Below are 144,179 nucleotides of genomic sequence, written 5' to 3'. Positions count from 1 at the left end.
AACCACAGCCTAACTATTTATTCTTACCTGGTACTTAGGCCTCTTTATTGTTTTCTGAAGCTAAGGTAGAGTCTTTTTGCTCTGTGGCTCTGGGCCAAGCTTCCGTGCCTAACTCTAAGGGACATGGCTTTTTCCTTCCTCTCCATCTTTCCTGCTCTGACCAGTTGCTAAGATTCAGAGCTTGCCTGCCCTGTGATTTTCCTTTAAACTCTAATAAAAATCATCTTCAAGTATCTTTTTAAACTGTTCCTAAATTCTTTTATTAATGAGACTAAGAATGCTAAGTGGTAGGGACAGGGGGTTTCCAGTTTTGCTGGTGACCTGTGGCACTCCTGACGGAACTCCTCAAAAATTTGATAACAACTGTAGTATTAAATATGGGCACATAAATGCATTTAATAGTGATGGCCCTAATGAATGACCATGGAGGATGATGTTGGGGACTTGAAAGACTAGAGAGGCAGCCTATAAGATTGGAAGCACAGGATTCTGTCATTAGAATTTGCCTGCTGGGCGTCCCAGCTCACTAACACTGAAAAGCATGGCCAGGGAACATTGCTAACCTATAGAGTGACAGCCATCATCTCACCCGAGGAAGAACAGAACGATCCTGGAGTTTCCTTTTTTCCATGTCATTTGCTTCAGTGTCTACTGAGAGCTAGTTTATTCTTTCTTCTGAGGTCAAAGTGACAAGGGTCAGTGTTTAGTCAAGGTTTCATCTCTTCTGTGTCCTTCTTAAACTTTTGACATTTTCAGCAAAGCTGACCCTGGACTGATAACTTTTTCCAGCACATTCCCATTCTTGAACTTGTACCAATTTTGCTTTATTCAAAATATTATAATTAAAAATTTATTTTTGTTTTACGTGCATTGGTGTTTTGCCTGCATGTATGTCTGTGTGAGGGTGTCAGGTCTTGGAGTTACAGTGAGCTGCCATGTGGGTGCTGGGAATTGAACCTGGGTCCTCTGGAAGAGCAGTCAGTGCTCATGATCACTGAGCCATCTCTTCAGCCCCCAAATTATAATTGTTTAGTGTAATAGCTAATATGTCAGTTCCATTTCTCCTCTTCTCCCAAGAATGTAAATGTCTTAAGTATATCTACCAATATTTCCCCTTTCTATGATAGAATACTCTGACAAAGGACTTGAGGGTGAAATGGTTGGTTCTAGTTCATAGTTCAAAAGTTAGAAGGAGGGGAAGTTAAGATGGCAGGAGATTCAAACACTGGTCACATCCCAGCCAGAGTCAGAATGCAGAGAGGGGTGGATGCATGCTGCTTCCCTCCTCTCTGTCTCTCTCTCATCCAGGGTACCAGTCAGGTAATAGGGCCACCAACATCAGGTCTTTCTACTTCAACTAACAAAATCAAGATAACCTCCAGAGGTGTGCCTAGAGGCCTATCTCTTGGGTGGTTCTAGACTCTGTCAAGTTGGCAGTTAATACCAGCAGGGTGATCCACTTGCCTTCCATTAGCATATTTTCTAAGGTATTAGCCTCCTGACAAGCTGAATGGATTGCTTGTCTACATGGCGACAGTAGCTGTCAGGATAGTAAAGTTCTCATTGTTTACCTCACCAACCTCAGTCCTAATAGATCTCTAGTTGAAAGACATCTGACCTCTATGGAAATCTGATCCCTAAAAATTAGCTCTTATTATGCATGTTAGTGTTGACTTTGAACTTCAGTGAAATGGTTGAAAGTGCAATCTCCTGATTTTTAACCACATTGGAAACACTAGATAATGATGTGGCCAAGTCTGAAAATAGAACTTGTTTGGCTAGTGAAAACCATTTGGGAAAAAAGAAAACTTTTGGCTACATAAACTAACATTTAGATTTTGGCTTAAAAGTCATTCATGTCTCTGTTGTAGAATGCCTCTCAGCAGAAGGATGTGAGGAGACAGCCACTGAGACCACCCAGCTCAGTGAAATCTCCAAACATACCCTGAAAAACATGAAGAGAATAGCTCCACTATCATGGACAAACACAGGTCAGCATTATTCATGCCTTGTTGCTGGTGACTTCAATGCTTTATAGTTCTTTACAGCGTCATAGAATCTGTGTCTCCAATGGATAATTTGATCAGGAAGAGCCAGAAACAAGACAGGAAGGTAGTGGTGATCAGTGGTGGATGCGTTTTGGAGATGTTTTCTGAAATTTATGGTTTTAGAGTCTGGTCCTCTCTGCTCTTTTTCTCTCTGTCATTTCATCATTTTAAGGTTTTTTTTTTTTTTTTTTTTTTTTCATATTGCATCAAGGCATCATGCCTAAGACGAAAGTTTGCTTACTGTTCTGGGAGAGCTTGTCATTTAATCTACACCATATGGCTTGTTGAGTAGGAAAGTTGTTATGTGTCCAGCTTTGTCATTTACATTCTGTGACACACTGTTGAGACTTGATGTGATGGAGACTTCGAGATAAAACATGCACATGGTCTCTTACCCAAAGAAACATTTATTCTAAATGATGTTTTAAATACTTTCGGGCCTTCCTAATGCTGTAGCGAGTCAGAGTTGAAGGCCACTGAGATTTTCCTAGCCTCCCAGTTTTCTGGATTCCCAGGCATGGCTAGGGATGTGGCTCTGTGGTAGAAGACTTGCCTAGAATATACAACACCTTGGATTCCGTTCCCTCCCCCTTCCAAAATGGGGGGGGGGAGTCCCAGACATGAAAAAAAAATTACAAGTGTAAGGGTCAAAACCAGCAGCTGTAACTTGGATGTTAGACATCCCTGATGGCAAAGCTTGAATAGCCTGGTGTATGCTGCAATGCCAGAAGTGGCCAGGTCACTGTTGACTTTCAACATAGATTGGTCCAGAGATGCAGTCTAAAGCCAACAATGACATTATAATAATCTCAAGAGAGAGATGGTGGGAATGTTCTTAGTTTGTATAACTTTCTGTAGTTTCTGATACTGTTAGTACCCAGTTTTATTCCACGAATGTCAAATATAATGCAAGACATGATTTCAAATTGTTTGTTGAGACTTTCTTTGTGTACTAATATGAGGTCAGTTTTAGAGAAGCCACACCGATGGGGCTCACCACAAGCCGTGCTGCCCACAGCTCTCATCTGTTTTTCACTTTGGCGTTGCTTTGTCTCAAGATAGCACTGAAAGAAGTGACCATCCCCGAAGTATTTCATATCAACAGATTCCGGCTTGACTTGATTGTTGCTTTCTATATAATCTCCTTGTTTCATGGTTGCTAGGGTGAACCGTGCCCCGTCCAGACAAATGAAAGAAACCAGGTGCTTCACTGTGAGGCTTCACAGAGGCCCAGGCTGCAGGCCTCGTGAAACCCAGGGACAGTTTTGTGACGGGGACTCATGAGTTTGGAAATAGCGTCATCCCAGGAGGTCAATGACAATGCTTGGGTTGAGCAGTATAAACTTTTTTTCTCTTGAGTTCGGGCCTTCCCTAAATCAAACTAATTCTCTTTCATCAGTGGACTCGGTCATGCTGGGCTTTTGTCCTGATTCCCTCTGCCTAGCACTCTGATTTTTCCAATATAAAGCACATTTTTTTCTTCCTGGGTGTCTTATTTGGCTCAGGCATGACCCATCCTGGGGTTCCCTCTTGAGGTCAGATTATCCTGTCTCAGTTTATACATGTCACTCTGGTCCAATCACCAATGGCTGAACTGGTAGGTCATGTCTTCCAGAACATTCTTAGGATAGTGGTGGTGTAACTAGGGTGTCTTCCTCAGAAAGGACCAGAGAAAGGGTAGTTATCAGGGTTCTCACTGGAACAGCTTTGCTGTAACCTGGGGCTGATTAGCTAACCTCTCCTGACTAGGGTGGGGTGAAATAGGCTCTGTACAAAGAAGCAAGGATTGCTATGATATCAGACTCCATCCCCTATTCATAAACAGTCACAGAGGTGACACTTACAGCCCATCTCCCACACATCCTTTGGCCACATAACCCAAATGCTGCTCCATGTACAGTAGCACATCAAAGGATGGGTTTTGGAATTATAGTCCTGCCTTCTAACCCCAGCTGTGCCTCGTTTCCATAATAGTCATTTTATTAAACACCTTCTTATGCCTCAACTCCCATCTGTAAAATGGGCATATGAGTAACTCTTTCGATGAGTTGGGATGAAGGCTGCATGAGGTAAAGTGTGTGATTTAATTGTTCAGGCTACTCAGGACTGTTCCTGTAGTCCCTGTGATGCTGCATTGTTCATTGTCAGGCCCTAGGTTGTGGGCTCCCTAGTCTAGTGTACTTACAGTGGCGCTGTGGTCTTTTGCATGACAATTACCTTAGTGTCATCATCCAGCTCCTTGGCCACTGTGCCAGTTAGCTTTGTTGTTGTTTGTTGTCAACATGACATAGGCTAAACTGATCTAGAAAAAGGAAATCTTGGTGAGGAACTGCCTTCATCAGACTGGCCTGTAGGCATTTCTGTGGGACATTTTCTTGATTAATGATTGATGTGGGAGGGCCCAGCCTGCTGTGGGTGGTACCACCCGTAAGTAGGTGAGTCTTAGATGTATAAGAGCAAACCATGAAGGGCAAGCCAGTAAACAACACTTCTCCATGGCTGTTGCTTCAGTCCTGGCTCCAGGTTCCTGCCTTGATTTCCTTCCATGTGTTTGCTTCATGGCGGACTACAAGCTGTAAGCTGAAACAAATAAGTTGTTTGACCATGGCCTGTATCACAGAAACAGAAAGCAAACTAGCCAGCCATCTTTTCACTGAACCATTTCTAGCCCAAAGGACCCCCTCTCCAGCTTGTTTCCAGTCTCATAGGGAAGTAAGCAGAAGCCACAGTGGTAACATCTGGTACAGTGGTCAGAATTCCTGGAACTTGTGCTATATAGCTTATTTTACCCACAGACTTGTGTTTCTAAGACCTCTGGATATTCCCCCGAGACCTGGTTTCCTCCTCATTGGGTGGTGATTTTCTAGACCCTTGTTTGTGACTCACTTCTGACACTTGTTATAGGTGGAGGTTCACTTACCACACATGCACAGAGAAACTTCTGACACTTGTTATTGGTGAATACCACATATACACAGAGAAACTAAGGGGGAGCTCAGTACAGCCTAGCAGTTCTCAGCTGTACTGTGCACTCAAGGGTAGCTTTTTCATTCCATACCTCTCAGATCATCTTTCTTTCCCAGCTGCTTCCCTGAGGGCACACATGCAACAAGCTTACCTGATTCTTGGCCCATGTTAGATGCTTGACAAGTATTGTTCAAACATTATTACTGCCTGGGTTGCTTCCAAATAACCATTGTCTGATTATACTGTGCTTGCTTACACTCATACTTTTATATAACCCCTTCCCATGTCTAGGGATGTTGAACACATTTTTTAAAATGTTATTTCCTATTTGTGTTTCTTCTTTTGAGGCCCATTTGTTCATTTAAGTAGCCCATTTATTGAATAGCAGGGTTTTTTTTTTCTTAATTTTTGCTCTTTGAAAATTATGGCTGTTAGCCACCTATCTGAAGAATGGATGGTAAATATTTCCTTCCATTTTGTGAGCTGTCTGTCTGGTTCACCGAGAGTTGACTATGCTAGGCATAAACTTTTTATCTTCTTGTCATTTCATCTTCTTATCCCTTAGGGCGAGTTTCTGTGCTATTGATGTTCTAGCAAAAGTTTCTTGCCTACCCCAATGTCTTAAAAAGTATCCACTGTCCTTCCCCCCAACAGTTTCAGAGTTTGGATGTTACGAGCAATTTCCTGCCAGCCTGGTCCCACAGCCAATGTCAATCCCAAATAACAGTATTAATTATAAAACTGTTGGTCTGTTACTACTGTTTCTTATTGGCTAACTCTGTCTTCAATATTAACCCATTTCTATCAATATAAGTATTTCCACGTGGTCTTATCTTACTAGAGAAAGAGCCGGGAACTCTTACTTCTCCCATGGCCTACATCTTGACCCCTCTCTACTACATCTCCCAGAATTCTCCTTGTCTCCTAGTCCCGCCTATCTTGCTTTCATATTGGCCAACAATGCTTTATTCATTAACCAATAAGAGAAACATATTTACAGAATGATATCTCTCATCATTTGGGGTTTTAAATTAAGGTCTTTTGAGTTATTTTTTGTATAGAGTTAAAGATATGGGTGTGATTCCATACCCTGGATGATAGTTTTTCTTGCCTTTGTTTATTTCTGGGTCTTCTATTCTATACTGATCATCTACCAGTCTGTTTTTATACCAGTACCAGCCTGTCTTTGTCACTGTGGCTCTGTATTATAATTTGAGGTCAGGTATTGTTATATTTCTAGTTGTGTTCTTTCTTCTTAGGATGCTTTGGCTATGTGTGGTCTTCTGTGGTTCCATTCTTGGATTATTTTTTTTCTAGAACTGTATGACATTAGAATTTTAATTGCTATTACATTGAATTTGTGCAAATCTTTTGGTAAGCCATTTTTGTGATATTAATTCTGCCAATCCAGAAGCATGGAAAGTCTTTCCATCATCCAGTGCCTTAGCACAGATACTTTCAAGTCAGTATTTGTTGCTGCTGTAATCACAATAGCCAGGAAAAGGAACCAGCTCAAATGTCCACCAGCTGATGAATGGATAATAAGATGTGGTAATATACAAAATGGAATATTATTCCTCTGCAAAGAAAAATGAAATCATGAAATTTAAAGGATGCTGGATGGGCCTAGAAAGCATAATTTTAACTAAGGTAATACAAAGTCAAAAAAAAAAAAAAAACAAAATAAAACAAAAACAAAAACAAACAAACAAACCACATATTCTCCCCATGTGTGGATCCTAGCTTATAATGTACATGTATATGCAAATAGGTAGAAGTGTGAATATAGCCTAAAATTTATAAAGAAAACTAAGAGAGTGTAGTATCTTGTGACAAATAGACTAAAGAACACAGGAGTCATGAGATAGAGGTTTTATTTTTTCTACTTCATCATCGTTTCCTACTTCCCCATACCTTTGACCTCACTCCACTCTTACTCATGCTGAATATATGCATTTAATTTTCTGTGTGTTGATGTATCAAGAACCATTTTTACATTCCAAAAGAATCTGTCATGCGCTCCTCCTCTGAGGCAGTGGCTGTGGAAGTCGGACTATCTTTCTAATTCCATCGACCATTAGTGCAATAGGAATTGGGCATGAATAGTTATGGAGTACAGTTTTCCACAGACTCACTTAGAAAAGAGTGATTACTTTTTGTTGTTGTTGTTGTTCTGGAGGGAGGGGATATATAACCCGAGAAGTTTTTCATAACACTTTCATTGATTATTTGGGAATTTCACATCATGAACCCAAAGCACAGTCACTTCCAAGTTCTCCCAGGTCCATAATCTCCAGGGTTATGGGAGGAAGGAGGAGAAGGAAGAAGAGGAAGGAGAAGGAGGAGGAGGAGAAGAAGCGGCAACTAAGTATAATGTGACCTGGACTTAGGACCAGTCCTATTTAGCAATGACCTGTTTCTGTAGGAGCCCCAAACTGCCACAAATCTCCCTGTCATTAGGGCCAGCAGCAACATGGCTCATAAGAAATAACTTTATTTATTTATTTGTTTGTTTTTTCGAGACAAGTTTTCTGTGCATTGCTTTGGAGCCTTTCTGGAACTTGCTCTGTAGACCAGGCTGGCTTTGCATGCCTCTGCCTCTAGAGTGCTGGGATTAAAGGTGTGCGCCACCAACTCCCGGCTTCAGAGATGACTTTTGGACTTGCAGCCTGCTAGCTGAGACTCGGCAGCACAGGGTATATAGATTTGTCATTCTCCTTGCACATGGCTGTTCTGCCATCTCTTCCAATTTGGTTAGTCCAAATTTTATTTTATTTTATTTTTATGGGGAGGTCTTGCAAGATAAGTGTCCCATGACAATTAAGCTTTTTAAAGAGAATAGCATCTTGCATACTACTTAAGTTTGTGGAGTTTGTAAAAGGCATCTCATGTGTTGGGTAGTGCTTCACTACTAAGCTGTGATGTAGTAGAGGAAAACTGGTGATACAATGGATATACAAATGCTTAGGCGATAGTAAGCCTCACAAAGTAGAATTTGACTGAGAAAAGTCTTCCTCTAAAACACCCAAATGTAAGTGTATGCTGACCAGGCCTGGTAGAAATTTGGATCCCAGATACAAATATGCTAGCTAAATTTTCTAGACATTTGACTCCAAACCATTACAAAGACGCCAGCCATTTGTTTACAGTCTCACCCCAATATCATATTAAGGTAGTTCATATTTTAAAGGCATAACATTTGGCTTTTTTCTTTTCTTTTCTTTTTGAGAAGGTTTTTCTATATAGCTCTGGCTGTCTTTGAACTCAGAGACTCACCTGCCTCTTAGTTGTTCTGGAGCTCTTATGGGCTCCACAGACTTTCCTGGCTGATGCAGACTCCTCAGAACTCCTTGGCCATAGTCAGGGGTGGGATGCCACCATCTTTTTTTTTTTTTTTTTCCTATAACCTGAAAATTTTGTCTCCCTTTTTTCCACTTAAAATGAAATTAGATCAATCTGTATAGAATTTAATATGTAAATTGTGTTGCTCAGTGTGCTTGCTAGTGTTCTGTCAACACAACACAGCTAGAGTCATTTGGGAAGAGGGGACCACAGTTGAGAAATGCCTCCTCCAGATATACCTGTGAGCGAGTCCGTGGGGCTCTTGGTTGATGATTGATGTGGGAGGTCCCGGCTTGCTGTGCGTGGTACCTGGGTGCTGTAAGAAAGTAGGGTGAATCCATGGAGAGAAATAAGCTGTGCTCCTACATGATGCCTGCATTAATTTCTTTCCTGACTCCCCTACATGATGGACTGTAAGCTGTAAACTGAAATGGACACTTTTTTTCCAAGTTGTTTTTAGTCAGTGTTTCATCACAGGAATAGAAACCTAATCTAAGATACTATGTATACAGTAAAGTATGGTTTAAATGGCTTTTAAAATACTTAAGCACAGGAACTGCTTCGCCCTCTTGTGGCCTATGGAAACATGTCCACTGTGAGTCACTTCAGTGATTATATGGGTCCCCAAAGAAAACACCGCCCAGGCAAAAGGAAGGTTGGGTTTGGGTTTCCCATGCTGACAGCCTCCTGGTAGGCTTTTGCTTTGAAGGATGCTGGAGGACCCAGTTATCATGTGCATCTGGGGAATGTGTCCTCTAACGTACCCTGGCCACACTACATGGGAGATGCTAACAGCTCTTCACAGCTGAGAAGACTCTTAGAGAGTGGGCAAGGAAGCTGCTGCCTTTGTGTGCTCAGCCACGGTTCTCAGATCTCTTGCTTTCTGGTGGCTGGTTGGAAGCATTTTCTTCAGACTTTCCTTGGCAGGATGGTGGAAGATGCCACATTGGAAGATTGATTGCTGGGCATCTAGGATGTGGATCTCCCATGCTTCCTGAGTCAGGTCCAGCTATCCAAGAATGACTCAGGTTCATAATTCAGACCCTGTGGGGGTACTGTTCTGGGAAGGGACCTTTGGTAGAGGTGTAGGAGGGGAGGTGTGTGTGGTTAGGCTGACCCAGTTGTAAAGAACCTGCATTCCTGAGGTTCTGTGATCCTGTTTTAGGAAGTTTCTAAGAGGACAGTGGCTCCCAAACCGCTTTAAAGGGGCACTTACTAACACTTTTACTTTTAAAATACAATAATTTCATCACAATTATTGAAGACAGACTATGGAATCTAAGCAAGGCATCCTGAGGCCTTTCTGAATTACACAGGAAGTCAGTGTCTGTCTGCCTTTCTAAAGTCTTTAAATGCAGCGATGGATCAAATGGTTCAATGCTGTAGGTCCCTGATGAGAACATACAGGGATATTTGGGCTAGAAGATAAATTAAACTGGAATATTTTAGAATTGGTTTGCATCTTCCTGAGCAGAATACAGGCAGTGAATCTATCAGCCAGTGGCCTCTAGTGTATTGTTGCAATAAAACACTATGACAAATAAATCACACACACACACACACACACACACACACACACACATATGAGAGAGAGAGAGAGAGAGAGAGAGAGAGAGAGAGAGAGAGAGAGAGAGAGAGAGAGAGAGATTCATCAGAAGATTTATAGTCTTCCATGGAGGAAAGTCAGGACAGGAGCTCAAGGAGGACCTTGAAGCAGAAACTGTGGAGGAGTGTTCCTTTTGCTTGTTCTCAGGTTGACACTTAGGTAGCTTTCTTATATAGCTCAGGGCCTGCCTAGGGAATGGAGCTGCCCACAGTATGCTGGGCCCTCCTACATCAGTTAACAGTCAGACACTCCCAAATGCCCATCTCATCTGGGTGATCCTTCATGCTGGGCCCTCCTACATCAGTTAACAGTCAGATACTCCCAAATGCCCATCTCATCTGGGTGATCCTTCAGTTATCACTACCTCTCAGATCTGATAAGTTGTGATAAGGCTGTGGCAAGTTGGCACTTTAACTAGGAACCCTGTAAACCTGAACGGTGGGAAGGGGAGCATTCTTGAAGAGGTGGGGGAGCAGAAAGTATTAGGCAAGAAGGGTGCTCGACTGAGAAACAAAGGACAAAGATCCCTTTGATGTAGAAGCTGATTCTTATTTTTGGGGGAAATTTTTGTTTTCAGCAGCTTCAGGTCCATGTTGTCTTTGAATTGCTTTCCCTCCTATCACAAGCATTTCATTAGAAACCCTTGCAAACAAGCTTCTGGAGCCAGAAGATTGTCTCCGGCTGGATCCCACTGAAGAAGCGGCAGGGTCACTGGTCACTGACCATTTCCCTGAACTAGGGATGTGGTGTGCCAGGGCTGGTGAGGCTGACTGCTGGCCTTGATGATCCTGGAGCAAGCTTTGATGCATCAGGATGCAGAGTGGGCCAAGGCAGATGTGAGGGGTGTGGACTTTGGCATATGTGGCCACAAGGGCAGCCAGAAGAAAGGTGACAGCTGGCACACATTCCCCAAGCAGACCACAGGAGAGTGGTCACATCATTTGCTGTGCCAGGAGGGAAGCAGAGCAAGTCACACTTGACAGCTGAGGAATGAGAAAACCGACCTGCTTATTTCCTCCCTTCCTGTTACTGCAGCTCATGGATGACTTGGATTGCCTCCTCTTACTCAGATGTCCGAACCACTACCTTCAGGAGGACTTGTGGAGGGGCTGTGTCTTTCCAGCTGGAGCAGCTGTGTGTGTAAACACAAAGGCTGCTCCATGGACCCCACTGGTGGCATCTCAAAAGAGGTGCTGAATAGGACACAGAATCTTGCCTGCCTAGTGGTCTGGACCATGTGTCACACCATCGTGGGCAACTTGAACAACAGGAATGATGGAGTCTTTGTGTTCTTATAAAAGTCTCAGTCAGGAGTCTGACCACAGAGGTCAAAGGTGACAGTGCCAAAGAAGCTGGCTTCTGATTCTTGGGAGGGGCCATTCCAAGGGAGCCACCTCATATCAGGTCTATAGACCCTTGCTGGGCACAGTTATCACATGCTCGTGTGGGTGGCAGTGTTTTCTCATGGTATGCGTGGCACAAGATGTAGGAACAGCAGTGAACAGATACTGAACTTCAGATATGCGCCCTAGCATATAGTCCACGGAAGAGTGCTCCAATCCACATACAGCTAGCAAGGTGGGTGGGCATCCCCTTCCCTATCAGGGAGAAGATTGAAGTTATTGATGATAGGTAGCCTCAAGGCAACACAGCTAATAGGGGATGACATGGGATTGAATTCAGGCAGCATACTTCCAGATGCTCAGCTGGTGATTAACTGGTGTGTGTCTGTGTGTGTGTGTGTGTGTGTGCGTGCGTGCTTGTGTGTGTGTGTGTGTATGTGTGTGTGATGCTGGGTCTTAATCTCAGGGCTTTATGAATGCTAGACAATCCCTTTTTATTTTTTCACTAATGGTAATATACAGTAAAATTATGTGTTTCTAAACTGTATTGTGGGGAAAAAAATCTAATTTTTTTAAGTTTAATTTTTGTATCGTTTGATGGGAGATGCTATTATGTATATATGTTTCTCATACTGGTTAATAATAAAGCACTGTTGGCCAATAGGAAAAGAAGATAGGAGGGACTAGGAGACAAGGAGGAAATAGGAAGTAGTAAGGAGGAGCCAAGATGGAGAGTCGGGAGAAAACAGTATGCCGGCCGGCTCCCTGGTAAGAGAAATACATAGATCAGCAGAAATGGGTTAATAATTAAGGCAGAGCTAGCCGATAAGAAACAAGTAACTGGGCCAACAGAATTATATCTAATACAGAGTCTCAGTGTGTTATTTGGGGCTGGCGCGGCGGCGGGACAAGACCAGGTGGCGGAAGGCAAAAAAAACCATACTGTTTACAATCGTTTTCTCACTTATACCTGCCATGGTGTTTTCTTATCGTGGTTCTTATCCACAATGTTGAAACCTTGGAAATTGGTGAGAATAAAGCATAGATCAAATGACTCTATTGGTACTTTGAAGTCAAGAAGGCCACAGAATGAGATCAAGAGCAGATGACAATGATAGGTGCTTCTGAGAGATAAGATATCAGTGATCTGTAAGCTTAACATTCAATTTAGTGTGGTAAGGTTGCTTTTCCTTATGTATCAAAGTGCTCCTAGCATCCTGTTTCCTTTCTAGGAAGTAAACAATATTACCAGCTTGTATGTACATACAAAAATACACCATATTTAGTGCTCTGCACCTCTCCTCTATGGTTAAAATTAGCCATGTGCTTAGTCATGTAGACCAGGATGGATGCTTTAAGGCTTCTCTACTGGTGAGTCCTTTCTACCTAAGAAACTTTCATGTGAACTTGAGTACATATCATAGTTATAGAAATCAACAATTTACTAATGATTAAACCATGAAGAAATTTATTTTAAACTAATTCTTTGTTATAGCTATAACTTTACCTTATTAAAGACAAAAGCAAACTTACATAAATATGTTTGTTTTTACACAGAGTCGAATTCTGGCAGAATGTTTCATGTTGTGGATCATGCAGCATCAATATTTTGATTTTAGAGTTGCTAGTGCTGAGAGTACCATTTTTCATAAATGTGAAGTATAAAGTGGAAGCAGAACATTTAGGGGTGTTTCATAAATTGTTGGGAATTCTATCTTAATTCCAAGCTCAAATTCATTTGGTGATTTTTTTCTTCTCTCATACAACACATCCCAACTGCTGTTTCCCCTCCTTCCACTTCTCCCTGTTCCCCTCTGATGACAATTGGACAAGACATCTATCTATGAGTATGATATAATATATCGTTGGAAATCATTTTATTGATTTTTTTCTACTCTAGGTCTCTGGGCTATTCAAGCCATTTTAGCATTATAACACACAGGTGATTTTAAAACACTAATTATTCTGAGAAAGGCTCACAAATAATTGATCAGATATAATTTAAGAAATCAATCATTCTAATGTTTAGCTTATGAACATGTTGATTGGTAACTTTTATTCTATGGTTGTATCTTATAAAAATACTTTGTATTCCTTGAAAATTTCATACACTTACATGGATACCTAAACAATGTACCACTTAGTAGTTTTATGAAGGAGAATGGTAATTAAAGACTTTTTTTATGGAAAATCTTTTTGTCATAAACAAAAGGGGTCTCTTTTGTGTTTGATGGGCTCAAAAGATATGAAGTACATCTGTGTGTCTGTGGGGACATTTTCAAAGGCTCTCTCTCTCTTCTGTCTTCTATTCTTACCTTGACTCAATCTTCCTAGTTGCACGTGCTTTCCTCTCCTCCCCTTCTCTTTCTCCTACTTCTCTCTCCATTCACTGACCCCTCTCCACTTCCCATGTTCTCTGGGAGACTTGTCCCTTCCCTCTTCTGTGAGGGACTTTTTATGAATCTCTTAGACTATACCTTGTATCCTAGTTCCTCTGGTGGTATGAATTATAGGCTGGTGATCCTTTACTCTATATCTAAAATCAATTTATGAACGAGTACATACCATGTTCCTCTTTTTGTGACTGGCCTACCTCATTCAGGATGGTTTCTTGAAGTGCCATCCACTTGCCTGCGAATTTCAAGATTCCATTATTTTTTTTCTGCAGAGTAGTATTCCATTGTGTAAATGTGCCACATCTTCTTTATCCATTCTTCAGTTGAGGGACATCTAGGTTGCTTCCAGGTTCTTGCTATTACAAATAATGCTGCTATGAACCTAGTTGAACACATGTCTTTGTTGCATGGATGTGGATCATTTGGGTATATGCCTAAGGGGGATTGCCGGGTCCTGTGGTAAACTGATTCCCATTTTCCTGAGGAACTGCCATACTGAGCTCCAAAATGGCTGTATGAGTTTGCACTCCCACCAGCAGTGGAGGAGTGTTCCCCTTTCTCTACATACTCTCCTGCATCCTTTCCAGTTGTCATTGGTGTTTCTAATTTTAGCAATTCTGGCAGGAATAAGATGGTATCTCAAAGTTGTTTTGATCTGCATTTCCCTGATAGCTAAGGATGTGGAGCACTTTCTTAAGTGTCTTTCAGCCTTTTTGATTTCCTCTATTGAAAATTCTTTCTTCAGTTCTATATCCCATTTTTTAAAATAGGGTTATTTGGTGTTTTGTTGACTAGTTTCTTGAGTTCTTTGTATATTTTGGAGATCAGCCCTTTGTCGGATATAGGATTGGTGAAAATCTTTTCCCAGTCTGTGGGCTGCCGTTTGGTCTTGTCCACTGTGTCCTTTGCCTTACAGAAGCTTCTAAGTTTGAAGAGGTCCCATTTATTAATTGTTTCTCTCAGTGTCTGTTCCCCCGGAGTTATGTTCAGGAAGCGGTCTCCTATACCAATTTGTTCAAGGATACCTCCTACTTTCCCTTCTAAGAGGTTCAGTGTAGCTGGATTGATGTTGAGGTCTTTGATCCATTTGGACTTGAGTTTTGTGCATGGCAACAGACGGGTCTATCTGCAGTCTTCTACACACCCTCATCCAATTGTGCCAGCACCATTTGTTGAAGATGCTGTCTTTGCCCCATTGCATTCTTTTAGCTGTTTTGTTGAAAATCAGGTGTTCATAGGTGTGTGGGTTAATATCAGGATTTTCAATTCGATTCCATTGGTCTACCTGTCTATTTTTGTGCCAATACCAGGCTGTTTTTAGAACTATAGCTCTGTAGTAGAGCTTAAAGTCAGGGATGGTGATGCCTCTTGAAGTTCTTTTATTGTACAAGGTTGTTTTGGCTATCCTGGGTCTCTCTTTTTTTCCCATATAAAGTTGATTATTATCCTTTCAAGGTCAGTGAAGAATTGTGGTGGGTTTTTAATGGGAATTGTATTGAATCTGTAGATTGCCATTTTTACTATATTCGTTCTACCTATCCAAGAGCATGGGAGATCTTTCCATTTTCTGGTATCTTCTTTAATTTCTTACTTTAGAGCCACAGAGTTCTTATTATATAGGTCTTTCATTTGTTTGGTAAGCATTACCCCAAGATATTTTATGTTGTTTGTGGCTATTTTAAAGGGTGATGTTTCTCTGATTTCTTTCTCAGCCTCTTTGTCGTCTGAATAAAGTAGGGCTACTGATTTTTTTTTTTTTTTTTTAGTTTATCTTGTATCCTGCTAGTTTGCTGAAGGTGTTTATCAGCTGTAGGAGTTCCCTGGTAGAGTTTATTGGGTCGCTTATGTAAACTATCATATCATCTGCAAATAGAGACAGTTTGACTTCTTCCTTTCCAATTTGGATCCCCTTGATCTCCTTTTGTTGTCTTACGAAAATCTATCAATGTGATCCACCATATAAACAAACTGAAAAAGAAAAAACATATGATCATCTCCCTAGATGCTGAAAAAGCCTTTGACAAAATTCAACACCCTTTCATGATAAAGGTCTTGGAGAGATCCGGGATAACAGGAACATACCTAAACATAATAAGAGCAATATACAGCAAACCAACAGCCAACATAAAATTGAATGGAGAGAAGGCTTCCTCTAAAATCAGGAACAAGACAAGACTGCCCTCTCTCTCCATATTTCTTCAATGTATCCAGTTACTTTCCTGAAAGTAATGATCAGTTGTAGGAGTTCCCCAGTGAATTTTTTCCATTCTTTTAATTTTTTGACTTCATAATCTAACCAGTTCTCTCTATCTAACCCCTCCTCTCCCTTGCTTCCTCCCTAGTCCACCTCCCTTCCCTCTCCCCAGCCTACTCTCAGTCCACTTCTCCCAGTGGGCAAGGGCTCCCCAAAAGAGTCAATATAGTCTGGCATAATAGGTTGGGGCAGGGCCAGGCCCCTCTCCCATGCATTAAGCCTGAACATGGCATACCACCATGGGGAGTAGGCTCCAACAAGCTAGTTCATGTACTGGTATAATATCATGGTTCTACAGTCACTGAGCATTACATCCCACCCTAAGGAATGGGCTCCAATAAGCTAGCTCATATACCAGGTTTGTATTATGGTCCTATTGTGAGGGGCCGCTCAGCTAGTCCAAGCTTCACAACTGTGTGTGTTAAGGCCTATTTTGTTCTCCTGGAGTCTCCACAGTTGTAGATCTAAAGTTCATTATTTTCTATGAGCTTGGTTCAGCTGTCTCTGTAGATTTCTCCATTATGATCTTGACCTCCTTTGCTCATATATTCCCTTGTCCCTCTCTTCGACTGGATTCCCAGAGCACAGCCTGGTTCTTGGTTGTGTATCTTTGTGTCTGATTCCATCAGTTACTGGATGAGGGCTGTATGACAATTGGGATATTCATCAATCTGATTACAGGGGTAGATCAGTTCAGGCGTCCTCTCTACTATTGTTAGGAATTTTAGCTGGGGTTCTCCTTGTGGATTCTTGGGAGTTACCCTAACACAGGTTTCTCCCTAACCCCATAGTGGCTCTCTTTATTAAGATATCCCTTCATTGCTTTCCATTGCATCCATCCCTGCCTAGGCCATCTTGTTCCCTCCTATTCTCATCCCTTCTACCTCTACCTTCCCCCAGTTTGCCCTGTAGATCTCATCTAATTTCCCTTCCCAGGGTGATCCATGTGTTCTTCTTTGGGTCCTCCTTGTTACCTAGCTTCTCTGGAGCCATGGATTGTGGTCTGGTTATCCTTTGCTTTACATCTAATATCCACTTATGAGTGAATACATACTGTGTTTGTCTTTCTGAGTCTGGGTTACCTCAGTTAGGATGTTCTTTCCTAGTTCCAATTATTTGCCTGAAAATTTCATGAGGTCATCATTTTTACCACTGAGCAATACTCTGTTGTGTTAATGTACCACATTTTACTTATCCATTCTTCAGTTGAGGGCTAGGTTGTTTCTATGTTCTGATTATTACAAATAATACTGCTATGAACATTGTTGAGCAAATGTCCTTGTGGTATGATCTAGTGTCCTTTGGGTAAATGCCCAAAAGTGGTGTCACTGGATCTTGAGGTAGATAGATTCTCCATTGTCTTAGAAACCACCATACTGATTTCCAAAATGACTGTACAAGTTTGCACTGCCATCAGCAGTGGAGGAGTGTTCCCTTGACTCCACATTCTCTCCAACATAAGCTGTCCTCAGTACTTTTGATCATAGCCATTCTGACAGGAATAAGAGAGTATCTCAGAATCATTTTGATTTGCATTTCCCTGATGACTAAGGAATGTTGAGTTCCTTAAGTGCCTTTTGGCCATTTGAGATTCTTATGGTTAGAATTCTCTGCTTAACTCTGCACTCCACTTTTCTTCTTCTTCTTCTTCTTCTTCTTCTTCTTCTTCTTCTTCTTCTTCTTCTTCTTCTTCTTTTCTTCTTCTTCTTTTTTTGTACTCCACTTTTCAATTGGGTTAGTTTGTATTTTGATGTCTAGTTTCATGAGATATTTATATATTTTGGAGATTAGTGCTCTGTGAGATGTGGGCTTGGAGAAGATCTTTTCCCATTCTGCTGGCTGTTGTTTTGTCTTTTTGCTGTGCCATTTGCCATACAGAAGCTTTTCAGTTTCAGGATGAGCCATTATTGATTGTTGCTTTCAGGGTCTGTGATACTGGTGTTTTATATTTGGGAAATGGTCTCCTATGTCAATGTGTTCCATGCTACTCCCCACTTTCTCTTCTATCAGGTTCAATGTAGCTGGATTGATGTTGAAGTCCTTGATCCACTTGGATTTGAGTTTTGTACAGGGTAGTAGATATGGATTTGTTTGCAGTCTTCTACATGAGGACATTCAGTTATGCCAGCACCATTTGTTAAAGAGGTTTTCCTTTTCCCAATTGTACCATTTTAGCTTCTTTGTCAAAAATCGGGTATTTGCAGGTGTGTGGACTGATATCAGGGTCTTTCATTCGATTCCATTGATTCACCTATCTGCTTTTATAACAATACCAAGTTGGGTTTTTTTTTTTTTTTTTTTTATTACTATAGCTATATAGGAGAGTTTGAAGTCAGGGATGGTGGTGCCTTCAGAAATTCCTTTTTTGTACAGGATTGTTTTAACTACTCTGGGTTTTTTATTTTTCCATAAGAATTGTGTTGGGATTTTGATGGGGGTTGCATTGAATCTGTAGATTGCTTTTTGGCAAGATTGCCATTTTTGTTATGTTGATCCTACCTATCCAAGGGCATGGGAGATCTTTCCATTTTCTGGTATCCTCTTCAATTTCTAGAGACTTAAAGTTCTTGTCATTCAGGTCTTTCACTTGTTTGGTTAGTGTTACCCCAAGACTTTTTTTTTCTTATTTTATATATAGATCCAGTTCCCCTTCCTTCCCTCCCTCCCTTTCTCCTCCTATGCCCTCTGACCACCCTTCCATCCCATCGCCCCCCCCCCCCGATTCCACATGTAGGATGATGCCTTCCAGGAGGGGTCAACAAAATCTGTCAAGTCATTTGGAGTAGGGACTAGGCCCTCCCTCCTGCCTCTAGGTTAAGGGAGTAACCCTCCATGGGGAATGTGCTCCCAAAGTCCTTTTGTGCACCAGGGATACATCCTGATTCCACTGTCTGAGGTCCCTTAGACAGTCCAGGCCTTCTAACTGAGACCCATGTTTAGGGGGTCTGAGTCGGTCCCATGCTGGATTCCCAGCTATCAATCTGGGGGCCCATTGGCTCCTCCTTGTTCAGGTCAGCTGTCTCTATGTGTTTCTGTAGCCTGGTCTTGTCCTCCTCTTTGCATCTGGATTCCAGTTCAGCTCAGTGTTTAGCTGTCGGTGTCTGCTTCTGTTTCCATCAGCTACTAGATGAGGGCTCTATGATGGTGGATAAGTTAGTCATTAATCTCGTTATCAGGGATGGGCATTTATGGTAGCCTTTCCACTGTTGCTCAATTTGTTAGTTGGGGTATTTGTGGCTAATGTAAAGGGTGATGTTATAGGTTTATTTAAATTGTTTATCTGATCCAGAAAACTGTCCATTTCTTTTAAACTTTCCAATTTTGTGGAACATAGGTTTTTGAAGTATGATCTGATGTTTCTCTGGATTTCCTCAGTATCTGTTGTTATATCCCCATTTTCCATTTCTGATTTTGTTAATTTACATATTCTCTCTGCCTTTTGGTTAGTTTGGATAAGGGTTCGTCTATCTTGTTGACTTTCTCAAAGAACCACCTCTTTGTTTTATTGATTCTATTATTCTCTTTGATTCTATTTTATTGATTTCAGCCCTCAATTTGACTATTTTGTGTCATATACTCGTCCTGGGTGCATTTGCTTCTTTTTGTTCTAAAGCTTTCAGGTGTTTTGTTAATTTGCTAGTGTGGGATTTCTCTAACTTCTTTATGTAGGTGTTTAGTGCTATGAACTTCCCTCTTAGCAATACTTTCATAGTGTCCCATAAGTTTGGGTATGAACATTCATTTTCATTGAATCCTAGGAAATCTTCAATTTCTTTATTTCTTCCTTGATTAAGTGGTGATTAAATTGGGCATTATTCAGTTTCCATAAGTTTGTAAGCTTTCTTTAATTTGTGTTGTTGTTGAGAGTGGGTATTAAAGTCTCTCACTTTTAGTGTGTGTGGTTTGATGTGTGATTTGAGATTTAGTAATGTTTCTTTTATGAATGTGGATGCCCTTGTATTTGGGGCATATATGTTCAGGATTGAGACTTCTTCTTGATGGATTTCCCCCCCATGATCAATATGAAATGTCCATCATCATCTTTTGATTATGATATTAGGATAGCTACACCAGCTTGCTTCTTAGGCCCATTTGATTGGAAAGTCTTTTCTCTTTACTCAGAGGAAATGTCTCTCTTTGAGTTGAGGTGTGTTTCTTGCATGCAGCAGAAGGATGGATCTTGTTTTCATATCCATTCTGTTAGCTTATATATTTATAGGCAAGTTGAGTCCATTGATATTAAGGAATATCATTGACCAGTGACTGTTGATTCCTGTTATTTTTTGGTGGTGGTATTTCCTTTCTTTATAATTTTCTGGTGTGGGATAATTTATTACTTGTGCTTTCCTGGGTACCTCTAACCTCTTTGGGTTGGAGTTTTCCTTCTAGTATGTTACAGGGTATGGTGGGAGGATGTTGGTGTAGCATGCCTGTAGGAGTCTTTCCTGCTGACCTGCTAGTGGAGCTGAGATGGGTGGGGGGAGGGCCCAGGGCCTAGGCAGGCTGTGTGGTCCAGATGGGAAGCTTGTCATTTGCCTCTCAGTTCTCTATGTGCAGCAGATGCCTGTATCCCAGGTAGCTGCTGAGGTTGCTGGGGATCTCCCAGTGGAATTTTTAGAGTCATTTTTATCTACTTCTGTCTTGTCTTCAATGGCTAAGAGTCTCCCTTCGATATCACTGTAGATGAGGCTTACCTGTAAAGTTTTTTTTTTTAATTCCTAAATTTTTCATTTCTAGTTTTACCTCACTTCGAGTTTTCTTTATTAATGCTATTTCTACTTTTAAACCTTGAACTTTGTTTTCTTCCACTGCTTTTTGTGTTTTCATAGGTTGCATTAACCGCTTTAAAGGTGATTTTTAAATATTTGTTATTAGGGGAGGGGTTTTGTAGCCTTGCTTTTTTGATTTTTAAAAATGTAGTTTTAACTTTATCTCTCTGTGTGCCTATGTGTAATGTATGTGCACAATGTGTGTGTAGGTGCCTATGGAGGCAAGATGTGGGTGTTGGAGCCTGTGAAACAGGTGGTTGAGTCACCAGTGCGGCTACTTGGAACCAAATCTGCGTTCTCACAAGAGCAGTGAGTGCTTTTCACTGCTGAACCATCTTTGCAGCCCCAACCGGTATTTCGTGACAGTCTCTCCCTGGGTTAGCTAGGTTTGCTTCAGACTCACTTTGTAGCCCAAGCTGGCCTCTAACCCATGATCCTTCTGCCTTCATCTCCAAGGTGCTATCATAACAGACATGTATCATGACATCAGATCTGCTCTTTTGGTCTCTATTTCAGGTAATTCACAGTTGGAATATACAATTGTGTGTGCACACACACACTAATACATATTAATATACATTACTTAGTATATTCTGTTTAGTATACACATATATGTAACGTATCCACACATACATATAACACACACACCACACACACACACACACACACACACACACACACACACACACACACACTTTAAATTTGTGTTCTATCCCCCAGGTGCTGCCTGATTATATATAAGATGGGTTCTGGGGTTATACACTCAGGTTCTCATGCTAGCAGGGAGCTCTGACTAAAGCCACCATCCAGGTCCCTATGTTGTTCTTTTTGCTCTTTATTTCATTACTTTCTGCCATGGTCTTTATTTCTGGGTGCCTTCTGCTTTGGGATTTGGCTTATTGCTTTTTTCTTTTTAAGGCCCTGTGGCACATTCTTAGGCTGAGACCCCTGAAATTTTAGTGTCAAGACCCATACCTATAAATGCACCTCTAATTTTCCAAGCTGTGTCCCAAAGGTCCTAGTAAGTTGTGCTTTCCTTTTCATTGCATTCTAGGAACTTAAAATTTCTAATTTTAGATGAATAGTATACTAATTGAAGAGTGGATTGCTTATTATTCATTAATTTGTATTTGCTATTGATTTCTAGTTTTGTTAATGATATTCTGATAAAGTTCCAGAAATAATTTTAATATTTTTATATGTTAGGATATGCTTCATGGTCTAAAATGTGATCTATTTAAGAAAATGTTCCATGGGTTGGTGAGAAAAATGTTTTCTGGATATGTTGAATTTAATATTCTGTGGATATGGTAATTTCATTTGGCCCAACCAAAGTTTGTTAATTTTGTTGTCTGGATGAGCTATCTGTTGACGAAAGTGGGTTGTTGAAGTTATCTACCATTATGCCTCTGGACCTCTCTGCCTTTTCTTATGAAATCAGGTTACTAGCATTCAGTAATACATATTTACAATTGTTGTATTTTCACTTCTAATTTTAATCATGTGTATATGCACATGTGTGCAGCTGTCTGAGGCTTCCAGAGCTATTGAGTCCACCAGAACTGCAGTTATAGGTGAGCAATGCTGAGAGTAATAATACTCTCTTAACTGTCCATCCCCTATAACTGTTAAATCATCATTTCTTCTCTCTCTCTCACTCTCCCCCTTCCCTCCCTCCCTCCCTCCCTCCCTCTCTCCTCTCTCTCTCTCTGGTCTTACTATGAAACTCTGACTGTCCTGAACTCATTATGTAGATCAAGGCTGAACTTGTACTCAAGAGATCTGCCTGTCTCTGCCTCCCAAGTGCTGGGATTAAAGGCACAAGCCACTATCCCAGTTTTTTTTTTTTAATACTAAATCTCTTTACGATTGCTTTTGACTATTATTTTTTATTTTATATAACCAAGTCCATTTAAATGAAAACAAACATTTATAGACAATATTTGGGAATTTGGGCATCGTTCTCTCCAAACTACTTCCTGCCGGTAAGGGGCGCTGTCATGGGGGATTCGAAGAAGATTCAGAAATCCTGGCTGTAGCCTGTAAGGCTGCTTTGTCCAGCTGTTTTGAATGTAGGATCACCTGGTACTCTGTTTCAGGCGGTCTGGCTTGATCAAACCACATTAGTCTGGAAGGAATCCACATCTTTTCATTTTCTGTGGAAACAAAAATAGAAATCCTTTCCCCCAGGAACTTGTCCTTGAACTTAAATTTTGGAGTCAAGGCTATGCCCAGTTTATTATATCTTCTTGATGGATTGTTCCTTTTATTAATATTTAATGTTTCTTTACTAATTTTTTTGGTATTTGTGTGTGTGTACAAGCTCACATGTGAGTGCCATGGTATGTGTGGTGATCAGAGGACAACTTGTAGGCACTGGTTTTCTCCTTCTGCCATGTCTGTTCTCGAGATTGAAATCAGGTCATCAGGCTTAGTGGCAAGTACTCTTACCCACGGAACTATCCTGGACTGTAATTTGTTTTGAAATTGACTTTATCAGAAATGAGTTGAGTTCGTCCTGCTAGTTTTATGGATCACACTTGGTATATATTGTTTTCCATCATGCCACTGCTAGTCTGTGTGTCTTTGTCAGTAAAGTCTTTGTTTCTTGTAGAAAACAATACTTGTATCTTGTTTTTAAATGCTTCAGCTATTCTACATTTTTTTATTGAAGAGTTAAGACCTTGTATATTTTTGAAGACAGGCTTCATAATTCCTGTTATTTGATTTTCTAAATGACTTGAACATTGATTTGCTATTTTCCTTGTCCCTTGTTCATACCAGGGACTTGCTGGTTTACTGAGCTGGATATAGATGACTATATTTTTTTTTTCTGAATTGGTATGTGTAGGTAGTATTTTGTTGACTTTATCATACATCCCTAATCATCTTTCTTCTGATTGATACAGCCTGTTGGTGATGCTTTCCACTGTTATTTGATTCAATGAAATCTTCATTCCAGTACAAGTCTGTTTCCTTACTGAATTTCTCATCTGTATTACTCACCTCATCTGCCCTAAAATTTTATACATTTTCCAAATTGATTCCTTACTTCATTCATTGCTTGCTTGTATCCTCTTTAAAGCTACTGATTGTTTTTCCAGGTGGTCTTCTGAACTCTTTGTCCAGCATTTCAACCATTTATGTCTTTTGATTTGTTAATTGAGGAGTTATGATCTCTTAGGAGCAACGCTTTGTTTATATATTTTTTGTGTCTCTGATCTACAATTTGCATATCTGTTGGCCTGCATCTCTCTTCTGGTTTTATCTGGAGGATCTTCTCAGTGAGGTGCCTTTTTCCTGAGGGCTCAATCCAAATAAAATATAGAAATGCATTTAAAATTAATGGAAGCTAACTGCTGTACCACTAATAACCAAGGAACAGAAAACATCTTACATAATTAGAATGTGCTATGAAGTTAAGAATAATCTCAAAATAATTCCTGAGTATGGGGGAAGGGAGGACTGGGGAGACAGCCCAGTGGATAGGGTGCTTGCTGATAATGCCCAAGGAGCTAAGTTTGATCCCCAGGATTCACTTTAAAAAGCCAAGCTGCACTAGGGAGATGGAGAAAGGAGTATTCTCCAGGCTTGCGGGCCAGCCAGTTTAGCTGAATCAATCAGTGAGAAATTCATTCTTAACAAATTATGCAATGAGTGATTGAAGACACCTGATTTTGACCTCTGGCCTCCAGATGCACACACATGAACGCACACAGACACACATTCACATATATACTATATATGATCTATACATATATCCACACATACAAGAAAGAAGAAAAAAATTAAAACCAAAATTGTAGAACAACCGCAAAGTTAAAAAAGACAGAGGCCTCTTTCTGTGGAGAATGCTAGGTGGAGGGGATGGATTCTACTTTTTCTTTTAAAGAATTTATTTATTATGTATATAGTGTTCTGTCTGCATGTATCCTTGCCCACCATAAGAGGGCACCAGATCTCATTACAGATGGTAGTGAGCCATCATGTGGTTGCTGGAAATTGAACTCAGAACCTCTGGAAGGGGTCACTGATCTTAACCTCTGAGCCATCTCTCTAGCCCCAGATTCTTTTGTCTTACCATTTAGATTAGTATGAAGCCTGGATTGATCAAATGTCAGATGTTTGACAGAGAACAACTTACTGCTGGTCATCGTTAGCATTGCAGCCTATGGGCTGGGCAGGTCTCCTATGATCTGGAGACTCCCTAGTTCATATAATCTGAGGTAGTTAATGTTCTGTCCAAAGGTTGTTTCCTGGGTATGATGGGAGAAGACTGAACACTAAGGTCAGTAGGAGGACAGGTCTCGGTGTTTCAGATTGTGTTCTGCATTAAATACCATGCTATGGCATGAGACTATGCAAGTCACTGACTCACCAGTTTTCTCATAACGGGCTGGAAGTTATGCCTTTAATTTCCATCACAATCTGTCAAACTATTAGTCAGTTACTGGTTCCTAATATATAAATGGTGCTGTGAAAGGCCACAAATGATTTCATTTATCCCAATGGCTTCATGACAAGATCAGCATTTTAAAATGTCCTGTGGGTGTATCGAAGGATTTTTTATTCAGTAACCGAGTGCAGAAAGTTTATTAATACATACTTTCAAAGTTTGTGCCTGGTCTGCAGACATTGCAGCTATGCCCCTAACTCCTGAGATGGACGTTTCATTACATCCGACATAGATCTTACTCCAGATTATAATAGTGAGTGAGTAACCATTGTTCTCTGCTGGTGTTGAAAACTTTTACTTGCTATTCGCAGTCTTGGGGATGGATGATTTGTTTGTCCATTGCAAATCACATGTTGCCCTATATAATCTATAAATAGCAGTCTTTATTTATAATGTAAATAGGTGTGCCAGAGGAAGAAGGCATATTAAGTGGTTAAAATCACCATCTAAAAATCCAGAAGCCCTGTGGGAAAACCACTGGAGATGACAATGTTATCATGAAACCATAAGTGGGGGATTCCTCAAGTAACACTGGTGTGACATTTACTTGCACTCAACTGATACCTATAGCCTATTTTTAGTATCTTTCCTTGTTTCCAATTGTCAAACAAGAATAAGCCAAGTTATTTCTGAAATGGTTTATTATGTTGATCAGTATACAGTATATAGGAAGTAGAGAATTTATTAAAAATGGATGATTCTGACAGGTGCACTGTTAGGGCACCACTATGGAGAAGGACACATCTGGCTCCTTTTATATCTATTCAAACTCATTACTCCATTACGGTTCTTCTGTGTTATTTTTGTCCAAGTTGTGATAGCTAAAATGAAAGAAAAATTTATGCATGTAATTTTCCATTTTTGAATCATAAAACCTTAGGTTTCCTACTTACTATATATTCCTAAAACAGTAAATTTCAACAACATAATTTGACACATGCTTTTCAAATGTAAGACTGTCATGGCACAGAAATGTAAACATTACAAGCAAACCCTGGGCATAAGTAATTATATTAAACTCAGTATGAACCTATAAAAAGAAATGTAAGTAACTTCTAACAGTGCACCATATTCCTAAAAGATCCCTATAGGCAGAAAACAAACCCACTTTCAGTTTGGGAAGGCCAAATAAACTCCTATTGGACCAGCTCTCCAGAGGCAACAGCATTAAGCCTTTAGTGAAACCACAGAAGTCAGCTCCCCAGAGGCTGTGGAAACAACTTAAGACAAAAAGTCCTATAGGTGATTTAAGCTGACGAGGAGAATAGTAGAGGTCACCCTGGTTTTGTGGCTCTTGGTCTGAAGTAGGCCACAGCTGGTGCTAAAAGGCAGGTGGACTTGTGACAGAAATCCTGCAATTGATTATCTTGCCTAAAGAAAAAGAGTGTTTAGGGCAAAAAGTGTGGGAGAAACCCAAGATTCTGTGTATACTTTTCCTGAATCTACCACCATGAAGCCATCAATTTCTGCTGCATGAGAGACTGAAATATGAAGAAACAGTTCATGGGGGAAACCTTATCAAGCCCTGAAATCATAAATATACAAGTAACATCATAGAGACTGAACCATTTGAATTTAGGAGAAAGAGGAGGAGAATGAATATGTATATATATATGTATATAGCAGCAATTAAAGAGGTCAGAGGCCATGAATCTGAGAAAGAGCAAAGGGGGTGGGGTTGGGATACATGGGAGGGATAAAGGGGAAAATGATGTAAAGTATGAATCCAACCAAACAACCGCTTAAGGAATCAATCCCTAACCTAAGTCAGTTCTCGTCAGAGAAAGGCATCCATTCATCAAAACACAAATCTTATGATGCTCAGGAAGCAAGGTAATTAAAAAAAAAAAAAAAAAAATCATGTTCTGTAGAGGAAAGAAATGTAAAAGGATAGAAACAACCCACAATTTCCAATTAACAAGGTTCTTAAAAGAAAATACGCTCACAAAGAATGAAAAATATTAGCAAAGAAAAAAAATCCAAATAAAAATTCTGGAATTGCTAACTACTTTATTTAAAGTGAGCAGAAATAGAAAAAAGAACCTTAGCAACTTACAGTTCAACATATAAAACATGTGCTCACTCAATGCTGAGACACATTATGAAAGGCAGCATTAGATGACTCATCATCACGAAAACCCCAAACCAGAGTGTATCAGAAAAACCTATGTAGTGTGAGCCTACCACACCTACCTTATGAATGACATCCTACTGCTACAAGGCTGTAAATCTAATTAATAAGTTGTTACATACTGTATGCAGCTGTAACAATACCTAAGTGTACAGTAAAAATGGTGTATAGAAGATAAAAGTGTGGCTGGTGAGGTTGCTCAGTCAGTGCTGTGCTTGCAGAGCAAACACCCTCGTCAGACTCTCAGCATGCTGGAAGAGCTGAGTGTGGAGGCGCACATCTTCAACTTTCTGTATGTTTGAAACATTTCTACTAAGGTTAACATGTGAAAATCACAGGGTAAGGACATTATTGGACATGATCAAAGTCCATGCAACATGTATGAAATTCGCAGAGAATAAAGTACTTTGCATAAACACACAGACACACACTCATATTCCCGGGGTGCCCCACTCTACTCTCAACATCTCTCTTGCCTAACCCCATGCTTCCTTGCTATAAAACAGCTGTCACAGAATCTCCAACTCTTGCTTCATAAACTCATTAGTTCTGAAGTTCTTTTCATCGTTAAAGACACCAGGGGGTCTTGGGTGACAGTGAGAGGCTCTACCTCCTTTACCTATACCCCCAAATATTGATTTAAAAAGCTAAGGTCAATAAATTACTGAGAACATTAGTGGGAATGATACAGTTGCCACTAACTTTCAAAGTAGACATGATTATATCAACTGAGCATATACTATTATCAACAAAGGAATTCTGAAGCCCAAATATAATGTGCCTGTACTGTCAGACATATGGACAGGATACAGGAAATGCTGAATTCAACTTGGCCTATTTGGATACTTCAATTATAAAGAGTTGAGAATATTAACCTTTTTAAAATGTTACTTACCAGAATTGTCTTGATATCCATGGTAAAACTTATAACTAGAGGAGGTTTTGTTTAAGTTATTCAGTTGAATAAGTGATAGTTTTCAAAGGACTTGTGTTATGCTAAGAGAAACAAACTTAAAAGGCACTTTACCTGCTTTATGAACTGTGTAGCATTAAAAAGCTCACTGCAGCCATATAAAATATGCTTGCCTTGCTTTGCCTGTAAAAAGCAGACACAGAACTTAGTACATATAAGCATTCCCAGGGGGAAAAAAGGCCTGTTGGGTGTTCTTGGGAGAGGGGCTATTCTTAAGTCTTTTGTCTGGTGGTGGTGTTAGATTAAAAGAGTGTGTGTATGTCCTAAACGTCATAAACAAACAGGAAAAGAGGGTGAAATGGGCACAAGAATGTTTTTTCTTCCTTCAAGTAGAAGTATGTATTATGGCATGCTAATATTGTTATCTTTCACAGGACCAACAACTGTCTGTTTACATAATCTTAGATGAATACTGTTTCAAGGCATGATCTATGTTACCTAAAAATACTAAGAGGATTTTATGTTGAAAATAAGATATGATGGGGGCTTGTATTTTCAGTCCCACTGTGTAATACAGTATTTGTTAATGCATACCATTCTATATTGTAACCATAAATTTTGTTTCTGAAGTCGACAGAATATTGAGGATGCAAACACAAAATTTCTCTACTAGTGAATTCAGACAAATTTCATTATTTACTTTTTGTTCTATTTAGCCCAGGCTGACCCCTATCCTGCCTTAGCCCCCTGAGAGCTGGGGTTATAGGCTTTTGCAACCACACCTAATTTTTTATGCCCATATTCTTTAAGTATATCATCATCAAGCTGAGTTGAGATTCTTCTTTATATCAAATTAACTTGGTAATCCATCAAGAAACAAGATGATGGTTTTATAAAACCTGTGATGTGTAAACTGAACAACACTGGCTCAACAGGGTGTGATGGGAATGCTGGAAGCAGCAGAACACTTGAAAGGCTGAGCCAGAAGACCGCCTTGAGTTTTAGTTCAGCTTGAGCTACAGTGTGAGCCCCTTACCACCCAGATTTTAAAGCAAATAAATTAACAAAACCAACCAACCCATCAACCAAACAAAGCCCAGTCCTTGGGAGCACTTGCTGCTCTTTCAGAGGACCTGGTTTGGTTCCCAGTACCATTTGGTGGCTCACAACTGTATGGAACTCTAGTCCCAGGGGCGCTATTGCTTTGCTCTGCCCTCTGCAGGCACTATACAAGTGTGGTGCAGATATACATGCAGGCAAAACACCCATACACATAAAAACAAATACAAGCAAAACCCCAGTCCTAGTTGGCCCATCTCTGGGAACAAATAAAACTAAAGCAGCTTAGTTACATTAAAAAGGGAGGTATACACACTAAGTACAAAAGGTCATATTACTGGAATTCTTAATATCATAAAGAATACACCTGTAAGGGCCACCAATAGCCGGGCAGACAATATACCAAATATCATCCCAGGAGTACATTTCATTCACCAATAAATATTCTACACATGCTTGATTAAGATGAACCCTGGTCTTATAAACCATTTCTTTCTGATTGTGTAGACAAAATCAGGTTCTATGTGTGGTTCAACAGCAGAAACCAAGAGAATGTGAAAGAAACCACAAACCATTAACATTTCCAGTCTCTAGCACACAATGCTGGTATATCAGTGCAGGCTGCCCTGAGCTAGTGTGGATTGGCACAGAATTAGATCCAGGTCGTTTAGGCCTGGACACAGGGCCACAGCAGGCTGGCTGCGATGCCTGCTCTACTCCCCTGCTTTTTCCCCAGCTTGGCTTAGCACCATGTTTTTAGATCTTTTATAACATCTACATAACAGAAAAAGAATAAGCAGCAAAATACTAACCATTTGTATTATCTAATGAATCAGGTGTAATTTAAAAAAAAATTGCTTACCAAATATTCTAGTACAAACTTGTCCTTAAGCCTGCACATAGATGTGCACGTGACATAAAGCCCCTTCTTGTGCAGGACTGGGGACCCCTGACACTCATTCTTAAAAGTACATTACTGTGCGTAATTGAAGACATGCAATCAAGTGAGACTTCTGGGAGTTCTGTGTTCCCCTGCTACAACATAGTTTCTATTAATGTTTAGGTAATTAAGACAGAAAGATGACCAATCACACCTCAACAATAACCGAATAATTATAAAACATTATTTTATTATATAACAATAGCTAATTGTTCAGCCTATGGATATTTTTTTTGGGGGGGAAAGGGGTCTTCAAATTAGGCTTCCTGTTTCATGTATTTTTTGTCATTCATGGCTTGAAGTAGGCTTCCATCAGATCTAATCTGCCACCTTAAATGCTTTTTGGAAGTATGTTGATGATTTAACTTAATACGATTGAAATATAAAGAATGCATTAGTCATGTAAAAAAGTTCTATAAATTATCTCAGGGGAAACAACACTCAGAAGAGGAGCTTGAGGTTTCTAAATAGTTAAAGTATATCAAAACAGGCCCTGAATACTTAGTATCAATATGAATGATATATTACTTTCTAGTCCAGTACAATTTTAATAGGGAAATGAATAGGACAGGAAAACAAGCAAATAGGTAATTTTCTCTGTCTACAGCATTTAAATTTTTACTATTTTTATAAGAGATGAGATCTTGCCATGTGGCCTTGACTAGCCCGGAACTCCTGGGCTCAAGTGATCCTCTTGCCTTGGCCTCCAAGTAGCTAGGACTCCAGGCCTATGCTATTGTGTCTTGCTCACAAACAGAACTTAAGAAAAACACCCCTTGGACAGTAGTTATGCAGAGGTCAAGAGGAAGGAGCTAGAAGGTAGATATCTCAAGACAATGAAATTGACACCACCAAGTAACAGAATGAGATGGCCCAACTGTACCTTTATGTAGTCAACAAGATTCTGATATTCAATATAGTTGCCTCCTCCTACCACAAAGACAATGGCCTAAAATTGCAAATGGAGGAAAAAGGTAAAACAACAGTTCAAAGCATTTTCTTTTCAAGAAGCATGTCTTTTAGTCTGGGACCTGTGCTGAAACTCTGATAAGGCTAAGCCCCAGTGCTGTTTCAGGGTCTAACTGCATTATCCAGTCAAATAATAGCAAAAGAGAGCAAAGAGCTTTTGCTGGAGGTTAACTGTTGTAGGTAGGTACACCAAAACACCCAATGTGCAATTTATGTCACTCAAAATGAGAAGTGTCTGTATTCAAATGAACACATAGTCACATCTTCACAAACACTGAAATTCCACATGTAAAATTCTCACTGCAATCCCAATGCCTCTTTAAAGTTTAAGAAAACCAGAGCAATATAATTGCTGAGGACTTAAAGGCAGCATCTTTGGTGTGCAGAGTTGAATTTACCTGAATGGCAGTTCATAAGCTATGCTTATGGCAAGCTTGTTCTGCCTCAGGATTTTTACTGTTAAATTTTCTTTATTTCTAGAAGCAGAGAATTTGATGTACAACTTACCTCTTGGAATGGACTTTTGTTCCTAGGAACTGAGCTGCAACAAAGAGAAACTGCACTGAAAATTTCATCGTTGGCTTCTATTATGGGTAAGATGGGAAGGGAATACATGATCATGTGCACTTGTGAGCAGCACTAACAAGGGTTTCCAGGTCCACCTTCTGGGGAAGCAGGGACTCTTCGATTTCATAGAGGAAGGAGCTAGAAGGTAGATATCTCAGTGTCTAAAAGGGAATGGGGTGACCTCTTAGCAACTTTAATATTAATTCTAGAAGGCTGACCAAAAGCCTCTATTAGAAGTAAAGGAAGCTGGGATCAGGTGAAGCAATAATGAGTTACTCAAACAATTACACAGGTTGTGGGCATTTTCCTCAGTATGCAAGGAAAAGTGGGAGAAGACATCTATATTCTGCTTTTGCTTATTTATCAAAGTAATCTTTACTGCACACATCTTCCACGTCAGATCTATATTTGGATGTTAAACACAACAGGAGTGTATAGTGTAAGGACAGCTTAAATCTCCTCAAAGTGAACTCTTTAGTTGAGCACATCTGTCTTCTCTTTTCATGTCTACAGCCTGCTTAAACAGTCCATTCTCCACAGAGAAGATCAGATGTCCACCTGACCTAAATTCTCTATAGTCCCTCTGAGGAAGACAGGAGATTTAACTAGTACCTCAAGTTATTAATAACCATTGTTTGGGATAGGATAGTTCAGGAAAAGGCTGCAAAAAGAAAGCTCTGAGCCCATTTGTTTTAGCAATGCTACTGTTCCTTCTCATTATCACATATAGGCTATATAAGGACTAAGCAGTCTTCAGCTTCTATGGCTACTAAGCAGTCTTCAGCTTCTATGGCTACTGCCTAGTCAAGTGCAAGGAAGAATTACTAGTACAGTTACACATCCTCTTTTGAAGCAATTATCATGGGTTTTAGTATATGTACAAACATCATTCTACTCTAACATTCTCATCCCTCCTGAAAGAAAACCCTGCCTGTCCTGTCCCACTGGTGGTCATTCCCCATTCCCCTGTTCTATAATTTGCAGTTAAATTTCTCTCTTGCCAGTGATAGCTGCTATTAGCAGCTCTTATGTAGCAGCACTTCTGCTAAGTTCAGCAAAGAAAACAGCACTTGAAATTATCTAATAATCTAGCAGCTGGATCAGAAATTATCGAATAATCTAGCAGCTGGATCATCAGTCCCGACAAGCCACAATGGTGTGACTAGTTGGGAGAAGAGCAAATACAAAGTGCTGAAGGTGTCAACATCAGGTACAGGCAAGAAATTCGCTCCCAAAGTTTTAGTGCTGGGCTATACAGGTATTTCCTTCTACGTTATCTGTCTTTTAGGATATTTTTCATACTACCGTGATGGGAGATGTGATTCTGTAAATATGTTTCTCATACTGGTTAATGAATAAAGCACTGTTGGCCAATAGGAAAGCAAGATAGGCGGGACTAGGAGACAAGGAGGACTAGAGGAAGTAGTAAGGAGGAATCAACATGGAGAGGCTGGGGAGACCAGACACAGGCTTCATTCCCTGGTAAGATGAAAGCACGTGGAAATATTAGATTAACAGAAATGGGTTAATTACTTAAGACAGAGCTAGCCAATAAGAAACAAGTAACTGGCCAACAGCATTATATTAAATACAGAGTCTTGGTGTGTTAATTGGGGCTGGCGCGGTGGCGGGACGAAAAACCTAACTCCTTACACTACCGTGAATTAACTCTTGAAAAGTAACATAACCAAGGAAAGTAAATTATCACATCATGTCCTTCATAAAATGCAGAAATTATACTGTGAGTGGTTTTATTGCCATAACATACTTTTATAGAAATGTTTCTCATGGACATGGATTTCACAGAACATAACAAACCACCACCTTAAGCACTGTTTCCAACACAGTTATTTCCTTGTCATTTAGTCCAATAACCACTCATTTAAAAACACTTTCTCTAAGTCCCCCATTTTGTTTATAACACCATTTTATAAACAGAAACCAGCTAAATTTGTTTCTCTGTGTATACACTAAGAGAAAATAAGATACTAATCAGTGATTAGCTCTGAATGAGATTAAAATACACTGTTCTTAACTGGTCTCACATTTAGAATTTTAGTAGAAAGCAGGCTGTCTTACAATACAACATTATTCCACTCTGAGGGAACCCACAACAGACACCACATAGGAGAAACCTCTTTACCTGTCATTGCTCCGCAGCATCTTGGGATCAAAATATCTATAGTCATCAGTTTCCTATTAAAGAGAAAAATAAAACACACTGCCATTACTATGAGGTCACAGTTAAGCATAATATTTGACTGTAACAAATCCTCCAATTTCACAGAATGTGTAACAAGTGTCTCTAATCTGAAATGAGACGTTATACTGTATTTTCAGTGCTTTACATGAAACCTTGCACTAATCCCCAGTCTTCCAGCAGTTCCTATTATTATCTCACAGTTTTAGATGGGCAAGCTGGGATAATAGGAGATCATGTGATTTCTAAGGTCATGTATTTAGTAATGAAAACAGGAACTCTAGAATGTGAATCACCAATTTGTATAGTTTTAATTCCCAAGGTTTTTGTTTAGGACTTAGTCTTTCTGTGTCCACCACTTTACTAAGTATATGGAACACATAGAAGAGGCTCAGTCTTTTATATGCATATTTTGGAACCAGATCAATTTCAGAATTTAGAATTAAAAATTTAGATAACACTCAATATCAACTGTATACGTGGCCAACATTTCACCATCGAATGAATGCATTAGGATTTCTACAGATAAATATATGAATACTAACATAAGATAGAATAAATTAAAAACTGAAAAGGGCCTCGATGTCCAGGTAAGAGGTGCCTTAAACTGAACTACCCACTGTTAACTTTCCATGTTTCTCTGACTCTAGAAGTTGTACAACTTTGGCCTACATTGGAAGCTTCTTGATATTAAAGGAGTTGTGAGGTATAGCGCCACTATTTCATGATGTAACTACTTTCTGATCTGTCTCTGAGCTGCAAAAGCACAACAGTCCCTGCCCCCCAAACCTGGTAAATGACAAATGTACACATGCTGCTAATATGCACTCCTGTACCTACCTGGTAGTCAGGACTCTAAATCAGCATAGCACCCCAAGTGTAGTCACAATCCTTCAAGGCTTCACTCTCAGAAACCCCTCCCAGCTGGACTTTTAAGTGTAAGTCACACTTGCTAAGCTTGATGACCTGCATTATATTCTCAGGACCCATGTGATGGAAGGAGAGAGCCTCCACAAGTCCTCGGACTATAGATGTGCCATGCGCGCGCGCACACACACACACACTAAAATGTGTGTAAGAATGGGAGGGTGTCATATATAGCCTAGTTTGGCCTCCAACTGTGTAGCCAGAGATGACCTCAAACTCCAAATTCCCCTGCTCCTACTTTTTCTAAGTGCTGGCAGTACAGAGATAACCCAGGGCTACACATGCTCAGCAAGCACTTGAAAATATCTGAGGTAGATGCCACAGTCATTCACTATTACCTGCCAGGTCTAATTTACTCATTTGCGAATTTCTTCCATATCTCCAAATCACCTTTTTTACTTATGAACAAGAGAGGAATAGGAGTGCAGACAGCTACCTTCTATAGCAGATGGATGATGAAACACTTTTTGAAAGAGAGAAAAAAGGCATCTCTTCTAATTTTTAAAAGATAACATCTGTAATTATAATGCTTTTAATTATAAACTCAATAATATTGATAAATGAATGTGTACAGCTCAGAGAAACATCTAATTCAAATTGAGCTATCCATGTGCTTATTATAAAGCATGTGGAAGGAATGGCTGCAACTATGACTAGGCAGGAGGAGCAGGATGGAACGCCAATCCTGCTGCTTAGAGCTATCTCCTGGTCTCCTTTCTTCCCTTGTTAAATGATCTGCAATGGCCTCTACAGTTCTATGAGTCTATGAAGGACACAACTAACCAACAGAATTTCTAGCCTCAGAAAACTCCCAAATTGCTATTTATCAGCTGTATAATCCCTAACAAGTTAATTGTTCTCATCTTGCTTTACTTTCCTTATCTACAAAATGAGAATAAAAATAGCACCTTTCTTAGATGGCTTAATTTAGGATTCCTGGCACATATATAAACAATACATGTGCCTGCTCTTATAGTTATTGGTCTACATAGAACATCAAGACAGCCGGGCGGTGGTGGTACATGCCTTTTATCCCAGCACTTGGGAGGCAGAGACAGGCAGATCTCTGGTGAATTCGAGGTCAGCCTGGTCTACGAGAGCTAGTCCCAGGACAGCTTCCAAAGCCACTGAGAAACCCTGTCTTGAAAAACAACAACAAAACAAACCCATCAAGACAAAGAACAATAACAAATCACTCTAAGTGGCCTTAACCCTGTATGTATTTGTCATCTGGACTTTTGCATTCATTTGTATTCTGACCTTTACTATGCTTAGACCGTCTTTCAGATGTACACTGCTTGTAATGAAGTAAATAAATGCACATCTCTTTCTGAGGACCCCTTAGTCTAAGAGACCATGACAGTCAATTACAATTGCATTGTTAATCGCCCATCTATTCAGATTCTTATACACAAGAATCCTTTTAAGTATATTGAAGCGTATAATGTCCCCATAACTTTCATAATAGCAGCTGCACATTTTCTGGTGTTTTAGTTTCCACATGAGTGTATTTAAAAATTGTTTTTGCTAATTTCCATAGCCATATTTTAACAATTACTAAAAGAGTCACATTGGTCTCAATATTCTGTTCTCATTTTTTTCAGATCTGAAATCCTCAACCTCACTGCCAAGTCCATAGCAGATCAAGAGTTCTGACAATGCTGTTCTGTACTGACTCCTGGGAAAACCACCTCCTTGGCTGCCACTGCTGAGACATGGTGATGACTTTCCAAGTCACCTCTGTTTTCAAAACTATTTGTCCAACAAATGCTAACTATTGTTTTTTTTTTTTCCCCCCCAGCCACCAATTGTTTTTGATTTACTTGTTTGGCACAAAAGAATTTAGTGCCATCTGAAATACTCAGCAGTTTTACTATGTATTTCTCTCCTAGTATTTCTTTCCTAATTTAATTTCCTTAAATTGGTTTGTTTGTCCTTACCAATTATAGCAACTGGTGGTCACTGATGGTTTTTCACTTATAGAAGTGTGTTCTGTAGACTGTATTAACATTAAAACATGTAAGATTTAGTTCAGATGAGAAATTGTCAGAATGGTTGTAGCAGCCAAAAAAAATCCTAATTCTATGTATCTGATAATGGCTCAAAGATGCCTTTGAGATTACGGACTCTTCCTCTCACATACTCTGTGGTGATTAGGAGCACAACTGAGTCAATCTGGATTTAGCACCTTTCAGTTGGTTTGATACATCCAAGAGTTTATATAATGTAATTGCTACTTACAGGGTTTGACTTCATCTCCATGAGATTGTCTAAAATTCGTGTAACAGGTAGATTCTGTGGAAGATATTAGTGTTTTGTTAAATACTGGAGTAACAACTTGATCACTTTTCCCAGTGGAAAATACAGTTCTGTATTTTAGTCTTCTGACCTCCACACACGCTGTGACATGCTCATGCCAATATTCAAACACATAAATAATAATAAGTAAGATAAACAACCTCCAGAACTGGGAAATACAAGGCTTTGTAAGAGTTTTCTAAAGCTGAAGACTGTTCCCATATCACTTCACACCCAGTTCTCATTCACCTTTCTGAATGCACAGCTAGAGTTGTACAGTACAGAAAAAAAAAATCTATGTAACAAATCAGGGGTTTCCTTTTAACTCTGAAAAATAGGAATTTTGGCATTTAAGCTGTATTTTATGATAAGTTTTTTTTTGAAAGGGTGTAATCAAATCTCATTCTGTATTTATTTGATAGCTACAAGTGATGACATGTTTGACATTATTCTCAAGTCATATAATGTCTTTTGGCTTACAAATAATCCCTCCTTATTTTTCCCATGGTCTCGTCTGACACAAAGAATCTATTACCATTGCTTCATCGTTCTGTCAGGATTTGCAGATGGCCACAGACCGAGGGAAGCAGTCAGTAGAGTATAAGGAAGGAAACACTTCTTCAAAGACTGAAGCCACAGTACTTATGAAAACAATGGAGATCTGTTATCAACTGACACTCTCCCAAACTGTTCTTTGTGTAAATGAAAGCTTTAGTTAATAATTTAGAAATGCAGGCTGGTGTGCTGGTGTATCCCTGTAATCCCACACTCTGTAGGACATGTCAGGAAAACTACCATGAGCTAGTGACCAGCCTGGGCTACAGTGGTGAGCCCTGTCTCAATAACCAAAGGGGAAAATTAATTACACACTGAGTCACTTCACACAAGAATTCTGTTTCCTTTTTGTTGCAGGGATAAACACTCTGACCAAAAACAACTTGGGAAAGAGCGTTCATTTGGCTTACATGTCCAGGTCATAACTCATCAAGAGAAGGGCAGAGGCCCCTGGCTTGTTCCCAGGTTCACCCTCAGCCATCACAGAGCACAAGACCACTTGCACTGAGATGGATGGCATTGCCCACAGTGAGCTTAGCTCTACCACATGAATAAAGACAGTTTCTCTCACAGACAGGGCCACAGATCAATCTGACCTGGACAATCTCTCAACTGAGACTCCTTAAGACTCCAGGCTCTGTTAAATGACAGCTAAGCAAGAACAAACTTTTCTTGAATGAAAAACTGGATTCTGGATTGGCTGGGTGTGGTGGTGAAGAGGCAGGTGCATCTCTGTGAGTTCTAGGCCAGCCTGGGCTACAGAGCTAGTTCCAGGATAGCAAGGGAGGCTCTGTCAGAAAAAAAAGAAAACAAACAAGCAAGCCAGCCTGGACTGTAGTCACTCAGACCACAGAGCTAGGAGAATGCTATCAGTTTTTTTTTTTTTTTTTTTGGTGTGTGTGTGTGCAAAGAACTGTTGTCAGAGTTTGTAGAACTTACTGAATAAAGTACAGATGAAATTAATGAAATGAAAATGTTCTAAGCATATTTTTTCCTATTCTCAGACATTGCTATTTAGAAATAAAATGGAAATAGTGTATTTATTTTGTTTTTGAGGCAGAGTTTCACTATGTAGCCCTGCCTGGCCTGGGACTTGCTACGTATGGAAATTTCCTGGGTGGCCTAGAAAGTGCAGAGATCCACTTGCTTCTGCCTCCCAGTGTTAGGGCTAGCATGCCTAGCAGAAAATACTACTGTGTTGGTTGGCAACTGATTCATAACAAATTTTACCTATGGGCCATTTCTAGACTCTATTCTTAAATGAAGTAGAAATTATTTATGAAGCTGTATTTCTTAAAACTAGTTTTATGATTTTAGTCAATGGAAAGGTTTAGATAAAAACCCATGTTAAACTCTGTAATGATGTAATTCCTTTAACAAGGGGAAATAAATTATGCATAAAAATCAAACCCCAGATACTAATACTGCATAGTATTGTTGTTGTTATTATTATTATTTCTCTGCCACGGCAGAGAGAGTTTTTAAGAGTCCCCTAGGGTTAGCCGACTGATGGCTGGCTGCTCTATGGTGAGCATTTCTAATGTATTTCTGAGTGTGGGAAGTTGCTCTGATGCTGATGTTGGGAGCAGGACTAGGCGGGGCTGCTGCTCTCCCAACTGGAGTACTGGGAAGTGAAAACTCCTATGAGGAATTCAGACAGAGTAGAGATGGAAATGCTGGAAACTCACAGAGGCTAAGGGATAAGTATCAGTTTCCCAGTCTTTAAGACTATAGGCTAGAAGCAAATGTACAGGCTAATTCTAATGCTCATATTATGAACAAGGAAGCCACAAATGTTATAACTTTCCTTTTCAATCACAGTGTATTAAGGGTATTTATTAAAACCAGCAAAATAGGATTATATGTCCGCATCTATCCCCTTCCCACACCCAATTTCACCAGAGAGCTGCAAACTCATATAAATCTGCTTTCATCCATTCCCTATGACTCTAAAGTGTTGAAACAAGCCCTTAACATAAAGTCACTGCTAGACAGGCGACCAATATTCCAGTATATCTCCTCAATGTGATGGGCTTGAAAGGAATCCTATTAATACTTTAACTCCACTCCTGCTCACTTTGCTGAAGCATGCTTGATATTTAGACTGTACAATGTAGTATTAGAATGTCTATTTACACTACAAAATGGTTATTATACAATATTCAGAGTTCAATTTTTTCAGTTGCATAAAATTTTTAGTTTTCTTACTTAAACAACCCTGAACAGAGATCATATGCTTCAAGCAGGTTTGTCTTTCCAGCCTGTTTTAATTGGTGTTCTCACACTGCTTGTGATTTACTTACTGCTGATTCGTTTTTAAAATATTAGTCAAAATCAGTGGAGATTTCTAGATTCTACAACTGTGTGTTTATATTATCCCCACATTCTTCCTCCTATAATTATCCTCACACAAATCCATTCAGGTCTGTAAATATCATTCCACTGGTTATGTGAGGTTGATATTTAGAATGCATAAAACAAGAGCCGGGTGGCACACATCTTTAATCCCAGCAATTGGGAGGCAGAGGCAGGCAGATCTCTGTGAGTTCGAGGCCAGCTCAGTCTAGAAGAGCTAGGTCCAGGACAGCCTCAAAGCAATACAGAGAAACCATGCCTCGACTCCCCCCACCAAAAAAAAAGAATGTATAAAACAAAATACAAAAAGCTCTTATTAGTGACACAGAAAACAAAACATTGCTAATTCTATTAAATTTTTCAACATATTGGCCAATTTAATTCTTGTCTAGTTTACTTATAGCTTACAATGTTTATTCTGAGTAAAAAAACAAAACAAAACCAAAAACAGTCTTTACAGTGCCAATGAGAAAGCTCAAGCACGTGAAGGCACTTAGTGACCCCAGTTCCATTCTTGGAACCCAGGTCCTTATAGACATAAGCAGCATAAGTTACAGGACTGGAAATCTGTTTCCCCACAGTCTTTTCTGGTGCCTCTTCCTGAATTCTCCTAGAACCCCACAGTGCAAGTGCCCTAGATACTTGGAAATCAGGTTAGGGCAGTGTTACAATAGGCTTCCAGGAGTGTAAGATGTATTTCTAGAACAGAGAGACTTTATTGGAGAATAATTTGGCAATATTTATTAGGAATAACTGAAGTGTCCATACCCTTTCATTCGTAAGTAAATTCTGGGAATTTATAATGTGGGTGGGAGTAATCAGAGATGAATACTCATCCAGAAAACAAACAAAACAAAAACATTTAAAGCTGTATTCACACAACCCCTTATGAATACTATGGTTCTGGTAGTGGCAAAAATGTTATATAAATAGGGTAACCACAGAAAAATTCAACTTTTACTTTGGGTGGGTGGGGGGGTTCAAGACAGGCTATGTAACCCTGGCTGTCCTGGAACTCATCCTGTGGACCAGGTTGGCCTGGAACTCAGAGACTCACCTGCCTGCCTCCTGAGTGCTGGGTGTGTGCCACCACCACTGGGTTTAACTTTTACTTTTAAAGGACTGTTTTCTTAACAGTTTGAAATGTTATGGAAAGCAAAGTAATTTAAAGTCATAAATGATGATTTTTGTATTTCATGAATTCTAAAACTTTTTTTTTGTGTGTTGCCATAATAAAATAACATAAAAGCAAACCAATTTAAATACTGCTTACAGATTACTTTTAGGTGCTGCAGGGCAGTACTGTGAGCCAGTTAAAAAAAATAAGCAGATTGAGTGTTTAAGGGGATGAGGTGCTGAAAATACCACCAAAGGATCCCCTTTACTGGGGCTGAAGAGTATTTCCAAGTACTCCGGAAATAATACCATTATTTGAAAATTAAGCTTGGAAGGCCTTTTAATTCAACAAAGCAAATGAAGATTTTTTTCACTATCTTAATTCATTATTTACTTCTTCAAATAAATAATTTGAAGGGTCTTTGAAACTAGAAACTCATTTTATGCAAAGTGCCATAGATTTGTAAAACACACATAATAATTATATAAAACATCACAAGCAAACACGAGCAAACACACTTTAAAAAGTGTGGAGGAAATTCAGGGAAAGAGATCATTCTGAAAACAGGTCTACACATCTGATAATCAGATCTCAGTAAACTGCCTTTTAATTTGACTTTTGAAACCTCTCCTAAGCAGTACTGGTGCAGAAATACTGTATCCCCATACTGATGTGAAACACTATATCTAGGTAGTGATGGGAAACATTGTATCTTGTATCTCTGGTAGTGATGTGAAACACTATCTCAGTAGTGATGTGAAACACTGTATCTTAGTACTGACATGAAACAATGTATCCTAGATTTGCCAAAGATGTTCCTGTTATGATACAATAAAGTAAAAAATGAGATAAAACAAAATGGGAGGATATCAAATACTGAAGAGTAAAGACAGTACAGTTCAAATAAGCACATCTTAAAAAAACAAAACAAAAACAAAAACAAAGTCAAAGAGTTCTAAACTACACAGAAAAGTAATTTTCTTACTATGCCAATAAGAACCTTCTTGGTCTAATTTTTCTCTCATATTTCTTACTTGAATGAACCCACAAGTTTCTCTGCCTGGGCAGTGAACCTATCAACATCTACATTTCAAAGTTAGAATGTTTTCTGAGAAGTGTACATACCTGCTGCTTCAATACCAGGTTCTTCACACCTTCCATCACAAACTGTGACCCTGTATTCATGACTCGTGATAAGAGACTAGGTAGGGGTCAAAGACAAAGAAGACTACAGTAAGTACTGACTGCTCTGCAGTTTGTTGCTGATATGAGGCTTGCTTGTTACACATCATGGGCTGCTCACTCTGTTATCACCTCATTTTCTGTGAACAGAATGGCCATGAGCATCACTGCTTCTATGGATATCACTGCTGCAGTTTAATAAAATAGTGCTAAAACAATTATTAAAAACCATATAAAGAGATGCCCTCCATATAAACATATTAATTGCTTAGCCTTATACATGGTTTCTGGAAAAATAAAATTTGAGAATCTTCCACCTTTTCTGATTGTTTTAATGCAAAAATAATCAGATGAAAAATAGTAATTCAGATTTTGTTTCTGGAGTTCACTCACATATAATACTATACTATCTGTCAATATTATAAACAGGTCAAGTGCTGCTGTGCTCCCTGTATCACAGCATCAGGATTTGACTCTGTGTACTGCCTCTCTCCACACACAGAAAACCCATCATATAAAAACATTAAGCACGATAACAGTAAGTGCTGCCTCAATTGGGAACTTTTAACAAAGGAAGCCTACAATTATTTGTCATTCTAGGTTTAAAGTTCTGCTTCAAAGGATCAAAGCATACTTTGCAAGAAAAATTCTACAACACTATATAAGGAAGCTAGAGGGCTGGACAGATGGCTCAGAGGTTAAGAGCAGTTCTAGAGGTCCTCAATTCAGTTCCCAGCACCTACATGGGTGGCTCACAACCATCTGTAATGAGATCTGGTGCCCTCTTCTGACCTGCAGGGGTACAAGCAGGCAGAACATTGCATACATAATAAATAAATAAATAAATCTTTAAAAAAGCAAGCAAGCAAGGAACCATTTTCAATTTAGCCAAGATTTTCTTAAAGCACATACATAAATATTTTCAAGTGTAAAATATGTAAGGAACCTTATGTTCTATGTATTCTGTATGATTTAAAGACATGATGCTGGGTATCGAGTTATTAAAATTATAATAATTACTTTTCTTTCCCCAATCCTGTTCTTTCTCCCCTGTGCAATTGAGAGGGACAGGATGGAAACCCTCTGTTAACAGAAATAAGAACAGTAACCTTTGATGGGATGCATGGCTCTGAAGCTGTTCTTTCAGTCAGGAACCTCCATGAGTGGACTGGCGGGGTTCAAGGGAACTTTTATAGCACCCTCCAGAGGGGAGGCCAGCTGGATTCACCAAAACTAGACAGACTGTTTCCTCATATTTTATTCTAACTTTAAAGATAAATTAGGAATTTGAAATGTGTAAAAAAAGATAGCCAGAATTGCCTTTTTCAGCAAATCAAACCACACAAATACTACTTACTACTACAGCAGTCTCTAGGACAGTGGTTGTCAACCTTCCCAACGCTGTGACCCTCTAATACAGTTTCTCATGTTGTGGTGAGGCACAACCATAAACTTGTTTTTATAGCTACTTCACAACTGCAATTTTGATAGTTATGATTCATAATGCAAATACCTGAAATGCAGGAAATGATATGTGACCCTTGTGAAAGGGTCATTTGACCTCCAAAGTGGTTGCAAGGACTGCTCTAGAGTGAGGCATCATTTCCCAGCCCTTAGGACTGAATTTGTCACCGTTAGGTCTGGAGTGACTAGCTTTAAAGCTCTATGTTATGGCTATCGATAGCAACACAAAATAGCGTTAGCCACATAGTTTCTAAAACTGAAAGGTGTTACAAGAAGAAGCATGTAAAACCAATTACTCAGACCATGTGAAAGACAACCTCTTACATTCTAAAAGGACAATAAAAACTACCCAAGGAAGTCCCCAAATGTTCATATCCTGGAAGGTGTCAAGATACTGTGTTTTTAGGACACAAACATTTAAAGTTTATCATGCAAAGAGACAACATTATTAACACACTTACCCCATTGGTTTAGTGGTTGTGCTACCATAGCTGGCAGGAGTTGAGGCCATCTTAGCAAAAGCCCTATAAAATAAGGACGTTTATATTTACAAGTGGACTATTATTCAGTGTCTTGGAATTAAAATATTTATTGGCTACCTTCTAAGATGTGCAGATTTAAAAAAAAAAAACTGATAGTTATATTATAACTAGCAAATGCAGGGCTGGGTGTAGCTCAGCAGCAGAACACTGCAGCAGGTGCCAGGCTTAGGGTCCCAGCAGCTGGACTGCAGGAACAAGCAGGAGCCAGAACTGCAGCCCCGACCAGAGGGTTTCTCCTCTTCCTATGTGATTACTAACAAGAGAACCCAGACAAGAGGGAACTCGGTGATGCAGGGTAGACCCACACCAGCTAAGCTCAGCTCACAGCTTTGACAGCAAGCACTCCCTTGCTCCCTGACAGACCTCTGCTCAGACTGTTCTTTGGGGAGTTCAGTAGAAGAAATGCCACATTTCCTCTAGGGACTCAGTTCAGAGTCACTTCCCTTATCATCAGTCACTACTTAAAGATGTGTATTACATTATGGACCACATGCAGATTTATATGTAATTGTACATGCCATATATTTTCAACTTTTTCTAAAAGGTTTAGAATCTCTTTAAACTATCATGTATATGTATATACATGCATATATATTTTCTAAAAGTATAGAATCTCTTTAAACTATGATTATTAAAAATTGGGGGAAAAGACAGCACTCAGGGGTGTTTTAAAAAATACCTTCCTACAAGAATGTTTTTACATTTCTCTACATAATTCAGGAATACTGAATGTTTCCAGAAGACTCTTAGCACTTGGGGGTAATTGGCTGTCAAGATGCTGATGCATGTTCTTCCCATTACAGATGTGTGCATAAAATGCAGCACAGATGACTAAGATGAGAGTCAGCAGCAGCCTTTTGTAATCCTGCTCCATTCCATATTATTAGCATACTATAAACATTATATCAAACACATCCCCCCCCCCCATGGCTCTTAGCTACTTCATATGCTCTACACAACAGGAGTGAGTAGACCCAAAGGATGTTTTATGAGAATGAAAAAATTAAAAAAAGGAATCACTATAACAATGCAGTAGTTGAAATGCTAAAAGTACTCAGCTTCTGTCCTGGCAAAATCTAATGGTATCAAGATAGAAATCCTAAAGTAAATGCAAACTTTCAGTTTTGTTCACAAATGAGGCAACAAACAAAGCTATAAATAAATTTAGAGGACCTTTTTTACTAGAAACTATAAACAACTAAGAGGAGAGAATGGAGTAGCTCTGTATAGCTGAGTACTGTGACAAAGGCAGCTTTAGTTGGGACCCTGTAGGTGACAGACCGCTATAGCAAGTGGGACTAGAAAACAAAACACTGTAATGCTGACTCCGTAAAAAAGTGCAATGCACATATAAATGGAAGCCACATAGTAACATCAACCTACTGCCTGGATAGTGACATTATGTAGCCCAGGCTGACCACATACTTGAGCTCTGCCTCACTCTCTGGAGTGCTGAGATTACAGGCTGTACCATGATTACTGGAACAAACACAATTTTCCTTTTCTTTAAAAAAAAAAACAAAACCAAAAACAAAAAACCATTTATGACTGTTTTGTGTGCATGTGTGCTATGATGAACACGGAGACAAGGACAGACAACTTTGCTGAGTCAGTTCTCCCTTTCTACCTTAAGGGGATTTCGGGAATTGAACTCAGTATTACAGTGCCTTTATCTGCTAAGCCATCTTGCTGGCCCAAATTTTATCTTTTTTTTATCTTTCTCAATTTCCTAACATTATCTTTATTAAAGTAATAGTTTATAATTGGAAAGTAAACAATTGTTATAAATTAGAGATAAAATATATTTTCACTGCATGAAATAATGTCTTAGATTGTCTTTCCCTCAATAACTCCAAACACTGATTAGTAAACTCTACATTCATCATAATAAAAAAGAACAATGACACATTGCCACACAGTCAACTATTTTAGTCTATTTTGTGCTTTTCTATTACAAGAACATGGTCAAATAGAAGAAAAATTTTAAATGTCATCAGAAGCATGAACAATAAAAAGCACTCCACAGCACCTTCTAGAAAAACCACTGTTAAGAACCTGGTGTGTTTCTTTTGCTATGCACACGGAGACTATTAATCTATTTCCTGAAAACTGATGCAAAAAGTGTTTCAATGGCAATGCTTGTTTTAGAGGTTTGGAAGGGAAAGCAGCCAGAGGAAAGCAGCTGCATATGGAGCTGCAGGCAGGTACATGCATTTCAGCTACACAACCAAATGTATGTATGTGTGGATCAAATGTAACAAATGTCACCCTAATTTTGGCTCAAATGTACCTACCCAGAAGTTTTCCCTGCTAAGCAAAAATGAGCCATTGGCTAAGGTCTTATCACTCAGTTTGATTGTCTTTGAATCATTCAGTATAGTTCAACATCATTGTTTCATGTGTTTGTTAACTGTCCCTTCAATATATGTAAACTCAATGACAATGCATATCCACCATCTTTAGGCATTCTGGGGGTTTGGTTCCAGGATCCTCAAAAGCATAAAAATCTTTGAATGCTCAAGTCCCTTATACAAAATGTGTAGTATTTCCACACAACTTCAATATGTTGTCTTCTATAATTTAAACCATCTCTAAATTATGTATAATACATAATATAATATAAAGGCTATGTAATACTGTATTGTTTAGGGAACAGCATCAAGGAAAAAAAATACAAAACAAAAAGCCAAACTACAAGATTAGGAATTTTTTCCCAGAATACTTGTAGCCCATGGATGCAGAGCTATAGATCTGGGGAGTTGAGAGTATTTATCAAGTTAATCAACAAATACTGTTGCAAACAGCTATTCCCCCTCTTAGCACAGTAACAGGAATGGTTACAATACTATTAAGTCTTCTATCACAATTTTTAATTATTCAGTTGGATTCCATTATAAAAATGCTACAATTTTAGGAAGGATAAACAGATAGACAAGGTCTTGCAAGGTAGCCCAAGCTGCTACTGACCTTGTGATGGATATCCCACCTCTGCTTCTCAGATGCTGGGATTACAAGAAGGTACCACCATGCAGTCTAAAGTACCTCCATGTATTTATTTACCCAGTTTATTGCTGGACACTTAGGTTGGCTTTTACCACTAAAATGTTATGGTTCCAATAACTTCTTTGGATAAAATCTTGAAAGTAAAAGGAGGTGAAAACCTTTTATAGCATTCTAGAAAATAATATATTTCTACTAGCAGATTATAAATGCACCAACTAATTTTGCCATTTTCTTGGCACCATGTCTTTCAAATTTGGTACTGTTCTTAGTTGGTAGTTAGTGGTTTTGAGATTTCACCTCTTACTTTCTCTACACATCAATAAGAAAAATATAGAGCTTATCTGGGGATAAAAGGTATTACACTTTTATGTAGGTTTAAGTTGTGCATATGGTGGGCCAGAGAAGGAAATACTACGCACTGGACACAGAAATTCACCCTGACTTTGTTCAGCCTTCTTACCAGCATTCCTATTTTCTTGGGAACAAAATTTGAGATATGACCTTACCTTAAGTAATAGGAAAGTGAAAATAATTGACTTACTTCCACTGTTTGATATATTGTAAAGGGCTAAGGCTGCATCCTGCATCTGTTAAAGCCTTCTTATACTGCTCCAAATCAGCCTGCAACGAGAAAAGAACTCTACAATAAAACATCATTCTTTCACAGAAAATTGTGTTCGCTGTTGATTAATCAAGATTCTAATACAAGGCGTGAGTTTAAATGTTAGGCAATCATATCAGCTGGAGCTGTATCTTAAATGACTGTCCTAGTGAGTATGTGGGACAGACATCACAGAAAAATCCACATCCCCAGTGCTGGGATTGCAGGTGCAAGCCTGGCTTCTTTTAAAACATGGATGCTAAGATCAGATTCAGGTCCTCATGCTGGAATGATATGAAAGGACCTTATGGACCAAGCCATCTTCCAGGCCTGTCAAGAGAAAACTTAAGCTCACCATCAATGAAAAATTTTAATTTATTTGTATTTTCAGGATGATTAAGCTGATATTGGTAATCATGATTTAAGCCTCTTAATGATCATTAAAGTTTATGAAAATCTTTACTAAAAATAATTATAGCAATATTAAGTTTAAAAATACATCTTAAAATATTACAAGCAGGACATCAAAGTTTACAAAACAGGTAAATTTGTTTCTTATCAGATAAATTGATGGGAAAGCTTTTCCTAGAAAAGAAGAACCACACACACACACACACCTTCTTTCTAAATTAATTAGAAGAAAAGTTAAGTGATAAATACAGTCTATAGCAAAGTAAAAGGGCCCTAAGTGAATACTGATTTAACATGCTAATAATTCATTGACCAGTGGAAAATCTACAACTTAAAATAATAATAACAAAGCCAGTATAAAGAATTATCTCTTAATGGCATCTTGGGGATTCTTATGCTTACAGCTTACTATGTAAAGCTATACTTGGTTAATATAAGGAAGACTCCATGCTCTCCAATTAACTTTCCTTTACAGAACACATACAGTACAGGGTACGTTCTATAACAGTCACTAGTTTTAAAACAATCTCAAAATGATATGAAACCAATTTTCTGAAAAGACCAGCAAACCAGGCTCATTAGTTTAGAACAGTTATTTTTCAGAAGAATTTTTACACTTCAAGTCTGTTCATATTTCAACAACTTAGACAGTGGTCAAGCATTTCCCAAGTGGTGACAAAAGCATTGGTATAAAGCGCTGCACTAGACAGAATCTGCCTGCACAATTTTTCAATAACTGAAATAGCATATCTTCAGTGATCCTTTATTTCTTTTTTCTGAAACTCTAACTGGGAACTGCAAATAATCACCCCTTCCTCTCAACAGTGTCAATGGACATACCTCAGAAGGTGCTTGCTGTGCACTTATGTAATAGATAAGAAACAGCCTCATTTTGTCTTCTGGAGTTCCTGCTACATGGGAAGAAGAATGAAAAAAAAAACTTATAATTGTGATTATTGAACATTATAATTAAAATTTAGAAGAACCTTAAAAGGCATGTATAAATATGACAAAACAAAATGCACTCTTACTGAGCTGAGATGAAGTAGGAAGTACAAAACCCACAGCCATGTGAAACTGAAAACACGATAGGTGGATCTAGAGGAGTGACTACAGACACCTCATCTGTCTCCAAACTGCCTAGAGTGCGGGCATGTCTCCTCAGGTATCAACTACAAAAGCAAAGGAAGGATGCAGGCAGGGTAAGCATACAACTCTAAACAGCATCTTTCAGATGGCACGGTATGCTTGCATGTTACCTCAGGATACCTGGTGAGTAGGACTGTCCTGACAGAGGTGTCACTGCCCTAGATGTGGGGTTATGAGATCTGATGGCTAAATGAAATCACATAACTTATTTCCTAAACCTAACTGTCCCCTCCAAAGACTTTTATTCTACAAGGTTTATGAAAAGCAATGACAAGCATACTTACATATGAAAACATGAGATGGAGTATATTTACCTCAAATTTTAAGACAAAACTATGGTTTCAAAGAAAGTCCCTGATACCCTACTACTATAACTCAAGGCCCAGACTTTACAGAGAAACTCATGGATCCCTCTTCTTCCACAGGGTGCACTTTGGAGGAAAAGTGATGATGTAGTGGCCTTAATACATGACCTATCTAAACAGTGTGTCCTAAGATGTAAAGACAAACTATCATGTGTATTTCATCAGACAATAAAAACTAAGAGCATGCCTGTACTCTTAGAACTTGGGAGACCAGGGAAAGGAGGATACCAGAGTTCAAGACCAGTCTGGGCTACATGATAAGTTCTAGACATGGATGGACTATAAAAGAGAGACTCTGCCTCAAAATTCAACTACCTAACCAGACAAAAGACAAAAGCCCAAATAGTAAAACTAGATTAAAACAAAATGTGACAGCTGATAAAGCATGAAGCTTCTTGGGATTTAGCATCAGATACTCTTCAACTTATCTTTATTTCCTGACTATGAATGATCAGCAGCAGGTTTAGTCAAGTTCTTAGGTTTACACCATTTTGGTATATTTCATTACTGACAACATTAAATGAGATTACTTAATGAGATATTTACTATGGTTCTTTACTGAAAAGTTTCTATATCTCCTTTTATAATTAACAAGTATTTGTAGAGAAGTACTATGGCTCAAACATGAAATGTCCTGAGCAGGCTCATGTACTTGGGCATTGGCTGTCAGATGATAGGCCTTTGGGAAGAGACTGGTTCCTAAGAGTTGTGACCCAATAGACTCACAAAATGATACTATTGAGAATCGATGAGAAGCAGGAGGTGTGTCTAACAGATCACTTGGGATATGCAGTATAAAGACATACTGGTCTTATAGCTTGGTGACCATGAAGTGAGCTGTTTTGCTCTAATACAAGTGACTGGCCATGGTGTTCAGTGTCACCTCAGGTCCACAGCAATGCTAGATGACTGTGTCCCGAGACCCCTGAAACCTTTCCTCCTTGTAAACTGTTTCAGGCATTTATCACAGTGATGAAGTCTCATTAATGGGTACAGTGTTCTGAAATCATGTAAGCAGCCTATACAATTTCAATTATGTCATCTATTTTTTTTTCTATATGGAATCATGGCTTCCTTTTTATCCTGTGGGCTCTAATTCATGCTTTATTATAATATATATTTTAAAGATTTATTTAATATGTATGTGGTGTTCTGCCTGCATGTGTGACTGCAGCCCAGAAGAGGGCACCAGATCTCATTACAGATGGTTGTGAACCACCTTGTGATTGCTGGGAATTGAACTCAGGACCTTTGAAAGAGCAGGCAGTGCTCTTTACCACTGAGGCACCTCTCTAGCCCCTTCTATTTTTACTTTGATGGTCAAATTGTCATGATTTGGAGCCTCTTCAAATTGACTTCTAGGTCCTTTTTGACATGTTTCTTTTTTGTTGTTATTTGTTTCTGGTACAACAAATGTTCTAGACTCATTTTTTATAATTCCCCTATTCTATCTTGCAATCAGTTTCTTTTGTGATGGGTCCTAATGGGAAATGCCATTTGTTAGCCAGAATCTAATGGGGGTAGAGCTGCTCCCAGATCCTCCTGATGGCAAGTTCCAGGATCCTCCCGTGTCCTCCTCAACCCAGCACTAGGAATATAATCATATCCTGCAGCCCCAAGCTGCCTAAGTCCTCCTGCTGGCATGGCAAGCACACTATTCAGTGAGCCATCTCCCCAGTAGAGAGTTTGTGAAGCACTCCACATTGTTTTTAAAAGAATATTTCCTGAACATTTAAAGCAGAATTCAGTTTTAGTTATAATTTGTTTCATGCTATTCTGATAAACCAAAACGAAGTAGAAAACATCCCCTAAAGATACATTCATTCAAATCTTCCTGGAAAGAGTAGAAACTGAGGACCGTCTATATCACAGTGAAGATACGAGTATAAAACATTTACAAACACTACCAAAGAAAAGCTAAATTAGCAATCATTTTTCCATTTTAAGAACTGTTAAATTTTCCAGCAGAAAGTAGCTCATTTAATTACCCTGTAATTAGGACTTACTGACAACATAATTCTACTTGAATTTTGTACAGATTGAAATGCTAGTTAGGTTCATCCCTGTAAATGGTCCCGAATTTATGGCACATACCATCAGGGTCAGATATGACATCTAGGAGGGATTTATCCAGCGTAGTCTTGCTCATTATTTTTTCTTCATATTCAAAATATACATCCAGTTTTCTTGCCTGTTTCAAAATAAACATTATGCAAAAAACATAATAAGTAATAAAAATATAGTAAGAGTATCTTGCTAACAAGTTTCTATTTTTTTAATAATCAAATTTATAAACAAGCATTTATTTAAATATAATTTAGGTTCTTAGTTTTATATTTTTGGTTGTGTGCTTACTTTTGTAGAATGTGGTTCACACATTTCACCCTAGCCAGACAGAAAGGGAGCCTAATTATATTATTTCTAATTTTTTTTCCCAACAAGTAAGATCACTTATTTTCCTGTCTTTTTGTTTGTATTTTGTTTTTGAATTGAGTTTCTGAAGTGATCTAGAGACACACAATCAATTGTTTTCAGTTAGGATATCCTAAGACACAACCAAATGCAGATATTTGCACAGTAGGTAGACTGAGGAAAGGATTTCATGTGTGAGCAATAGGAAACTGTAGGTCTTTTTAACCCACTTCTGTGCCATGGAACACAAGGCCTTACTTAGTTTTAAAGTCATGAACACTCACTCACACAGATAATCTAAAAATGGGGCTGGCAAGACGGCTCCTGGGCTAAAGGCACTTGCTATCACGCTTGGTGACTCAGTGATTCCTGAAGCCCACACAGTAGGAGAGCTGATGTCGGACATGAATTCTCTAAGCTCCACATGTGTACTGTGGCATACAATGTAGACGTAAATATACAGTGCTGTGCAACAAACACAACAGAGAAGAAATCACTGGGAGGCCTGTCTTTCAACTATCACTTTGCACTGCTACTGAAAGAATCATTTTGCCCTCCCAAATTTTTCAGCTTGCTGATTAAGATCAATCCTTTCTTCTTTACCTCACTTTGTCAGAGCCAGGGCAGCACACAGTTAAAGTGAGGTATCTGGTAACAATTCTCAGTTTCTATGAGACTATAAGCCTCACTAGTTGACCATCTTGTTTCTAAATACAGGCATTGTTCTTTCAAACAAAACAATGCATGTCTAGAATGTCAAGTCCAATGAAGAATGTTATTAACATCAACTTCTGTTACCTAACTTCTATTAAGGGCCCTATAGAAAATCTGTTACTATTATTTAAAGAATAGGCAATCTTTCAATCTTAGGAACTCAAAATCCTGTTATTTGTTTAAGAATAATTAGAAGGCCATAAGCTTAGACCATATTACCTTAAAAAAATCATGAAACTTCTCTCATTAAATTGTATTTTAATATTGTATTTTGGCCATTAAAGTTGCCTCACAAACCAGCCACATGAAATCCATAAATGTGAATAACATTCAATACTGCGTTTTCACATTATACAATTTACTCTAGATTAAGGCATAAATAATGTAAGTAAATATATATATATACATATATATTATATAAATATGTATAATACACACACACATACACACAAATATGTTACATATATCTATTTAAAGACAATGTTTCATTATGTGGCCTTATCTGGCCTGGAACAGGTTATGGAGACAAGGCTGGCTTCAAGCTCACTGCAATCTACCTGAATCTGCTTCTCTAGTGCTGAAATTAAAGGCATATAATCCTCATGTTGGCTAAGTAGCATTTTTTTTTATTATGTGACAAAGTAATGTCTTTTAGAAGACCTTTGTGAGCAGGTGGTAGTAGCCACACCTTTAATCACAGTATTTGGGAGGCAGAGGCAGGAGGATCTCTGTGAGTTCCAGGTTAGTCTGGTCTACAGAGCTAGTTCCTGGACAGCTAGAACTGTTACAGAAAGACCCTGTCTTAGAAAAACAAACAAACAAACAAACAAAACCTTTCTGATAAGAATTTTCTTCAATTATAACACCCGATACTTAAAAAATATTGGTGGACAGAAAATTCAGACATGTATGCAAACTCTTAGAAACTATTTTGAGTTTCATTTTTGTAAATGCATGACATAATTATGGGTAAGCGTGCAGGTGAGTAGGTGTGCCATGGTGTTGGTCCTCACTTTCCATCTTCAGACCGGTTCTCTTTTGTTAATGGCTGTTGCACACACTGGCAAAGCTGACCTGGGAGTTTCTGAGTATTCCCAGTCTCCACCTCCCATCTCAAGGTAGCAGCACCAAGAGCATGGATATATGTGCCTGCGCCAGGCTTTAAATGGGGATTTGATATTCAATTTCCCATGCTCGCATGTGGTTTTCCATCTGAGCCATCTCCCCCAGCACCTATCTTGAGTTTCTAATCTCTTTAGTTTGATGTGCCATTTGTGACGGCTGCTCTAAATTTACTTCAAAATATGGAAACAACTTTAATGTCTAATTATTCAATATACTAACTTCTACTTCAAATTTTAATCCTATCTACAAGAATCTGTAATAAAAATTTAAATATATACAAAAGATCTTTACAGATAAGTGTTTAAAATGTAAATATAAGTCCAATTATAATTTAATAATACTGTTTCTATGGAATATTAATTATTGGTATTGTTTTATGAAAATATGTTATTGTTTTTTAAACAATGGTAACAGATTTTCAATAAGAGCCTTAATAGAAATTAGGTAACAGAAGCTGAATTTATACATTCTTCTATTCTTCTTTGGGCTTGATCTTCTAGAAATGCATTGTCCTGTTTGAAGTAACAATAAATATTAATTATTGATGTTTTATTATAAAAATATATAAGCTGGTAAGTCTTTCTGAAAACTGTTGGGTTTAAATATATTCAAGCAATGTGTTTAACACTTAAACCTAAAAAAAGGAAGGGAAAAACACAAGAAAAGCAGCAGAAAACCTGGGGAAAAAACAAGAAAAAAAAAAATCATAGGAGCCAGAAGCTGATTCTTTGAAAAGATGAGTTAAACTGATGTGCCTGTAGCCATATACAAGAAATCCAAGAATGGGACAGATTACTAAAATCAGCAATGATAAAGGAAAGGTCATTTTGAGGGGTCAATAACATTAAGAACATAAAAATGTATTTTGAACAACTGTGCATCCATAAACCCAATAATTTGGTAACACACATACAACAAACCAATTTCTTGAAAGATACAATCTACCAAAAAACTCATTTAAGGAAAAAAGGATATTATGAATATGACTGTCTATTTTTTTAAAATATACTAAAAATTAATCGCCCTCAAAAACTGAAAACACCAGACTCTGAATGGAACTGATACACTAGTTAATTCTACCAAACATTTATAAAACAACAACAACCAAAACCCCACCATAAGATCAAAACCAACCAGCCAAACAAGCAAACCACATTTCTATAATCTCTTCTAGAAAACAGGATGGCAATGATGAGAAGGTCCAGTTTAAGGCAAGCATGTTTCAGCACTGCTATCAACTGAAGGGCCTAGCCTGCACAGTAAATTAGAAATGAAAAGAAAAAAACATACTCAATGAGTAGGAAGCAAGAAAACTTTCTGTTACAGAGGACAAGACTGCCCAAACAAGTAACATCAAAAAGTCTTGGAATTAATAAGAAAATAACAGCAAAATTGTAGGATATAAGATTATATGCTGGCATGAACAACTGGATTCCTAAAGTAAAACTGTATCAATTATATTAGCATCAAAAACTCCAAGAAAGGATCACAGAGAAAAATATCAAATACTATCAGTTGCCAGTCCTTCCTGGTTTTACCCAAAGACTTAGAATTCAGTTATCGTGTAGGTATCAACAAATAATTTTAAGGATAATGTGGTGTGGCAAGAGACGTATGACAGACAACAGATTAAGGAAATAGATTAAATTTAGAAGAATGGCATTACTTGACTACAAGATTTGAGAAGCTACTATAATCATTAACACATGGTATTGATGAAATAATTGACTAATAGATCACTGTAAGAGAAAAGAGACCCTCAAAAAGGAACCACAGAAAGACAGTTAAATAAATTTTGATAAGATCAACACAATTAATATAGTATTTTTAATCAATGGTGTTAGGACAAGTAAACAGCCACACACACACACACACACACACATCTAGACACAGACTGAAAGGGACCATACATACAGTAAAATCAAAAACAAATAGAAGATGGAAAGAATTCCTGCCTATTGTAAGAAAATAAGGATAGTCTTGGATATGGTAATGAGTTTTCAGATACACTACCAAAGGAATGATCCATGAATGATACCCTACCAGAAAAGTAGCATATGAAAAGATGTGCTATATGTCACCAAGAAAATGCAAATAAAATGACAAGATATCATGACATACCTGTTAGAATGGCCAACTCCAGAACACTGACAATATGAGATACTGAGAAAGATACAGAGCACAACTTTGATTTATTGCTAGAGGGAATGCAAAACAGCACCACAGAACACAACAGAACACTATTCAGAAATAAAACAAAGGGGTTAAAAGCCATGAAGAGATAAGAGGAATCTTAAATGCATATTAAGTGAAAGATGCTAATCTGAAAAGGCCATGCACTATAACATTCTGACATAGCATTTTAGAAAATACGATATTACAGAAACAGTACAAAGATCAATGATTGCCAGGTCTCTAGCAGAAGATGAAGGCATGGGGAAAAGTAAAGATAAACAGTGGAACAGGGGTGATTTTAGGACCCCGAGTATTCCATGTGATGCTGTAATAGTAGATATCTGCTATCATATTGTCATCAAATTTAAAGAATATACAACACAAAAATGAATTCCAAGGCAAACAAAGGAGTTTAGTTAACAAGAATGTATTAATATCAATACTGATTTACGGAACATGCCACATCAATGCAAACTATTACTAATGGGAGAAACTATAGAAGTGAGTGACAGGGTATTCAGGAACTGTTTTTACGTTTCAATATCATCCCACCTCATGGCACTACTGATTGAAAGAATGGCCTCACACACGCTAGGCAAGATCAATCTTTTCTTTTTTCCTCAGGCAAACTTAAAACCACTCTAAAATAAATGAAGGCTCATAATTAAAACCCAAAGACATGGCACTGGAGAGTGGCTCAGCAATTAAGAGAGTTTGCTGCTCTTGTAGAGGACCAAGTTCAGTTCCCAGAACCCACAGCTGACAACTCACAACTACTTGTAACTCCAATTCTAGGAGACCTGATGCCTTATTCTGTGGTCTCTGAGGGTACCAGCATGCATGTGAACACATACACACACAAATACATAAATAAAAATAACAAAGAAAACACCTAAAGACATATAAAAAAAGGACAATAAAGAGATGGGCTACATCTGATATTTGTAAAATATCAGAAAATTTCTGACCTTTGAAACTTTACCTTATTTCTTCAAGTTTATTATATAAAACAATGTGAAAAGAGCATACAAAGACGACTTTGTATGTGCTTAAAATATAGGAGTATGAAGCTCTACACTTACAACGAGCATAAAAAAGATGACCAACATTAAAAGAGGGCTCTTGAGGGAAAAAAACATATATTTTTATATACATTTTAATAGAATTTGTTTTATAATGATAATTCATATATACATGATTTACTCAGCACAACTGTAATTCATCTGAAGACATCTAAAATCATTTTGTACCTAGGACAACTAAGCAGGACCAGAAAGCCAATACATGACTATACCTCCTGTTTTACTTACATGTATGTATATGTATATATAAATGCACACACATATACACACATTTAGATTACAGCTACTTTACAAGTCCCCTTAGATCATTTTCTGAGGCAGGACACATGGAAACTGATTTCTTTAGATGTCCTGGCCATCACCTATATTGATGTTTCAGTGGAACATTAAAAGCCACTGTAGCTGGATGAGGACTGGCAAGATATTCTCAATGAAGTTTACTAATCTCTTGGGGGTTTAAGTGGCCCAAGTAGTTCACTCTGATCTAATAACGAATTATTGTTGAATGTTTATTTTACATAATCTATTTTAAACCTCTGCTTTAATGGTTTTCTTTCTAGTACACATGGTTTTCCTATTTCCTGATTGCTGATCAACTGGGTTACTTGCATACAAGTCTTTTAAAATATAAAAGCATGCTAGTTCTAACCTAAGATGCCCCTTCTAAAGAATCAACAACCCTAGACAAAACATTTTCCTAAAACCACAGGGTCTTTCAAGTAGAACTGCTTAGGTCAGGAATGGTGGCATAATAAACAATCTTACATAGACACCTTCTACTGGCATAAACCAATTCTGAAAATGCATCCAAATCATGTTGTGAAATGACAATCACAAGGACTGCCACATGCAAAGTGTACTTCATATGGCATCATTTTCCTTAAACAGCTTTCTACTTTTATTTCCAGAACTCTCCGCCTCTCCCTCAACAAACTCGCTGCTTGAAACATATATCACGTGACTCCATCATACTGAAATCCATACCTTTGGGACGCCTATCTCTGTCTCCTCAGTGAAGCACTGGAGTCTCCAAGTCTCAAACAAGCCCACTGCTTCACACCCATTCCTCCTCCTGCCTAGAATGGCCGTCTCTGAGGTCTCCACTAAATGGCTGTTCAAACACCATCCAGCAAGGCGGACCTACTTCCTTAACCACCTGACCTCAGACCTGGCCTGCCAGCTGTTCTTTGTGGCCTCTTTGATTCATCTGCTTTGCTGTTTTGGTGTTCTAACACCACTTCTTGACATCTCTTCTCCACTATATTTATTCTATTTTCATTGTAATATATGCTTATAAGAAGAAAAAATTGTTTTGTTTACTATAGAATTTTTACAGCATTATTCACTCATGGCTGAATAAATACGTTATTTTAACCAAAATGTTCTAAAACAAAAGATTCTAGTCTAACCTACTATTAAACACTATATTCATAAAGATATTTGGTGGAAGGATACATTTGTGAAGATACAGAACCAAACTCAACTTTTTTACAGGTACAATTAACTACTTAAGGTCATGCAACCTTTAGTAACAGGAGGGGAGTTTGGCATTTTCCTGACTTTTAGAGCTACAAGAAGTCAGAAAATAATATATAATCATCAATAAACTTTTAATAATGAAACAAAACGTATAAACCAAAGAAAAATGAGAGAACAGTGTTAAGCCTTAAAGCATTCACAAAACTATAAACAAATGTCATATACCTAGCTTTTTAATATTTTCTTTTATTTTATGTGTAAGAGTGTTTTACCTGCATATATGTCTGTGTACCACTTGTGTTGTCTCAGAGGCTAGGAGAGGGTATCAGATCCCCTGGAACTGGAGTTACATATGGTTGTGACCCACACCATGTTGGGGGCTAGGATGTCTACCAGAGCAACAAGTGCTCCTAACTGAGTCATCTCTTTAGCCCCTAGAGTTTATTTTTTATAGTCAAAAATGTTGGTTGAAGGAATCATACAAATTTAATTACATAATTATACTTTATTAGATATATACCAAAGCCAGGCATTGGCGGCGCACGCCTTTAGTACCAGCATTAGGGAGGCAGAGGCAGGCAGATTTCTGTTGAGTTCAAGGCCAGCCTGGTCTACAGAGCTAGTTCCAGGACAGGCTCCAAAGTAATATAGAGAAATCCTGTCTCAAAAACATATATATATATATATAAAGTTTAGGGAGTTAACTTTTTACTTTGTGTAATGGATTTACTGTCTTACATTTTAGCCTTGTAAGCAACGTTCTTTTCTACTGGATAGTCAAAAAATGTTGGTTGAAGGGATCATACAAATTCAATTACATAATTATACTTTATTAGATATATACCAGAGCAAGTTGTTGGTGGCGCACGCCTTTAGTCCCAGCATTAGGGAGGCAGAGGCAGGTTTTTCCCCCTGGTTTACACAGTATGTTATCTCTGTAGGAGACAGTGATCTTAGATAAACAGGTGCAATAGCTTTTTGCCAGCTAACAGAGAGAGGTACAATGTAAGGAAGTGGGAACACTGACAGAAACACTGATGGACTGCACAATTACATTTATATCTATGAGGATGTGAAAGATATCAATGTTATCAAGGTATCAGCTTAATAGAAATTATGCAGGCTGAAGTCCATACTGCACAATAGCCATTATTTATGTATTAATTCTTTTCTAGTGCTTTTTGGCTTTTTTAAATGATTAACAAATAAAATGCCAAAGTTCCTTCTCAAAAAAAAAAAAAAGGTACTTTCTGCATCTTTGGTAAGCAGCACGTACTCTCATCTCCAGAGTGTTTCAAATGATTCATACTGAGTGGAAAGCCAGTCCTCAAGTCTGCCTATTTGGTCACTGGATTTAACTGGATGTCTTGAGAACTAACAACAGCAGAATTCTGAAGAACTCATCAAGCAAGCTCATGCATGGTAACTATAAATAAGAAAAAGAACTATGAAGACCATATTGATAAACTTCAATGTATTTGTTTCAACAATCACGTTCTTATAAGGGAAGTAAGGTGTTTTAAGACATCTAAAGCCAAAAACTTCAGGATCCAGTTACACAAATGAGTCATGTAATTAGTGTGTATTTTAGGCAGTATCATATCAAAAAGAATTTCTGTGCTTGATGTTGTGGTACATAATCTCAGTTCCTGGGAGGAGAAGCCAGGAAGATCAAGGGTTTGAGGCAGATATGACTGTAAATATACTACGAACTTATCAGACATCATATATAAAAGAGGATATAAAATACTTCATGTTCTAAACAGAATATGTGTTGAAACACTAATATTTTGGACACTAATGATTGTGTTCAATATACTAAAATAAATTTTACTTATTTTTCCCTTTTAATGTGACTATTAGAAAAATGTAAAATTAGACCAGCAGCTGATATTACAGGATAGTTAGGAAACACTGATTTAGAGCCACTGAACCTTGGTTCATGATGGCCAGAAGACAGAGAAAAGCAATAATTACGAGAACAACAGAAAAGGATATATAACAAGACTGAGGCAGAAGGACAGCAAGTCTGAGGTCAGTCTGAGTTACACTGTGAAACCATGTCAAACACAGAACAACAGCCAAAATGGAATTAAGAATCTGCACTGCTGGCGGTAAGATACATGGCTGTTTATTGACAGAGTAAGCACAGTATGTGTAGAAATAGTGTTGAGATTCTGCAGCATAGACAGTATCACAGCCCAACTACTAGTTAGTAAAGTGGTCTTCCTGGGTTCTGAGATTCCCTCATCTGCAGACAGTGAACACAGTACTGCTGCTTCCTGTAATTATACCTTACAATGTTAACAGACGCTCAATGAGATATGAACATATAGCAGTGGATTGTGGAGGGAAAAAGTTACATTTACCTTTATGTGTTCTAAAACAGCAGTGGCAACATTTGTATGGAGATCAATAAGTCTTTTTTTTTCAAGGAGTTCTGGCAAAGAACTATAAGTTACAAAAAATTGAAAATTAACCACAAAATTTCTAAGAAAGTAATGCAGACCTCAATAAAACTCCTGCCTGGTGCTTCATGAGGAAACTCAGAACACTGAACCAAAGTGACAAGTTAAGCTGTCAACTGAACTAGAGCTCCAGGCTTGATCACATACCATATGCATCACTTTAAAAATACAGGTGAACATTATCTTATAATAGTCTGGTGCCAACACATTACTTCTATAGTTTCACATTCTGCTTCCAGTGTTTATGGGTTTAGAATAAAATGACATTAATGGGAACATGTTTTTACCTATAATTTTAGAAGTACTAAAAACCTGTTTCAATTGAATTAAGAAAATAGCGGTAGGAAGAGAAAAATTAACAATGACTGGCCCACTTTATTACAATATAATTTTCCTAGTAAAATTACTCCAATCTAACTATTCAGAGAGGCAGTTACTTGCTGTATCTGACAGGAACAGAAATCAGCTAAATGTGTTCAGAGCATTCCGTTCTTCAAATTCAAAGGCACAACTGCTATTACCTAATGTTCCCCATAATTAATAAAAGCCAATCTCATCATCGGGAAGACTGCTTACCTGACAGCTGATGTGAGCTTAGCAGTGTTATCAGAAAGCATGCTGATGGCTCCTTCATCCTCTCCTTCTAGTCCCTGGGAAGGGATGAAAAGGCTCTTAGAACTTTAACTTCGCAGGTCCAAACGAAAGCCAACACATCCCAAAGATTGTTGATAAGCAATAACATATTGGGTCACCTAGCATGAACAGTATCCTTCGAGGGGTTGAGCACACATATTTAGGCAACTGCAGAAAGGTTCTAGTAGCCACCCATTTAGCAGGAGAGTAAGTAAGTAAAGGACCGGCTGGCACAGTCAAACAAGAAATGCCCAGACATTTACTGCAGGTGAGATACAGGACTCCATGTCACAGCTGAAGTCTGTCCACAGTATGGAAGAACGAGTGATCTTGGGTAACGCATCTCTGTACATACTACTACTTCTATCTTTTTCAAATCACAACCCATTTCTTAAAATACAGTTTCCTCTTAATTTTTAGATTTGTTTTTGAAAAAGAATACTGAAGCTGGGTGTGGTGGATTAGGCAGGACTACCAGAGTCTGAGGCTAGCCTATGTTCCAATGTGAGACAGTTCCTCAAAAACAAACACCCATGAGTAAGCTGATAATAATTATGTTGTTATTCAAGTGATAAATGGCCTTGAACTTTTATGGGGGGGGGGGGAAGGAAGTAGACACTTTAGTTAACCTCTGCAATGTCCTTCCTTTACCTTTGTTCCCAGGATGCAAACAGGATCTTACCATTATACTCTTTAGTCGTTTGACCTCATCTTCTTGTGCTCTGTAGGATTCCAGTTCTTGTTGAACTGATTCTGCGACTTCTGGGAATGGACTGAAATACATTGCACAAGATTAACACTCTAAGTATGACAGTAAAAGATTCATGTCTTGCAAGTATATTTTGAAATATATTCAAGAGTATTACTTTAAAAACAGTTTTGAATATATTTTATATATAACATGGGCAAAAAACATAAATATAACTGTAATTTTAACATGAGTATCATAATCAGAAATCTGAACAAAATTAAATTTTACTTCTAACCTTTTCATTAATGAAATCACATTAAGTCTCTTCAACTGTATATTGTATAAACAAAAATGTGTTTTATTATTTATTTACATGACTGAAAATCAAAGGAAGGCAAGTAAGTATAAATGAATATTACCAACAAAATTAGTAGATGTCAGAGGAACCATTCAATTATAATGCCAACATTTCATAAAAAATAGCATCCTTAATTTAGTACTCTTAGTATCCTTCCTGGTAAAAAGAGTACTTCCAACATCTCCATACTCCTTTAATGCCTCTTTGAAGATATGTAATTTCAAGTATGCCACCATTACAGGGGAAAATGGAGACACTGAATTCTAAAGGAAAGATTAGTTAAAAATTTTAATAATATCTCAAAGTAGCATAGTCAGGAAAAGACAGCAACAGCTTCCTGCTGAGAAGCCAAATCCTTGCTACTGCCACATTGCTTTCTTTTTATTTTTTTCAAGTTCTAAGTATAAAAAAATTTACACATACAACCCCCCCCCAGCATGTTAAATTATACCCATATGCTACTCCTCTTTAAATGCAATACAAGGTGAGGCTCCAAAGCACACAGATCAAGGAAAGAAACAGACCTATATCTTTATAGACACACATTTAAAATGCTTCCAATATCATCAATGTAAAGTATTGTTATTTCTTAGAGAAATAAAGTTTTCTTTGTTGAAAACTTCTCCGGACATAATAGACAATTTTTACAGCAGTCACTGACTCCATCAGGTACTTTAAAAGGACAGCATTGGGATTCCACATCACTCTACATCATGTGGCAAATCACTGTCATCTTTTCACTCATTGTTTCTTATGACTGAATGAACCTCTTGGCTTTTTAATTAGACACAGGCTCCATCTCCCCATGTATATAGTATGGGGTTTGTATGAGGGACAACATGGAACAAAATGGAAAAATACAACCACATAAGTTTTCCTATCACACAGTCTGTGAGCCAGCAGTTGATGTCAGGAAGACCTGTGCAATGTTCAGGGTGAGTGTTTGAAAAGAATGGCCCTACAAACAACTAATGAAGTGAGGAGTCAAGAAGAAAAAAATTTTTTAACAGTAAATAAGATTCCATTATGTGTGTGCTCACGATGTGATGTTTTTTTTAATCAACCATTCATCTATTGGTGGACATGTAATCTAGTGTTGTTTCCTTGCTGTTGTGATTGGAGCATCAATAACATGGACGTATAAGTATCTTTGTGGTGGTATATGGAATCCTGTGGGTATGAATCTGGAGTGGTATATATAGCCTGGCACAGGGGAATTAATTCGTTTCTTCAGTTTTAACTCATGATCAAAGTAAAATATGAGCAAATAATGACAACATTTGTAACAACTTGTCCTTGTTCATACATAGTATCAGTGGTATTTAAGTATATTGATATTTAAAATTCTCCAAATGCATCCCACTTTAAAAAAATAAAAAAAGAAGCAGAACACTATTGACATGCAACAATGTCAGATTCAATTAGTGCTGTCACTGATTGTGTCAATGACCTTTGTATGTGTCCTAGGTCAGGCAGCTCTTCAGTTCTGTTTAAAATATAAACATTTTAATTACTGATATTTTCTCATTTACCTTCCTTTATGCTTCTGCCAAAATTTATCAACTGGAGTTAAGTCGTAAGACTTCTTGTTTTTCCTCTTTGGTCTAGCACCAGCTGGAGAATTTTCCACTCCTGCAGATTCTTCCAAATTTACTCTGTTTAAGTGGAAATCCTAGGAAACAGTAAACTTGTTTAAAGTAACTGTTTTCTGAGTCTCCAAACCACATTTCCCAGACACGGAAATTAACCGGTGTTGCTGGCCTTTCCAGTATTTCCAAGCACATTACAGAATATAGTTTAACAGGTGCTCTTCCAGTCCTCCATCATCCACACATGTGATCACTGTTTATGTGTTTTAATAGAAGTCATCAAAATCTCAAATACACAGAGAACATCATATTAAGCTTCTCCTAGAATAGACATTTCTTTATAAAGAACATTTTTCCTTTAAAAATAGTATTACATTGCAAATACTTTACTAACACATTTCAGAACATCCCCTCATATTCAATTATGTTTTTAATAGTTACAATTATGTTTTTAAAAGGTTAAAGCTACAGGAATAATAGCACCTCTTTTCACATAAATTCTAAGGGTGGGTCAGACTAGCTTTGGTTACCCTTCTCTGCTTTGGGCTAACTTTACTAACATGAGGCTTACTAGTTTTTCGCTCCTTTCTTTTTCAGAGCCCATACAGACAACAGGTGAAACCAAATTACATCTTTTCTATCCTTTCCCTCCATTTCCATACTATGCCTGTGGCTTTGTTCACATTTTAGGTTCACTCTGTTCAACAGCAGTTAAGAGGTAAAGCATGGTTTGATGTAAAATGTTCCTCCTATTTCACATATTTGAATGCTTGGCCCCTAGCTAGTGGTGCTGCTTTGTCAGGCTGTAAAGCATTGGGGGATAAGGTCAAGTTGCGGAAGGAAGTGGGTCCACCTGGGTTACAGTTCTACTTCCTGTTTCCTAAACACTGACACGATGGGGAAAGCAGATACCATGGCAGAAGCTGGTCCTGTCACCCTCCCTGCCTCAATGAACTGCATCCCCTCAAACCATGAGTCAAATAAATTTTTCCCTTTGGGGAAATGGGGTGAGGAGATAAGATAAAACACGGCTATTTGTAGGTGATAAAAAGAATGGTGAATAAGAAAGAGAAAGTATCAGTTACACTGATACACTGTGATGTAATCATCTTGGTTTTGAGGTATCAATGATTTTTCTAGGTCTGAGCAAGTTAAGTAGACTGAGCAGAGTTGGGAGGTTGGTGGGGGCATGGGAGGACAGGAGGGAGAGGGAAATGGGATTGGTATGTAAAATAAAATCGTTTTTAATTTAAATAAAAAAGTAAAGGGACAGAATAATTTGTTTTTCAGTAGTTATATTAAGTAAAATATTATATTCATCCCAATGAAAAATTTTAAGTCTATAGAACCTTTGACTGATTTTGCTAAAATTTATGAAAATAAAAAGAAGGCAATGTAAGATTTTCATTTACTTATTTACTGTGATATGGTTTCATTTTATCATTTTGAAAAAAAAATTTCTTTGGCTCAAATCAGCCTGTCAAATAAAACTCAAGCAAATCAAGGATTACAACATACTCAAAAGAATGAAATTAGGTCACACTGATGTTTTTAAATTGTACATAAAAACAATGGTTGTCTAATGTAATGTTACAAGTTTCCCATTGTGGCAGTAAGTCTTAAGAAAACACACTGTTCACTCTCAGAATGAGAAACACTGTAAGAGATCTTTCTCACTACTGGAAATGTGTACAAGCAAAGACACCCCAGGAGAACTAATAGAACCAACACATCCCAGAGTGCTTTTTAATAGGAACCATGGCTTCTGGAGAAATGGCTGCAGCCAGGCTTGGGACAGCAAGTAAACTTAATGGGCCAGAAAATGTTGATGACTAAAAACAAGAGAGCTATCAAAGACTGATAGGGTCATGTTGAGAAGATGCCCAGGCCAAATATGATAGGACAAAGGTGTGATAATGTGAGTATCAAAATGAATGATAACAATTATTTGATAACATCTCAAATATAAAAATCCATTATCTCATAAAACCCAACAACTAACACTGTTAAATGCTTTTGCAAATTGCTAAGGCATGAATTCATTTTCTAAACCGGTAAGTAAAGGAATGGACTCAAACATTTCTTTTAAGTAGTCAGAAAATTTATCTAAGCGTATCAGCTGTTAAAGAGATACAGATGGCAGCACTTGGGAGGCAGAGGCAGCAGATCTCTGTGAGTAGGCCAGCCTGGTCTACAAATGGAGTTCCAAGACAGCTAGGACTAGAAAGAGAAACCCTGGAGAGGGAGAGACAGAGGGAAAGAGGGAAAAAAAGGAAGAGAGAGGGGGAGGGAGAGAAAGGGAATGCTCACATTAGATAGTCTCCATTTGGCATCAGCAGTTAATACAACCTGGAGAGCAATCATCAATGACACAAGGGAAGAGGCAATGAACAGAACATGTCCACAAATTTTACTCTATTCATCAGTCTCATCACTATTGCTCTGACAAACATTACATTTCTGACAAATATCACAAAGCAGAAACTATCCAACACTGTTATGAAGTGGACTTAAAGAGTTGAGGCAAATCAAAACTCCCAGCTCCAGCAACATCCAGGACATTGTGAAACTGCACCATCAGTACAATCAGCCAGAGGCAAAAAGCAGGTAAGTCCCAATTTCTGTGATCAGAAAGTTGAAATACAAAAGGAGTAAGAAGCTCCTGGGGTCTGTCTGTCTCCATCCCTGAGATGAGACAGGGTTACAAACATGTGCCACCAGGCCTGGCTGTTTGCATGGTGCTGGAGGTCTAAACTCAGGCCCCCATGCTTGTGTAGCAATCCTTCCCCATTCCACATCCAGTATTTATCTGTAAGATCTTAGGCATAATTCAGGGGAGCTGAATAATGGCTATGGGCATCACTTCCTTGATTCTGTCTTTATTGTGGTGGTCTTTATTGTGAATGAGAACCCAAGGTCTCATTCAATCTAGGAAGCACACTCTACTGTTAACCCACAACCCTATATTTTACTGTTTTTATTTGAAATGTTCCTTAAAGTGTAGCTCACAAATGTTTTTCCTTGCCATAATAATGTAAAAATATGGACTGAGACAGTGTTGTCATCCTGAATGATGTGTGAATAGAGATCCCCTGACTATATAGACAGGACAAGGGGAACAAATACCACAGGAATTAAGAATTATTTTAAACCACTGTGGTGATTTGAATAAAAATGTCCCCCCATAGGTTCATAGGGAGTGGAAAAATTAGGAGGGGTGACCTGGAGTAGGGGTGGGCTTGCTGTGGGAAGTGCATCACCATCTTAGAAGCTCAAGCCAGGCCACTGGCTCATGGTTTTTCCTGCCGTCTGAAGATCCAGATACAGAACTCTTGGTTCCCCTCTAGCACCATGTCTGCCTGTGTGCAGCTATGCTCCGCACCATATCCAATCAAATGTATTCCTTAGAGTTGCTCTGGTCATGGTGACTCTTCACAGCAACAGAACCCTAACTAAGACAGCCACTGGGATCTAAACATTGATTAGACTGGTGGCACAATCTATTTTATCTCAGTTCAGAACCCCAGGTATCCTGTGTCAGCAATGTCTTTAAAAAGCTTGCTCACTCTTCGAGTTCCTTATAACCCTAGGATCTAATGGATAGGACCTATGCCATAGATACACTGCTGACAATATGAAAATATTTGGCAACTTTAATAGGCATTGTATTCAGTCTTAAAACTGCCTTATGATTAAGAACTATGCTGTCTAATACTATTGTCAGTAGTGGCAATAAAATCCCTGGAATGCAATGAAAACACTTTGAATGTATAGAATTTCATATATAAAGAAGAGAATATAAAATATTAATGCTATAACTTGATTATGAGTTGAAAGCTAAAATTTGCATTGTTGGATTACATAACATTATTAAAATAAATTTCATCTGTTACTTTTTTTAGTGTGATTCCTAGAAAAAATCCAAATTTACATTGGCAATTGATAACATATTGATTATATAGTATTGTTTTAGAAGCACAAAACCTTGGCCAATGATGACAAGTGGGGAGAGGAAATAAACACAGAAAATAATGAGAAAAGAAATAGTAAGATGAGCATGGTGGCTCATGCCTATAATCCTAGCACTTAGGAAGCTGAGGCAGGAGGATTGCCATGAGTTCAATACCAGCAAGGATTATGACTCAAAACAGGGATAGAATAACTTAATTTAGGAAATTTAAAGAAAAATGTAATTAAAAGTAAAAAACAACAACAAAAAACAAGCTTTTCAGAGTACTCTATTAACCAAAGGGAGATAACTCTTGCATGTTATTTACTAAGCAATTAGGCTATAAGGAGCAAAACAATAGTAAAACAAATTTAAAAACGTAATCATAAGCAATTAGGAAACAGAGGGAAACTGTACAGAAAGAAAAATTAACAACAGTGTGTAAAAAGTATAAAAAAGACTTCCAAGATTTGGAGAACAGACCTCAGTAAAAGATAAGCTACTACTACACTGAATCCCGCCACTGCTGACCCAGGGCAAGCATTCTCCCGAGGAGGACAACCACATCCATTCCCTTAGCGCTGAGGCACAATGAAACCCCGACTATCTAATCATTTATTTGGTTCTTAAAATCTTGCAAAGGGAAAAGGCATTGTAAAGATTTTTGTCAGAAGAGTATATTTCCCATCCTAAATTTAAAAACTAACCATTTTGACACACAGGAAAGATATCTCAATTACCACAGTTGTTTCCAAGATCTAATATATAAATAATTATCAATGGTTTGGATTTTCCAGGCAAATATAAACGATATAAAAAATTAAAGTTCATTTCCTAATAGAAGTTTTACTCCATCTAGTGGTGACAAAGGGTATTAATTATTAAGGCTTCTGAAAAATCTGAATTCCAAAGTAGCTTAAAAATAAGCAAACACACACACACACACACACACACAAACACACACACACGTATGTCTCTTTAAGCCGCCATTAGATTCTGTTGGGTCTGCCTTATCTTTCTGAGTTCTGAGTTTTCCTCCTTCTTTAATATCTGCCATCAGATGTTAGCCAGAGCCTACATGGTTTCTCTGGTACATGGGCTCACCACCATGTGGCTGGTGTCATGCCAGCTTAACTCTCATGGCAAGGCTTTCTTCTTCTCTTCTCTACTTTTCTCTGGGCACTGTCAAGATTTATAACCCACATCCCCTAGAGGTTTTCCTTTTAAAACTAAAAAAAAGAAAGAAAGAAACATCCTCAAGAAAGAATAAAAACAAACAAACCAAAACTACAAACACCAACAAATAATGGCACAATTTTATCTGTGGCATTGTTATAGTGCATTCCCACTTAAAAATGGTATTGTACTGGGCATGGCAGTGCATATGTGTAACCCAGCACTTGGGAAGCAGACAGCAGGAAGGCTGCTGTGAGTTGAGTTCCAGATCAACCTGCCTATGATATGAGACTGTCTCGAAAAACTAAACAAAAATTTTAAAACTGCATTAAAATTAGCAGAAGTAGGTCACCCAAATTTGTGTGGCTTCTTAAGCAATCTTTACAAGACTGCAAAGTTTATTATATGAAAATGATCCTAGGAAAATTAACCTGGCCACCCACTCCTCTCTGCCTCCTCTTAAGTGCTAGAATTAATTATGAGTAGGAGCCACCATGTTTGCTTTGTCCCTAAGTTTTTACCAATTCAATAATGACTACAGGACAGGTTGTAACTTGAAAGAGTGAGAACTCAGTGCATCTAATGAGAGGCAATAAGACTTGTGCTCATTCTTCTGACTTCATCATGGAATAGAGAAGACCTCATTAGGGACTGTCGTTGGTCTGGTTCAGTTCTACGCTGTCTTCTGATGAGGACCCAGCATTAACCTTTCTGCTGAAACTGTGTACATATATGTCTTACTTCTCATACTCACAGGACTTTGTAGTTCAATTTCCTACATCTAGGAGTCAAGGAGGAGCCCAGGAATGCTTTAAACTTCACTGTTTAGAAAGAGCCCAGCCAGGTCACATGCCTTTAATCCCAGCACTCAGAAGGCAGAGGCAGGCAGATCTCTGAGTTTAAGATTAGACTGTACTACAGAATGAGTTACATGGTAGCCAAGACTACACAGAGAAATCTTGTCTCAAACAAACAAACAAACAAACAAAAAACCAAAAAATAAAATAAAGGATTCCAAGATATCTCAGTGTTCTAGATAGCTTCCACACAATTGAAGACAGGAGAGAAGAAGTAACCCTAAATGGCATGCTTTTACTAAGACCCTTCCACTCCTGGGTCCCTCACCAGTTTGGGGACTACTGATAGAGACCACTAAGATGCTCAGTATGCCCATTCTGTATGTCTCTTTACTCCTCCCTCTCAGATCCCATCTCCCATTCTTACCCATGTCTGGAAATCCTGCTGATACAATCTCTGGAACTTAGTCATCAGGAAAAGCTATTTTGAACATCTGTCTAAACATTTGTGGTTTTGTTCTCTATTTTAACTCCAAATGGCTACCTCTTTCAGGATGAAATCATTTTCTTTTTACCTTTCACACAGCTTTGGACCTGGGACTGTCTGTCTTCTTTGCTATCTCTAACTGGCTTACTTGCTCGCTTCCCTAAACCCAGTCAAATCTTGAAGTTCGCAGTAACAGCTGCTCTAAATCAGAGGCAAATAGTACTCTTTTTCACCTCTATTCCTCATGGTGGAAAGAAAATTTGGTTGTTAAAATTGAGGGAGTATTACTGATGTATGGATGATTGACCAAGGCCAGGGATTACAGCAAACATCTTAGAATGTCTAAGAGACTCCCATAACAAAGAATGATAAGGACCAAATGTTAATGACAAGGTCTACATTATTCGCTACTACCCCCTGCTGGATAGTCTTTCTCCTGCATCATTAAATGTTTTCTCCATCACTCCAATCGGTTTACAAATAATGTGACTTTATCTCATATTTCTGGACCTCACATTATCCTTCCAGCAATCACTTTCCTTTCTCAGCTCTCTAGTCAGGAAAGACGAATATGGAATTAAAATTCTTCTCTTTGAAATTTGTCTTTGATGCAGTTCAACCTGTTTCACCCCTGAACTTGTCTTTTGTTTTTCATTCTTTCTCATTTGTCTTTCTTCCTTCTTAGTTTTTTTTTTTTTTTTTTAGACTAGGTCTCATGTATCTAAAGTTTCCTAGAACTTACTGTTTAGCCGAGCATAACCTTGAACTCCTAATTCTCCCACCTCCAACAAAACAGTTAGCACAGCAGTTTAAATAGTTTTTACTCAAATTGGTGTGACTTCTCATGTCAGTTAATTAAGTCAATGTTCTGTATCATACTTTAACTCACTTCCTTCTACCCGACTCCATGCTGCTTCACTGTGGCTGCCAGGCTACCCTGAACATTTCTCAGACACACTCAGAAGGCTACATGGTTTATACCTGACCTCCTCTGAACCATCCTTTCCTGTCACTTTGTAAGTGAGATCTGTCTGGTTTTAAAATCTCAGTCCTGCTCATCAGTACTTTATCCTCATCTAGAGTACTCTCTACCTTCTGAATGCTATGTATTTTGTTTGTTTATTGCCTGTCTCTTCTTCCTAAAATGCAGCTTCAGGAAGACAGAAATACTTGTGTCTTTTTATTGTTGGTAAAGCCTGGCTCCAAAATGTCTGTCCATTCACTCAACCTCACTTGGCCTCTTATAATAGACTCTCTTGTCTTATTTCTGAATCTCTCTTTGGTTCCTTTTGCTTTCTGTATTCAATGGATGTTAAGCATTTCCTTAACATTCTCCCCAGACTTGTGGCATAGGTCTCTCTATGTCCCCGTAGAGCTGACAGTTTCAACCAATAATCCAAAATGTAGAATATCTTGGTTTTAAGGAAATGTACTATTGTATGCCTCTTTTCCTTTTCATATGACATTATATGCAATCTTTGTAATTGATAATGATACTATTCTATAATCCTGGAAGTTAGTTACTAGAATGCTTGCCTTAGGGACAATGCTCTGGGTTCAAGTTCTCTCTCTCTCCCTCTCTCCCTCTCTCCCCCTCCCCTCCCTCTCAGACAGAGACTCACTTGTGGTGCAGGCTGTCCTGAACTACTTTGCAGAGGCAGGCTTTGAACCTCAAGATTACATTCTCTTGAATCTCACTTCCCCTGTCTATAAATTGAGAACTACTGTGATCTTACTAGTGTTTTGCTAGAAAATATTTATGCACAACTTTTCACTGCCTTCGAAGTTTAGGGCTGTGCTTTATTTTTATACATTATATAATAAACATTTAATGGATGATTATGAACATAGTCAAATACAAGATTTTAGGCATGCAATAAAATTATTTCAGAAGACATATTATATAACATGAAGATACTGGTCAATTTTATTATTCAATGGTGTTTAGCTGAATCACAGGAAAAAGAAAAAAATAGTTTTTCTCTCCAAGTGAAATGATTTCAGTTTTTAAATTTACTTACTTAACATGAGAAAATATGGCTGCTTAATTTCCTTCATAGCTCCTTTCTCATCACTGTCAACAATGCCACTAATTTATCCTACATTTAAAGACCATAAATTTAGAACTACAAACTTCTCAAGCATCTACACCACTATTTTTTTTAATCCATATTTTTTCAGTTTTATCCCTCTTAACTTTGTGTTTGCAGACATGATATTCGTTTAAAATTAAGGACACTACTGAATTTACCACATTTCAATAAATAGTGCTGTATTTAGCCTCTTACCAACACATCATGTACCAGCGCTTGGTATGTCCACGTGTGGTGTAAAGGCGTCGCCAAATCAATGTTTCTGTCGACAAGGACTAATAAGGGCCTTTGGAAGCTGCAAATGTGTCAGAACATTATATAAACTTAACAGCAATGTAGACATTTAAAACTTTCTAGTATTTTCCAGTGTGCCATTTTGATATGAGCAGCTGCTATTATAACAACACTTAACATATTTACTACATAGTTATGAACCAAGGCTTAATGATAGATTTTAAGTTTTAGGGAAATTTCTTAAAGGAAGAGCTCTATATAAACACATTTACAGTATATATTTTTTTTTATAGTCAAATTGCTTTTCTGATGTAAAGTACAGATTTTTTGGTTGTGAGCCTAGCCTTTAACGGCTGAGCCATCTCTCCAGCCCTAAAGTACAGATTTTTAAGTAAGAAAAAAAAAAAAAAAAAGGAAAAAGAATGGTTATTGTCTGATTCTGGGAAAACAGCAGAATCATACAAATTTATCCAAATGTTTGATAGTTTCATAATCTAAAAATAAATTTTTTTCTTATAAACATAAACACAAAACCAAGAAAGTAAATTTGTAAGGAGGGTCTCAAAAATCTCTATCCCGCTAATATGAAAAATGTAGACAATTGCCACAGCAGTAACTATTCACTTAGTGGACAAGGGACAAATTTCATGAACTGCTTAATTTCCTTATCACAGTTTATGTGTAAGAGCAAACAGATGTACAGAGTCACTTGCCTGTCGGGTGGTACTAAGTGCTAGTGATGCCCTGTAGAGGTATTCCTGTTACTAGGATCACAGATCACTGTGACAGTCACCTCTATGTGCACACATTAGCTACTTGGGTCTCCTCCTGGCAAGATACATTAGTATCTCTTTACCCCACAGGCATAGGCCAGTAGGTCTTCCTAAGTTCACTGACTCAAGGCTAAATGTCAGTGATTCCCTTACTACTGATTGTAGTTTATTATTCCAGAGTGTGTAGAAAGGGAGGAAGGTGACTTATGGCAAGGTTTCCTACCTGTGGCACTCCTGACATTTGAGGCTACATATTTTGCTCATTATGTTTTGTCCTGTCTAGCATTATAAGATGCTTTTTAACATGCTATAATACACACCACTAGATTCTGGAGGCATACATCTGGTTAAGACTATTAAACATGTCTCTAGACTTCACTACATGTCTGCAGGCAGCACAATCAAGATGGTTCATTACCACTAGTCTATGGTTGGATTTAAACATATTTAACACCCATCCAGCAAACTGCTAATTAAAATTACTCAAAATACATTAAAAAAACCTATGACAAAACATCATTAATTCTGTGATGAAACCAAATCCATCCAACCAAATAAAGCAGTGCCCTTTTATTGGTAACATGGTAAAAAGGAGACTATTAAGTAAGGTATGAAAACCAATCAGTGAACATGGATGTTTCCACTCTGCTTATTGAGAAACCATATGAATGACACTTAAGACCATCAAGGAAGGTAGAGGATGGCGTCAGTAACAGAAAGCTGAGATGGCCAAACAAGTAAACATAGAGCCAGTGTGAGCAGCAGACAGGGGTTGCTCATAAGGCAAAGAAGCCTCAGAGTTACAGCATACAAACAAGTAGATGAAGCTTACATTGCTACAGGAAGGCTGTTTCTATGACATCATTTCTGACCCTGACAGGTTTTATGAATTAGCCAAATCTGTAGGTAAGAATTCACTTTACAAGACCCTCTCTTCTTTAAATAATTCTTAGACATTGTAGTTGAGTTTCTTTACTTCCTTATGTCAATGTTTACTAGTGTTAAAAATCAAAATGCACTCTATTACACATGGGATTTCAGTGCTCCTACTGAATTAGAAATTGAGCTTTGGTATTATCACTCATGACAAATGACAGAAATACCTTGCAAGTTATTAGTGTTTCCATGTGAAATGGGAACCATAAGGATGGACGTTTACTTTTTTTATTACAAAAAGATTACTGATAGCTGAAAGGAAACAGCTTCAAACCTTAAAATTGTGTAAACAGAAAGCCTTCTACAGATGGAAATGTATGGGGACATTTCTATCAAAAGAAGGTAATTTCTATTTGGTATGTGTTTATGCTTCAATTTAAGTTAAAACCTTGATTCTAATACGAGATCAAAAAGTAAGAAATCATTCTCTTGTGATAAACGCATTCTTATAAACAAAAGCTAACAGCTGCACACACCTGAACTGGCCAGTCCCAAGTGGGTCACCTGTAAAAAGGCTGTTTCTTGCATCTCGTAGATTTTCCCGAAGTTTCTTATCTAGTTTCTGAAAATCAAATTTTAGAAGAACTATTACTTCTTTCTTATAATGTTATGTAGGTAACTCAGTGTTTCAGTTATATAATTAAGAAACTTGATTTTTTTTTTTTTTTTTACAAAGTGGTAATTCTAGAACCTAAATATTTTAGCATTTAATTATTTCAATACCATCATAACTTTCACTAAAGAAAATAACTTTTTTTTTTAAACATGTACTTCAGCCGGGGTATCACTAATAAACTAATAAACTAATAAAATTCTACAGTATGGCCAACACTCTCTTAAGCATGCCTGGAGTAGAGGAGAAAGGCTGATCTGGACGGGTGGGAATAAAGCAACAACTGCAAGGCATAGAAAGCCCACATTATTACACCCTGTCTTTCCATGCCATGGACACTGTGGGATTGTTTGTTTGTTTTAAAGTAATGTTTTTGGTTCCTCAAATCCCCCTTTTAACCTTTAAAAGAAATTCTCTCTAATTCAACCTGAATATTAAAATTGTGCTTGTTGACTGGGTGGTGGTGGCCACTCTAATCCCAGCACTTGAGGAGCAGAAGCAGGATCTTTGTGAGTTCGAGGCCAGCCTGGTCTACAGCGCGAGTTCCAGGACAGGCTCCAAAGCAATACAGAAAATCCCTGTCTCGGGGGTGTGGGGGGATGTGGGGGGGGGGTGTGGGGTGGGGGGGGAGATAATTCAAAATTATATTTAGTAATGCTCAAGTGGAACACAATAAACCAAAATATTAAAAAAAAATGCTTGTTGCTAATAAGTACTTCCTAAAAGAAGCTGAATACAGATACAGAATAATTTTTGGGGAAGGTAAGTGTAAAATAACATGTAAAAGTGCATGTCACAAAATACAGTGAGGACCAGGACAGCACTACAATTGGCAATGGTACTGCATATTCAACACCACTAGCCAGACTCCTTGACAGACATGACACACTTGTGAGAGAGCGGCGTGCATGGCAGTATTTGTATTCAAGAGACCAAGACTCACCACAGCCACCATTTCTGCAGCTGTTCCTCTTGAGCATCGGATGATAGGAACAGCACCTATTTTAATAAGAAATGTTAGCAATGACCTTGGCTCTTAATTAAAATGTATACTTCAAAGCAGCATATGTGCAGATGCATCCAATTTCAGGGTAGACACAAAGGACTTGAAAATCTCAAGAGTGAAAACAAGGTTTCAGAAATTAACCTTCTCTGTAACAAGGAAACAGAGACAGAAGAGGAATGTGAGTGACTGAGGTTTTCAGTACACGGACTAAGTCAGCATTTGGTGAATTAACCCTCTAGTCGCAGAAGTTAAATTTGGTTCAAAATAAAAGAATAAAAAGAGTTTAGGGATTACAACAGTTGGGACTACTTTATAAAATAATTTAACAGTAAATGATTGTTATCCTTCTGTAAAACCAACTTAAACAATGACAGCAAACACATTCCTTACTAATGTGAAGTAACCCAACATGTCTCTTTCCACAATCACACCAACTCACAGGACCTCCTAATTTCTTTCTTAGTGATTCAGGAAATGACTTACCTAAGGATAAACCCCAAACTAGGAAAAATTCAAGAATGCTAATGAATAGACTGTTTTCTGTGATCTTCATGTACTGTAATGGAAGCCATTTTATTTTTCAGGGAAAGCATACTCAAATGAAAATGTGCAATACTGATTAAATTTGCATGTCTGTATAAAATGTATAAATTTGCATGAAATATATAAATTCTAGGCATGGTGCCACATGCCTATATCCCAGCACTTGGGAAATTGAGACAAGAAATTCAAGAATTCCAGACCAGGAAGCCTAAGGTATATGAGATCCTGTACCTCAAAGGAATCATCCCTAACCAGAGATAGCAGAAAGGAAGGAATATAGAATTACATAGCCATCTGGGCACAGAGGCTGCAATTCCAGCACTCAGAAGGAAGAGGTGAGATGACAGAGCTTCAAGATGAGCCCAAGCTGAGTAGGAAGACCTGTCTCTGGGGGAAAAGAAAGGGGGGGGGGGGCAAACCAATGACTTCTTCAGATTGTTTTCTATCTACGTTTAGTGTGTTCTATGCAAAATTTGGGTATTACTATCCAATTTACTGTCCATAAAATTATGTTTTGTACATCTTTACTGCAATCTAGCGCTTTAAAATGTAACTACTACCACTACTACTTGTTAACAGTAATAACTTTCATGCATGCAATAACCATAGCCATAGGTAAAAATCTGGAGCATGTCTGGGAATGCAGATCAGAAAGATGTCTGTTTAATGACTACAGGTTATATACCAGCAGTTTTCTTAAAAATGAAAACAAACACAGAGGCTAGAGATGCAGTGGAGGTACACTGCTTACCTAGTACAGCTCTGGGTCTCACAATCATCCCTATAAAATCCAGTCAACCAATCAAACAACCAACACCCGAGTCCACATGTAAAAACTAGACAAAGGTAACACTCTTGGGGGGGAAAAACAGATATAACAGAGAAATAATAAACAGAAAATAAGGAGAGTTACTGGGTTAGCAGAAACCAAAGGTCTGAGTTTGGGGCTGAGCTCTAAAAGGGGATGGATCTTTGTAAGGAAGGAGCCCAAATATTTGTACAAAATCTCCTTATTTGCCTGTCTTAATTCTATACTTCAGTTTCTCTTCTTTAATATTTCCACTTGTGAAAGAGGGAGTTCTATTAATCTGTGAGGGTCATTTTACTTAAGAGGATTTAATATATATAAAATCAAAACATCAGTAAATTTTCTGCAAAGATCTACTAAATTATAAAATCATATATTAGACAGTACATATAACGGAAGTAACTGCAGATGATTCAGTGAAATGATACATTTGGGTTTCTCCCCCCCCCCCCCCAAGACAGGGTTTCTCTGTGTAGCTTTGGAGGCTATTCTGGAACTAGCTCTATAGACCAGGCTGGCCTCGAACTCACAGAGATCTGTCTGCCTCTGCCTCCTGAGTACAGGGACTAAAGGCATGTGCTACCAATGCCTGGCTGAAATGATAAATTTTAAGAAGCGATACAGGTTACCATTGTACATAAAGCACAGCATTTTCTGAAAGCTTTTGCACTTGCCTTGAAAACTGTCATGCACAAACCTTTCTTTTCAGAAGTAGAAACTTTTATGATAGAAACTACAGACAACTAGAAAATAGCTGGTAACAGGCTGGAACCATCAACAAATCTCTTCAACAGTAAATTAAGGAGCTGCAATGACCAACAGTATATAATGTGTTAACTCAGAAGTCTGCTGAACTGGGTATGGTGATGTGGGTCTGTAAGCTCAGCCCTTGGGATGCTAGACTAGGTTACAGAGGGAGGCCAGTCTGGGTTTATGAGAACTCATCTTTAAAAAATTAAACAAATCTGAATGCTAACTCATATTATTATTAGAAGAAGCATTTTATTTTAATACAGTAGGATGCATACTTTACCTCAACTTTAGAAAACTTCTCTACATTCAAAAAGGTTAAAACAACATAGTACTGGGAAGGCAGAGCCAGGCTGATCTCTCTGAGTTCAATAAAGCCAGTCTGGTCTACAAACTGAGCTCCAGGACAGCCAAAACTACATAATGAGATCCTGTCTTTAATAATAATAATAATAATAATAATAATAATAATAATAATAATAATAATAATAATCACCATTGCAGTGTATAATATTTCCAAATGAGTTAAGTGACTCGTTACTTTGAAGGAACAGATAGATTTAAAAAGCGTACCTAATGTAACAAAAAAGCAGAACAAGCTGTCAACAATAGTGTCCATAACAGTTTCCATTTCTGTGTCTGTGATATCTGGCCTATTAATGGCTGAAATAGAGGAAAAAAAACAAAACAAGCAATCAAAATTTACATCTACATTAAGCTTGCACCTATATAACAACATATAGATACCAACCTGAGTTACAAAACAAATATAAAATGTGATTGACATAGGAGGAAACTAACTGCACATACCAAAATACCTAAGGAAACAGTGTCCAAGCAGAGAAGATAGAGACAAAAATTTCACCAGGCAGTACAAAGTCCAAGGAAATACACTATCCCTGAGGAGTTACTGTCATCCAGGCAAACTGGGTGAAACAAGTGGTATGGAAAATACCTGACCATTAATTCTGGACCATCCTATCAATCACATGAAATCATATCAAATCTCTGCAGAAGCAGAACCCTTGAGTCCTAAATATCAATTCCATGTCTGTGAGCAAGAAGCAACCTGCACAGTTGCAAAAGTCCATCAGGTCTGTCAACCTCATCGATGACTTCCACCTTCCATGTCTAAGATGAGATCCATTTGATTGAGATGTGTACCTACTTTATCGGGTAAGTATGTTAGCATCCTATTCAGATTTAGAAGAAGGCAGGAATGCAAATTCCACTCAGGGTTACTGTATAGGTATTTGAATGCTCAAGAAAATCCATATGAATCACAAATTTAGTTATTTTTAATTACTTAATGTCCAGCAGTTTTATTTAATAGACTTAAAAATTTGCCTGAACTGGCTGAATCACTTTTTAAAGAAATAATTTTTAATGCAATGGTAAGCTCTTAGTAGAACTAAACAGTGACGTGTTCTAACTAATCTTAATAAGCAGGACAGCAGGCTACTCTGGACAATTTAATTGGCCATGGAAAAAATGAAAGGGATTTGTTTTATTTTTACTAGATTTACAAATAAAGTTTCTAAGTTTAATGTAAAGGCTATGGGAAACTAGGTTTCAAACACAAGGTTAGATGCTAAATAATCTGAAAAATGAACACATTGCAAACAGATTTCTGTGAATAAAAACCACCTCAGAAATCTCACAAAAGTCCAGGGATGGCAGTGCAGGGCAGACATCTATAAATCCTTTGGAAGGCTGAGGCAGGGGGAGCCCAACTCTGAGGTCAGCTTTCAATAAGAAAACATATTAAAGATCTCAATGAGCGAAAAGAATGATGTTCTCAGAAAACTCACACTATGGGCCAGAATTTAAATAGGTACAGAAAAGTAAAGTGTGCTACTTCAAAGTACTAGACAGTTAACTTTCCCTTGCATGGAAATATTGTCTTAATTAGCATGAGTGAATTACTCGTCCAAGGTGTTCTGGGGATTCCCAGCAGGCCAGAGAACTGGTAGTCAACCTCATTACAAAACAAATTTGTTATGTCTTAGTTATCTATGACATAATTTAATCTTAGGCTGTCTTTTCTGTGTGCTTTAAGATACATTGCTATAGACAACTCTCGAATCACTATTTTCTCCCAGTACACCATTAATTTGGTCAAACATTACAATGACTTGCAATATTTGTGTTTTTACATACCACGATATGAAACAAGCTCCTTATTTTGATTACATAATACAAACATGTCATCTTCCAAAGTAATAAAATTGAGATACTGGTCAAAAACCTAGAAACAAACAAACAAAAGGCTTATGAACTAGCTTTATGATATAGCTATACTAAAACTATAGTTTGGCTGAATCACTAAATGGCAAAAATAAAAAAAAAATTACAGTTAAAGTCAATAATTAAAAATTATACCAAGTAGTTAGGATGCCTATCCAAATAAATATAAAGAGTTAACAGAAGCTGAAGAGATAGCTCAGTGGTTAAGAGTGCTTGCTTGCTCTTCTAAAGGACCTGGATTCAGTCCTAGCACCCACGTCTCTAGCTTCTGCACCCTTCTGGCCTCCACTCGCACCCACACACATGTGGTATACATTCACACACACACACACATTAAGATGTGTGTTTTAAAGGGGTGGGTGTTAAGAATAAAAAAAAAAAAAACAAGACAAAAATATTTTGAAAACAATGAAAAAACAACTTGGGGCAAAAACAAGAGTAACATTTTTTTAGACAAATAAAAAAGTTAAACTGTGGTTGTGATGGGAATGTATATCCTTTTGGAGGAAAACTACAATTTACAGTTTTCTACACTGTCACCATGTGTTCTTTTAACACCCACACAGTAGCTGTTTCTGCACCATAACTTTTATAAATGTACCAGGGAAGTTATTGCAGTTCTTTACAAGTCCATATGTTTAAAAAAAAATAAACAAAACAAACTAACAAAAACCCAAAACTATTGGCCTGGACAGATGGCTCAGCAGTGAATAGTGAATAGGCCAAGCTGATTTACTGGAGGACCGGAGTGAGTTTTCCAGCACTCACATTAGCTGCTTGCAACTCCAGCTCCAGGAGATCTGATACCCTCTTCTGACCCCCTACGTGTATACTTACATACATGCAGACACATAGATAAAAATTTAAAAATATTCTAAGAAACTATCTGAAAGACATTACATTTAGCAAAAAAAAAAAAAAAAAAAAAAAAAAAAAAAAAATCCCAAAAAACCCTGAAAACTGTTCCTATAATTCTGTTATGAAATTAAAATTAATGAGAATTTCTAAGCAACAACACACAGGGAAGTCTTAAAAGGTATTCACAAATAGCACTGGGCTCTCTCTAAGTCTAAGGTGTAGTGATGGTGTGTGCAAATGCATACTTCATCTTTCCTGTTTATACAATCCCTTTGTATACAACTTTGATTTGTGTTCTCTCAAAATTCAAGAGGCACATGGAACAGCAGGGGTTTATCCGAGAATGTGCCTGTAACTGAAGTGGGAGGTGACTATGATGTCACTGGAATGCTGGCCGGCTGCATGTTCTCATCCTTCTAGGATACTCTGTGTCTCTTTGGATCTGCTTTCCTAAATAAAAAGATCTGGATCTTCAAAAGGTGACTGACTGACTGTAGTGATGACAGAAGAAACAATGTCAACCTGAGCACAAGTAATGTATATCAAAACTGTCAAGTCAAATTATCTCTAAAATGAGCTACAAAGATCCCAGGAATCTCAGCCTGACACAAAGCTCAATCTCCTTTTCATTTCTGAAATTCATTTTTCTATTTTAAGCTAAAGACAATTTAAATGAATGTGGTTTTTAAGAAGTCTAAACATTTCATAAGTTGTTTTGGTTAGTTGTAAACAATTAGAAGCTTTCAGACAGTGCTGAATTTTACATTAACACATGACTCTTACCTTGGCAACTTGTGTCACTGCACTAGCCGCCAATGCTGCATTTGCAATATCTTCCAGTTTACTTCTTGAAATCGCAGAAATAAAATTTAAATAATAGGATTCATAGAGCTGATTTCGAAGATCCTATAAATATAATAAAGAGCTCTTATACTAAAAGTTAGGCTTTAGAACATACAGCACACATTTGAAAAGACAGGATTATAAATGACAAAAAAGTACTCTATAAGAACAAAGTGATAATATGCCAGTTACTTGCCCACTGAAATATATCTTTAAAATTATCAACAAAATCCCATTAGCTACAATATAGTAAAAAACTGACTGACACCTCTGGGCTTCAGTTTTCTTAACAACACACAGAAGTACACAGCACCATGTGGTATACAGAGATCCAAGTACTCGAGCCTGAGGACACCTCAAGTGTGTGACCTGCAGGGAAACATGGGAAACCCTGCCTCAAGATGCTTTATTTTAAACCCACAAGTAGCTAACATACTATCTAACATAATCAAATGCTTATTATGTTTGGCAAACATTAACTGGTATTTCTTTGGTCATATACACAATAGGTAATTCTTTCATTGCATACAGATATGTCCACTCCAAATACTGACTCTAGCAGTATTAATTCTCTCTCAAAAGCAGAATTTAATTTATATAATTTCTTAATCACTTTTTAAAATATTCATGGACACTAAGTGTAAACATCCAAATATTTCCACAAATAGAAGATGTAGTAGGCATTTTCATGCATATATGTATGTAAGATTTAATGTTATCAAAATTTTATATGTGATCAATTTTAAGACGTATCTAATTCCATAGATGTCTAACTATGAGTTGGAGTATGTGTGAGGACAAGGCTCAATAGCGCAATGGTTTAGCAAAGATGCACAGAGTGCTCATGCCAAAGGATAGATAGAGTAACTACTGGGAACCAGGCTTGTCACTGTCAGAGAAAGGAGTTTAGATTTGTAAAAGAAAAGGGGAAATCCAGGATGACTCATATATTAAGAAATTAAAATGGCTTTGGAGATTATATCTATGGCAGGTAGTGAGGCGAGATGAACATTACTAAAATGCACACATAAAAGTACATGTGTACAAATGTATACACGTGTGTGACAGCCTAGTTACTGTTAATGTGTCTAATGTTCAGATATACATATTATTATCTGCAGAAATTAACCAGGTCCTTAAACAAGCAATTGAATCTGAGGCTGGCACAGAGACTACGATTGAGACTGAAATGTGTTCTCATGCTAGAGAGTAAGAAGTGATTAAAGAATTGTCCACACATTTCAAAAGCACACAGAACACAAATAAGTAAAAGCAAATTCAATTCCTATATATTTGCAATGAACAAGCCTAAAGATGGCATTGGAAACAATACCAATTATTTAAAACAAAACAAAACAAAAACAAACAAACAAAAAAAAACCCCAGTAAATTTAAAGGAAGAAAGCTATATTCTACATACCACAAAACATTTTATTAAAAGAAATTGACAAAGGTCCCAATATCCCACATTTGCAGATCAGAAAATTTGAAGCTATCAGGCTTGTATTACCAAACTGACATACAGTATTGGTTCTCAACCTGTGGGTTGCTATCCCTTATGGGTCACATATCAGATATTTATAATTCATAACGGTAAAGAAATTAGTTATGAAATAGCAACAAAATAACTTTATTGTTGGGGGTCACCACAACATGAAGAAGGTCGCAGCATTAGGAAGGTTGAGAATTACTTGTCTACAGGTGGTTTCTTTGTAGAAAGTGACAAGTAATCCTAAACTTCACTTGAAAATTCAAGGACTCAGAGTCCTTGAACTCCCATTTCTCTCCTCCCTGGCTGCAGCGGATCACCGGCGTGTCCCACCATGTCAGACGCAGCCGTGGACACCAGCTCTGAGATCACCAAGGACTTGAAGGAGAAGAAGGAAGTTGTGGAGGAGGCAGAGAATGGAAGAGACGCACCTGCCAATGGGAATGCTAATGAGGAAAATGGGGAGCAGGAGGCTGACAATGAGGTAGATGAAGAAGAGGAAGAAGGTGGGGAGAAGAGGAAGAAGGTGACGGCGAGGAAGAGGTTGGAGATGAAGATTAGGAAGCTAAGGCTCCTACGGGCAAGCGGGTAGCTGAAGATGATGAGGATGATGACGCTGACACCAAGAAGCAGAAGACTGATGAGGATGACTAGACAGCAGAAAGGAAAAGCTAAACTTAAGGCCACCATGACCTATTCACCCTCCACTTCCCATCTCAGAATTTAAACGTGGTCACCTTTGTGTAGAAGAGCAGGCCCCACCTGCCTATAGTAGGGAGGCCACCCACAGATGACATGCGCTCTCCGCCACCCCACAAAAACAACATGAATTTGCAACAGGGGAGGAAAGAAACCCAAAACTTCCAAGGCCCTGTTTTTTTATTAAAAATACTTTGAAAGGAAAATTTGTTTGTATTTTTTATTTATATTTTATATTTTTGTACATATTGTTAGGGGGTCAGCCATTTTTAATGATAATGGGTGACCAAACCAGCCTTCAGAGCAATCTCTGTCCTACTTACTGACCTTACTTGTGGTGTGACCATGTTCATTATAATCTCAAAAAGAGAACAAAAAAACCTTGTTGAAAAAAAACAAAAACAAAAAAAATCTTATTTCGAGCATCCAGTAACTTTTTCTTGTGTATGTACCTAGCTGTACTATAAGTAGTTGGTTTTGTATGAGATGGTTAAAAAAGGCCAAAGATAAAAGGTTTCTTTTTTGTTTTCCTTCCTTTTTTTTTGTCTATGAAGTTGCTGTTTTATTTTTTTTTTATTTTTTGGGGGGAGGGCCTGTTTGATGTCTGCGTGAAACAATGTCCAACAATAAACCGGAATTTTATTTTGCTGAGTTCTTAAAAAAAAAAAAAAAAAAAAAAAAAAAAGAAGAAGAAGAAGAAGCCTGGTCCATATGAAAGGAAAAAGCCAACTGAGCACAGGCATTTGCTCCTCTCACTCTCGACAGCAGATCCAATGAGACCAGTTGCCTCAAATGTCTGCTGCTGTGACTTCCCCACAAGGGACTGCAATCTCAAACTCTGAGTGAAAATAAAACCTTCCGTAAGTTGCTTTTGTCAGAGAGTTTTACCATAGCAAGTGGAAAAGTAACTAAAACATAAGGAAACTAAGGTGATAGATCAAAGAGGCGGGAGCACTTGCTGAGCACATAGCAGTCCTATGTAACTGCATATTGCACACTTCCTGGTCTCAGGCCTCCTGTTACCTAAGAAAACTAAAACTCTGCCTTTAAAGCTAGTATAGTTAGGTTTCCTGTTTTCAAATTTGTTATTGTTGTTTGTTTTGAGACATGATCTCACTACGTAGCCAGGGTCTTCAATCAATAACCTTCTTAGATCAACCTTGAGTACTGGGGTTAGAGGCAGTCTCCACAGAGTGCTATCAAGTTCTTTAGTAAGAGAGATTTAGTATCTACTGAGAAAATGCTTCCCCAGCCAAGAAATATGAATCTATTCTATTAAAATTAATGACAGTATCAAAAATCAAAGTGGAAGTTAGTAAAGGAATTTATGATTCTCTGCATTAAGCATCTAAGACTTTTTTTTAAGAAAAAAGTCTGTTTTGATATTCAAACAATCAGATAATTTTAAGTTTCAGATAAAATAAATAAGAATCCCCTTATCACCTGGCACATCCTGTCAATATTCTCTTCTGTTGGCATCACAAAGTACACCGCAGGAACATCTGGAATCGGATCCCGGTCTGAGTGCAAAAGGCTAGAAGACAGAAATAACAACAACAAATCACTTTTTCCCCTCTGGTACTTTTTAAAAAGACAGTTTAAAACAGTATTTCTCAGGCTGGATGGAAAGCCCACTTAAGAGTACTGATTGTTCTTCCAAAGGACCTGGGTTCAATTCCCATCATCCACATAGTAGTTCAAACTGTCTTTAACTCCAGTTCCAGAGGATCCAACATCATCATACAGATATACACACAGGCAAAACACCAATGTACATGATAGAAAAATAAATTTTAAAAAAATTTCAAAAGAATGTTTCTCAGTCAGGCGTTGGTGTTATACACCTTTAATCCCAGCACTTGGGAGGCAGAAGCAGTTGGATCTCTATGAATTTGAGGCCAGCCTGGTCTACAGAGCAAGTTCTAGGACAACCTCCAAAGCTACAGAGGAATCCTGTCTCAAACAAACAAACAAACAAAAAATCTCAAACAAGAAGCCTACAGCTCAGTAACTAGTAGTCAAAACACTCGTATAGCTGTTAGTCACATAGCTAACCTAGCCTTCCTCAGAAAGAGAAAGAAAACTTCACACCGTTGGCATTAGTAACATCCATTTGTAGGATCAGTTCTTTCTTTCCCCATTTTACACATTACTAGTATTTCATATGGCCAGATATTCTCTTCTACCAACACTCTTCTTGAAGGACAACTAAATACATTAAAAAAAAAATCAACATTCTTTTCATAGAAATACAGGGAGAGGGTGAGTGAAGGAAAACAGGGTTGGTACCTTTGGAGAGAAATAAGAATTTAAGCACCCATGGATTAATCACCACTTAAAAATGGAAAGTAAAAGAATACTTCATTACAGCTTTTTATTTTATTGCTTTTTATTTTCTGCATGATGGTGTGAATTGAAGTCAGGAGCTTGCATATGTTAAGCACATTTTACCACTGAGCTATATCCCCAACTCTATTTTGACCAATCTTTTGCTTCCTAAGAGAACGCACAGGTGCTCATCTAAGAATCTCAAAGATGGCATGTTAAAGTTTTCTCTTGGCCATTCAGGGAATAATCACTTAACTGTCTCAATTTCACATACCCCCCCAAAAAAAAAACTATTTGTCATTGTAACATTTTAGTTATGTTTATAACAGGAAATACGACTAGCATTCTAGGAATGTAACTCTTCAGTCATCTCTCTAATCAATAACAGTGAAAGGTGTTCATGCTGCCAGTAGAGATGCATTTAATAACCTCCCATCTGTCCAGATGTCACTAACAGCAATGACAAGAATGTGATGGCAGTCATAGGCTTTTTTCTTTGTGTGCTGCCTGCCCAACTATCTACATTGCAGCAACTAACAATCTAGAAACCTGTGGCTACTATTTCCTTCAAATTGGCCTAAACTAGCTTGCAGAGCATAAAGTAACTGAAGTTTATTCAAGTGAGGCCAAGCTGTCAGGTATTGTCCATGGCCATACAGCCTTGCCATGCTCTGGTCACAACAGCTCTCTGCTTCCTCTACTCTCAGATAAGCAGACTATTTTGTTATCCTTAGACCAGTATGCAGTTAAATCTCACTTCTGTTTGTCACTGCTACTAAGCCACTATGAGTCATTAGACAAACAGCACATCATTAGTGGAGAAACATGGCCAGAGTTATGGGGTAGTCACATTTTTTTAAACTCCAGTCTGTTCACTAATAACACAAAGAAGTTAAATACTTAGTAAGGTGCCAGTGGAAAGCCACACATTTAAAAATTACTAGACTAAGGACAGCATCGAGCTAAACAGCTTTAGTCTGTAAGAATTAATGTTAACAATTTCAAATCTAATACAAGAAGAAGGGCTCGAGAGGTGGCTCAGTAGTTAAGAGCATATACTATATCAGAGGACTTGAATTTGGTTCCAAGCTCCCAAGTCAGGTAGCTAAGACCATCCGTAACTCCAGCCAGAGAACCCAATACCTTCTGGCCTCTGAGAGCACCTACACCCATTTGTGTATAACACCATGCAAACACACACATAGGCATAATCCAGAGGACCTGATGCCTTCTGACTTCTGAGAGCACCTATATGCATGTGCATATAACACCATGCACATATACATACTTAAAATAAAATCTTTTAAAATCTATTTTTATTTCATGAGTATTGTGTTTTGCTTGTATGTGTGTCTGTGTGTCATGTGTGTCTAGTTCCAGATCACCGAAATGGAGTTCCAGAGAGTTTGGACTGCTATGTGGGTGCTGGGAATTGTACCCAGGTCCTCTGGAAGAGCAGCCAGTGCTCTAAACTGCTGAGCCATCTCTCCAACACTAAAAATAAATCTTAAAAAATAAAACAGAGGAGAATGGTGGTGCATGCCTTTAATCTCAGGCTTCAGGAGGCACAGACAGATAGGTTTCTTTGAGTTCATGGCTGATATGGTCCACATAGGAAGTTCCAGGCCAGCCAGGACTACATTGTGATAACCTGTCTCAAAGCAAAACAAAATAAAACACAAAGCTAACATAAAAGCGAAAGGAAACAACTATTAAACAGATTTTTTTTAATCAAAATAAGGTAGTAAAATTAAAAATATTTTGTATTATTTAAAAAAGTTTCAACTATGATATCAACTAAAACAGGGAGTCATTTTAACATGCAAAAAAAAAAAAAAAAAAAAAAAAAAAAAAAGAGTAAGGTATATTTATAATTGATTCAGGGTTCAGTGCAGAGTTCTTGCCAGGCCCATAGGGATAACTCTCAGCAGCAGCAGCAGCAGGTACAAGTAAGTACCAGGGTCTGACAAGGTGGTTCGCTCAGCAGGTAAAGGTGCTTTAGGCCAAACCTATCTGACCCTGGAACTTAAATGGTGGAAGTTGAGAGGATTTCTGCAAGTTGTCCTCTGACTGCCACATGTGCCTCCCCACAACCATTACAATACAGATGAATAATTTTTAAAAGTAGAATCACTACAACATAATTTCCTAACTCGTTATATAATTACACAATTGAAGAATTTAAGCTGATCAAAGTAAATTCTGATATGATACTCACTGACAATTTTATGAGTAAAATAGTATGTTTCAATTAAAAAATATAGAATAAAAATTGATTCCTACATCATAAACAGATAAAACACAAGTAGGCTAAAACTCCCTAAACTAGATTCCTTTAGTACATAAAGTAGCACCATGTCTTCAGGTACATTTCCTCCAGATGATCCACTGGGGTGCCTCTAAAGTAGTGGAATTTGTTCTATTATCAAATGTATCACATAATCAAACTTAGCAATCAAGAAAGCAAAGATGTGATGGCTATTACTTCATTTAGTCACTTTAAATGCTCAAGTTATAAACTACTTTAGATTCTCTTAAAGTATGTTTGAATTAAGCAAAAATCTTTTAGAGGTTGAAGAATGCCAGAGTACCAGTTCTTTTTCTTTAAAGATCAACCAAGTCTACTGGGGGGAAAAAAAAGAAAAAAAATTTAAATTCTGGAATTATATAGCATCAAAGTGAGACTATTTTTAATCTTAGAAATAGGGCCACATAGGTACTGTGACCTAACATTAGTTTTCTCTCAAATAGCCCTTAAAAATTTGAAGTCAAGTGACCAAAGAAATCTTTCTCAATAAATTTGAAGGTAGATGCAATTAGAAATATATTAAAACTCACAAGGGGCGAGAGAGGTGGCTCAGAGGTTAAAAGCACTTGCAGCTCTTCCAAAGGTACTGAGTTCTATTTCCAGCAACCACATTGTGGCTCACAACCATCTATAATGAGATCTGGTGCCCTCTTCTGCCATGCAGGCAGAATAATGCATACATAATGAATAAATAAATGAATGAATGATGTTAAAACTCACAGATGCAGAGTGATCCCCATGTCTCTCAGCTCTTTCACAGACAGCAGAGGAGAGATGATATCTTGGCCAAATCTGTCATAAATGAGTACCTTTAAAAAAGTGGTTTGTTTATCATTATTAATGAACAACCAAGAACTCACATTAAGATAACATTGAAGTCAACTTCATTTAGTAATCAGTACACTGAATTCTTTTTCATGTTCAGTTTAGTACTTCCATCACTACCCAGATGCCTATCTGTATAGTCATATAGTCTTGAAAAACATCAGCAGGGGAAATGGGATTGAGATATAAAATAAGAGTGTTTTGAATTTAAATAAAAATTAATTAAAAAAAAGATACCCACAGGAGGCCTCATTCTCCCTGAGAAGTGGATGGGGGTGGGATGGGGGGGGTTGGTGGATGGAGCGGGAGGACCGGAGGGAGAGGGAACTGGAACTGGTATGTAAAATAAGATTGTTTTTAATTTACATAAAAATTAACTTTAAAAATAAATAAAACATCATCTATTAGGTTTAAATAAAATAAACATTTTAGAAACTTTTTATAAAATACTGTAAGTTTACAATCAGACTCAAAGCCTTTATTTTAATCTTTAATAAAGAACTCTGAACATACAGCAAATTTATACTTGACTTATTTTTTTCTTAGCCCACATATATCCTTTCAGAGACCCTGTAAAGATGAGATAAAAATTTAGACCCTTCTAAAACCAAAGTGGGGACTGGAGATACGGTTCTATGGTAAGAGCACTGGCAGCTCTTCAAAGGACACAGGTTTCATCCACAGCGCTCACACGGCAGCTCATAACCATCTGAAAATCTAGTACCAGGAATCCAATACACTTTTCTGGACTCCACAAGCATCAGGCACTAACGTGGTACACATGTATACATGCAGGGGAAAACAATCATAACATGAAACAAAAACCCTAAAATATAACAAGTTTCAACATTATAAAGAAAATTTAGGAATTAAATCATCTGAGGTAAACTAGATACTGACTTAAAAAGGAAGTCCCTAAGCCAGATGCAGTGGTTCACACCTGTAATGGCACATTCAGAGAATGAGGCAGGACTGAAAAGAACTTGAGACCAGCCTGGACTATAGTTCAAGACAATGTATTAACATCAACTGGGCTAGAGAGATGGCTCAGAGGTCAAGTGCACTGGCTGCTCTTCCAGAGGTTCTGAGTTCAATTCCTAGCAGTGACATGGTGGCTCACAACCATCTGTAATGAGATGTGGTGGTCTCTTCTGGCATGCATACAAATACATAGACACAATGCTGTATACATAATTAATAAACACACACATGCACACATCCACACACACACTCTCACACACACAATATCAACCACATAACTAACAAAAACCACAAATAAAACAAATGTCCACTTCAGCCTGCTAACTCACTATTAGCTTTGGAGGTTAGGCTGACAAATGGGTTTCCAACTGTTGTAGTGACTCTTTTAGAGAAAGAAACTGCTATGAGGTGAAATGAATTCTGTGATTGTTATTACATGCTATTCTTAAATGCTAGGAATTTCTTTAGAGAAACTACAATCTTTCTGCTGTGGCTCTAAAAGGTGCTAAATCTTTCAAAACTCCTCTCTATTTAAACCTTAAGTTAATAGTAGTCCCTTACCTGTAGTTTCTACTTCTGCAGTCTGTTATCTGTTGACAACCATGGTCACAAAATATTAAGTGAAAAATTACAGTAATAAACAACCCATAATGTAAACCACTCAGAGCAGCAGGAAGAAGTTTCATGTGTCCTACTCCACTCTGCCAAAGCCTCCTGCATTTCTGCTCTACACTGCCCATGGCATGCACAATCCCTGTCACCACTCTTTAGTCACCCAGTTCTGTCTTGTTATCAGACTTACTGCCACACTACCACAGTGCTTCCTCTCCAGGGACCTTTGTTCTGCTTTACAATCCCTTGAAAACACTAGAACAGAGATGCTGTCAACATTTACTATTGGCAATCTCTTCTGTACCTCATCTACAATGTAAATGTTATCATAACTACATGTATATTGAGAGGGGGAGAGTATACAGTAGTCCCTAGATAGTCTTGGGGCTTGGTTCCAGGACTTTCCAAGATACCAAATCCTTGGATACTCAAGTCCTTTCTACAAATGACAGAGCACTGTGCATATCCTACATGATCCTCTTGCATACTACACATTCTATGTAAACCACTATATGATCTAGAGGATGAAAAAGAAAAAAAGTCATGAATTCTAATTAAAATATACTAGTAATTTTAAATTTATAAGAAATTTCTTCCAATTACTATCATTTCAGTGCTAAGAAAGAAGCCACATTTCCACCAAAGCAGCACTTACCTTCCATACTGGTTCTCCGGTGCTGTTTTTAACATGCGGCACATTGAAATTCAACATACGCTTCAGAGCCACTGAAAAGAGAAGTTTACAACATCAGTTATTTGTAGCAGGCTTTTATTTTTTTTCTCACTATAAACAAAATGCATAAATGAATGCGAACAAAACTGACTAATGAAATGAATGAACGTGTAAAAACTTGGGTCAGATCTTGTAAGATAATTTTATCAACAGCCAATTGGCATCCGTTTGGGAGCAAAAATAAAAAAGGCATGAAAACTGTTCAGAAAAATTTAGTTCAGGGTTTGGGGGTACAGCTCAGTATCACAGCTCTTGCCTCTTGCCCAGCATACATGGATTTGATCCTTGACACTGTGGGAAACAAAAATGACAAAGAAAAACTTCATATCCCACCACCTTTCATACACACACCAAAAGAAACCACTTTGATCACAGACTTGCAAATAACCTTAACAGCTAACTGCTGTTGCTGTCTACTATTTGGCTGAAAGCACAGATAAAGAACAATCATTATAAAAACAAAGATTATCTATGGCATGCTTCACAGTTTCACCATATAGAAGTCCATTTTAGTTATTCAAGAGTAAAGCTAATATAGTTTGGAAAGAATGACGCCCAAATTCCCAAATGTTGTCTATAAATGTTTGTTTTCATTTAAATGGACTTAGTTATATAAAATAAATAAAGAAAAGAAAAAAAAGAATAAAGCTATTAAACCCACTGAAAGGTTATACAACTTAATTATTTTATAGTTCTAAGGGAAAAGGAGACTTCGTAATGAAGTAGATATCTAATAACTGAAGTCATACACTTTCAAAAACCAGAGTAGTCATGCTTTAAATGTTACAGTACTTGGTGGCTTCTATTGCTCATCTGTTCAGACCATAGCAGAGAAATATTTCCTAAGGAAAATGAAAATCCACTGTGTTGGTGCTACTTCTCTGGGTGTGCATGTGTCTGTGTGCCATTTCTTTTTGATAGACATAATCTCATTAAGTCAGTCTTGAGTCCCATGTACAGTTGAGGATGACCTTCTAATGTTCTTGTCTCTTGGGATTGCAGACAGGCATGCACTACCACACCCCCCTAGTTTTTAAGGGTTGCCAGGGATCAAACCTATGATTTCCTGCATGCAAGGACTTGAAACTGACATGGCCAAGCATTCAAGAAAATGTACAAATCGGGTGATTTAAGACTGGCTACTCACTGGCCGAGGAGAAATGCCCTCCCCACACCTCCTGCCCATCAATGCCTGAGACAGGTGGAGGCCCAGGGTCACAAGAGCAGGAGGGCAGTCTCTACCCCTCACCAGCTGCAGTACACAGGAAAGTGGCCCCTGTAGCTTAGCTGGGCAACATAATAGAGCTGGCCCTAATGGTGTAGGTGTGGGAGAGCCGACCCTGAGGGCATGAAAGCAGGAGAACTGGCTCCACTTCTGGCTCATTGCTGCAAGAGGTGAATTAGCTGGGGCAATGCCAGAGAGGAGAGCTCCCTGGTGGTGAGGACAGGGGAGAGCTGGTGGGAGGGCCCTACAACTAACTGCCCAGGCCCAGACCCAGGTTATGACTTGGCCAGTTCCAATATACAACCCATCTAAGATCTGCTGGAGCATGAGAAGGGACCTGACCAGCAGACCCAAAGCTGCAGATCTCCATGACACAGGGCAACAGCAGGATATCCAAGAGGGCCCAGGGCTGATAGTGTAGCAGGAACCAGAGGCTTTGAACCAGAGCAATGACACTTTGCAATGAACACTCACTGTCATACTACAGCTTCCATGTTGAAACTTTACATTTCCCCTTTTAATTTTTTCCCCTTTTTTCTCTTAAATTTTTATTTGGGGAGAGGGTACAGAGGTGGAGGGTAGTTGTGAAGGGGTGGGGAAATGAGTGGGACCAAGACACATGATGCAAAAGAGAACAACAACAGACAAGAAAAAAGAAAAAAAAGAAGGAGAAGAAGAAGGAGAAGGAGGAGGAGGAGAAGAAGGAGGAGAAGGAGGAGGAGGAGAAGGAGAAGGAGAAGAAGAAGAAAGAAGAAGAAGAAACTGGTTACTTTGAAATCTACTTCATTTATTTTGGGACAGGCCCTTACTATGCAGCACTGGTTGCCTTGGAACTTACTATGTACACCATGCTCACAGAGATCTGCCTGCCTCTGCCTCCTGAGTGCCATCATGCCAGGCTACTTTGATTTTTTTTTTAAAGCATTTGAATTTTAGGTAATACAGAATAGTCTACAAGCCAACCTATGGATATAGCACTATATAATACACAAACAAATAACCTTATAGCATATTTGCCTATTGAAAGAGCTGTTATTAAACACCTGAAGGGTGAGGTAGGCAGATGTGATGCTGGTCAGTGTTATCATGGAAAAGAACGCACTGCTCAGTCACCCCATCAGGACCTCTTTTCAGCAGAATCTCTTTTAGATACCAAAATTCTTTGGATCCCCAAGTCCTTCACATTGAATTATACATATTTTCTTTGATAATATTTTAAAAATAAAATGGTATAGTATTTGCATATAACCTGGGGGACTCCTTTAAGTCATAGTTAGATTAGCTATCAATACCTAGACCAATGTTAATGACAGGCTGGTTGTGATACTGCATTAAGGAACAATGACAAGAAAAATGTCTGAACACATTGAGTACAGACACATTTTATTTATAACAGTTTTGATTTGCAGTTGCCTGAGTCTACAGTTGCAGAAACCATGGATACAGAGAGCTAAGTAAGCTACAATATTTATGTCTGTACATAAGCTTTTTTCTTTTTCTATGTTTACTTATTGTGTGTACCTGTGTAGGTCATGCCATACATGGGAGGTCACAGTACAATTTGTGGGAGTTGATTCTTTTCTTCAAACATGTGGGTCCTGGGGATCAAACTCAGGACAAGACATCAGGTTTAGTGGCAAGTGCCTTTACCTGCTGAGCCATCTTGCCAGCCCAACCTTTTTTTTTTTTTTTTTTTTTTTTTTTTACCTGCAAAATGTTGGTTCTACAATAATACACCTTACCAATATTGGTGCCCACTTCAAAAAGTACCAGAGGCAGTGGTATTGGAGAGAGACAGACAGTGTGGACCCAGTACCCTGGGCAGACTATGCTCTCAGCTGTGCTTTGCCTCCCATGCTCAAGCATGAAGCCAAGAAAACTATACTTCTAGAAGAAACAGTCATATTTTGGACTCACTGGCAAGCAGGAAGAACCACAAGCTGGGCTGCCATGTAAGGTGGCATCCAACATTCTCCAGAGTTAATACATGTTAATTCACCTCTGCAAGGTAAGCAGAGATTAGTCTACATATGGACTTGGAGATCATTCTCTTTTTATCATAATGAAAATAAGCTATTAGAAGGTTTTGGGCAAATGTGTGCCATGTTTAGTGTAGGTGGGATCCGTAAAAGAATGAAAGGGAGCAAGGTTTGTAAAAGCAAAAACTACAGACAGAAAGTTATTGTAGGAAAAGAGACTGTTGGGAGACACAACAGGTACCACATAGTTGTAAACTGGAATGACTTACTGACAAATCTGAATTGAGTTAAAGTAAAATAAGGAGAAACTCACAGGGAGTTTTAGATAAGCAATAATAAGAACGAAGCTTTCATTAACTGACAACAAGTGTTCAGAATAGAGCCTACCTGGGAATCACCAGCTGTGGTGGGTTGAAGGAGAATGCCCCCCCCCCTCCTTAGGCTCAGAGATCTGAATACATGGATACCAGGGAGTGGCACTATTTGAAAGGACTAGGAGGTGTTGCCTTAGTGGATGAAGTGCGTCACTGGGGTTGGGACTTGAGGTTTCAAAAACCCATTCAAGCCCAGAGGCTCTCTGTTGCTGCTGCACAGGGATTTGGATGTACAACTCTCAGCTACTTCTTTAGAACCATGTCTGCCTGCATGCTGCCATGCTCCCCACCATGGAGATAACGGACTAAACCTCTGAAACTATAAACAAGCCCAAATTAAATGTTTTCTTTATAAGAGTTGCCGTGGTTATGATGTCTCTTTACAGTGATAGAACATTGACCAACAATGACCAGCATATATAATACTTAAAACTGGAGGTCAGATAAGATCACAGTAAGAGAAAAAGCAGTTGATTTAGGCTGAGCAACAGTAAGAAGCAAGGAGATAAGTGGGAACTTGCAATAGTAAAAAGCAACTTATTTTTACTGAAAATAGGAAAGAGAAGAGAGTAATTCATGAAAGCAGTGGTATTTGAAGTGACTGGTAATTCAGAAAGACAAAGCAAGAAACAGGCATGCTAGTTAACACCTTTGTACTTTAGTTTCTTCAAATCTGTAAAATTAAGTGACAACAGAAAACACCTAATACAGTAACAAATTCTCAATGCATAAACTACTATCTCATCTATCCAAATGGACAACCTACTTTGTGCCAAAGCATCTTCCACCTAGAATGTTTGAGGACTGTTATCCCAAAACATTCTCAATTGAAATCAAGGAAACATTACTTCTACTGTTGCAACACAAAGGTTTTTATTCTTCTGAAAATAAGACATGATCCATATCTTTATAGTACAAATTAATAACTTATAGCATAAGCAACATAGTAATGTGGAATCTTAATACAATAAAGTTTATTTCCACTAAAAGACAAAATGTAGTATTAGATTTTAATGTTTTACAATTCCATATATTAAAATGTACTGTTATATAAATTTAACTTTTAAAAGGCTGTCTTTCATCAAGAAAGTTTTGCTGCTGGACAATGAGAAGTAACTCACTTAGTTTCACTAAGTTCTTGGATCCAAATTTAAGAAGCTGGGCTTCTATTTGTTTGAAAATAAAATGAATTGTCAAGCATTCCTCACATCATATTTGGACTTTCCCATGTTTAATTTATGCTTTACTGTGTTTGACACGTTTTATTAAATTACTTACTGAGAAATGTAAAGCATATTTCGGTATGCTTTCTGCCCAGTATGCTACATCCAAACCTAATAGGTTTTTTTTTGTTGTTGTTTTGTTTTGGTTTTTTTGTTTTGTTTTTAAGACAAGGGAAGGCAGCAAGTGCAGTTCATATTCTTCTGATATGCTTCACAGACTGTAACCAATTATTTTTCATACAAATGAGCATAATTTCAAGAGAATTAAAGTGTAAGCATTCTTGATGGCTTGTGGCCTGTTTTTATTCTCTTTGGAATAAGGTAGTATATATAAATCATGTCATAAATATATTATATGCATCATATAAATCACTTTGGGGCCAATATACAATTACTAAGTTACTAGAGTAGTTTACAGAAAATAAGAAAAATCAGGAGGATCTATATTTTTTTTTAAAGACAAGACTATGTATCTTTATATTTTCGGAATAAATGGAAGCTGTATAAATATGCTCTACTTAAGATACTGCTATTTCAGTACTTTAAGATTACTAATCTGTCAAACAACTGCAATGGGGCACTGCTAACTTGACATTCAGCAAACTGCTGAAAAAAGTCATTATCACCTGGATCACCTGGCGTGTTTCTTCAGGTTTTCCCAAGACTTCTCCAAAGGAGAAGGCATAATTTAAGGAACTCTGAGAATATTTAGATTTTGTAATTACAGCGCAAGTATTGGAAACAGTTTAAAAACAAAACAAAACCCCAAAGAATATTAGAACTGAAAGTGAAAACCAAGCTAGGCTGGGAGACTTTGAAATACGAACAAACAAAAATCTAGAGTTCTCGTTAAATGACAATATAGGAAAGAAAATGTCAGCGGCTAGTCCTTTCTGGGATGGCCTCCTGTAGCTCAGTAATTAATAATAATAATAATAAAAACAGTAGCAGGGTGGCTCCGTCTCTTGTACCACAGGCAAAGGCTGGAAAAATATATTTTCCCTACACCCTCAAAGTGGAGCAGCTCAAGCAGCTCGACTCCGAGGAACACGAACAACCAGCGAAGGAGACAGACGGGTCACTGCTTTGCTCAGGCACAAACTGCAGAGAAGGAAGTAACGAGTACCTGTTTGCCTCTCCCGAATGCTGGCCGTTGCCGCCATCTTGCTTCCCACCATCCACTGCCCGGCTGGCACTGGGAGCCCGAAGATGACGTGGCGCACCTTCCCGCCCCGGAAGCAGAATCGGGGGCGGGCGTAGAGGGCGAAGACCCGCCTCCTACGCCCCAGTCCTCGGCCCTCGGCCCAGCCATTGGCGTTTCCGACCAATCGGGGGAAGGCTTCGCTACTCTGAAACTGCTGCTCAGGGCAGGTATGTGAGCTGTAGAGCCAGAGGCCTGATGCATGTGCGCGCTCTTTAAGGATTTAAAAGCTCGTAAAAAAAAAAAATCGCAGGACTAAAGTAAACGCTGGGAGCTGTGTTTCCTGGAGTCCCACTACAACAGAAGTGCCCTTTCCCTATTTTCTCTGAAAACAAATACTTTACTACAAACGCTGCAAGTTTCTTAAGCTAATTTTAGTCGGCTAGGGTGTAAAATCGTGGAGGAGCCAAATGGCAGAATTTCTTGCATTCAGTAGTAAAAATTAAAAACCACCACCATTATTCTGAGAGGAAGGAATCTGGATGATCACATCCAGGTTTGTTACATTTTAAACCCTGTGGTTATAAAATAAATATCGACCATTTATATAATAAGACTTTTATTGAAGTCAAAAATATATACAATGACAACTTACTACCAATTCAGCTACTTCACTGATGCCATTTCTTTAAGAGGTTAATTTTGAAGCAATCAGATTCTGAGATAAAAATCACATCTTCAAAAAGTTTGGCTTTCAAAGTTACAAATAAAATTTTTATATTTTTAAAATCAAAATTACATCTTAGAATAAAAATAGGTGCTCTGATAAAAAGATGTTTATTTTTATGAAATGATAACATGCTATTCTATTTTTTCTTTTTTTTTAACTATCGGGAAAATACCTTACCCAGGACCTTTTGCTTATGGCTGACACAAGCATTAAAAAATAGAATGTTTACTGGGGTTTTCTTCAGTGCTATTACTAATATTTGAAAACTCTTCAACAATCTAGGTTGTGGTAATGAAAATTAAGTTTCTGCTTTAAGGAAGGATTCTGGATTCTAGTATCCATGAACTATGAAACATAATGGCTTTTCCAACTTCCAATGAGTTCAATTATAGTCACCTGATCATTCTCACTTTTAAGTACAAATTTGGCATTTAACCGTTTAAGTCCCGCCACAAACTTCTTCCAAGGCTATAAGGCACATCAACATAAAATACTAAGACAATGCTAACATTTATACAATGTGTTTTTGCCCAATATTGTGTAGTGTGGAAGAACAATACAGTCCACAGAAGAGTAACTATATAAAGTTGCTATTGCAAAGCTAATACCAATCTTGGTCTCATACTTAACTTGTATTATAAAAATCGTGGCTTCAGAGTGTTAATTTACTGTAGCTGTGTACATCCAACTGCAGAATTTTTGTCTTAAATAATTAAGCCACATTAAGGGACAGTTTTATCATAGAATAATAGCCCAGAACAATTTACTTCTTAAGAGTTCCTGAGATCTCTCAAAATTGCAGAGTAAAGGATCTTGGAACTTACCCACTTTAATAAGATTAACCTTGTAAGTGGACTATTTGGTTAAGAGGCTAACAGGAGTAGGGGAGGGTTTAAGTATAAGATAATAAGGAAAGTGAATATAAAGTTCATTACATACATGCATACATTATGTGTCATGACACACAGTTTTGTTTAACTATTATGCCAATGAAAAAGAAAACAAAGAGTATCTGTATCAAAACAGAATTATGTCCTTTATGATTCTTGACCCAGCTAGAGACATCCGAGGGGAAGGATCCTCAATGCAGTGAACAAACCTGAAGGGCATTTTCTTAATTAATGATTGATAGGAAGGGCCCAGCCCATTTTGAGTGGTGCCAGATCTGGGCTGATGGTCTCTGGTTCTGTAAGAAAGCAAATGAACAAGCCAAGAAGAGCAAGGCAATAAACAGCAATCATTTATAGCTTATGTGCCAACTCCTCCTCAAGGTTCCTGCCTTGACTTCTATGAAAAAGAGTGACACCAGGAGTGTAAGCAAAATAAACCCTTTCCTCCCCAAGTTGCTTTTTTCACCGTGTTTCATTACAGCAATAGTAAACCTAAGGTAGATTCCAATAGTTATGTAATTTAATTTATACAAGTACTTCACATTTGGTGGGATAAAAATATTTAGAAACTTTCTTGTAAGATTTCATTCCTTTTTTTCTTAAATGTTTGGTGACAGTGGACGAAACCAGGTCTTACACAAGACAGCTAGGCAAACCACTCACTCTACAACTAGGCTATATCATCAGCACTATGCGTTTTAATTATATTTTAAACAGACTGACAGGTAACTACTTCTCACTACAATATCTGGTACACAGTAGGTATTCAGAGTATATTTGGAAATTGGAAAATGGTCAAAATCAGAATTGAAAGTTGGGTCTCTTTCAAAGGGTTAGAAAATTTCTAAGTAACAGATAACATACATTCAAGTAATTCATCAATAAGTATGCTCCCGGGGTTTACACTGTATTATTTGAAGGCTAACAACAATGTAATAGTAACCATGTTCTTACAGTTTAGTATGATTGGATACTAAAGCAAAGTCACTGGGAAAACTTACGGTTTTATATCCCTTTATATAGCATTTTAACATTGAATATGTACAGATTCCAAGAGCTTCCAGTATTATTAGGGGGCATGTAAATGCAGACAGAGACCATATATTCAAGTAATTCATCAATAAGTATGCTAATACAGGCTTGTTACTTAACTAAATACAAAACTGTTTCCTTCATAATTTTGAAACCAAGTATTTAAAAGTCAATGTAAGAACTATGCTATTAAGACATGCTGTAATAAGCATGACACAGTGAGACTGCAGTTCCTCTGATAAGCCTCAAGTGTACAGATTAACCCGCAGACCATGCTAACAAAACCTTCCCACCAGAATACCTTTTAAACTCTGTTTCACATTAAGAAATAAGTATCTTGCTATTATTGATACCTCTCACCAAGGTCATATTGACAGATACAGTAAATGCACTCACAGCAAAATACTACTTTTATTTGTAGGAACCCTTAGCCCAAGGCCCCATATCCCAATACAACACTATAAGAGGGTTTTGCTAGCCTAATTAGTATTCTAGGAAAAAAATTAATTCAAAAATACAAGTCATAATATAGCATTTGAGTTGTATGGATTTAACAGCCTTTAAACATTGTGAGAACTAAGTAGGTTAAGGCATAAAGATCCCATTTATCAACACACTTGCATGAAAGCTGCTTGCTGAGGCTTGATAGCTCATTTAGTTAATTTTGAAAATCTAGCAAAAAATTAACACAAGATAAAGAATGCCTTAATGCTCATTTTTTTAAAAAAAGGAACTTTATTAGTTATGTTAAATACAACTTGAAGGGTTCTGAGGTAACAAAGAAAAATGACACTGATTCCATTTCAGTTTTTTCCTTTGGCATTAAGATCCTGTTACTTAAGAATGCTTTCTGGGGTTAACAGTACATGAGCAAGAGCAGACATCTGATTTGTGTATCAAGAAAAATATGAAAAATTTTTTTTTGCTTACCATCCCATGATTTTTTAAATAGAAACTTGGGGAGGGGGTGCTTTGTCTTCCTTATATCTGATAATAGATTAGAGCACTAGATTTGTAAGGCCACAAATATGAAGACCATACTATGAATGGCTCCTCTGCTTATTTGTTGAGGCAGTGTCTCAGGTAGCCCAGGATGATCTTAAATTTGCTCTGTCACTCTTGATCCTCCTGCCTTAGCCCCCCAAAAGCATGAATGCATGAATTAAAAGTGTGTGTCATGATGACTTGTTAAGAAAAAATATATTTTCGATTGATATTAATTACATGATTCCTTGTTACTCCCGGTAGCATTCATATACTCAGAAAGTAAACACTGCTGGGCACATTGGTATATATCATGACCCTAGCACCTAAGTGACTACATGGGGACAGCTGAACATTTACAACAGGTGGGGCTCTACAGACAGATCCTATCACAAAACAATAAAAATTGAAAAATAAATATTATATCAAGAATATACAAAATACATTACTTATATCTATGAGGCAAAATTAGAGTTTTTATTTTTACTATTTGTAGTTTTAAATTATTTATTCATTGCTTATACAATGTATCTTTTGAAAGCATAGAAGTTAACTATAGACTGCTACAGTGAGATCTTATCAGATACAACAATCTTGATAATAAATAGCTGCAATGTAGGCAGACCTGACAGTCTAGTGATTATTCGGACAGGAAACATACTGACTATGCAAGGCACTGAATGAGATGTACTTTCTAAGTCTTTAAAAGTACATCTGAAAACACATCAGCAGTGCTTTTATGCCTATGGAGCACCCACAGGTTCCAGAGTTATTTATATAGCTCTGCTTTTTATAAAGGATTTCCAAATAGTCGTTACTTAATTGTTGTATTGGCAACTTAATTACAAAAACATTTAAAAAGTAAATCCTAGTAAAGCACAGCCATAGCTCTGATTTATGAGATGACTTTTCAACTTTTCTACTTAATGCTTTAAGATATAGAAAATTGACAGCCTTGTCTACATAGCCAGTTTCAGGACAACCAGGACTATGTAGAGAAAAACAAATAACAAAAAACAAACAAAACAAATAGACAAAGAAATTGAAAACTGCAAAAGCTATGTTAACCTATAGAGGTAATTGTAATTTAAAAAGCAAGGAAAGTTTTTTCATATGTCATGCTAATATAGCTGAGCACCTGTACAGCTGAATAGTTTGTACAACTATTCTAAAGATATTCATATGAAGTTATGAAGAAACGACAGAAATAGAGAGCTATCACCAAATATGACTAGAATACTTTGACCAAACCCTCAGTGGTTCAAAAGTCAAAACATCCCTTTAAGATAGTCATAAATTTTATTTAGCCAAGAAGTTGGTCAGAATGTTCAAAGGTGATAATTAATAGAAATAAAATTATCAATAGCAGCCTTTAAAGAAGCATTTCTTCATTAGAAGAAACATTTAATGTCCAAGGTAGTGAGTGAGACTCATCTTCCTTTTCTAGTCTTAGAGTGTCTTTTATGGTAAAATCCATATTTTCTTGAAACTTTTTATATGTGTTGGTGATTGGTAGAGCTAGACTGTTACTACATTTGTTTCCAACAGGAAAATCCATATGTAGACATTCAACTGAAGGAGATGGTTTAAATCCAGCAGGTGGAACAGATCTACATCCAGTTGCAAAAATAAGAATGTCTTCCACAGTTGTTGCAGATTTACCATCTGAAATGTTAACAATTAAAGAGAAAAAAATTAAATCTACAAAACATATTACCGTTAGCATAGATACTTTCTCAACTAGACTGAAGACCCTGCTACTCATCTAGGACAAATTAAAAGACAAGGTAATGCTAAGTAGTACATTCATTAAGTCAATCTAAAAGTCAATCAAAAACAAAATTAACAAAAAAAAAAAAAATCACCCTCCCCATTAATTATATACTTGTTTTATTTAATCATTAATTAATATGCTAGCTTAACAAATTCTGAAATAATATGAAATGGTAAAAAACCAGAACCAACTTCAAAGTTAACATTTCTCTTAAAAAATAGAATAATATAATTCCATGTTTAAGGTTTTAGTCTGTCTACCATCCATCCATCCATCCATCCATCCATCCATCCATCCATCCATCCATCATCTATTTTAAGCTGCTTTCCAGCTGGCAGTGGTAACACATGCCTTTAATCTTGGCACTCAGGAGGCAGATGGATCTCTGTGAATTCAAGGACAGCCTGGTCTCAGAGTGAGTTCCAAGACAGCCAGGGCTACACAGAGAAACACTATCTCACAAAACAAAAACAAACCAATAGGCCTTTCATCTTAAATTGTAAATATGTATGTATATATGATAAGTATACTGGGTAATTCGTTTCCTTTGTAAATACAAGTAACAAATTCTTCTTAATGGCAAGAGCAAAACCCTAATAAACATTTGAAAAGAATTCAAGTACCTTCAGCAGCCTGTAAGTAACTCTTCCAAAACCTCAATGTTTGTACATCTGGTAATCCATGGACTGTGAAAAGATCACTGAGGTTTTTTGCAGAGAGAGTCTCAGGTTTATGACAGAGGATGTTATAAAAAACTTCTGGATAAGTTTGAATTTTCTCTAAGACACCAAGCGTTTTCAGACCCTGCTTAAAACTTGGGAAGAGAAATAATGAGACAATATACATACATGCTTGTTTTATAGCAAATTTATCTGGCATTTTATAAAAAACACAAAACAGTCCAACAGAAAATACTATGTGCATTCAGATAAGAAATACAATATTACGTTATACTTTCAAAGCAACAAAAAAAATGTATTGATTATTCTATATTACTGGTTTTAAAACTATTTTATTCAAAGTGGTAAATACTACCTTGCATGGTTTGACAAACTGTTCCTATATAATTGTTAAATAAAAATCCTAGGAATAATTCTGTGTGTAGGGTGGCTCAGAGGTCTGCACAATGGTGACTCTTGCCATTGCTGTTGTTAAAAGCTTACTGATAGAAGCACCATTGAACTTCACTGCAGGAAACAGGGAAGTCTCAATCGCCATTCCCTACTGATTAGCTTTCACAATGTCAATGGTGTTATGCAGAGTGCTGAGAGAGACAGCCAACAATGCTCTCAGCTAGCACGAGGCCATGTATGCCACAATACTAAGTTAGCAGGCAAGATGCATTCAATGGTACCAAAGTGGCAAGGCTATTTTGGGGGGAGGAGGGTGGTATTAAGTCTTGCTTTGTAGAAAGGTAAAGGTGGTACTGTAAACCTGATCATGATAACCAGTCATGTTGTCAAATTGTCTTCCAGATTTATGTTTCTAGCCATAGATCTGGGCTGCTCTCAATGTTGATCAGAAAAGCATATATATATATATATATATATTTTTTTTTTTTTTGAAGGGGGCAGCTGAGACCCATGGCTGGATAAAGTGCTGAGAGTAAGTGCTCAGTCCTAAATGGGACACCTGTATCAATGCCCCTACACCTCTGTACCAAGGGATGACAAACAAAAAGAATGTAAGAGCTGGAAGATGGGGAAGAGTATTATATAAGCTCTCTCAGGATATGGCATGGCTGTTGTATTCCAGAACTCACAAAGCTGCTTGATTTCAAAAATCGAGCATGGATGTAGGAGAGTGGTTCACAGGGCCCTACTAGCTGAGGATCTATGGGCAGTTGCTGACTGATGGGAGGGGATAGTCAATTATCTTTGGATGCCCCCATACGCATGAGCATATTGGCAGCAGTAACTGGGCCAACAGGAATAAAAGAGAGAGATGGTGGCTGGCCATAAAGTTGGAACAGGGATGTGTTGGGAATTCCAGGGAGGAGTAGAAGGGGAACTGTACAAGGTGGACAAGATCAAAATAGACTACGTGCCGTAAGTGAAGTCATCTAGCAATAACACGGGGAAAAATAAGCCTTCACCACAACAAACTGTGAATTTAACAAAGACAAAATAAAGGAAGAAAACATTTTAATATAAATTTTAAACAATATTTATTTGTAGAACAGAAACTTGTCTAAAAAATTCACAGTGCATTAAAACATCAGCAAGAATGAATAACAGAAGAAAGATGTATTTAAAATGTGAATTCTATAATATACAAAGACCAGGTTATTACTTTTGCTGATGAGAGCACATTGTTTACACTGCTTGTTGGATAATGTGCAATATTGACTTCTCTCTCTCTACTGATTTTCTCAGCAGGACCTAAATGTACTGCTAGAGGTTGAATACTTTTGATCCTTTCCCAATAGTTTATAATGAAACTCCATTGACAGTTTAACAGTATTTGGAGGTAAAAGCTTTGGGAAGCTACAAAGAAAGTAAATCATATTAGTACTAAAATCTGAGCCATAAATAATAACAAATGGCCTTATATTTCAAAGCAGCATAGCTAAATTTTGAGGTTAACCTTAAATATCCTTTCCCCTTAGTTATTATGTCCTATTGTTCCCTATTCTGAAATCTCCTTTGCAAATTTGTCAGCATACCTTGGCTACAATCTTAGTATAAAATACTTTTATCAGTCTATGTGACAAATGTTCCCAGTTCATTTTCCATACTGCTGGAATAGCCTGTGCCATAATAAAACTTGGCTGATTCAGAAGTAAATTATGTGATAGTCTCCAATTCCCTAGTACTTTTGTTTGCAAATAGACCAAACTAATGGTAAGGATTTTGAGACAAGATAATCTAGTTTAGATTATTATTGCTAGTCCTAAATCTAATGACACTAAGACACACCCATATAGAGACAAAGGGAATGAGAGTCAGATATCAAAGTTGTAGCATCATAAACAAGTGATGTCTATCAGATATCTGAATGACTTCTGTCCTCAAGATGTATGGTAACAAGTATCTGTTGGTTTAAGGAATTCAACAGCTGGGGAGAGAACTCAATTGGCAAAGTGTTTTCCTTGCAAGCAAGAGGCCTAAACACTCACCCAGAGTCCACATAAAAAACCCAGCATGTAGTGTACTCTTATTTTCCCATTCCTAAGGACATGGAAAAAGGAGGATCCCTGGGAAAGGGTTTCCGACCTGAGACACTCTTTCTCAAAAGAGGTGAAGTTGTCCTATGACCTTTGCACACAGGTGTAACAGTGAGCACGCATGTGTGGCACACACTTGCACCCATGCACACACAAAATGCTTGAGGTCCTAGGGTGGATCACCATAACTGTAAATTTTTAAAAACTGCCTTTATTTCTTGTGGTAATATTTTGTTTATGCTCTAAAAAATAAAGCTTCCCTGAAGATCAGAGTGCAAAGGGATCTGTTAGGTTCAAGGGCCACCCTCAGCTACATGAAATTCATTCAGTCTAAAAGAGAAACAGAGCTCACATAAAGGTGATCCCAGCACTAAGGAGGAGGAGACAGGAAGGCATATCGCTGGGTAGAGAGAAGAGTGTAAAGCAGGAAACAGGTGCTCATGCCAGTTTAGGCAGTCTAGGCAGTCAGCCTGAACAGTCAGTCTGAGGATTGTCTAAGGATGCAGTCTGAAATTTCGTAGAGAACATTCAGGATTCATGGAGACAGGATAACCTATTTGATCTGAGGTAGAGGTAAGAGCTAGTGGCTGGCTGCTTTGCTTCTCTGATTTTTCTGCCACCTCCCCCCCCCCACCCCCAACACACACACACACTACCTGACTCTGGGGGTTTTATTATTAAGACCTATTAGCACTTGTGCAACAATTTCTTCATTTTCAAAGGCATCTTGTTTTATATATAATGTACAGATTTTGAAATTGTACTTGGTAAGCATAAAGACAAAATATTTTATAGTATCTTACTTGCAATTAGAAGTCTAAGATCACTTTTGATCTGGAAATACTATCTGATTAATTTTGTTACTTTTTTTTTTCTATTCAAAAACCTTTCCAATCAGGGCAACAATACTGTTATCTAAATAATTCCACTGCCATTACTCCAATCCTTGCTTTCCACTCAAATGTGAGAATATCTTTACCTTCATCCTTCCCTTTGAGCTTAAGCAATAGAAGCTTCAATCTAAAGCTATGGCTCATTTCCAAGTACCTTGCATGATAAAAGTATTATAAAACCAAGCTCAATAACTGTTCTTTTGTGGTCCATATAAAAAATGCTGGGACAAGAGGAAAGTTTTGGTATTTTCAAGGAACACATAGAAGAAATGACACTACACAATAGGTGAATAAAGAAAGTAAAAACAGTATGGTAAATGAAAAGGGAAAGGCAAAGCAGTACAAACAAAGAAATTAACAAGGTAAGTGAGAACGTGTGAATTTAAAGCCTATTAAGTTTTGTAATCATGAATAATTAACTACCAAGGAGAAACCATTTCAACTTCCTTTTGTTGTAGAGAAGGCTCCTCTCCCACCAACACAAAGCTATGGGTGTCTTTCTCCTCTGTCTAATTGCATCAACAAGCTGCAGCTAAGCAACAAAGCCCAAAGACATGCTTCTCCAGCTCTGTGCAGTACAGAAATTGTCACCTCTCTTCTTCCCCAGGCTCTGGGAGACAACACCCATCAAACAAACCCTCATTTGTAGAGTGGCTAGGCTCTATTTTAGATTCTGGTTACCTGCCTAATCTCACATTTTTTTTTTCATGTTTCTTGATATTGTAACTCCTACTTATCATTTAGGTTTTAACTTAAAGACAATTAATAGGCTGAATCTAGACTACTCATATATATGAAGAGAAAAGCCTGAAATGAAAAACAATGATTGTATATACTTAGCAATGAAAAGGCCCACTAAAAAGTAGACTAAGTATTGGAGGAAAACTCAATCTGTATATCTATCTCGTTTAGAAATCCACTTCTAACAGGATTTATTTGAATTTTACATATTAACTATAATGTAAAATGATACACGGTACTCACAAGCTTAGAGTCAGAAAATACTTGGATGTATGTAAAAGTTAAGTGTTAAGCTGCAGTGTTAAAAATCCGAATGCTCATCAACATGAAATTGACTGTGTGGGGGAGATAATGGATTCTTGAACAGCTCATTAAAAAGAACACATTCCTTTAATGCCAACACCCCAGAGGCCTCCCAGAGATCCCCCAGGTGGATCCCTGAGTTCAAGCCAGCCTAGTCTACAGAGTGAGTTCCAGGACAGTCGAAGCTCTATAGAGAAACATTGTCTAGAGAAACAACAACAAAAACAAAAGAAACACAAAACCAAAAAACCAACCAATCTCCAACCAAAAAAGCAAACAGAAAAAGATGGCTGACAGGCTAATATAAATGCATATATACTTATTTGGTATTATTTACAAGAGTTAACTATTTTACATGAATATTTATGTAAAAGTTTAAAGTCAATCAATAAAAACTACAACACAGAAAGGAAACTAACCCAGAGACTATGTTGAGGACTATGCATCCCTGAACAAAAGAAAACTTCATTTTGGTGTCATGTTACTATTTCTAAAAAGGTTGTTTATAAAGTGTTGAATAAATGAAGCAAGTAATTATTTTATACTCTCACTTCTCCAGGATCCATTAAAAACAAGACAAAACAAAACAACCACAAATAAACACATAAAAACTCAATAGATTTCTTTTCCTATGTATGGCTGCTTTGCCTGAATGTATATCTGTACAATATGATCACAGTGCCCACAGGACAGAAGAGGACACTGGACGGTTGTTAAGAGGACAGGTGGTGCTGAGAACCAAACCAGGGACTTGGCAACAGCAGCCGATGCTTGACTGCCACCTACCTCTCTAGCCCAGCAGTTCTCAATCTGTGGACTGTTACCCTTTTAGAGAGTCAAATATCAGATACCTCACATATCAGATATTTACATTATGATTCATAGCAGTAGCAAAATTAATTATGAAGTAGCAATGAAATAATATTGTTTGGGGGTCATTATAACACTAGGAACTATATTAAAAAAATCAGGAAGGTTGAGATCCACTGCTCTAGTCCATAATTCTACAGTATCCTTAAGAACTAGGATTAGATTGGGATTATTAAACAGATGTGACAGCACACATCTGTAATCTTAGCCTTTGGGAGGTAGAAGAAAGGGTAACACAATTCAAGGTCATCCTATGTAAAGAGTTGGAGCCAGACTCAAGCCTTGATGTTTTGTTGCGTTAAAAGCAAAGGAGCAAGACAAACAAACCATTTCACACCGGTTAGAAGAGCAGGCCATCCAACATTAGAAGAGCTCAAAGACAAACAAACAAACAAACAAACAAAAAAAAAAAAAAAAGAGAGATTAGAGGGATACAGAGATGGACATGGTAGAACCCACCTGTAATCCTAGGAATAGCTTCAAAATATAATCAAGCATATTGACATTGATTAAGATATGTGAAACCAATACTGGACTCAAAATCAAGAGAATGGTAAAGTTGAATAAGATAGTCATAACCTTACGTTAGATCTGGGTGGTCATATATATAAGATATATGTGTATATATAAACATATGTATATATATGTTTACTATTTTTTTTAATGGAGGAGCTAGACAGATGGCTCAGCAGTTAAGAGAGCTTACTGTTCTTGCAAGGACTTGGGTTTGGTCCCTAGCATTCATCAGGTGGCTTACAATCATCTATTAATTCCAATCCCATGGGATCTAATACCCACTTCTGACCTCTTATGTGTTCTTGTACACAAATGGTGCATAAACACACACTCAAGAATATCCACATAAATTTTAAGGGGATGAGTGGAAATAAAAACAAGATGGATTGGGTGGGTGGGGGGGTAGAGAGAGAGAATACTGGAAGAGACAACTGGAATTGAGGGGACATTTTAGAAGTGAGACCAAAGCCTAGTGCAGTGGAAACACCCTGTAATCTACAAGGGTGACCCCAGAGAAGACTTAGTAATGGAAGATACAAAGAAAAGGCTTCCAGTGAAGGGACTGGAACACCAACCCAGCCACAAAACAATTGACCTGCAATTTGCCCTGCCTCCAAGACATGCAGGGATAAAGATGGTGCAAAACTTGTAGGAATGACCAACTTGAGATCCACACCAGGATTGGGAGCCCATTCCTAATGCTGCCTGGAGAGGCAGAAAACAAACCTAGGCAGAAAACACACCTAGGATAGAACCAAACATGACTAGAAAAAAAGTCAATGATATTATTCCTGAGGATATTCTACTATGCTCATAGACCAAAGTCTAGCATAAATGTCATCAGAGAGGCTTCATTTAGCAACCGATAGGAGCATATGCAGAGACCCACAGTCATACATTAGGCAGAGCTCAGGGAATTCTGTGGAACAAAGGAAGGATTCTAGGAGCCAGTGGATGTCAAGGACATCATAAGAAGACCCACAAAAATCAACTGACCTGGGATCATAAGGGTTCACAGAGACTGAAGTGACAATTGAGAAACCTGAATAGGTCTTGATTTGGGTATTCCTTTGCCTGCTTTTGGGACCCTTTTCCTCTTACTGAGTTGTCTCGCCAAGCCTTAATATGGGATATGTACCTCCTGTTATGTTTGGTTGACATTGTTGGGAGGCCTGCTTTTTCTGAAAGGAAAACAAAGAGGAGGAGATCTGGGGGAGAGAGGTGGTACTGAGGAGGAACAGGAAGGGGAGGAGAGGAAATTGGGGGATGGGGAATTGCAGTCAGGATATGAGGGAAGAATAAAAAAGGGGGGAAAAAAATAAGGATGTTTGGCCAGGTGGAAAAGCACTCATATTTAATTCCAGAGGCAGGAGGATCTGAGTTTGAGGTCAGCCTATGCTACCTAATAAGTGTCAGAACATGCAGAATGATATAGAGACCCTGTCTCAAAAAAGGAGGAAGTGTGGAAGAACTTGAGAAGTTTCAAACTTTTTAAGTTATTATTGGGACAAAAGGTTTCAAGACTAATGTTCTGAAGAGCAGACTAGAGAAATGGCTCTTCCAGAGGACCCAGGGTTAATTCCTAGCACATACAAGGCAGCAGACTTACAACTGTCTGCAATTCTAATCCCTCTTCTGGCCTCTGTGGGCACCAGGCATAACAACATGCAAGGAACACGAACACACACACACACACACCACCACCACCACACCACACCACACCACACACAATTCCCCCTTAGGAAGAGCAAGAATCTGATCCGTATTTCAAACCAAAGAGTGGTTAGTACCTATTTTACCAGCAGATGAGAGGTGTTCAACAGTCATTAAATTAACAAGCAGAGATAGTAGTAGTTCAAGTGGTTAAAACTTTTTAAGTGAAATTTTCATTAGAAAAATCTTAACAGGCTGGAGGGATAGCTCAGCCATTAAAAGCTAGGCTCACAACCCAAATATACAGAAAAATCATAACTAATTCAAGTGCTAATTGTTTCTCCCTGAGGAACACATTCATGCAATTTTGGACAGAATTGGAACAGGAGTTAGGCTAAGAGATCAAGCTTTAAAATATTATTTCAAATAGCATTAACATTCTTTGAAATTAAGCATTTGTATTTATTACCAAATAATCACTCTGTAATTTGGTAGAATCTTTTGATGGGAGATGTCATTCTGTAAATGTTTCTCTTATTGGTTAATGAATAAAGCACTGTTGGCCAATAGGAAAGCAAGACAGGCAGGACTGGGAGACAAGGAGGAGAGAAGAAGTAGGGAGGAGATTCAACATGGAGGATGGAGAGAAGAATGCTGAGCCCTCTCTCCGGTAAAAGATAAGACCATATGGAAATACTTAGATGAATAGAAATGGGTTAATATTTAAGACAGAGCTAGCCAATAAGAAATCCTAGTAACAGGCCAACAACATAATATCTAATACAGCATCTTTGTGTGTTATTTGGGGCTGGCATGGCTCTGGGACCAGGCCAGCGGGAAAAACCTGCTTGTAACAATCTTTAACATAGAAACAAACAACTTACCTCTCAAAGGGTGCGTGGACTCTCTGAATTACATGGTAGAAAAGGATGTCTTTTACCAACATATATTTATCACTTAGTGATGATATAAGTCTTAAACAGCCAATAAACTCTAGATAACTAGAGCATTCATTTATTACTGAGTTCAAACTGTTGATAGTGGCTGCAGTATTTATCTGTAATAAAGAAGAAACATGTCAGCGTCATTTTACCCATTTATTCTGACTGGTAGCTACAATTCACGTAACATTATAAATAGTTTATATTTCAAATTTTAAAACCAATTTTTTAAAAAAAATGTGTGTGTGTTTGTGCTTGTGAATGCAGATGCCTACAGAGGATCAGGAGTTTCATGTGATTGTGAGCTGCCAGCCATGGGTGCTGGGAATTAATTTGGGTCTTCTGCCAAAAGCAACACCATTCTTTTTATGTGTCTTTTGAGACAATGTCTAATTGCAGTCCCTTGGCTGGCCTGGAATCCTCTATGAAGACCAGACTCATGAAGAGCCTGCCTGTCTTTGCCTTCAGAGAGCTGGGATTGAAGGCATGCTAGCTTTTGCAATCTTAACGGCTGGACTATCTCTCCAATCCTATATTCAATTCTTCAGTACAACAGCGTACAATAAAATTATGCCAAGAAATATATTAGAGAGGTCCTTTTCCATCCTGGAAACCACAGGTTGCCTTCTTACATCACACACACTATGGCATGAACACATGCCACATCCAACAAATCCTACCAGCTATAATTTGCTACTTACTACTCTAAAACTGAGAAGACAGATTTGACATGTACAATGTTTACATTGTCTAACTCCATGACAGTATAGCATATTAATGCTTATCTTTTGTGCTTTTCCTAAAACTTAAATTCAGAGATTATTATATTTATTAATTCAGTATTCTATCTTCAATAATAAAACAGTTCAGGACACATATTATTTAATGACTAAATGAATCAGTGGAAATATTAGAATACAAATTTGAATTTGATGTAATAGTCACAACAGAGATAATGAAAGTCAGATATGCCACTTTTATATACTAATAACTTGGGATATACTTGGGAAAACATTTTAAGAAAGAATTAAATTGATCTCTTTTCTTATAAATAAAAAAGTCTTCAAGAAAATGCAAAGAAAATCTTTAGACTGGGAAGGAATTCACTTTTGTCTTGTAAACATATTAGTGTGCTGGCAAGATGGCTCAGCAGGCAAAAGCCTTCTCACATGGGTGAAGACCTGAATTCCATCCTTGGGTCCCACAGTAGAGGAAGAGAACTGATTTCTGAAAGCTGTATTGTCTTCTTACCTCAATGTGTGCCAGGGAAGACGTGCAACATATGCATATAGTAAGTGAAAATAAAAGGAAGATCGGCTTGGCAAACTGATTCTAAAATTTACAAAGGGTAGATGAAGAGATGGCTCAGAAGTAAAGAGCACTTGTTGGTCTTTTAGGACCGGAGTTCTGTTCCCAGCACCCACATCAGGTGGCACACACAGCTTCAGGGGATCAGATGTCCTCCTCCAGCCACTGCATGCACGTGTGCATACCCACACAGATGCATAAATATAAACATATAAGCATAAAAGAAAACCTCTGAGAAATAGATGTGATTTTTTTTAGCAAGGCCTGGTGGCACATGCCTATCTGTAATCCCATTACTTGGGAGGCTGCGGAAGAAGGAGTAAGAGCCTAGGCTACAGAGAACCTACCTCAAAGGATCTAGTGTCAGATGGGGACTGTTAAGACGTCCACCCTTATGTACTGAACAACTAAAGGATTCTCTGTCTCTTTAGTATAAGACAGCTACTGCTGGACTACATGAACCACATCTGGTAAGCAAACCTAGATGTGGCAGCACTCCTTCAGTTCTAGCACTTGGAAGGCAGAGACAGAATCTCTGAATTTGAGGTCAGTCTGTTTGTTCTACATAGTGAATTTCTAGGCCATCCACCAGGGCCATCTAGCAAGACCCAAATAACAACAAACAAATATCCATTCTATCACTTCTATCCTTCAGAAAACCCTAGGATCTCTCTTTATCACGTATAGGAGGAAAGACAAGCATTCTGACTAGTGTGACAGGTCCCTCTCAGGTTTCCCTTCACACAGGTAATTCTGCTTTATCTGCTTGCAGGGAGCATTAAGAAACTTGCCTGCCCCTGTCTACCTAGTCTTGGCAACTTTCACCAAGTAACAGTAAATACTGGTCTTATTAGCACTAAACCTAGCACAATCTCTAGCTATTTGACTTTTATCCTTCATTTAGTAGGAAAGACAGGATCTCAAAATGTAGCTCGGCTAGCCTTGACCTCTTCAATGGTGAGATTTATACAGACATGTTCAATCATGCCCAGCTAGATTGGTTTCTAACCTGGTTCAGAACTCTTTGGGTGACATAACTCATGTTAAAATGCAACTAAAATGTAATACATATTTTAATGTACAGATATTTTTCTTACCTTGATTATAATTTGCGCCACATCAAAGTCTGAAACATCAGCCAAACTTGGTAGAGTATTTTCTGGTCCATAAGCCAGACAGTTAAACAAAGTATCAGAAAAAAAACCGGGTGAAGGACCACCATGAACTAAAGAAATGGCAAGCATTTTGCCAGCTTCATAATAAAGGTTCTCCTTCAGAGCTGTAAATACAGATTTAAAAAAAAAAAAAAAAACTAAATATATAAAATAACCATCATTTTAAAATGAAGATGTACACACACACACACACACATACAAATTAATTTAAAAATCAAAACACTTGTAAAATAACCATAAGAAGCCACCATCCTGTATATGGACCTTCCCTAGATATCTACTGAAAAGCTGCCCTCTGGACATAAATAAACCATTATAGAACAGAATGTAAATCTATGAGAAAATAAAATACCTAAAACTAGGGGCCGGAGTCATGGCTCAGCAGTTAAGACACTTGCAGAAGACATGGCTTTATTTTCCAGCACCCACATGGTGGCTCACAATCACCTATAACTCCAATTCCAAGGGACCTGGCATCCTTTTCTGCCCTTTGAAGGGCCGACACACAACACAGGTACACATGCAAGCAATACACTCATTCACATGAAGTAAATAATAAATCTTTTAATTGTATCACAATAATTATAATTCCTCTGAATTATTTTTGTCAGTAAATATATATTATATAAATAAAATTGGGTTCTGTTATATTGTAAAATTCTCTCAAACTTGAATTAGTTAAAAACATAGCTATTAGATGACTGAGACTAGAATACACTATAGTACAAAGTATCCCTTACTTCTGGCTATGTAGGTTATGTGACAAAAATGTCACATAAATAACTAAGACATAATGTTGACCTTACTATCAGTTTGTCTATTTTTGATATGACCAGATCAAGTCATACAGTCAAGGTTATCTTACTAGAAGTGAGATTTACTTCCAACAATATTTGCTACAATAAATACCACACACTCACAGCTCTAAGTACTTTTTAAAAAGTTATTCACAATGTTTTAGCAATTATGATGTGTTAGAAAGACATGTAAATGATAGTTTACACTTATACTAGCTCTTCAAAACAGTTAATAAATAATATTAAATCTTCAACAATAATCTTATTTGTAGCAATAGTTTACAGCTTAAAAAAAAAAAAGGCCTACATCCAGGGTAATGGAAATAAAAACTACTAGGTAGATACATGCAGACTTGAATTCATATTTTATAGCTTGTATTTCTGTACTTTCCACTGTGCCAAAGCTACCTTGAGTTAACAAGTTAAGGTTAACAAGTTAACTAATTATGGGGGGGGCAAATATAATTAAACTGTTTATATTATAAATAAAAAAAAATAAAATCAAGCATCAGGCAATGACAAGGGAAGAGAGTGAAATGTAAAAAAACCTTACTCCTTTTCAATGTCCTTATTGTAGGAAAAATTCCTAAGAAAAACCAAACCAAACCAAACCAAAAAACAAACAACAAATCCCCCTCTCAAAAAATAGAAAACAAAAAAGAATGAATAAGACCCAAAGTAATTATCCATTTCATCTGGTGATGCCAGTCAAATCATATTCAAGAAAATGAAGCTTAATTTAACATATTTAATTATGAAATACTTAATTATGTATCTGCATAAAAGTACAGGAGCCTGAGGATGGCATAGGTGTTGATGCCTGAAGCTACCTTTTGAGCTGCTGGACGTAGGGACTAGAAATTTGGGTCCTCTGCAAGCACAGCATTCCTAACCACTAAGCCATTTCCTCACCCCAGATACTCTTGAATCCTTACTTTAAAAATATCAAATTCTCATTCATCAACAAATGCAAATTATTTATTCCAGATACAACTAAAGAATCCATTATAACCAACTATCTGCTTTTTTGGCTATACATGTTATCTTCAGTATGTATAATGATAATAAAAAATAGTTACCTTGAGAATTTAGAGTCAAGTTCTTTGACATAGACCCTTCAAACAGAGATGATGTCTCAAGATGTTGCATTAAGTGGCTCAGAAATTCCTGCTTTGATCCAGGAAGCTCTATTCCAAAGTTATCCTTTTCATTAATATATACCACTTCCATGGTGTACAAAGGGTTAAACTTCTGGCTCTGGAACTGCTCTAAGGCACTCCTCCACAAATTGGCTTTGTTGATAAATAACCTCTTAGCTTTCTTTTTAATTTGGAATCCCAACTCTACCAATATTGTTGAAATGTCTCTCCTAAATTTGCTGCCTTGCCTAGAAAACACAAATTCAAATAAAGATCATTATTTTAAAGTAATTTCTGGGACAACAGTTATACACTATTAAAGATGTAGTTATTTTTGTTTGTTCTATTTTTAAGTTTAAAAGACAGTTTTCTGATGATACTGGAACCAAAACATTTATATGACTACTTTTAAATTCCAATCTAATCATTTACTAACTTGTAATCACTTGTAAGAATACTAAAGATCAGGCTGGAGAGATGGCCCAGAGGTTAAGAACACTGGCTCTTCCTCCAGAGGTCCTGAGTTCAATTCCCAGCAACCACATGATGGCTCTGGCTCACAACCATCTATAATGAGATCTGGAGCCCTCTTCTGGCCTACAAGGATACATGCAGACAGAATACTGCATACATAGTAAAGAAATAATCTTTTTTTTTTTTTTTTTAAAAAAAAGAATACTTTAGATTATTAGTAGATTAGAATACTTTAGAATACCTAATTCAGTGGATTCAAATTTAAGGGTATGAAATTCAAAATATTACTTACTGGCCAATAGCTAAAACAACTCAATTGTATCAATAATGTATTTTCAATAGTGCAGTTATAACTGATAATGCAAATATTATCGACAGAACTCACGTTCCCTTAATATCTTATAGTCTGGACCATCTATGTCAACAGCATCATCTATGAACTAGTTACAAATATAAATCCTTAAGCCTCAAGCACTATAGAACCTCTGTGTACTAGCACCCATGAAGCACATGAGTTAGTTTAACTTCTGCCCCAGCTTTTCCATCTGCAGGCAGAACTAAAGTATTCTATTACGTTGTCCTACCCCAAACATTGCAGCCATATTTTATTATAGCAGTTGATTCCTTGCTCCTTGGGAATGTTAATGCTGCTCTTTAAGCACATGACTAGATGTTAAAACAGAAACAAGCAGTCAAGTTTCTCTAGTGCAATGTCTTTGGAAACCTAAATACTAAAATTATTTTCAAACTATATATGAACATAAGAAATGAAGCATTCTAATGTAAAAGTAACTATAAAGGTTTTCAATTGAATTAGCAAAGAGAATTTATTTGCTTAATTAAGGCTTCTGACATTAACTATATATAAAGTAAACAATGGTTATAACATCAAGAAACCAACCTTTGTGTTAAACAGGATTCTTTCATAGAGGGACATGGTGTGCTTGATAATTGAACTTCTTGCTTTAGTCTGTAATTAAATAATATTGTAAATATATTTCCCAGGATGTTTATATCTTTAAAAATATATTATGACTCAGTATAGAAGAAGAAAAATACTAAAATTGATACCTTGCTTTCTGTTTTTAACTGACTCCCTTCCTTTACGATACAGACTCTCATATAGTCCAGGCTTGTCTCAAATCCATTATGTAACAGAGTCTACCAGTATGTGACCATGTCAAGCTATTCTATTTCATCCCACCTTTCCTTGACTTCATGCATCCCATGTTGGGTCCTACAGTTTGAAAATCATTCTTCTAAACAACTAAGTGTGTGTGGCATCGGAAGTCATAATTTTCAAAGTGATTTTTCTAAAATAAATACACATACCTCAGTAATTCTTTATGCTGGGCTCCAGCTGACTGTTTGGGGAGCTTAGGTGATGACTCTTCCAACAAGCAATCAGTAACTGTCACATTAGTAGAGTTGGCTAAAGGGTGTTTGGGGGCCTTTCGGAAATCTACACATTTAAATCTTCAGGTTAGCTTAACAGAAACTTACGTAAATATTTTTAACAACATACACTTTAACAAAAGCAACTTTATTCAAAACTATTTATTACCTGAATTGTAGGTGATTCTTCTACAGTCCAAACATTCCCAGTTTTGGTCCACTGACTGTAGTGAGGAACAGGCTAAATGTGTTCCACTAGCTCCACAACACTGACAGCGCTTTACTTCCCATTTGCTGAGGACAAAAAAAGTATATTTGCATGTTCTGTGAATGCTGGATGCCATTAAGATTAGCACCTGAAGTCCAGCCCTCTGTCATATACCACTCCAACCATCAAAGTACTGATAGATTAAGGCAGGATCTGGCTAGGTACTCCAGATTGGCCTGGAGTCACTATGCATGGCATAATGGCCATGAACTAGTGGTCTTCCTACTTCATCCTCCCAAATGCTTGCATTATAGGAATGCTGTAGCACATCTGACTCTAAAGTATTTTCTCAACTTCATTTAATGTTTATAATCTCTTCCTCCAAACATCCTGAATTTAAAAACCTAAATGAATACTGCTATCACTCACACACACACACACACACACACACACACACACACACACACACACACACACACACAAATAATATATCAGAAAAGTTAAAGATAAGAAGAAAAGTATTTTCCTTTATATTTGGAGATAAATTACATTCAGAGAGGGTACTGTTCACTGTTGATACACAAATTTACAATATGAAGGTATATAGTATTTTCATAAGAAAACAAATAAACAATGCTCTGACTTTTCAGATGCTAAGCCTTGGAATCAAATATAGCTGGCTCATATTCATATAGCTCTCATCTCTGCTCCTCTCCTTGTCACCCATTGTGCCTGTAGTATCCAAATACATTTCCACATATGTGTATGTATTAGGGTTTTGATTGCTGTGATAAAACACCAAGACCAAAAGTAACTTGGGAAAGAAAGTGTATATAGGACCATCACTGAGAGAACCCAGGGCAACAACCTTGGGCAGAAGCTGATGCAGAGGCCATGGAATGTTGTTACTTACTGGGTTGCTCCTCATTGCTTGCTCATCCTGCTTTCTTACAGAGCCCAGAACCAACAGTTCAGGGATGACAACACCCACTATGAGTGACCCTCCCCAATCAATCACTAATTAAGAAAATGTTGCATGGAGGCATTTTCTCAATTGAGTTTCCCTTCTTTTCGAGGATTAGCTTGTGTCAAGTTGACATAAACTGGACAGCACACAGTATACTACAAAGGTTTGGACTGAAGTTTCTTTCATTTTCTGTTGGGATGAGTATAATCTTCTGTACAGAAACAAATATATTCTGTACAAATATATTCCATGTGGAAACATGGGTGGCAAGTCAGGTAGCTAATCTTCCAACACCTGTATATGTATACATTTTCCACCTGAGAGTATGAATGGATGGGCTATTTCCCTAAGCTTATATATCTGTATGCCTTAGAGTGAGGTTTCCAACCCATTTTGCCTGGGCTTTAGACCCATGCTCCATACTATACTAAGTTGCCTTTTACCAATATTACCTTTGTCTTATTAGAATGGAAGGAATACAGTTACAAAGCAAGCATCCAGGTAACAGTTATGTGTGTCCCAAGAGAAAAGGTAAAAAAAGGACAGATGCAGATTAGGGCACCTGTGATACATAGGAAGCTCCAAAGGCTGGCCAGTGCTCAGTGATTCTTCACAAGCAGGAGTGGATACATGAGAAGCATTTCATGGAAACAGTCTCCTGCATCCTAACCCTCCTATGTTACAGGAGACTACATTAGCAGAGCAGTAACGTATTTTTAGAGAGTGATTAGGCCACAGGTAACACCGAGACCACCATGAGGACACGGTGAGGTGGTGTCACCTGTATCACCTCCAGGCAATGCTTCTGATCAAAACAAAGCCATAGGTCCTTAGGCCTTGGATCTCTCATTCTAAGGTTCCAACCCAGCCTTCAGCTTTTTTTGTTACAGGAGCTGTGTGTAATTTACATTTATAGCACTCCCTCAACTTGGAATAGCCTCATGAAAGTTTACCAAAAACACTTAGTATATTGACTAGAGATTTCTCTGAAAACACTCACACTTAAAAATAAACATACTTCACCTCAAGTTAAAACTTCAGAATACCCTAAGAGGAAAACTGAATTTCACACCCAGACAATCTATAGTCTTAGCTAACATCTTAGTAAAAAACAACTAAACACAATGAAATTTGCAGAAATACCCATTGGGTTCATTATAGTCTCGCCCTTTTCTGCAATGACATCTTCGAACATCACATCGGTCATGGCTCTGCAACAGCTCTTGATAAGCATTTTCTTCTAATTCCCAGGATGCATCCCTATAATGAAGTCAGATATAAAAAGTGTGTTGGTCTGACAGAATTAATAATTTAGAAACAAGGATGAAAGTGCTTTTTTAGGCTGCTCTTTTCATCATAGAAATCAATTGTGTTACTTTACCTTATAGTCAGTTTCACAGTTAACTTTCAAACACTAAAGTTGATCAGAAGTATTCTAGTATTTCATTTCCAGTTTGTGTTGTTACATCCTAGGCGGCTTCAATTCAAGTTCCACCCACTTCCCAGTTTCTCAAATTCTGGGACCCCACCCCCTCACCTCCATCTGAGGCAGAGTTTCTCTGTTTAACAGCCTTGACTGTCCTGGAACTCACTCTGTAGACCAGGCTGGCCTCAAACTTACAGAAAATCCACCTGCCTCTGCCTCCCAAGTGCTGGGGTGCTAGGATTAAAGGTGTGTGCCACCACCGCCCGGATCAAATGCTGGGATTATAAAGTGTTGTTTATTTTAGTGTTTCTTTTTCTCTCCCTGACCCAAGACTCTAGCCCAGGTAAGCCTAGATAGAATTCACTTTACAGCCCATGTTGGCCTGTACACCTTAAGCCTCCCAAGGACTGGGGCCCAATTTTTACTTTCAAGAATATAATCACTGCTTCAGATTTCTCATCTTATGGTATCACTAAAGTTCTTTTCCATTTTAAACCCATTGAGTCTGTCTTAGGTTATCTATGAATACCAATTTAAAGATGCTATTCATATGTCACCAGAACTGGATTTATTTGAGTTACTAAGAGACATATCAACTAATGAGACACTGACATCATAGTGTCTGTTCCTCAAGAGCTGGCCATCTGGGAGAAGGCACTCAATCATGTGACATGGCTACTTAGCCACAATCACTATTAAGACATAAGTTATTAGTTTTAAAACTAAACACTACATTTAAATGCTTTTTGGTCAAAAAGCCAAATGTTACTCACTTTTCAGGAATATGAATTCCCATTCTCAACATCTCTTTCTGAAAGATGTCGGTATTATTGCATAGTGTACACCTAAAGAAATACACTCCTGCATTTATTGCTTGAACCTACAGCAGAAAATAGAAAATCTATTGTTAGCAATGCATCTCTCACCGAGTTGTAAATTATATAACTAACAGAAGAACATATGCTATCTTTTCCTTAATGTATCCTGAAAATATTTTCTGTGCCAATGGCTCTTAGAACTATAATCAATCACCCTAAACATGGACAGCCTTTCCTTCTGTTTAAAAAGCATCTTGCCAACACATAATTCTTTCAACAGTCAATGGTTTACTTTCTCAAACTGTAATACTGCTCTAGTTTACTTTCTGCTATGAGAAAACAACTCTGGAAGAAAGGAGTCCATTTGTATTTTGTCTTAAACCTCACCCAACCCCACCCCACCAATCCTGAGGGAAGAGACTCAGGGCAGGAGCCTGGAGCATCGGGTAGCTGCTCCTGGCTCGGGATCAGATGCTTTCCTTGTTCTTCCCAGGACACATCTGCTTGGGGTAGCTCCTGTCAACAATAGGCTAGACCCTTCTCTATCATAGGCCAATCTTTGACGGCAAAGCCACACCTGAAGCTCTCTTTTCCCGTGTGTACCTAGTTTGTGTTAAATTGCCAAAAGCTAAGTTGCACTTAACATAGTCCTAGTTACTAAATATTGCTTTTACTCCATAGTACAAGGAGAAACAATGAAAATCTTCAGATACTTAAATAGGTGTTTATTATTATATAAACGTTACTATTTCTGTTTTTAATTCAATGTTGGTTTTTTTTTTCCACAAAAGAGAAATACTGAGTGTTCCAACAATGCTATATAGCAAATACACAACCACAAGCCAGATGATATCCAGAGGGATATAAAACACTATACAGTCTAGAGTGAGCAGCAGTCTCCCAAACTAGTAAACAGATGTTCATTTAAGTTCTACTTCCTAAATGACAAACAGTGCTGTACAGAAAAACTAGTAAACAAAGAACTCTTATGACTAGGCACACAACTGTAAAATTATGTAAAAGAATTATCTGTATGTATGTCTATCTATATGTGCATAGGTGTACATTTGGAGACCAGAGGCTGATATCAGTCTTTTCACTTAATTATTTTGAGGCAGGATTAATCATTGAAGCCAGGACCCACCTGGCTAGACTGACTTTGTCAAGGAGTTCCAAGAACCCATCTACCTCTGAACTCGTTCACTACCGTTCCACAACTGTCCATGCTGAGAATACAGACAAGTGCTGACATGCCAGGCTTTAGAAATGCTGTTTTGTTTTTTGTTTGTTTGTTTTAAGTAGATACATGGAACAAAGAGAAAAAGCCCACTAATTAATAACATATTGTCAGAGATAGTGAGGAAAAAAAGCCAAGTTTTAGAAGAAGCAGAGGTTTGCCAGGAAAAAATAATGAATGACATTTCAAAGAAAGTTTTCACAGTAAGACAGACAACATGTAATTAGGAAATATATTTTGATATGACATTCTGGCCAAACTGAACTAAATCATAAGACTAAACAGGTGAATCAAATTCAGAAAAAAAGTGAGGCTTCAAGGAGAGCATAATTGTCAGGAAATAAAAAATCTATACCAATTAGTTTAGAGCAGCAAAGACAGCTATTACAACAGAAGAATACACAAAACTATTAGTTGGACTGACAAAGTTGAGGCAGTTGATGGATGCTGGAGAAGAAATGGAGAGGATGGCAGGCTCAGATGCCTCGCACATGGTACACACACACACACACACACAAGAAACATTGGAGAGGAGGGATTATGTTGCTGGAATACCCAAGTTGTTGCACACAGAAGGCTGTATCTTACTAAACATGGTATTTGCCGTTTGAAAGTATCTGGTAGAAAAGAAAAACAGAAACAAACCTGAGACAAAACTGACCAACTAGCACAGAATGTGTTAAGGATACCTAGTCTCTGACTGAGAAATCCAAACTAAATAAACACTATTCTTTTCTAGTCTCTTTTCACAAAATTTCTATATGTAATAATTGCAGTAATTAGAAATAATATTGCTTAACCATATACTGTAAGCTAGAGTGGGTATATTTCTGATTTTAGATTCTGGAATCAAGAGTGGAAATCTCTCTAGAGCCTATTAGAGAAAGTGACTGAAGCATTAGTGTACCCTAATGAATTATAACAACTGTTTTTTGACATGTAATAGTCACGTTTCTTTCTGGATAGAATTCTAAGCCAATTTTCTAAAAACAGTAGCAAGTTTTTTGTTAGCAGCTGTTATTTATAGGGTCTGTCTCAGCTCTCCCCACAGAGGTAGGTGGTAGATGTGTGTGTGTGTGTGTGTGTGTGTGTGTGTGTGTGTGTGTGTGTGAAAGAGAGAGAGAGACTCTGTGCGTGTGTAAAGGCACTCTACAGAGAGAAAGAGAGAGACAGACTCTGTGTATGTGTAGGCACTCTACAGAGAGAGAGAAAGAGAGAGACTCTGTGTGTGTGTGTAGGCACCCTACAGCAAGCTAGATGCCAGCTCAGTGCTTCTAGTTTTCAAAAGCAAAGTCTTCATTAGGTCAAATGTAAGAACTCTCTTTGCTTTATTATTGACAAATATAAAGCAAATCTTTACAAAATTAAGACACAGTTGTCAATAATTAAAAGCCACTTAAATACATTTAAGCAAAATTACTTTTCAAAGGGCTCTCACACAAAATATATTTCTTCATTAATAGTAAGAATTACACTTCATGCCCATGTTTATTAACTGTACTTTCTGGTACTGACAGACACTTGTGTTTGAGAATTACAAGCATCTCCAACAAAATGAGCTCCAATTTACCACTTTTCACTGACTAACCAAAGTATGAAAGTCTAAGACTATATTTTAGAAAAAGCAGAAATCAGCCAAGCTTTATTACCTCATTACTGCTAGTACTTCTTTTTTAAAATATAAGGTTATTTAACACCTGGTAACTTTCAAAAAGTTTGTGGACAATTAATAACCAGAAACATTTCACATTACTGAACAAAATAAAATCTAAGCTTTATAAATCAAATTTTTAAAAGTAACTTTTTGTTTTATGGCATGGTTTTGTCTAATAGCACTTCCAAACATTTCTAACTATTTAAGAATTTTCCAAATAAAAACCATTATAATTATATTGAGTATTTAGTCTTCTGCTTGCTTGCAGCATCAAACGCAGGGCCCTCATGCACACTAGGCAATCAATATATCATTGAACCAAATCCCTAGCCCAATTTTGGCTTTTATGTTACTATCTAAGTAGAGGGGACACAGGCTTATTAAGGAAAAGTGAGAAAAGAGCTTCCTAAGAGCAACATAAGCTCTAAGAAAGGAATACTGATATTTTATGATATTCTATTGCATTGATAGCTTGACACCAAATTATAATTCAAATCAGCAAACATTTTATATTATAGGAGACAAAAATTACAAAGCTGTATTACCTGTAAACAGTCTCTGTGAAACCAAGCATTCTTACAACAGGGACTCAGCAATATGTTGTAAGTAGGAATAGGCTCGATGTATTCTAAACAGATGGTACATTGAAAAGGGTCTCGGTACTTATTAGATGTAATTACTTGAACTGGTCGATGTTTCCAGCAAAATGACCTGAAAAATGGAGATTTAAGGAAGAAGAAGAAAAAAAATACAACTCTGTTAACTTTGTAATTTATAGACTTAAGAGAAAATCCCCTTCAGTTTCACAAATGCATCTAGAACAAATGTGGGCCCTGTAGCCTAACAACCTATAATCAAGGACGGGTAAGCACCTAAAGATATAAACTTTGTGGTAGTAAACTTACCTGATATAGACTTTCTATAACAATATCAGTATTTCTGTTACTAAAGAACATAGTCACTCTTGTACTCACTGAGTTAGAACACATTACTGTCCTTAACATCACATAACTTAAGAGGGAAACTTAACCACTCCCATCATGTAACGAGTCAGATGCAAACAATCAAGTCCTGATAGACTTTATTTCCTTTGTATTTTCTAAGGGTTTCCATGGTGTCTATACATTATAAAAGTAAAATATGAAGACTCACAGAAATACCCATGGTACCAAATGCCAAAATTCACAAAATCTTCATGTTTGAAGTTGTATTCAGGGATACCCCAAGGCAAATTTTTATTTTTAACTCAACCAAGTTTATAGAGAACAGAATTTGAGAACCGGGTAATATAAAATATTTCACAGAAATATGAAGCAAAATATCAATACATCCTAGAGCTGAAAGTTGAATATGAATAATCTTGGGTCAACTTTAGTAGACATGGCATCTCTGAAGTTTTATCAGATATAAGTAACTCCAGAAGAAATGCAGAATACAATATTATATTCAAATACATCAAGACACACATATACATACATCTTGAATATCTTACATATGTAACATTTATGTACAAATCCAGTACAGCTTTAAAAAGTAATTTTACATGGGAATTATGTCTTTGTGCTATTTCCCAGTGTTCTTTAACATTTACATTTAATTTTGTAGTTAAATTTTTTTTAATGTATACAAAGTTTTTCCCACATATACACCTGTGCAGTAGCTGTATGCCCGGTCTGTCCGTCCGTGTCTCCCCCCCCCCCCGCCAGAAGGCGCTGCATCCCTTGACTGAAGTTTGAGACAGGTGTGAGCTGCCAAGTGGGTGCTGGGAACTAAGCCTGGGTTCTCTGGAAGAGCAGCCAGTTCTCTTAACTACTGAGTCATAATTCCAGCCCCCATATTTAATATTCAATTAACAGTTAAATAACTCACGCAAAATTGCCAGTAAACTGGAAAATACATTCTTTCTGAAGTCCACAGGGCAAGTGATAACTTCGTTTACATTGGGGTATAACACATCCAATTGAAGCACCATTTTTCTTGCAAACTGTACACTTCTAAAAGAAATATGAAAACAGGAGCATAATATAAAAATTTTCAGTACTATAGTATGATCAAATGAGTATTCCTTGCAGAGAGACTAAAAGCTATTGCTATACTGATAGTATATGCATTTCTAACACAAATGAGAAAATTTGAAGATATGTGCTGGGTAAGTTTTTTTTTTTTTTTTTTTTTTTTTTTTTGTCATTTTGACATAGCATACAGTCGTCTTTGGAGGGAACCTCAGTTGAGAAAACACCTCCATCAGATCAGCCTGTAGGCAAGTCAGTGGGGGCATTTTCATGATCAGAAATTGGTGTGTGGGGACTCAGCCTGCTGTGGCTGGGCAGGTAATCCTGGGTTGGATAGGAAAGCAACCCAAAGCAAGTCATGGACAGTAAGCCAGTAAGCAGAATTCCTCCATGGTCTCTGCTTCAATTCCTACCTCTAGGTTTCTGTTTGAGTTCCTTCCCTCAATGATGGTCTGTAACATGGAAATGTAAGATAAAATATAGTAGGCAGGCATGGTGGCACACGCTTTTAATACCAGCACTTGGAAGGCAGAGGCAGGAGGATCTGAGTTCGAGGGCCAGCCTGGTCTACAGAGTGAGTTCTAGGACAGCCAGAACTATACAGAGAAACCCTGACTTGAAAAACCAAAAGATAAAATATACCACTCCTCACCAAGTTGCTTTTGGCCATGGTGTTTCTTATAGCACTAGAAAGGAATCAGGTGGTCACCCATGGGATACTAAAACTCAGAAAACACCAGCGTCTGTGAATTGAGGTGGAAACAAACTTTTTGCATATGGAATTATTCAGGGTCTCAAGGTCTCTTGTGATTAGCGTCTTTACCAAAGAAAAGACAGGTCTAAAGCACAAGACACTTGGAAAACAGGCTGTGTGAAGACAAGAATTACATGAACAAGGGATAGCAAAAACTATCAGCAGCCATTTTGGGGCGGGAACACAGGAAGAATTCACTTGGTAATCTTTAGCAAGCTCCAACTTGCCCAACATTATGTTTTATAACATTTAACTCGTGAGGGATTGTATTTCTGTAATTTCTTATGGCAGCCCAGGGAAAATAAGACCAGTGTCACTAACCATAACTGTGGCACATTTAGACAATAATTACAGTATATAGCTGAACCTAAACATACCTTGGAGCCCTTATAATGGTCAATGATTCAGGGATTACAGTCTCCCAGCTAACTCACAAGTCATCCAGGCCATAGGAGAACCCTGGAGAACCTCCTGACTCTGCCAGTGAACTGACACAAGGGGGAAGGGACAAGGAAGGGGAGCATCCTCTTCAGATCAGAATACCCTCAAAGGCCTCAGTATACACAAGAGGATTTACATGTTTTAAGAAAATTGGTAGCTACAAAAACTTGTTAGGGAGAATTAATTACCCTTAATTCCAAGTTTGTGATTAAGAAGTTAAGGACTTTTGATACTAGTATCCCCTTGGTTCTTTGGTTTGTGGTAACCATTCAGACAATGTTTCTCTAGAGCCCTAGATCCTCTATTTTCCCAAAAACTTGTCTTGTGCAGAAGTGACTGTCTCCACTAAAATAAATGCTTTATATGCTCCTATGTAAGCCTTCATGGATGACACTGCTTTATTTTCTCATCTACCTTATTTTTCACATCTGGCACCCAGTGAGGATATGACTATGGAGGCAGGGTGGAGAAACACCTTTCTTAGCTCTGTTAAGACTACAGAGCATCCTTGGATCTTCTCACTTAAAGAAAATAAGCTCAGTTGTTTGTGACTAATGACATCTAGTCTTCTTTACCTCTATCTTCTCTTTCCCAGTCTTTCCTCCAGACTTTGGAACCTGAGTCAAAGGCTTTCTCTGTACCTAAACTCTTGTCATTAACCTAAGTGACTTGAACTTTTTTGTGACAACCTCTGAGTTTCTGAAGAACTTAATGCTCTTTGCCCCCACTTAAGCAAAATGATAAATTATCACATGTCCCAAGCCATTCATTATGGAAAATCACTATTTCAAGTGTCACATTAAGAACTTCTCATATTTTCAACTTTTTCAGTCTTCAACTCCGATTATTTTTACTCAGACCAAATACAGACTAGAGTTTTTTCCTTGCAGATACCATAGTAATTATCATTTGGAAGCTTCAAAAATAACTGAATAAGCAATAGGTTAAATTTAGGACACATAAAGAAAGGTCATTAGTGTTACAAAGACAAAAAGATTACCAGTCTACATGGTTGTGTAATTTCTACCTTAACCCATTATTCCAATCTCAACAGCTGTGGTACAGGAATCAAAAGGTACATGGGTGAGCAGACTCTACAAAGGACTATGGATCAACAGAATTAAACTATAGTCATAACTCACAATAGCTAAGATATCCACCAACCAATAAAGACACTATGATTGATACAATTTTATTCAGTCATAAAAAAGTGAAATCATGGTCCTGGAGAGATGGCTCAGTGGTTAAGAGCACTTGCTACTCTTCCAGAAGACCAATTCCTAGCACCCACATGGCAGCTCACAACTGTCAGTGACTCTAGTTTCAGGGGACCTGATACCTTCACACCAATGCACATAAAGTTAAATAAATGGATAGAAGTGGAAATCACTGCATGAAATAAACTAACCTCAGATGCTGTAACATGTTTTCTCTTATATGCAAATCCTACATTTTAGTGTGTGAGAAAAATAAAAGAAAGGGAACCGGGCATGCTAGTTTTGTCAAACTAAAACAAGCTAGAGAAGGAGGGAACCTTAACTGAGAAAATGACTCCATAAAAATCAAGCTATAGAGATGATTATGGGGCATTTTCTTAATTAATGATTGATGTGGGAGGAGCCAGCCCATTGTGGGTGGGGCCACCTCTGGGCTGGTGATGCTGGGTTCTATTACAACAGCAAGCTGAGGGAAGCTGTAAGGGCACACTAGTAAGCAGTGCCCCTTCACAGCCTCTGCATTCTTACCTCCTGCTCCCATGTTCCTGCCCTGTTTTGAGTTACTATCCTGAGTTCTCTTAATGAACACTGGTGTGGACATATAAGCCAAATAAACCCTTTCCTCTACAAGTTGCTTTTGGTCGTTTCATCATAGTAATAGTAACTAAGAGGAACCGTAAGAAAAGAGATTGCTCCAGAGGGCAGCAGACTCTTAATAAGGGATCTTAAGTGTTCAATCATAAACATGACTTTTCTTAGCCTCTTCACGAGGGATATAAGAAGCAGAATGGTCCCTTTGGAACATGGCATTGCTTTGTCCTCATTCTCACAGCAGTTGTGACCATCGGCACAAAAGTACCACAAAACTGGCCTATCAGCATCCTATCATGGTGTGAGAGAAGAATTCAAGATTTCCTCCAACGCCCGACTTGTTTAGGTAAATAATGGCAGCTAGGCAGTTTAGAGGCCCCAAATGTGTCTGAGTATCTACAGGTAGTTAATGGTTACTAGGGGAGGAGGGACATTTTTTTCCATGGTATTAGCACTGTAAGAAAACCAAACCCCTATAATAAACCTTTACCCAGGATACTTTATGCAATCTTAATAAAACTCAGTTGGTCATCAAAAAATGAATAAGAACATGAAAGTAAAAGAGTAGGCAAAAAGGAAATGAAGGAAAATACAATAAAAATGTACCGAAATTCCATAATGTAAGTCATTAGCATGCATAATTAACATGCCAATAAAATAATTTTAATGGAATAAATGAAAGCAGACAAGTGAAGGGGTTGGGGAGAAAAAGACAACGTGTATGGGCCAACTTCAAAAATTAGAAAGAAATAAATACAAGTGAATAAAATGATGAAAAAGATGAATAGAAGTTCCCTACTGCTGAAATTTACTCTTCAGCAAAAATATAAAAACTTCTTTAAAACTTATAGTTGATAAAAATTCCCATTAGAACAAAACACCATAGACATAAATTTCTAGTACAGGAACTGATAGAAGAAACTTTGCAAGGCAACACCAGCAGTATCTGTAGTACTTAGTGTAATGAATAAAACAATTACTTACCAGTTTAGAAGCTCTATTGACTTCCTTCCTTATGTCTTCTACTAGAAAGCCATAAATTCCTTCTTCTTCTTTACCTCTCTGCCAAATTCCACTTGACATTAACTATGAATATATTCTCAATTAGGAAGAAATCAGCTTGGAATCAATACGTGTATATATATTATACTTTTCATGGCCAAATAAGAGGCAGCTGACACCAGTGGGCTTTGAAAATATTGTGTATTAACAGTGCATAACCATGAACTGATTCAAGGAAGAAAGCAGTAACAGGGAGAGAGAGGAGATAGGGCATGGAGGAAGGAATAGTCCTGATCAAGTGAGCGTTGGAGGAAACAGCACCTTATCAGTTATACTCTAGCATTCTTATTCCACTGGTAGTATTGCAGGGTTTTCATATTATTCATAACAAAACAGAATTTTAATAAGGCTAAGTCTGATGTTAGTACTTATGGCAGTTTGAGTAAGAATGGTTCGCATAGGTTCATATATTTAAGTGCAGAACCACCAGGGAGTAGAACTATTTGAAAGAATTACAAGGACTAGGAGGTGTGGCCTCACTGGAGGAAGTATATTATCAAAAGTGGGCCTTAAGATTTCAAAAGCCCGTGCCAAGTACAGTCTCTCTCCCCCCTCTCTCTCTGCTTTCGGATCAGGATGTAGCTCTCAGCTACTTCTCCAGCACCATCTGTCTGGCTGCCACTATGCAGCCCGCAATGATGACTATGAACTAAACCTATAAACTGTAAACAAGTATCCAGTTCTTCACAGCAATAAAACAGTGACTAAGACAGTTCTCTTGATTATATTAAAGCAGACTATAAATAAAATTCTAATACTAGTAAAAATGCTGAGTAATTAAAATACATCAATAAAAGCAGTTTATAATTAGTAAAGTGTGTTTTAGTCTCAATAATATCCTGAAATACAACTAGTACATACATATTTGTCTAAGACTTAGGTATAAGAAATAATCTATTGACTAATAGTAACAATTCTAAGTCTTTGTAAAAAGAAAAAAAAATAAAAGGTTAAGTGGAAATTTTTTTGTTACAACATAAACAGACTCCAATGCCAACTTTGTGTTCTCTTAAAGACACAGTATGAAATGATTAGACTCGGACTAATCCACAAGTACCCTGAACTTTGGTGTTAACTGTCAGCCACAGAACCCGAGTATGTCAGTGGGGGTGGGGGTGTGTATGTGCCTTGGCTGCTTTAACTGGGGTGGGAAGACCTGTGCACTGTGAGTGGTGCCATTCCCTGGCTGGGACCCTGGACTGAAGAACTGGAGAAGAACTGAGCATTACAGATGTTTTCTGGCTCTCCGCTTCAAATCAGACAATACACTGGGTCAGTTCTCAAGCCCTACCATTGTGCCTTCTCCACCAGGACAGCCTGCGGTGGGTCTGGGAGCCAGAACAAAGTCTGCTTCCTTCAGGTTGTTCAGGGCATTTTATCAAAGCAACAGGAAAAGAGCCTAAACATAGTATCTGAGACAACCCCTGCCTTGTTATTACCAATGAATAATTTAGATGATTTCCCAGGAAAGTACCAGACTAAGCTCAATAGCATGGATGATGACATGCTTACAAATATGTTGATGAATTTACTGATTCGCCTTTAAGAAGTGAAGCTTAATTTACCTTCTCCTTTAATACAGGATAAAAAGTAACTCAACTGTGACACAGACAATAAAGCATTAGTGACAATGATGTGTGAAAACTAGGTAGGTGATGGTTTCATCTAGGGTCTTCTTCAACACCCCTTCCCCCATCTCTGTCATAATTTATTTTGAGGGAAGCCATGATACACTGTGACAAGTCCCTCTAAGAAGCCTAGGAGGTAAGGAGCTGAGCCTCTTGTCAGGGACAACTGTGGCCAAAAGCTTGTGAGAAAGCCATTGGAAGAGACTGCCAGCTTTTTAGTAAAGTATTCAGATGTATATGGGTGACATCTAAATTAGAAATCACATTAACAACTCAGTCAAAACTATCCAGAGAATAAATGCAGCTTTCCTCTGTCAAATTTCAGAATAATTTCTATAGCAGCCACAAAAAAATAACTTGGTTTCAAATAAAGTGGGAACTGGTCTAAAATGCCACAACCTCTTTCATTTCAGTCTTCGAAATGGGACCAACAGAGGGAGAGGAAACAAAAGGAACTAAATATGAGTGAAGTCTTTCTTTGCTTTTCCACTGAGTAAATCATATTATCGCCTGTTTCCTTTCTACTAGTATTAATTACCCTCGCCAAAACTTTTCTTTCCAGGTGCTCTGAGAAATAAAATACTATCCTTTTACTTCCTGAACCTTCAAACAAGTCTTTTCTGTGACATATCACTAGCAACAAAAAAAACAGTGGTAAAAAGGGCACCATTTTCTCCTTTTTTTAAAAAAATAAAAACGGGTAAGGTTAAGTAATCTGAGAATCTTAAAATATGGTATAAAAATCTTATTTTATAGAAATGGATAGATTCAGAAACTAAATGATTTACCGAATTCTTAGAAATCAGTGTCATAATTTTCTCTTTGGAATACACTTTTAAAACTAGAGTATACTCACCAAACAGTAATAATGGACACTGAAATTCCATTTCTCATAAGTTTTCTTTTCTCCATATTTATTGGGACAATCATCATTTTTTCGACAGAAAATACAAGCTAAAAGCAAAAAGTAGGAAATAAAATACACCTTAAAATTACAAAATAACTTACAGAATTATGCTTCTTTGATGTATATACATATGTGAATGGTGGCCATGGTACACACATGGTGTTAAGGACAAACTCAGGTGTTTCAGCACTCCCTTTCCGGCTTAGTCAACACAGGGCTTCTGTTGCCACTTGCCACTGAACATAACAGGTAAGTTGACTCTTGAGTTTCCAGCCAGTGCCGGGTCTGTGCCTCACATCTTCCATAGAAACACCAGGAGTACAGCAGTGTGCCACCATGCAGAACTTCATGTGGGTTCTGGAGATCAGACTAGCATGACAAGTACTTTACCTACTGCTAAAAATCCCCAGCTGCTAAATTTTCTCTAGGTGGACAATGGCCTTGGGTGGTTCGTGTCTACTCTACGGTTACAGACTACTACTCCAAAAGAAAGTGATATAGACCTCATCCCCAAATAAAAGTGATTATGTTTTGGTCTTGTGGTAGCTCCCTAAGGGATGGGGTTAAATGCTTGTTTGCTTTGCCAGCATCAGTATCTGCTTAGGGTTAAAACAAAAACAGTAGCAACAAAAGTCTAGGGCAAGCAGCTGACAAAAACCTAGGAAAGAAGTTGGGAACATATGTACTGCAGAACACAGGGGATCAGGTGTGCACCCATGGACATCTGTGCTCATAAAGATCCAAGAAAACAAAAATTGATTGCTGGAGGACCTTGAAGTGCATTCATATCCAATACATTAAAAAGACCTCGAATCAGGTTGAAGAAATGCCTCAGTGATTACCAGGTTCAATTCCCAGCACCCACATGACAGCTCACAACTGCCTGATAACTCCAAGATCTGACACCCTGACATATGCAGGCAAAACGCCAATACACATAAAATAAAAATAAATAAAATTAGCTGGGAAGTGTTGGTGCACACCTTTAATCCCAGCACTCAGGAGGCAAAGGCAGGCAGATATTCATGCATTCAAGGCCAGCCTAGTCTACAAAGCAAATTCCAGGACAACCAAGGATACACAGAGAGACTCTGTCTTGAAAAACCAAAGACACCTTGAATCACTAAGGGCCTTGAAGGCACAAGACATTCTACTGTGTTCATTTTTATAGCTGACTAAAATTCAGTAAACTGTTCCACTTCATTATATTTACTGTTAAAACTACCTTTTACCAAAGCAAATATTTGTTTCTATTAAGCACACTGATTTAATTTATCTATGGGGAAATTAAGCAAGTTGGAATAAGGGTATATTCAACAAGTATACAATGGCATTACATAAATCACTAAAATTTCAAAACCACTGGCATTGTTTATATAACTTAGCAGGCATAACCAAAAAAAGACAAAGATATGTAGGGTATATAGGGATTGGTAGGAGCGAATTTCCTTGTTCAAAGTAAGGTAGAGTCAGTCAGTAGATATATACTAAGAGCTAATAAGGCTGAGGAGATGACTAAGCTGGTATAAGGTTTATCACACAAGTATGAGGACCTAAGTTTGAATGTGTAGCACCTATAAAAAGCCAGACTAAATTGTACATGTCTATAATTCCTGCATCAAGGAGGCAGAAACTGATGGGTCCCTCGTCAGCTAGTTGAGCCAAATGGATGAGCTCGAGATTTAGTGAGATGACCTATCTCAAAATATAAATTATTAGTTAATTAATTAAGCTGGGCATGGTGGCACACACCTTTGATCCCAGTACAAGGGAGACAGAGGCAGATGGATTTCTTTGAGTTCAAGACCTGGTCTGCATAGTGAGTTAGATATAGGCCAGTCAGGGACAAGAATAATGAGACCTTGTCTCAAAAGAAAAAAGAAAAAAACAAAAGCCCTACCTCGACTAAATGAGGGAGTTGCATAGTGACACAGATATATACAGTAATAATGTAGACCTCCTCATCATACGTGATACAAGTCAGCAGACACTGTTCATAATAAAGAAAACAACTACGTACCAACAGGGAGATTGTTGTAAATTTAAGAATTTTCCTTTTTGTGTTAGACTTTTTTTGTCTATTGCTTATCACTGTCCTCATTTATCAATGGAAAAACCATGAAAAAAATTAAACAATAATTTTCTCAGATTCAAATTCTAAATGTATTTCATATGAAATACACAAAAATAAATTTGACAAAAATGTCTTCTGGTAACAAATTTAGTTTGTGGAAATGTACACAATCATAACAGAACATATTAACTAAGAATGCATTAGAATATTCATTCTTACTGCCTAGATAGCATCCTAAATGGATTTTATTGCAATAAAAATGTTTTAAATACAGTTACTTACCAAGATTTTGTGAGTTATCTGGTTTATTTTCATTCATTTTACTACGAAAAAAATAAGAACATTGATATCTTAATTTCAGAAATCTCTCAATGATTTTTCTTAAATTCAATCGTACATGTTTATATTCAACTCATATATAATCATTTCATACTATATAATACAGTACTTTTCTCACTTTTTGAACAAATAGAGTTCAAAAAGAGTGGTAGAATTTGAGGATTTCTTTAACACCAGAAAGAATATTTTATTATTAAAACAAATACTAGGCCAGTGGTGGTGGCACACACCTTTAATCCTAACACTCTGGAGGCAGAGGCAGGTGGATCTCTGTGAGTTTGAGGCCAGCCAGGGCTACAAGTGAATTCCAGGGCAGCCAGGGCTGTTACACTTAGACACCCTGTCTCAAAAAACAAAAAACAAAAGACAAATACTAGGATTGTGGGATGATGCCCTGCAGGGCACCACAAAGTCCTACACAACGGAGAACTGCCTGGATCTCCATACTCCTACAGTGCATTACAAATCATTATTTGCTGAATGTGACTGATACGTATGACTATACAATAACTCTAGAATACATTTTCTTTACTAAAAGATCCGTTTCTTTGTTGTTATATATTCTTGGCCTTTTCCAACTACAAAGACTCAAGGAGTCTCTCTTGGTGAATGATGTCATAAAGGTCTGACCAACTCTTTTTACAACAGACAACCATGTTAAACTTAAAAAAAAAAAAAAAAAGAAAAAAAAAGTCTGAGGTTTCTTTTCTGTTCATTGCTCCTTACCATAAGATTATCCAGTGTATGTCAGTATCAAACTTTAGTTTTTCTATTCATATCAATGCCATTACTTGTGCAATAGTCCCCAGTAGTAGACCAGTACTTTTACAGTCATTTGGTTTTGTCTCAAGAGAACCCTGTTGGTTCCTCTGCTCTGTAATTTCATTGCAGAGCTAGTATACCTAGCTTTATTAACTACAGGCTTACTCCTAGTGTTTTTATACCAGTCCATGCAAATGGTAGAAAATGTACTAAATCAAGATACAGGACACACACACACTATTTTCTTATCCTGTAATTTTTTTTCTGAGATTGAAATCAAAACAATTACCCAACTACTTGACACTCTAAAGAAATTATATCAATCATATAGTTTACACTATATTATTTTAGAGAGAGGGTTTTACTACATAGTCCTGGCTGGCCTTGAAATCTCAGAAATCCACCTGCCTCTGGCCTACAAGGTGCTGGGATTAATGGTGTGGCAACCACATCCAGCTTTAGTTCATATTTTTAACGTTAGACTTTAGTTCCTTGATTTTGAAATAAACTTTTAATTTAAAGTCCAGATTTAGGATCTCCATCTCACATTAGGGACTAAACTCAGGCAACCTAAATGTTAGGCACATGTTCTACCGTTAGGTTCATTTCACTTTAGCCTGACAAGGGGACTGAACTATACAGGATGACATCCAACTTGCAAGCCTCCCTCAGACTCCCTATTACAGAATCACTTTATTTCAAAAAAGTCTACAGAATGAAACCTAAGCAAAAAAAAAAAAAAAAAAAAAAAAATCAAACAAAAACCATAAGTTACCCACATATTTTTAAGGTTATGTATCTCAATAGCACTTCCAGCATCAGTCTAAGAAATAATGTCAAACTCTTCCTTGAGAAACCACTAACAACCCAGTGAAGTTCCAAAAGGCCATCATCAAGATGTGCTCTAAGTCTCTCCCAGAACTTAGCCCACTTCACTTTGATGTTTCAGAAGGCAAGGCCTGGTGCCCTAAACTGTGATTAGTGCCTGCTAACATAGCCTCACTAAAAGCCAAAAATGACACCCCAGACCTAAATATGAATTACATATCTATCAGTATATCTTGGCTGGGCATGGTGGTGCCGATCTAAACTAACAGTTGGGTGTCTGAGTTCAAGGCTAGACTGGTATACACAGTGAATTCCTGATCAGCCAAGACTGTAAAATGAGACCCTATCTCAAAGAAAAAAAAAAAGCATTTCTAGAAAAAACAAACAAGAAGGTCTTTGTTAAGCATGCATTAAGATTTGTTAGAGAGGGGAGGGAGGGAGAGGGAACTGGGATCGACATGTAAATAATAAATTAAATTAAGAAAAATGCTTTGACTCCAAAATTTAAGTTGAAGGATAAGTTACTGGGGAAAAGGATTTCTATTTTTGTTTCCACAGAAAATGAAAAGCTGTGGATTCCTTCCAGACTAATGTGGTTTGATCACGCAAGTCCGCCTGAAACAGAGTACAAGGTGATCCTACATTCAAAACAGCTGGACAAAACAGACTACAGCCAGGATATCTGAATCTTCTTCGAATCCCCTATGACAGCGCCCCCTACCAGCAGGAAGTAGTTTGGAAAGAACGACGCCCAAATTCCCAAATATTGTGTATAAATGTTTGTTTTCATTTAATTGGACTTTGTTATATAAAATTAAATAAAATATTAATAATAATAATAAAAGTTTTGTTAGAGAGGCCAGGTGGTATTATAATCCCAACACTGGGAAGGCAGAGGCAGGTGGATCTCTGTGAGTTTGAGGCCAGCCTGGTCTACAAGAGCTAGTTCCAGGATAGCTTCCAAAGTCACAGAGAAACCCTGTCTTGAAAACAAAAAAAGATTTGTTAAGAGAGCTGGGGAGGTGGCCCAACAGTTAAGAGCACTGCTCTTGCTGAAGACCAGGCATGTATGTGGTACACAGTCACACGTGCAAAACATTCATACATATAGAGAAATGTTTAAAAATGAAAGATCTTTTAGGGCTTTGACGGTAAGATGGTGAAGAGCAATCAGCTTCTTTAATTGCTTCTGGTGTGTGTGAGTCAGAATAACAAAGAACAGACTAGTCTTAAAATTGGAAGAGCAATAAAAAAATATAATTTCTTGTAAATGTTCAGATCATAATGAAAGACTAAAAATCAACAGCAAGAAACTACAGACAGAAATCACATACTATGAAGCCAAATCACTAGATCATTGATTGATGAACCTAAAGAAATTTAAAAACTCAAATTCAAAAATATTTTAGAATCAAGTGAAAATGAAAATGTAACTTATTGGAACCTTTAAGAAAACAGTAAAGGCTTTAGCTCAGAGGCTCAAGGCCAGTGGGAGGGAGTATCTAGTCGCTAGAAAAGAAACAGTAAAAGCAGAGGAAAGTTCATGGCTATGCGTGCTCTGTCATTAAAGTCAGAACTCGATGACGCTCTTCAGACTTAGAAAAACAAACAAAGTGCCAAAGCAGCAGACAGAAGGAACAGAACAAAATTAGTACAAGAGTCACAAAGATGCAAAGAAATGATTTGAAATATGATTGACACTCAGCCAAAGTAACCAAAATAGAAAACCAAAATTAATAACAACTATGAAATGGGAGACTAATTAGGCTGAAAACTTTCAGCTACTTTTCCTGTTGTGATATGATATTCTTTTTAACTAGGCAGTGGCTTTACATTATAAATGTACTGTCGCCCAACTGCATATTTACAATGGTTAATTTCATGTTTGCTCTACCTAGAAAATGTTAAACCTATAATGATTTCTATCAAATATTGGATGAAATCATATTCACTGCATACAAATGTCCCAAGCAGCTTTTTCTGTAATGGCTAAAAACCCGTCAATAGACGGATAGCACATTTGTACAATGGAATATCATGGTTTAGTTAAAATGCATTTAATTAAACCCTTAAGATGGGTGAAATTTACTACCTACAAACTGAATTACCAGGTAAATTTTTATATTAGTGATACCCCTTTCAACTAAAAGGAAAGCTAATTTAGTTACCAGTGTGTACACATGTTACAAATGACCCTGAAGAAATAGCTTCTCTCTTCTACATACTGGGTCATTATGCCCACTGCTTATGATTCTAATGCCACCCTAATGCAAAAAGATCTCTGTAGTTTGCATTCCAGAATCTTGTAGTATTACAACTCTAAAATTCAAGAAGACATCATGTTAGTGATCTAGACTATGCCAGGTACACAAGGTCGGATTAAAAAACACACACCATCTTCTCTGAAGAAGGTGTATCTGATGGTAGAATACTGTATGCTCCAGATAGCCCCACACATTGGTCTTTAGAAGGATGTCCCAACATTGGACAGGTTTTTACAGAAAAGATAAAGGCAAGATGGACAGGTCTTAAGCTTGTAATTAAAAGGAACAGTAAACTTTTCTGTTTTTTAGTTCTATCACACTCATTATTTATTATACTGTACAACACTCACTTCACAAACAGATCAAATATAAAAAATACATTTTAAAAAGTATTACACATTTTGGTCCCTCTAATATAGGACTAATAAGTATTATCAGGCTTAACTGAGAAAATATGTGTAAAATATTTAATATGTCATGGATATGAATAAATACTGGTCTTTTGCCTTATTTGAACTTTCTCCAGAAGTTATTTCAGTATTTCTCAAGTTTGGCTGTATATCACTTGAAAACAATTTGCAATTAGACTGTGTGCAGCCAGGCTGCAAAGGACATTATACTGAAGAAAATGAGAAGCCATTGGAGAAGCTGGAGACAGACAGGAAGCCCTACTTGCAAAAATTTTTATCTTACAAAGATCAGTAAGGTGGAGGAGTATGGATCAGTAAAGGCTCTAGCCACCAATCCTGAGAACACCTTAAAATGGCAGAGTAGAAGGGGGGGAAATTATTCTCACAATGGATAATCACCAGGATACAGGTTCTCTTGGTCTCTACACAGACCACAATGCCTCTACTCTGCATAAAGCAGACAGGCACACAGACACTCACACACTTAATTTTTTAGTTAATCTAGTTTCTGATCTTCACTTATTAATTATAAAAGAACAAATTACTGGATCTTTGTTTATGTAACTGAAAACTGTAGGTACCTCATATACACTGTAAAGGCCAATGAAAGTACATATATTATGGTTGTACCATGTTTTGTAGCTAGACTTTAGACATCTGTTCTCATTTACCATGTATCATACACATGAGCTAGCCCACTGAATTCCCACAATAATCCCACAAGGAAATTTATGGACAATATACATTTAAGGGACTTGAATCAGATAGATGCTTAATAGCTTCCCCAGCCAAGATCACACAGCTATGAGGTACAAGTGATTGAATTATAAACAAGAAGTCCGGTTGCAGTTGCACGTCTTTAAGCAGTATATACTACCAAGCTTTTCTAAGAAGACCATATTTTTAAACCTTTGGCAGAATATTCTAACTTTTCCATTTAAATGCAATTTACTCCGGACCTACAAAGTTAGAATCTGTGAAGTGTGAGTACAGGCATCAGCATTCACAGAGCCTTCATAGGCGTATGCATACAATAAAGTATGACACTGCTTGATGTAGGTAGGTAAAAGAAAAACCAAGGAAGAGACTGAGAGTGAAAAGCACATTAAGGATACAGAAAAACTAAAACAGGTGACTTGCTGGTAGTACGTATGAAGCTCGAAGATTTGTCTACAATCTTTGGAAAAATGGAGAGCCACTATCTTTGTGGTACCCTCATGAAAAACGACTTCAATGGTCGTGCTGTTTTAATTTTTTTCTTCCTGGGGTACACTGAAAACAACACTTATTAGCAGGGATGGGGGAAGATGAAGAAATGATGTTAGTGCCTCTTTTAAAAATAATATTTATTCATTTTCATGAGACATTAGCCAGTTAATAAAACCTTAAAGGGACCTCTATTATCTTTTTTCTACAAAGCACAAATTCAACCTGACAATTTTCACTAAGGCGAATTATAGAACTTTTAAACTTCTAAAATACTCAAAAGTTCACATTCACCGTGCACATCCAAGCTATTCAAAAAGGTACGGCTTTTTGTCGGGGTTTGTGAGAATCCAGTTCATCACAAAAGACCAACAAAAAGAAAAGGTAAACAAAAACGCTCGAAGAAAACTCAATTTTTGATGCATCGAGTTCCTCTTAAAATAACTCCATAATAACAGAGTCAGCCAATGAATGAAGAGGGCGAAAAGGCAGGCGGAGAGACTGGACCCCTATCCCCATTGTTAGCAAAGTAACATCTGTGAGCCACCGCTGTTACTGTAGCCAGTTTAAATGAGCAAAGAGGCTCAGATTTTTGCGGTACGGGAGAAATGTCAAAGCGTGAAAGAAAAATACCCCGGTTTTAAACACAAAGGATACTCAGATTTCAGCTTAAATCCCCATGAGGCATTTCAAGGCTGTCATTTCTCTGCGGTGCGGGGGACCGATCTGAGGGGTAACTGGGAGCCGGGTCGAGCATCCCTCCTTGCAACCCGCCCCACCTTCTGTCTTTAATTAATAAAGGGTAGCTAGCTCCCCCACCTACGGCAGCTCGGGGCTCCAGCCGCGGCAGTGCGCACTGTGCAGCACAGGGAGTAGCCCGCAACGCGCACGCCTTTTCGGCCACCCGTGCCAGGACCCTCCGTCCCTCCTAGCCATGTCCTCACCAGGCGCGGAGCAGAAGTCCCAGGGCCGCTGCGTGACCGCCCGTGTCTAGCGCTGCGTTGCCGTACGCCCACCCGGCGCAGCCCCATCCAACGGCTCGCAGAATTCAAATTCGCCCACTTCCGTTTGCGACCCGGAAGGCACGGCTGCTCCGCTCCGCCCCGCCCCGCCCCGCCGCTGAGAAGTGGGCGGGAGGGTGGCTGCGTCTGCGCCGTGGCATCTGGTGTGAACTCGACAGTATGCGGTGCAGTGTCCTATGGTGCATGAGGTGCGTTGCGAGGAAAACAACTTCTTGTGCTAGGCCGGGAGACCAGCCAAGTGCCCCAGTCAGCCCCAACAGGCTGGACCGAAAACAGGTTTACCCCATGCTAATGTGAACGCTAGTGAATGCTTGCTGCCCTCTCGCGTCAGGGATTCCTTTGCATCACAGTCCCCTATTGTCCTGGGAGATTCTTGCTGGGCCCTGGGGTGTCGGTTTTCTTGAACGAGAGCCAGGATAAAAGTTTTAATCCCTACTGTTTTTGACTTCTACAAGGATTTTGGTTCCTCAAGCAGACTGCTGAAAGAACACCACTGTAAACATTAGAGCTGGGATCAATAGTGATCAGCTAATGCCTGAGAGCACTGATTCAAAGTTGCCTTCCTTAACAGCGTTGGGTCAGCATCTTTTAAAGATTTGCTGGATTTCTAGAATCCAAACACCCGAATTCTAGGTATCTGGCAGGAAGGTAGAAAGTTACTTGTTAACCGATGTAACGTTGCTAACAGTGGGAAATGAGAAATGATCTGTCCACCAATAAAGAAATGTTAAATCATGATATTTTAGGATTTCAAAATTCAAAGAAGATCAACGATATTGAAATACTGAGAAATCAACGTTAGAAGGACTGTAATAACTTTCCTTTGAAGTACGTGCGTATGTATGCATGGTAATACAAAGTTTCAGGATGGAACCTCAAACTGTAC

At 37.8% G+C, this 144,179-nt stretch overlaps 2 protein-coding genes and 1 pseudogene across 3 annotated transcripts; 1 reads left to right on the top strand and 2 right to left on the bottom strand.

The window, feature by feature from the left end:
• Window positions 1–25,804: 25,804 nt before the first annotated feature.
• On the bottom strand, window positions 25,805–98,776 carry Scfd1 (sec1 family domain containing 1). 2 transcript variants are annotated; one of them, XM_051195804.1, is made up of 25 exons: window positions 98,671–98,776; window positions 92,666–92,736; window positions 90,313–90,401; window positions 86,400–86,490; window positions 82,709–82,831; window positions 80,981–81,068; window positions 79,394–79,483; window positions 76,657–76,712; window positions 75,577–75,662; window positions 73,353–73,452; window positions 64,599–64,738; window positions 62,700–62,790; window positions 61,961–62,034; window positions 61,286–61,367; window positions 52,024–52,120; window positions 49,256–49,326; window positions 47,945–48,024; window positions 44,320–44,382; window positions 42,338–42,413; window positions 37,129–37,182; window positions 33,904–33,956; window positions 31,701–31,734; window positions 31,108–31,173; window positions 28,340–28,408; window positions 25,805–26,002 (listed from the first exon to the last, which is right to left on the bottom strand). In XM_051195804.1, exons 1-25 carry the CDS (start codon window positions 98,720–98,722, stop codon window positions 25,979–25,981), a joined length of 1,920 nt encoding a protein of 639 aa, XP_051051761.1. In that variant the 5' UTR covers window positions 98,723–98,776; the 3' UTR covers window positions 25,805–25,978. The 2 variants fall into 2 exon arrangements, with proteins under 2 accessions (XP_051051761.1, XP_051051762.1); XM_051195805.1 differs by lacking the exons at window positions 92,666–92,736; window positions 98,671–98,776 and adding an exon at window positions 91,960–92,014.
• LOC127230570 (prothymosin alpha-like) lies at window positions 84,592–85,003 on the top strand (annotated as a pseudogene).
• A 3,276-nt stretch (window positions 98,777–102,052) lies between the features above and the next one.
• On the bottom strand, window positions 102,053–143,379 carry G2e3 (G2/M-phase specific E3 ubiquitin protein ligase). The gene is made up of 16 exons (XM_051195803.1): window positions 143,216–143,379; window positions 136,745–136,785; window positions 134,338–134,435; window positions 131,776–131,877; window positions 127,646–127,770; window positions 126,322–126,487; window positions 122,841–122,947; window positions 121,785–121,901; window positions 119,636–119,760; window positions 119,404–119,533; window positions 118,973–119,041; window positions 117,538–117,845; window positions 115,584–115,765; window positions 113,122–113,294; window positions 104,719–104,909; window positions 102,053–103,986 (listed from the first exon to the last, which is right to left on the bottom strand). Exons 2-16 carry the CDS (start codon window positions 136,779–136,781, stop codon window positions 103,694–103,696), a joined length of 2,223 nt encoding a protein of 740 aa, XP_051051760.1. The 5' UTR covers window positions 136,782–136,785; window positions 143,216–143,379; the 3' UTR covers window positions 102,053–103,693.
• Window positions 143,380–144,179: the final 800 nt, after the last annotated feature.

This window comes from Phodopus roborovskii, unplaced genomic scaffold, assembly GCF_943737965.1.
Source record: "Phodopus roborovskii unplaced genomic scaffold, PHOROB, whole genome shotgun sequence".
NCBI classification, from domain to species: domain Eukaryota; kingdom Metazoa; phylum Chordata; class Mammalia; order Rodentia; family Cricetidae; genus Phodopus; species Phodopus roborovskii.
The sequence above is the reverse complement of the archived record's forward strand: the minus strand, read 5'-3'. Positions and strand labels throughout refer to the sequence as shown.

Excerpts from the sequence above, each read along its gene's own strand:
- G2e3 (XM_051195803.1), bottom strand. The coding sequence starts at position 136,781 with ATGAATGAAAATAAACCAGATAACTCACAAAATCTTG. Across the intron at positions 126,488-127,645 it reads CAGTTTACTGGCAATTTTGC|GTCATTTTGCTGGAAACATC; the intron begins GTGAGTTATTTA and ends TCCATTTTTCAG. Across the intron at positions 113,295-115,583 it reads TGGCGCAAATTATAATCAAG|ATAAATACTGCAGCCACTAT; the intron begins GTAAGAAAAATA and ends TCTTTATTACAG.
- Scfd1 (XM_051195804.1), bottom strand. The coding sequence starts at position 98,722 with ATGGTGGGAAGCAAGATGGCGGCAACGGCCAGCATTCGGGAGAGGCAA. Across the intron at positions 73,453-75,576 it reads CTTGGGACTGGCCAGTTCAG|CTTCCAAAGGCCCTTATTAG; the intron begins GTGTGTGCAGCT and ends ACACATTTGCAG. Across the intron at positions 31,174-31,700 it reads ACAAAAGTCCATTCCAAGAG|GCCATTGTCTTTGTGGTAGG; the intron begins GTAAGTTGTACA and ends TTGCAATTTTAG.